The sequence below is a fragment of the Ammospiza caudacuta genome, chromosome 2 (assembly GCF_027887145.1).
Source record: "Ammospiza caudacuta isolate bAmmCau1 chromosome 2, bAmmCau1.pri, whole genome shotgun sequence".
Lineage (NCBI taxonomy): Eukaryota > Metazoa > Chordata > Aves > Passeriformes > Passerellidae > Ammospiza > Ammospiza caudacuta.
The window spans coordinates 15,301,780-15,428,708 of NC_080594.1; the positions used below are offsets into that span (position 1 = coordinate 15,301,780).

At 44.2% G+C, this 126,929-nt stretch overlaps 3 protein-coding genes across 3 annotated transcripts; 1 reads left to right on the forward strand and 2 right to left on the reverse strand.

Moving 5' to 3' along the window:
• Positions 1-265: 265 nt before the first annotated feature.
• CYYR1 (cysteine and tyrosine rich 1) lies at positions 266-30,220 on the reverse strand. Its single transcript, XM_058800109.1, has 4 exons — positions 30,136-30,220; positions 27,796-27,898; positions 5,776-5,933; positions 266-1,858 (listed from the first exon to the last, which is right to left on the reverse strand). The coding sequence occupies exons 1-4, from the start codon at positions 30,218-30,220 to the stop codon at positions 1,725-1,727; spliced, it is 480 nt and encodes a 159-aa protein (XP_058656092.1). The 3' UTR covers positions 266-1,724.
• A 50-nt stretch (positions 30,221-30,270) lies between these two features.
• On the forward strand, positions 30,271-49,363 carry LOC131572373 (somatotropin-like). Its single transcript, XM_058825546.1, is given in 7 exon segments — positions 30,271-30,438; positions 44,254-44,312; positions 45,183-45,312; positions 45,314-45,346; positions 45,963-46,079; positions 46,441-46,602; positions 49,163-49,363. Coding segments are annotated over 7 exon segments (870 nt in total).
• Positions 49,364-78,348: 28,985 nt separating this feature from the next.
• On the reverse strand, positions 78,349-115,092 carry MAP6 (microtubule associated protein 6). The gene is made up of 3 exons (XM_058800155.1): positions 114,374-115,092; positions 80,353-80,566; positions 78,349-78,556 (listed from the first exon to the last, which is right to left on the reverse strand). Exons 1-3 carry the CDS (start codon positions 115,090-115,092, stop codon positions 78,356-78,358), a joined length of 1,134 nt encoding a protein of 377 aa, XP_058656138.1. The 3' UTR covers positions 78,349-78,355.
• Between the last annotated feature and the right edge of the window lie 11,837 nt (positions 115,093-126,929).

The window sequence follows — 126,929 nt, forward strand, 5'->3', positions numbered from 1 at the left end:
GTGGCCACAACACAGATCTTCTGAACTTACACTGACGGGGACTGAGCCCATTTGCACTTTTAAGTGGAGTTTCAAGGGGGTAAGTTTAGTCAGCCTGGAAAGGACAAATGCAGCTGCAAAATCTGAGCAAGAACAGTCAGTAAGGTCTTGTTTCAAGAACGCCTCTGAATAAATTTTATGCTAAGTTAAATGTTGCTTCAGTTCTTCCCTGAATCAGGACTGAATGCCAGAACCACCAGACTTCAGGGATTATGAGAGGTTGATTTCACTGGGATACAGTATCTCCTTTTTTGCAAGTTGCTTTTTTATTTGTTACAACATCAATACACCTGAAAAGAAGAGAAAGGCCACACTGGAAAACATTTAAATGCATTCTGATCTCTGTGAACCAGCAGTAACCTGCAGCTGATGCCACAGCTGTAGCATTCTCAAACTGCTCAGACACCCAAATCAAACCAAGAGCATTCAGCACTTTTAAATTCTTGGAGACCCACTCTTTGTGGTTTGCATATAAACCTGAGAAAAATAATACTCTTAACACTGAAAGATGATGCTTTAGGTAACGGAATATGATATTCTGAAGTCAAATAGCTGCTGCAGAATTACAGTTACCTGCATAAGTACATGGAATATTTTAAATCATTAAGATCTGGACTGCATATAGTGGAGAATAAGTAAGTTTGAACAACATGCATGGCAAATGTAAAAATATTACTTGATGACCTACAGTTTTAAATTGCCCAAGACACATTCAAAAGTAATCAGATGCTCAGTTTCCACTCTCATCTCTTTGCTAAGTCTGGATATCCTCATTACTGGTAAATAAAATTTTAAAACTCTGGCTTTATGCAATTAAACTGATGTCAAATCTAGGGCATTTTAATATTTGTTTTGTATTTTTCTCCCATTTGTGAGTTCTGCTGATTCAGTATTTTTATACAAAAATCAAAACATCATTTGCTGGTATAAAAGGCATTTTAGTATATTTTCAATGTATAGAGGTTTTCAGTCCAGGTAAAAATAGACCAGCTATAAATTAGTGTATTTCACATACAAAAATTATCCTTGTGTTAACATCTCAGTTCATAAACTAGTCACAAACTGCTTAAAAAGAGGCACTTAAAAAAATCTGCACTTGGCCAAAACCAATAGCCATAAATTTTAATTACTAGAAAAGTCTACCAGGCCTTCTCCTTGTAACATGGTTATCAGACCAACAGGCACAGTGATCACTTGGTATTATCAGCTGGAAGTAGAAAACAGTTTCAATCTCTCTTGTTGCTTATTCCCCTCGTTTCAAGGAAAGGCACAGTGGTTACCTCAAGGCAACAGTTGATGCTTTCCTCCAGAATAAGCCCCAGCACCCTCTTGTGCTTTTGAAACAATTTGTTGAACTGTTTGCACCATTTGCACATACCTATGTGGGGAAAACCCCCACTCCTGCTGCAGGTGAAGCTAAGAACTGGTGTTAAGCACTCTCATCTGACACTAACTTTTAGGACCTGTTTCTTTGGTCACATGTTGTTTAATTATGAAACATGCTGGTCCACAGTGGACAGTATTTTCATTCATCCTGAGCATTGGCAACCTTTCCAGTTTATTGCAACACCTGGCCACATGTGTTGATGCAGAACCCAATCCTATCTGTCCCTGAGCCAACAGCATTGTCCCAGCAGTGCTGGCTGTTTCAAGAGGCAGTCAATACCCATGTGAAGCCATGTTAATCATTTCCCTGAATACCCAGGGTATGGAGGGGGTGGGGGATACTGTATCACAGTCTGTGGGGCTGCAGTATAACGTGGAGGTAGGTCAGCTGGGTGCTCCATCTCATGTTCATAACTGTATGGTGGTGGAGCCACTGAAATGGGAGAAAAAAGAACACAGAGTTAAAAAACTGTTTTTCAGATGCAGCCTTCAAGTATTTTCTTGCTGATATCCAGACTTGCATGCAACTGATAAAAAACCTGGCAATTCATTCATTTTTTCCCAGACTGCCATTATACAGTCAATTTATATCAATGTGAGTCATTGTTTATTGCCCTTTACTTCCCTCCTTAGCTGTGTGCCTACCAACAGGCTGTGCCTGTAACAGTGTCTGAGTGCCTGTATGGCACATGACACCAGGAGAATGTGGTAGAGCTAAACATTTTTGGGGGACAAAGGCTGAGTTTATCAGATCCATTCCCTTCCACCTCCTTCAGCAGCAACAGGGATTTATGCAATGTCAAAATCATGGCAGTCAGGGTTCTTGATCTCCACAGACACCTCAAACACCCTCTGGATCTCCAGGTGCCACACTATGGCAAGCACATCAGCATCACACTCCCAGGGCAAGACATCTTAGCATGGCTTGGGCTGAGGAAGAACAAAGCTTTCACCTTGCTCACACCAATGGGGACATCTCAGGAGAGCCCAGCATTCATAAACTGGATTAGGCATTTAGGAGGCAACAAAAATAATCAGAAGTAGCTGAAAACTTTTTCTCAATTACTTCTAATAACATTAAAGAAAAAGGATTAATTCACTGACAAAAAAGACAGCGAATGCTGCCGAATCATAGCAGGTAAGAACTAAAGGCTCTTTATCAGCATACAAATAGAGTATTCTCTACAAATTTTAAGGTCCAGAGTCTCCTCATATGTCCATTTATGTCACCACAGATGCTCTCCTGTCCCCTCCATACATGTCTCAGGCAGACTGGCAACAAAACTGTACTAGCAAAGAGTGGAAACAGAAACCAAGGATGTTTGTCATGGGGGAAGAGACTCAAATCCCACTGTGCCATGAAAAGCATGCTCTGCTCTCTTGAACACTGCACTGCTGCTGTGGCTGAGGCAGAAGCAAGAGCATCCTCACACTTGCTGTTCCTGTCCAAAGCAGGTAATGGCAGGGGCAGTGTTGGCCACAAGCCATGCAGCCAAACCAGGTCAGTCATTATTCCAGAAGCGCTCAAGACAGCAGGAACACAGAAAACATTTCCAAGCTTCCCCACCCTCCAAAATCTGCTGCTGAGAGGAAGAGCTGCTCAAACTGATGCTTGAACTAGAGGCCTTGAGGTGGAGTCAAACTGCCTAGAGATTGAGAGATAAGGGTGTGTCATTGCAGAAACAGACTTGGGGAGGAAAAGGTTACAGCCCTGGAGTTTACATTTTGTTCTGCTTTTTACAGCTTGCAGCAACTATTTATTTTTGAAGTAGCTCTTCATGGTTGAGAATATTGCCATTTCCTTTCATACTCATCACTGTACACAAAACAATGTTGAAATTATAAGGATGATCACAGATGCTTTCAATCTAACTGGAAACTAATACTGTGAGGGAGAAAACAGACATTAGAGCTGGTATAATAAAGAAATACATAAAAAGTATTGCATAGCTTGTTGATAAGTATATATAATGCACCTGAGGTTCTCTGCAAACTCTGCAACAGGAGGGAATATAAAAGTAGGGATCTCTAGGAGTGGGATGACAAGACTTCATGCATGGAACACCTCTGTGTTTTATCACAATGAACTCCCAAAGTTATCCCAAGGCAATTGCTCCTGAATTTGTAATTAACAATGTCACTGAATTGCATAAACACCATTATGCTGCATCCAGGGCCTGCTTTTCTCTTCAACAATGTGGCCATTTCCATATGGTAGATGTGGAATTGAGGCAAATGTGCCTTGCAGACCCCAGCTGGCTTGGTGCCACCCCCTTTGGTGCTCCCAGAGTGGTGCAAGTTGACGAGTGTGGTGCAGTGAGTGACTCTACACCAAGCTGGCTCATACACAGCCATATGTACCAGCTCACACTCACTCTGGACACAGCTGCACTGCCCCAGAGGCACGAGGGGTCCCTACTGTCCCCTGGGATGCTGCACACCCTGTGACACCTCTGGCTTAGACCCTGTGCCTTCCTGCTGCTGCCTGCACCTCAAAAAATGACATCACAACAATTCTAACTCACAGAGAAGCTTGCACTGAGCAGGTCCAAACCTCAGCTAACTTTGACTAAGGCACAAACAGGTACCTCAGCACCATGTCCCCACCTGGGCCTGGGGGAAGGGGGTAGAACTAGGTGATCTCTTAAGGTCCACCCTAACCCAGTGCATTCTATGATTTTATAACCATTGTCTAAATTTGTACTCCAAATTGCAGTTCAGGCATGATGCCAGATGGATGCAGAGATTGAGCACTGCATCCTAGCCAGCAGTCCCTCCTGCTGGGACATGCAGTACAGAACACCCTGCAGAGATGCCCATGGGCTTTTGTAGAACCCAGCTGAGATCCTGCAGCACCCAGCAGTGCTCGTGAGCTCTGGGCAAAAACCAGTCAGCTCAGGTGGCATCAGACTCCACATCACTACTCAAAGCCTTTGCACTATGGTCCACAGACCTTATTGTGCAGGTTTTCCCCCTTCTATGATATGCCTGGCCTCCACTATATTGGACAATGCAAAGGAGCCAGCTGCACATGAAGAACAAATACAAAAACCAGAACATTACAGAAGAAAAAGTGATCTATAGCCAGAGAGCCTCCAGCACTGGGAGATGGAGGCTTATTTGTCCTGTAAAATGCAGCACTGCCCTGAGCAAGGACTTGACACACTCCTGCAGGCTCCATGAGCCACCCAGCTGTGAAGTGTGTCCCCTGGCCAGATCTCCTTAGCCCACCCAGCAGCTGAACAAGCTCTCCCAGACAGAGCTGTGCTGCCAGACACTGCATGCTGAGCTGCCCTGCCTTTCTCTGCAGGAGCTGTGCTGTTCCCCTCCAGACTGAGAAGAGCCTCCTGCTGTAGTTACATTCCCCATTTACTTTGTGCCAGAGACTGAAATAGTTCATGCCTCAAACACTGATATAAAAGAGTTTTGCACATTATAACAAAAACTGTATAAAGAAGCTATAACCAAAGAAGCTTCCCTGAAGATCCCTGACAGGGACTTTGGACTGTAAGTTAAACCACCTAGATAAGATGCTATTGTTCAGTCATCTCAGGCCTAGGGAAAAACAACGAAGGCTGAGGGAATGTATCCACAAGAAAGCCAAACCCAGCACAGATTCTTCCCTGGCTGTGTTTGGTGTTGGGGAGACCACAGCCCACAGCAGCCAGGTTTCCTCTCCCCAAAAATGAGGAGGGGCAGGAGTTTTTGTGCGTAACCTCTGGTCTGAGGCAGTGAACACCGATCCTCCCTTACACAAACCAGCCCAGCTGTGGAAGCCCCAACCCCACAGATGACATGTATGGGACATTCATGGGAGAGGCAGCTGAGGGAGTGCCATAATCCATCAAAGACCCCCTCCCCACCAAAATGCCCCCCAGAGCCTTGCACCACAGGACTGCACGTGATGCAATGAACCCAGAGTCTGTTGTAAGGGACAATGGCAAAGTCCCCCTGCCCCAGGGAGGTGCCTGGGTTTTCCTACCTGGGCTGAGCCATATCATCTCATTGGATTCTATACTTTTTTGGGGGAACCATCACCACCAAGAAGCCCAGCTGGAGAGGATCAATGGAACTCACTGGGATCCATGGAGTGGTGATACTTTCCTTATTCTGTCTCTGTCACCTACCTTTCTGCCCCCCACATATTTTCTATTTCTTTCTCTCTCTCATGTCAGACCAAACCCATACTATTGTCACTGGCATATGGTCTCGTTTGCATCTTAATTTGGGCAGAGGCATTTCTAACAATTTTAATAACCAGATCATGAGTGTGGAGCTGTAACTCTCCAAGGATAACACTCCTGCCATGACCACAGGCACTCTGGCAGGGCTGAACCTTTGGTTCCTTACCTGGGTACGTGTTGATGGTGCTGATGTGCGTTGCTCGGATGACCCCAACCCGAGTCTCACGGGTGCTTTTCACGCACATGCAGATACAGATGGCAATCCCAGCAAGCACTCCCATCATAAATACTATGCCAAAAACAATTCCAGCTATTGCTGTGCCTCTGCAAGGGGAACACAGACATGCAGTCAGACTCAGACAAATCATGTTATAAAGCAAAATTATTTTCTCAAGAGCAGCCTCTATGTGACAAAAACTGCATTTTAATTACTGAAAAGGCCTCAAATCTTGATCCAACAAAAGGCATGATCCATCAAGGCATGTGAATATGAAAAATGAAAGACATCTGAAAAGAAAACGAGAAATTCTTTCAAAGTCACCTTTGCAATTGTGTCAGATCACTCTGCTGATTTATCATACATTAAATCCTCCTGTTTTAGGACCATCTAAATTTATCTACTTTTACTTACATTATGAGGAATAATTCCTTCCTTTTCCCCTTGTCATGTAGGATCTCTTTTTTTCTGAAAGGCTTTGGTGTGGTGTTGTAAGGTCCTCAAGACAAGGTGAGAGATGAGAATTTGACTCCATGTTCTCAGAAGGCTGACTTATTATTTTATGATATATTAAAAGAAATTATATACTAAAACTATGTAAAGAAAGAGAAAGGATACATCAGAAAGCTAGAAAAGAATGATAATGAGAGCTCGTGACTGACTCCTCAGTCTAACACAGCTGATGATGATTGGTCATTAATTAAAAACAACCCATACAGAAGGAATCAAAAATGCACCTGTTGGTAAACAATCTCCAGACCCCATTCCAAAGCAATGAGATGATCACTGTTTTCATTTCTTTTCTGAGGCATCTCAGCTTCTCAGGAGAAAAATCCTGGCAAAGGGATTTTTCAGCAAATATCATGGTGACTTATTGGTATGATTTTCTTTTGAAAAGAAAGACCAAGTTACCCCAGCAGTATATTTCAGAAGCATCCATGTGCATGATATACTTTCACAGAATATTGTCATTGTTTTATTCTAGGTCAAAAAGTCCTCCTGCTGTGCTTCTGAGCCCACAGATTAAGGATAGCATCCTCTTCTCAAGGATGAGCAGCATAAAGCAAAGCAACACCACCCTTTCACACATTTGCTGCTTCAGCCAGCACACATATCCGAGGCTTACAAAATTTCTTTTAAAATGATCCAGAGGAAAGAATTTAACTCAGCTCCTGAAATAATGAATCAGAATTTCCTTGAAATTTTAATATAGAGAAAGGAAAGAAAGCTTTATTGTACTCACACATTGGAGAAAAACCTTGGAAAACCTCAAAAAAAAGAACCTCACTAAGAGACACTGAAGAGCTTCCAATAATACTGAGAGCAAAATCAGACTTTTTGATGAACCCTGCTTCACTCAGGTTAGTTGCCAGCTACAGGCAGTTAAGCATGTTATATGAAAGATGCTATTTAAAGCCTACCCTTTAATGGAAAAAGCCCAGTGACTTGGCAGAAATATTCTTACTTTGTGCCTCTCTTCATCTTCCAGCAAAGACTCCAAATTGCAACCTTGCTGGCAACCTTTCTACTGAATATTTTAAGCAATCCAAATTGATAGTTTGTCAGCATGAACAAGCCTCACTAGGAATTACTGCAATGTAGAGAATACAACAGGCACTGCAATACCACAAATATTAAGAGGAGTCTAAACCATAGTTTAGATTCCCCACAGAAGCATGGGAAAACATAGCAGGTCTGTTTTTCAAAATGCTGATCGTCTGCTCACTTCAAAAAACTGAGCAAGAATCAGGATGGACTCAATACTTGAAAATAAGATCTTCTATTTGGGAATCTAAATATGAATTTTAGAGCTTGTTTTTAGGCCCCAGCTATTCAGGAACTTGGCCATGATTTGCAGTACAATCACTTAATTGTACACTATAAGTAAACACAGAACATATGGTGTTGTAATAAATACACTGCCAGAGAGCTAAATCGTTTTCTGCTGTTCTGCAGCAATGAATGAAGAGTGTGCAGGGAGAACAAACCTGGTAATGTTTTGCAGAATATATGAAGCCCTAATTAACACAAGCCTAACTCATGACAGCAAACACCTGGCTGTAAAACCAGTAGCTCAAAATGCCCAGGAGATCAAGCGCTTTGCATTAACCACCATGAGTAACTGAGAAACACACTTAGAATAACTGGCATCTAAGAAAAAAGAAGTATTTTCCTTTCAGAGATGCTCTTGTAAGAAAATCAAGGCAACAATATCACTGTCTTGAGGGAAAATGCCATAGGAGACAATAGTTTGATTCAGAAGATGCTTTAAAACTTGACTCTCTTCATGCTAGAAGATTCTCTAATAATATCACAATTAAAAACTATGGTACCCCTTTTACAAACAAGTGATTTGCTACTGCTTTTGCTACATTCACTTGGTGGGTGAAGCACTGCATCAGAGTTGCAGGGAACTCCTTTATGCAGAAATAATCCCTCTCCCAGCTGGATTCCCAGCAGCAGAATCAGTCAGTTCACTGACCACTGCCCTCCAGTCCTGCACTGCTCTGTTCATGGTCCACTGCTGCCCAGCTCCCACATCCCTGGTACACTCTGCCTGGCTGATCTGCTAAACCCCAGAAACCACAGAAACAGCTCCTTGTGCTTCCAACCAGCTGCACCCTGAGGAAAACTCAACCTCCAACCCAGAAGCATGTAACACACAGCACATATTACATTCCCATGCTAAATTAAATTTCTGTATTAATAAAGCCCATTGTGTAACAGTTTAAATAGTTTGCCTTCAAAGGCAAAGGCATTTTCAACTATTTTCAAAGGCAAAGGCATCCCATTTACTCCAGAAGTGTTCAGCCAGATTCCATACCCCATTTGTGCTGAGAAATGGGCTGCACTCTTCATTGGCATGACACAGCTGTAGAAAGCCCCTCTGCATCTGCCTCCACCTGAAACTCAACAAGGACTGAGGTCCACTGTTAGAAAAGGCCTCTGAGCCTAAGCACAACTATACTGGGTGAGAGGACTCAAGGAGATGTACTCTTTCAAATGTACATAACAGAATACATCTAACTCCATACCACAGCTAATGGTGAGTCAGAATGCAAACTCACTCTGACTCACAGACCTGCCCTTGAAGCCCCTCACAATGGCCCCAGTGAAACCAGGAGCTCATTGCCTCCACTTGGCTGCATCTCCTCAGCATCAAATCCTGGCAGGACAGTGGTCATGTAGCAGCTTTTCTGGGCACACAGCACAAAAAGAAACGTTTGTTCTTTTTGTGGAAAGCCTATAACTAGAATATATGAGTTGGAAAATCCCAGCTTTAAAGAGACGGGGCAATGGAGAGGCATTTAAAAAGATTTTATTCCAGTATCAGTCTCATTGAAGGGTGAGACATAAGAGATGTAAAATTAATTGCTGTTCTATCAGAACCCAACCTATTTCCTGGTTACAATACCTTATAAATAATTTTCAGCCTATTAGCCTTTGCCACACAATGCTACTAATACTTCTAACACCAATCACCTATTATTTACCCCATGTGGTCTTGCTACAATGCAACTTGCACAGTTTTAATTCTCCAAAATATCTGGTCTTTTTGCAAGGCCATCATTTGAAACTTGTTTCAAGTTCAATCTCTCTCTCAACAATGCCATCTCTATTCTATGGCCTTTCTAAGTCAGCACACCTTATCTCAGAGTTTGCATACAAATGTACAAAAAAATGTACAAAATATACAAAAGCTTTGTGAGCTTTCAGTCAGGTTTTGAGAATTCTTTACAACTCCATTTCTCATATATGTGAAGAAAAATAAGCATGTATTTTTTTCTAACATGTTAAGGTTTCTCTTTGCCCTGTTACAAAATTTTTGAAAATAAATATCCTAAAAGCAAATATGCCTTTTTATTAAAGCCTGCTTGCTTTGTCCCTCTTTCACACACTGATATTTTAGATTTCTTTACAGAGATACAGAGGAATACAGTGGGGTTTAAAGCTGTTCAAGGGAAAGTGCCCAAGAGAAAAAGTGTCGCTTCTTGTAGAAGACTAAAGCTAAAGAAGACTTGGAAACTACACAGCAGAAACACAGAGCAACTAGGAAGTTTTTTAAAAAAGGGAACATTTTGAAGTTGAACAGTTTGAAGGAAAACATTATGCGAAGTCCTGACAGGGGAGGTACAACTTACTCTGAAGAAGGCTTCAAGCATCAGCTCCTTATTGCTCTTCAGTACAACCTTTTATACCCTTCATCCTACATGCCTTATACCTGTGTGCCCCCTGTACCCTTTGGTGGTTGGTCAGTGCACCTTGGCACTCCATGGCTCATTACCTTCAATACTGTTCACCTGTCCTGCACACCTGTAGCCCATCAGGGATGAGGCTCAGCTGCAGCCCCACTCCCAATTTCCACAAACTGTGTGCCTGCAAAGTCCTTCACAGAAACAAAGCCAATAAAGAGGAGAGGACTGCCACAGAAAAATAATACATGGGAAAGTAAAGACTGAGGGGAAAAGTAATTTTAAAGCTGTAGAAATGTCAAGAGACACTGTCAAGATAAAAATCAGCTATTTAAAGAAGCAGCTTTTCCCCTGTTTTTAGCAACATCCCACTGGAAAGAATATAAATCTCATTCCCAGCTTAACATTTCTGGCCCAGACAGATTGGTTAATTTTTTATTGTATCACTTGATGGATTTCTTTTCTGCAAACCCGTCCAGTCTTGACCTAAGCTCAGGTAAATTTTAGGACCCACAGCCTCAAGTGGCAAAGAATTTCCTGACTTAATGGAAAAGAGTCATATAGTCACAGAATGATTTATGTTGGAAGGGACCTCAAACACCATCTAGTTCCAACCTCCCTGCCATTGGTAGGGATGTCTTTTACCAGACCAGATAGCTCCAAGCCCATCCAAACTGGCCTTGAACACCTCCAGGGATAGGACTTCTCTGGACAACTTATTCTATTACTTTGCCATCTTCTCAGTAAAGAATTTTTCCTTAGCATCTAATTCAAACTTCCTTCTGTCAGTTTAAAACCACTATGTGTCTGACAAACTCTCCCCTCTGTGACTATTCTTAATTAAATACCCAATAGTTTTCTCTGGGGATCCCAGCCCTCAGCTCATCACATACCAGCTACCCCTTCCTTCTGCACTGCATGTGATTTTACAGACATTTAGAATCATGCCTGCCAGCCAACTCTTCCCCTGCAGAAACCTGGTCCCTCTTGGCTGCTCTGCCTACAGATTCCTTCATGCCTTGAAGCCCTGGCCACTCGTCACTGCATTTTTTTCTCAACCTCTTTTGCTGTTTCCTGAGAGCGTGGTATTAGATTTGTTTTTCTTGACTGTCAAACAGTTGGGAAAGAAGGTTTTTTGGCACTATTTACCATAGTACCAAGTCTCATTTCTGAGAGTAATGTCAGTCTAGAGCCCACGAAGTTCTCTGGGAGCCCAGCTCACTTTATAATACTGTATCAATTTAGGAACTCTCATTGTAGAAGGGACAGTGCTCTGCACCAGAGATGCATTTATACTGGCATAAAGGTATTTTCAGCCCGAAATTGCTAATGTTAGCAATTTTACAACAATTTGACCAAGTATGGCATGTTGTTAGAAACATGTGAGGATCAGTATTCCCACTGTCTTCACAATATTCATTACCATGTTACTGCAAGAAAGATGTGCCATTCTCAGACTTCGCTCAGCTCATCTCTTTCATCTCATCATCTTTCCTAATTCCAGTTCTTTATTAATTCCCCAATTAATTTATTGCCAACTCTCTGTATTTATTTGTTGGCACTGTACCTCTAGAATAATATTAGTAACAATGCATGCAATACACTTTGAAAAACTACTGCTAATATTAATAAATGCCTTTAATTTCTCACTCTTCAAGGCATTTGAAAAGAAGCATTGTGCCAGTGTCAAACTGCAACAAAGCTAACTGTTTTTTTAAAACTCACTCTCTGAGATAAAATAAAACAAAAAAAATCAATGATCTTTCATACTCTGATCCAGATATTCTTGTTTGGAAAAAATTACTATTTGGACTCAGACTCAGTGTGATTCAGAGGGAGGCAGTGTTGGACTATTTATCCAATTTGGTTGGCAAACCCCTTGGTTACTTGGACTAATTACAACTGCAGCAGCAGCACTGCTCAACTTTCACCTCTCTAAGAATCAAAGCACAAGAGAAGTCAGGATGACAAAGTGAGCTTCCAAAAAGTTATTAAACCCCAGTTATGGATCACTTTTGGCAGCTGGGTTGCTGAGTATAGACATCTAGGAGAATCACAGGGTAATGGTATTTCTAGTAATTCTTAACATATCCTTTCTAACACTGATTTTAATTATAGTAGCTTCTACAAACTCCATGAGCTCAATGCAGGTGCCTAAGTCACTATTCTGACTTCTGGACATCTTACCAGTTAGATCCTGAAATCTCTGACTTATGGACAGTCAAACCTGCATTGCTTTACCCAGGAGTGTATCTTAGATGGTATTTGTGAAAAACGCATATTTTATGATTGGCTTTTTGAAAATATTAAAATGAATATTATATGTGTTATGTTAGAAAGTTATGCTGTATTAATTTTTTAAGTAATGTGTTGAATATAGTTTTAGGTTATAACATAAAGTTGAAATAGAAACTATGCTATATAAGATACTTTTTTTAAACAAAGGACTCGCACTGAGATGGCAGCCACAGGACACCTAAATCTTTCAGAGAAAGAGAATTTATTGCTCCATTATCAGGAGAAACAAACTTCTTCCTGCCTCGCTCAGCCCTGAAGACCCCGGTTAGGACTATAAGGAAGAAGCTGACACTGACCAGACAGAATCCTTTGTTCAAATGGAATTTATGCATCATGTATGAGGTGTATGAATATGCAACAGGTTATTGTTTTTAAGGGTTAATCCTCTGTTTACGTGTGTCCTTTTTCAGGCTTATGCTGCCCAGAAAAAGGTACCTGGACATCTCTAACTCTTTGTTTCTATTGTCTCATATTGTCCTAATCCAAACTGTCCAAATTATTATTACTCTAATTATATTGCTATTTTTATAACCATTTTATTACTATTAAACATTTAATTTTTTTTTTAAAAAGTGATTGGTGTTTTTCATAGTATTTCTGCCCAGCCTGAAACCAAACCTGTAGAGTCACAGTTGCCAGAAAGAATGATAGTTCAGCACCTTTTGGCATATCTGCTGCCTGCCTAATGCCTGTAACAAATCCCCAAAACAGCCACAGATGACATAATTTTGGTGTGCCAAGGAACATTCTGCACAAAGACACAGTGAGACAGTGGTCAGCGAGACAACTGTGCAGACACTGAGGGAAAGGGTCAGGAGATGGAGCTTTTAACACTTTTACCAAGGCAGGATGCAAATGACACAAAGATTAACTGATTTTTTAAGAAGGAAGGACTGCAATTGCTGTAATAAAAAGTAGCAATTCTTCAATATTTACAGGTCAATGCGCTATACAAGAGAAGTCAACGCTAGACATGGAAACCAACAGAGAACTCTGCCATGCTTCAAGGCATTTTCAGAGATGCCCTTCATTATCTTGCTGTTTCAACAAGCAAGCTATCTTGTCTTCATTGTTTCTCAGCTCTCTATCTGTTCTAATCAACTTCAGTTGCAGAGTTTTGCATAACAAAGGCTGGTCCTTCTTGTATTTCTCTACATAAAACCATTTCCTTGACAGCCCTTTGCCATCCAGCCACTACTGCAAGCATTGCAGCATGAGCTGTTGGTGCAGATGATGCCACATACTTTTTGTCTTTTCCTTTTATATATTCTCTGTATTCTTTACACATGTATTTCTAGCTCTGTATTCTATCGTTGTATCTGTGGCTAGTTTTCCCAGTACTTTTCCCTGCCTTTTCCCTAGGCAGAAAGACAAAACATATTTCAGAGCTCCAAGCCCCTGGGGGTACAAGGCTCCATATTCTATCTTGGTTCTTTCTGGGAACTAAGGCTGAAAACCAGCTCTTCAAGACACATTTTCATGAACAAAGTTTAGTTTCCATTGGAGGGGAGAGGATTCAGAGAAGGCTGAACTGGGGAAAATTGCATCAGCACTTATGTCTCCAATTGGTGATTTTTGTCAATTATGCTGATTTGCTAAACTTACAAAACTGTATTCACCCCATGTGGGCGAGGGCATTTTGTGGAAACTTTCCCTATCTGCCTCTGGAGGCCTCTAATAAAGACCAACCTTTGTATCAACTCCTATACTGATATTATCTTGAAAGTGGTGTTGTTTTATTTCTAGGTTTAAGTCATCACTGGCAGAGCTGAGAGTTAACCATCCTCTGCTGTCATATTTCCTTCACCTGGAATATCTTTGTTTTATTGGTTCCTTAGCCAATGAAAGGGAATTAAATGGTAATTTGCAGAAAATCCTACAGCTCCTAACATGATAAAACCATACCTATTTATTGCAGTTTCTGTAAAAAAAAAAAAAATAGCAGCAGGACTCTTCATTTCATTTAGGGGGCAGAGTGTGAAAAAATTTAGACTTTACTCATCTGTTTATTTAGAGCTGGGACCTAATCCCCAGACAGGGCATCCTCCAGGCATTTCACAGAAGGGCCTGTGTTAGCACAGCAGAGGCCAGGTGGCTCAAAGCACAGTGAAGCCTTACGTTTTTAGATTTTATATTTTTCAGATGCTGTACTACATTAGTGTCTAACTCTGAACTTCATACAGAGTGTTAGTTGTCACAGTTTTGGTGACAAGCATGCAATAAGAACACGGTGAGTCCATGAAGCAACAGCTGAGGTTTATTGTTGGGTGTTCTTTTATAGGCTTCAAATTTCCTGCTCTTAAACATTTGATTGGTTGGAGTCTTAGCACCGCCCACCTCACTGGCCAATGATGCATCTGCGTTCAGGATTCAATGGGATTGGCTGAGGTCCCCTGTTTGAGTTTATTAACATTAATTATCATACCCAGGGGCTTGTTTACTTCTATTCTTTAATGAGCTAGGCTGGTCGAGCTGGTGTCTGTTATGGCCAATTTATGTGTGCAGCCACAGACCGGCTGTAGCTGTCACAGTCAGCAAGCTCTCATCATAGTTTGGTCAGACAAAACAACCCTTCCAGGCCTGAGAACCAAGGTTATCATCACAGCTTCAGGCTTCAAAAGTATAAACAAAAGTAAACTGGGGAGAGCAAACTGGAGGAATGTGACTTAACGACCTGAAGCTGTACAATTAACCCCTGATATGAAAACAGACCAAACTTATATCTGCCTGAAAATCTCATGACTGTCATCCATATTGGGTGTAGGTTGTGGGAATCCTTAAAATTAGAGGTAAAATAGTATTTTAAGGCTTACAAGCAGGTATTGTATTCAAAATAAGCAAGCATTGTTTTAATCAAAGGTATGTGTACTTATAGTGGTTGGATAAATCTACTGTCAGTATGCTTTTGCTTTGTGTGATTAGTTAAAAGACTTTAAAAGTGAGTTGTAACATGGAGTTCTGTAGCTGCTGCTGAGGACGTGAGCTGCTGGCATCTTCCCACTGTCCCAACCATGTAATGAGACTGATGCTGGAAAATAAACCAGCTTGAGACGTGTTCCACAGCAGTCCTGTCCCATTCGTGATTTTGTATATACTGTCACAGACATATTCTATGAAAAATCCTTTTGCAGGATCTTTTCTCCTGAGAAGCTGAGAAGCTTCAGCTCCTCCATGTTTTGCAGCTTTGGAATATGATTTGGAGAACTGTTTACCCAGCACGTGAAATTGTTTTTACTTGATGACCAATGACAGCCACCTGTGTCAAGGCTGTGAGCAGTCACAAGATTTTATTATTTATTCCTTTCCATTCCTTTACTTTGCTAGCTTTCTGATGAAATCTCTTCTTCTATTCTTTTAGTGTAGTTTTAGTATATAATTTTCTTTTAATATAATAAATATCATAAAATAATAAATCAGCCTTCTGAAGTATGGAGTTAAGATTCTCATCTCTTCCCTCGCCCTGGGACCCCTGTGCACACCACCACATTATTATTCTATATACATCTATATCATAGCCTCTGAGAGGCTTCTGCACTGCCCACATCACTGGAAAAGCATTCAAGGAGCATAACCAAAATGGAGGCTTTAGCTCATCTTGCACCTTCTGGAAAGACCAGCAATGTTCCTGTTCATTTTAATGGAATTTGTGCAGAGACCAGCATGGTGAGGGAGGGAACAAAGGGACCCACCTGCTGAAGTAGTGTCAGGGCTGTTTCCAGTTCCCTGGTGGCAACACCTGCACGTGGAAAACAGCTTTGATCGCAAGGAGCCAGGCCATTTTCGATTCTACAAAGCTAAACACACATGGCATGCATTGAGCTTTGCAGGCACTGGAATTCATGGTCCTTTCCCAACTCTTAGCATTACTTCAGTTGGACTCTTTCATTGACATTTTAATGAGTGATAAATCACTCCTGAAGCAGAAGCTTATTGACTTTTCTTCCTTTTTTTTTTTTGAAGTTATTGGAGAATGAGGGAAGATAGAGGAGAGAATTTTGCCATTTAATGTAACAAAGGAGAGGAAAATTGTAACCAAAAATCCTTTTCACAACAATAAAGTGAAAATAACATTGAATAAAACATAGTAATAAAATATCTGAATACAAACAAATAACACTACCTTAAGAACCAGAAAAAATGCCTTTTGACCGTTTCATAAATCTGATTCTGAGAATATTAACTTCTTCTCAAAAATACATTAAATAAATGCATTTATTAAATTTCAGCTCAGATTAGAAGATTTTACTGCTTTTAGAATTCTATGTGTTGGACAAATGAAAATTATTTAGGGGTTTTTTGACATTGAATAATCTGGAGTGGTTCTAGGATGATCTGGCAGAAAAAGTGTGAATTAGGACATTAAAAACCTAACATCATAAATTATTTTATTCCATGTTAAAATCATAAAATATGTGCATTGCTTGAGCAACCATGCAATAGCTTTTTAAAACTGCAGTGCTAGCTAGAAACGTACATTTTGAGTCTAAATAAATCTTTCTGAGCTTTGAATTACCCAGCAAAGGGATTTTTCCCTCATATCTTCATATGAAAATAATAAGACACTGAGAGTTTAATTTTAGAAATTCTAAAGCAGATTAAATAAAAAAAATGGTTTTCATCTTTTTCTAATGTACTTTAATACTCAAATCTTACTCCTGTGAAAGCAATAAAAGAACCTCTCCTTCATTTTTTTCTTTCTGTCAGATTTACAGCACCAATTCAATTTTTCTTCCCCATTCTCTCTTCCCAGGTGCTGTGTCAGAGCTTATAAGGGGCACAAAAACCCAGTGAGACTAAGCCAGAGGACATTCTGATTCTAAATCACCATTTGCAAAAACCTACAATGAACTTGAGAGTATTAACATAAACTCTTTGCAGGATTCAAACCTTATTACGAAGCATAAGCAAATTATGGTTTTAGTGGTTTGGAATATCCTCATTAAGCTTGCATGAAATGCCATTTACAAATGGAAAAGGTGTTAAGTGCTTGGATATATGAATCATTTTATGCTTCTGGAGAAGAGGACTATGAGTCAGAAAATGAAAAAAATCCTGAAAATTAAACTATACTTAGAAAAACATGCTGTGGCTCCTGCAGGTTCCATAAAATGATGGAAGTTGCTTTATCTGGATGCAGCTATGCTGAGGCTGCAGAAGTCACCACACGGTAAAGACATGCACACACACATTAAGTAATGTTGAGCTAGGCTTGACCTCCTCCACCTCAGCAATCACTGGGGCCTGGAGAAGAGCCAGTTACTGATGAGCCAGCAATAACTTCCCTTGCAAATCCATGGAATCCTGGCTCAGCTACCTGCGTGGCCCAGGTGGAGGACAGAGAAACCCCAGCAGCGGGGTAACACAAACAGAGGATCCAGTCCCTTCATCCCCTTTCCCAGGAGATGGGACACTTCTTACTCCTGCAGAGCTGTGCAGAAGAGACACCCCCTGCACTTGGTTCCTTCCTCACAGTTTTGGTGACGTTACCTTGCTTTTTATGCTGATGAGATAAAGCAAAAAAGAAACACTTTGCTCCCTCCTCTTTGAAGCACAAGGAAGCTTGGCAGAAGGCTCTTATCATATCTGAGAGTAGTTAAACACAACCAGGAACACCAAAGTGCAACCAACCTTCAGCTGCCCTTTGCCATCCTGTGTGCTCTAGTAAGTCCATGCACTTTGCCAGAGCTGGTGTTATTCATGGGAAATAACATCAGGATTATAAACACAAGCCAGAAGACTGGTAGCAAAACCAGATGGAGTGACAATCTGAGCCATTTTGACAGAATGATCTATAAACACAACATTTTGTGAAGGTTCCCTTGAGGTAAATCCTGCTGTTATGTCACAACGTGTTACTAATCTAAACTTGACACCATTTTGCAACAGCATGAAGGAGGTGACTGAATGCCGTTACATGGCTTGCAAGATATTGAAAACATCAAAAACCTCCACAACCACTAAACAAGATATTAATACTGTTTTCATTAGGATATATGCTCAATATGTCCAATTTTTCCCCCCAAGGATCACAGTCCATTATAGTGACTTCAGAAAAATGTGCAACTGCTGAAAAGAGCAGACAGGTTGGTCAACAGCACAGTCAAATAACACAAAGAAATTTTTACCCAAGAAAGCAGGTAATTATTTTCTTTCTATATATTGCAAACCACACAGCCCACTGACTAAACAAGAGTTATACTTTTGAATCAAGAAATATACTTAAATGTACACAGTTAACTAATACAGTGAATGTGATAAGTTGGAAGGGACCCATCAGGATTATCAAGTCCAACTCCTGGCCCTGCACAGGACACCCCAAGAATCACATGTGATACACACAATGGATGTCTACTATGCCATGTAAAAGCTCCCCAAAACAAACCCGGTCCACAATCCATCACTTAGAGAAGGGATGAAAAAAGTTGTTTCACAATTTCATATCAAAATGATGGGTCAATTTAAAAAATATCACAAGAATTAGCAGACATGTAGAAAAAGCTTGTGAAAGAAAAGATTCTCGATGGCAAAAAAAAATATGGCTCTGGAAGAGCTTTCCAGTAGATGCAGCAGGGGTGAGCTACTGTGAACATTGAGCTTGGCACACTTATGGGCTGCCTGTGATAGTGGGAGCCTGGTTGCACTGACCTAGCAGTGCAAGGCAAGCAAAAGCCCTGCATTCAGAGCTAAGCTGCAGTAGGTATGAAAAAAATATACAGATATCAAAAGGACTCGCGTCTCTCTGAGTCAGTGCTAAGTCACCAAAGCTCTGGGAAAGCTCTGGGTGTAGGGAAAGGAAACAAAGAGCTTCTAATAAGAAAAGAAAGGACTATGCAGTCAAGGCAGGAGAGATGTAACACGGTGTGTAACAAGTAGCAGAAGCATAGTAGTTTTGCAGAAGAAATTTTTATACAAGTGCTTGTCTTAGAGAAACAAAGCTGATGTTGCTCTTTAGGGAATCAACCATGTGTATTATTGGTTAGTCATCAGAATATTTATACTATTGGCTATCCAGACTCATGCTATTCCAGCCTGAGAGTAAAAATATTATAAAAGCTATGCACACTTTTAATAAATGTTTCCAGACACACCACATCTGGGGACTGTGCCTCACATGTTGCATCTGGGCTCATAGATTGAGAGAGGGATTAACAGCCTCCATTCCAAACTTCTCTAAATTTAATTTTTTTTCTTTTTTTTTTTCAAAGCAACTGCATTAATCAACTAGTCCCACAGAAAACACAGGAACACTCTTAAGCAAATATTTACTCCAGTACAGGTATTTTTGTTCCATCAGGACCAAGGGAGATGAGATAGCACCCTTAGACCTGTCTCATGGCATAAGAGTGGCATCCTTGGTGGTACCAGAAGCGTGTCACAGATCAGGCAGTCTGAACTGCCAACTCAGCGAGATTAATTTGACTGCACAGCAAATTTTCTGAGGTACGAAGTAGAATTACGCTTTCCCACTTTGGGGAAGGCAAGTGGTAAATGAAAGAATAGAGTGATGTGAAGCAAAAAGGCAAATGGTACAATAAGGCAAAGAAAGTAAAAAAGGGGAATCTAAGAGTTCTAATCTAAGGTTCTTCAAGTACATTGAAGAACCAAAGAGGCTAATATAAGAAAGAATTAATTGGGCCTGTCTGTGCTGCTGAAGATTTCTCCTTGCGCTTCTCAAACTTCAAAGCCAGTCACACTCAAAAGCCAAGCTGAATGCAAACGTCCTGATTCAACAAAACACTTCATCACTAAGAGTGGAACATGTTTAAATGTGGCATGGGGTCTCCAGCACTGTCTTGGGGTGCTTTTCTATTCCCTTACCATCTGCTCCATGGTTGCTGTAGCTTTAAGGTTGGTCTGGGGGAAGAAGGGAGCTTTGGGGCTCTTATGCAGGCTTTTTCAAAGCCTCACTCCCCAGGCCTCTGTGGTAAAGTGAGGACAGTGGTTACTTTGCTGCTTAGCTAGCTTGGGTTTTTGTTAACTTAGAGAAGAAGTTGGGTTTTCCTCCCTTTCCCAGGCCTTGGAGACTATGGCAGCAATCATTCTGTGGCCTCATTTTTTCCTGGACTGTTCGGTCTGGTTTGGTCAAAGGCCAGAGGGAACTATCAACTATAACTTTGTTTTGATTTTCTTCTTATATATGCTATCACAGAGGCATCAGCAACCTCTCTAACTGGCCCAGTTTTGGCCAGCAGCATGTCCACCTTCAGAGCCATCAGGGGTTGCCTCTGCTGGACATGGCAGAAGTGTTCAACATCTCACCGAAGTCACCTCTGTGGCCGTTCCACTACCAAAAACCAGGCCGTGCAAAACCAATATAAGAGGAAACACTCATTCTAAAGTGATTTTCTCCTAAACTTGTCTCCAAACTGAGACAAGCACTTAAGGGGAACAAGAAAAGCAGGAAAGGAAAAATTGGTGATAGTATGTTGGACCTGGTAGAAGCAGCAGAACACCTTGAGTCTAGCATGTGACATAAGCTGAAATAGAAGGAGCTGGGGAGAGAGGCAAGAATTAACAGGATTTTAGGGAGATGACACTATCAGGTCTAATCCTGATGTCAAGCTAATGAGGCTCACTGACATCTCTATAGCAATCAGAATTTTATAAGCAGTGGTGCCCCACCTCTGTAGGAAAGACATTTTTGTGCTGTTCTTGTGAGCCAGCAAAGGCTTTCTGAAGATAAGGAACATCCTGTATCTCTCTCAAAGTAACAAGGCTATCACCATGACAATGTGAAGAGAGAAAGTTAAAAGACATGGACTTTGGTTGGCTCACAGAGTGATGTGGCTCCTTTTCACCTATTGACGGTTTTGTTTCTTTTTCATGACCAATGGGCAGTGTATATGTTTGTTAAGCAAATGTAAATATCCTGTAAAACTATAAAGGCAACATGTTGCTTTAATAAATAGCCCTATACAGCCTTCTTATTTGAGTCTTGGTGCATGTCCTCTGTCACACTCTGTAGCAACACACCTCTTGATTGTGTCTCAATTTCCAAGCAATAGCCTCACTGTTTCTCATCCTTTATATGAATAGTTGTCCTGGTTTAAGGCAAATTTGGGGGAAAACCTCTAAAAGGGTTTCCTCTAAAAACCAAATTCAAGTGGTCCCTCTCCCAGCTGGTTTGGGAAAAAGATTTCCTTGGAGAAAAATGGAAAAAACTGTTTATTTAACAGGCAAAGCATTCACCAGCATAAAAAATGAACATTAAACAGTAAAACCTCTTGCTGCTCCAAAAGAGATGACAAACTCAGAAAGTCCTTTTGTGGGCTGTAGCTCAGCTCACTCAGTCTCTTATCAGTCCCTCTGGTGCTGGAAATGCAGCCCAGGCCTGTGAGCTGACAGTACTCTGCTGGGTTGTAATGTCACCATCCGCTCGTACAAGCAGGAGTCATGATGGTTTATTAACTGATCTCAGAGTGCAAAAACAACACAGTGGGGATTTCAGCATTAATCAAAGTAAATGCACCTTTTATTGAGTGCCCACAGCAAATGTGATAGAAGGATTAGAAAGGAGATAAAGGATAGAGAGAGAGAGAAAGAGCAGGGGGATGTAGCTACCAATGGAGAGATGAAATCCTCATGGTCCAGCCAATAGATCCATCCTGTCACATCAGGGAGAATCTGAAAGTCTTTGGTTAACTCAGGGGTCTGTTATAGTCCTCCAGGGGAGGGGAACAGGTACAGGACAGTGGAGAATAAGTCCATTGAGAACAAGTACAGACAGTCGAGTTCTGAAACAGGACAAACCAGTCCCAGCAGTGAGCAGGATCCATTGTTTCAGCACTGGTTTCTGTGGGAAACCAGTCTTGGTCCAGCGAACACATCTGCAGGTAACACTTGGCAGACATCCCACTGCAGCCAGCCCAGAGTCCCTGTGTTACAATTTTAAGGGTCTCAGTCTCAGCCCTTGGGAGGGGGCTTCAATCTCTGTCCTTGATGACGGTCGTGAGGCAAATTAGGGAAATTTTGAACTGTCTCTTACATGGGTGTTCAGTGCAGAGCAGGTTTAAACAGTTCCAAGAAAAAAACCACAGTGCAGGGAACTTCTCTGCCTCAGCTAAAACTAACTAAAAGCAAAGGAGAGCTCTCTCTCACTGTCTGTGCTGCAGACATCACAGTCCAGGAGAAGGATGCAGGGGAGCAAGTGCAGCTTCTGATAACAAACTGCGCTTCTTCTCTCCCTCCCTTGGCTCTCGGAACCATGCAAAACTTATTTCGGGGCTAAACAGACAAAAGTGCAAAATTTATTTCTGGGCAGACAAATGGGGATGTGAGCATAAAATCACCCTAGGACAAATGTGAACATTCCAAACAGAGTGGAAATTTCGGACAGGCCCAGTTTAGGAATAGGACAGCAATGTGAGGGTGATAGGAGTCAGTTCCAGACAGCTGACACAAGAGCATGCAGAATGATGCCATGGTTTCATCACCTGGCACACACATATATTCCCACCACAGAATGAGATCACACTATGGAAAGCCACTATATTTTGGCCACATGACAAAGACACATCCAGGCACAGACTGAAAAAAGACTGATGGAGAACAGGAACACCAGCTGACTAAAGTGCCAGCTGTATTAATTAGCAAATAAGTCACTTGCATATATGAGGAATTATAATCATTGCACAAGAGCAAAGTACCACCAAAAAAACACAAAGTAACACAAAAAAATATTAAGACTTCAAAAGAATGGAGGAAAGCAAAACATTACTGTGTATAATGAAGAAACTAGAGAAAACAGGGAAAACTATGGTGGTGTTTCATCATACAGTTCGATTTTTAAATTTCTTGTATAATTGGATCGAATGGACAGCCTACACACTGAGTGGCTTTTTTTGCAGTTTTGCTATTACATACTTCAGCTACATTTGTCTGTCTGAACAAAGAAACCCCATGATTTATCAGTCATGGAAAGGCATTTTTACCTGTTTCCAATGGAACCCCCTTGTCTACAGCACTGAATAGAAGGTAAAGTCAATACAAAACCCATAGAGAAAGAGAATACAATGACTGGTGTAGATGGAGTAATGGAGTAATTCAATGGATGTATTTCCTGTCATAAAAAGGCTCTTGCACATTTCTTACGACTTGCCAGCTTGTGAGTAATGAAGTATGTGATCTTCTAGCTACTTAATTGTTGTAATGTTTCTATGATTGGGTTTTGCTTAGGAGTTATTTAATAATCCTTTCTTTCACATTCTATTTCTACCCTCCTTTATCACATAGATGATTAAAAAGAAAGAGATTTACTGCTTCTCTTTTTCTGATCAGAAAACTCATTTGGATAAAGTAACATACATGCCTTCATGTTTTCTAAGCCCTTAATTTCAAACAACAAACATCTGTTTAGAAATTGAAGGTTATGCTAGACTCATTACCAGATTATGTGGTATGAAGAAAGACCCTGTTGTAAACAACAGCTTCTGAGATGCACAGAAACAGATAAATGAAAACCTTCCATTTCAAAAGAGCAATTTAATGAAGTTCTTTTTCCTATTTTTCTCCCTTCAAAAACAAGGTTCAGGAGATTTCAGAGGAAAAGGTTTTCATTGGTAATGAGCATCTTAGCAGAAAGCTCATAGATTTAAAGCACAGAGGTCCTTTGTTCCTATTTAATTGTCAAAGGAAACAACAGTGTTTTAGTTCTGCCTTTTCCTCATTTATTAATTGCACAGAGAGCTGTTTCATTTAGCATATTTAATTTCTCACAGAATCAAACCCAACAAAATCAAAATGTAAATCCTGCCCGAGCTGTGACAGCTCAGACTACTGGCAAGCAGTTAAGTCTGAGTTTAAATGCATATCCAACACAGAAGTCATGATCACATAATCTGCTTTTCCGGGCCTTATAGCTGTGCTGGATTTCCACAGAGGAACACCAAGGCTGCATTTTGGATTGCCTTTTGACTGGCATTCTGCACTGTGCTCGTGCTCAGCCTCACTGGACACAGGCAGAGAAAGAGATGATCTCTTTCCCAGATTGCTAAAGAGCTTCACATCTTTTTAATTAATCAACACCACACATGTGTGACAACATTCACAATACAGAAAACAGCTCTTCTTTTTTCCCAGAGGACAAAAAGTTGTTTTGGATCCCCAGCTGGCTTGAGAGAATGTAAGTCTATGAAAGCTGACAATTATTAACCCAGGTATTTGCCAGCCAAGGATCTCCTTTAGAGAGTTTCAAAATAATTTCTCCTCTCCATAGCATTAAAATGACCCTTACTCTACTTTGTTCGTGTAAAACTATGGTAAATCAGAGAAGATATAATTTCTCCAACTCCTGTACCAAGCAGATAACCACACTGCAACCCAGCACAGGCTGAATCAAGGAAAAGTGTGAGGAGCAGTGCAGATGGGCTGTGATGGGCTGACCATAGCCACATTCCCCACTCCCTGTGCCACTCAGAGTGGGGAAGAAGAGCAGCTGGGGATGGAGGAGTGAAATTGAGCCTGGGATAAAGCCTGAGGGAGGAGGGGAGGGAAGGGGAAAGTTCTCAAAATGAGATTACATGTTTAAAGAAGACATGTCCTGACCTGCTTTTAGGAAAAAAAAATAAATCTGTGACTTAATCATGCAAAATTTCAGGTCAAAGGAGTATAACAACTGCTGACTGATCTTCAAGTTTAGGCATTGGAGTACTTAGCCTTAAAAAATTAGAATTATCAAATGTCTTCTTCGAGATGTGTTGTGGCAAACAGCACTTGCAAGAGCCTCCTCTAGTATTCAAATCCACCCAGATATACACAAACCCTTCCAAATGCGTCAGAGCCACTCACACTCAGCTCTAATTCAATACCTATTTATATTTGTTGAAGAAACACACCAAAGACAAGGTGCCAACTTGGTGCTGAAGGCATGGTTTCAGCATTTCAGCAGCCACTCTAAAGAACCCCCTGGTTAAGGCCTTCACACAGCACAGCTCTACATCAGGCTGGACAAATGCTAGTGAGCTATGCACTCACAGAAGTGAGAGATTGAATCCACTTGTTCTACAGGAACCCTCCTTCTTATAATGTGCTGTCCTATGCTCGTGTGTCCATCATTCCCAACCACACATGGTCTGGAACAAGCTATTCAGAATGAGAAACTCCTTTGATGCTTGCAAATGGAAAAAACAATTTTGAAATGAAAAAACAGAAAAACAAAGCAAACATTCACTCGGTAATCAGGAAAAAAATCACTTGTCATTCTACAACATCCATCTTAAATACATGCTTTGTCATTTCCAGATGAATGAAGGATTCTGGTGTTCTACCATAATTTTACTTACTTAAGCCCAGGAAGCATGTGATCTGCTTCAAAAACTGTGGATCAATTCTGTATTAAAATACCATCACTCTGCCTACTCCTTCCAAGTGCCATAAAATAAACTGATGGGAACACTGGAACATTCCCCAGGTATCATGGCTGAAATAAAACTTGCATCAGAGGAGTCATTCTAAAAAAAAAAAATAAACTACCACCTTCCCACTCAGTCTTCCCCAAGTACCAGGCAGTCCATATGCCATGTCATTTTTATCCTCTCTGGTTTTAGTCAAGGATATAAACCTGTGATAGATGAGTAATGCAATGGTTGACTCTCACAATTAACAGACAAATATCATGTATATAGGTTAAGAACAGTTTTATAGATTTATAGTTACATTTTACCCCCTAGCGTGGTTATCAAGGGACAGCCGGGTTGGGACATCTGTGAGGGCTGGCTTGTCACCATGGTGACATCTGACCTCCAGTCAGGGTCTGAGGAAGTGAACTCCACCACTGGACAGCAAAGAAGGGGCTGATGGACAGAACCTTGGGAGGGGTTAAAGGGTTAAAAGGCAAAGCATCCATTGTGTGGGTGAGCACATGGTGGGAAAATCCTCTGCTCCCAGCACCATAACATTTTCTCTATTCAGTCTTCTGTTGTACTTTTTATAAGGTTTAATAAACCTTTCTAAAATTATTAGAAGTGAGTAGCCATTTCTCACAAACCAAAATAAGTCACATACTGCATGCTAAAGGCTAAGGAAATTACTAGTGTAATTGATGGAACAGAAAATAAGATGCCCTATCACGAAGAACCACATTTTATGTTTCATTTAGGTTTGCCCTTGCACATGAATGTACAACTTGTGAGATGTGATGTGAAAAATGCCTATGTTATGATTGGCTTTTCACAAATATTAAAACACATATTATATGTCTTGTGTTAGAAAGTAATGCTGTATTAATTCTCTTAAGTAGTGGGTTAAATATAGTTTTAAGTTATAACATAATGTTAAAATAGAAACTATGCTATGTAGGATACTTTTTTCTAAAGAAAGAACTCGCAGCGAGATAGCAGCCACAGGACACCTCAATCTTTCAGAGAAAGAGAATTTATTGCCCTCTTATCAGAAGAAAAAAACTTCTTCCTGCCTCACTTGGGGTTAAGCCTATGAAGAAGAAGCTGACACTGACCAGACAGAATCCTGTATTTGAATGGAATTTATGCATCATGTATGAGGTGTATGAATATGCAATAGGCTGTTGTTTTTAAGGGTTAATCCTCTGTTAACTCATGCTGCCCAGAAAGAGGTACCCGGACGTCTGTAACTCTTTGTATTTATTGTCTCATATTGTCCTAATTAAAATTGTCCAAATTATTATTACTCTAATTGTATTACCATTTTTATAACCATTTTATTACTATTAATTTTTTTAAATTTTAAAAACAATTGATTGGCGTTTTTCACATGTGACTTTAGTTAAGGCCAGAGTTAGGTCCATTAGCAGGCAAGCTTCTCCCTCACCAATGCAAAGACAAACAGCAGCACTAGAGCCTATGTTTTTTAATCAAAAGTTTATTCCTGTATTTTTCTCTAGATAGAAAATATTTGTAACCACTTAATTTCATCTGCCGTGATTTTTAAAGCACTGTGAAACATGCTATTCATACAACATTGTTAAAGGGTCAGACTATTCTCACCTAGAATCTGTTCAATAAATTCCACCAACAGCCAAAACATTATTTAACAAAAACAAACAAGTGAATAAATGTGAAAATGAAAAAACAGTACTCAAAGCAATATGAATTTCAAATCCAAGTAATTTGAATTACTACTCAATCACTATCAACTCAGTGTGAGAAACCACTTCAACAAAACATACAAGATTTCTATTCACAGATCTCTTCGGCTCAAGCTTGAAACGAAGTTCTCACTATCTCTAAAGCTTAGCTCCAGAAATCATATTATTGTACACAAACTAAGGACAGAACCCATAATTTTAGCAAGCTTTCTGGTATGTTTCAAAAATTCATGTAACATGAGACCTCAAAGGAATACCAAAGATTGTAACCAGCAAGGAAAAAAAACCAAACCAAACTGAAAACAACAAACCCAAACACTGCCTCAGTTTATTGCCAAAACATAGTTTTGCCACAGCAAATTTACACTGACTTCATGAACACAGCACACCTTTTTTTTTAAGTGCAAATATACTCACGAAAAGACATTCCCAATGTAGGCATAATATGAACAGCAGTAGGGAGCAGTCCCATCACAGCAGTAAGCCTTGCAGCCATTATCACACTGAGCCAAACAATCTTCTGTTGAATAAAAATAACACTCATGATGTCAAACATCAAAATCTTGCACAGCACAGCTTTGAAGAAAATGCAGTCTAACAGTTTCATACAACCACAGCCCTGCCCTTGAGGTGTGATCTGACTCTGTAATCCTAATGGCAGCCCATGCCCACTCATTCTGCATTTCAGACTTAGGTGCTTTCCCTATGAGTATTCTATAGCTGGCCATATCAGCTCCACCTTACACTTAATCCTTTAAAGTGAAAAGGAACGTTTGGAAATGCCAAGAAACCGCAGACCAACTTTTCCATCTCAGCAAGGAGTCCAGAAGAAAACTGAGTCTGGGCTGCCGGTCTTGTTGATCTGGAGGGTGGCAAGAGAGAAGGAAGCTCTCTGAGAACAGGCTATTTCTCCCAGCCTAGGGCTCCCTCATCCCTTGCCATCTGGCAGCAGCTCCCCTCACTGTGCTCCAACACCAGGGCCATGGCCAGTGTGGTAGGGCAGTGCCCTCTCTGCCCCACTGAGCACACTTGAGGCCACAAGTGGTCCCAGCCACAATGCTCTGCTGGACAAAGCAATCTGTGAAACAATAAGAGAGCTCTTTACAATTAAGAAACACAGGAGAGCATCTATCTTTTTATTCCTATGAGAAGCTATTTTAACAGTATCTATCTCTTGTGCTGTCATGACATTTAGTGGCTTCAAAGCCCTAAGTCAGGTTCCCCCAAGAAGATGACACTGTATTGCCACTGCACTGTAAAAACATTCTTGGGGATCACCGTTCCCACAGTCAAGGCTTCAGCTGCAGCCTGGATAAATTCAGAGGGACTCTGTGCCCCACACACCATCACCCTTGGTGACCTATTTGGTCACATACTGAAGTGGCAGAGACTCGAAATCAGCGATGGCAAACCATGCTTCTGCATTCCCAACGCACTGTAGCTCCCCCTTCCCAGGCTGCAACTCCCCTGAGAGGTTCTAATTCTCCCACTGCCATTACTGCCTTTCATCTGTGCTGACCCTTTTGGTTGGTGTGCTGGGATCCGGGCAACTCTTCCTCCTCTCAGCTTCTGCCACGCTCCCACTCCTGCCCCAAGCAGGTGAAAGTTCCCACCTTGTCTTGAGACTCCTTGGCTCACTGACTCATCTCCTTTGCGGCTGACCCATCTCACAGCCTGACTGCTCACAGCATTTTAGCAGGTCAGCTCTCTGAACCTGCTCACACTTGGTCTCTGTTTGAAAATGATCACCAAGCATGGGCTGGAGAGTGCTGCGCAACACAGCACATTGGTCAGCCCAGGCAGACACACCCTAACCCTGAGATGACCTCTGGATTAAACAAACACATAAAAAAAACCCAGAACAATCAACCCATCATTCTGCCAACCAGGCCTGCCAACAAGTGAATTAAGGCAGCCAGCAGGACACCCATCTCCAGAGGGAGAACAGCCGGCCAGGGGTAGCACAGGCACTTCTGTAGGAAGCAGCAATGCAGGACTGCCACACAGGGCACCCCATACCAAGGCTTTGGCACACCCCTGTGCCAGCAGCTCCAGGCTTTTGCAGTGTCACCTCTTTTCTGGCATGGGTACTCACGGCTCCAGCTGTGCCATGCCAGGACACCTCCAGGCTCTGCCCTGGTGGGAGAGCACCAAGGTGCCTTCACCCTGCACATCACAGGTCTATCCTAGGGGGTGGGTTCACAGAATCACAGAACGGGTCAGGTGGGAAGGGACCACGGTGGATCATCTGGTCCAGCCTGAATCATCCTAGAGCACATATGGCACGGGATTGCATCCAGACAGTTCCTGACTATCTCTGTTCAGGGAGACTCCACAACCACTCTGGGCCATCTGTTCCAGATGTGTGGACACCCTCACAGTAAAGTTCCTCCTCGTGATCAGGCGTAACTTTCTGTGTATCAACTTCTGCACGTTGCCCTCCCCGCTCCTCTGCTCAATACCACCGAGCCTCTGCTCCATCCTCCTGGCACACCCCCTTCAGATATTTACAGATATTTACAGATATTTATATACGTGAATAAGGTCCTCTTTCAGCCCTGTCTCCTCGAGGTTTACTCTCCCTGCAGCCAGAGAGGGGCTCCCGCTCTGCTGGGACACCCCGGGGACCCCCTTCCAACTCCGTATACCAATTCAATCGGAAAAGCTGCCACATCTGACCAAAACCTGGCCGGCCCCGCTCACACCCGCCGCCCGCAGCTCCGCGCACGTCCCCTGCCCCACGCCGGTCCCGCTGACCTGCCAGAAGGAGGAGGAGGAGGAGGAAAGGGGGAAACAACACCCCGCAGGCCGGGCACCTCTCCGTCCGGCCGCGCCGCTCCATGCCGGCTGCAGCACGGAGCCGCCGCCTCATGGCGGGGGCGGGCCGGCCTCATGGCGGGGGAGGAGGGCGGGCGGAGCCGGGAGGGCTCCTCGTACCCCGCGGCCGCCCCCGAGCGGGGCTGGCGGGTCTTGGAGTGTTGGCGGCCTGTGTGTGACTCCGGTGTTCTCTTTTCTGCCTTCCCGCTGCCTTTGTCCCGCTCGGCAGCCGTGGGTGACCCGGTACCGGTGTCTCACCGGAGGGATGTGAAAGGCGGCGCCGGTGTTTGCGCCGCTTTGATCATGCGGTGTTCGAGGGGGCTCCTGCCGTGGTTTAAATGGAGATTGTCTTTAAAGTGGGATTGAAACTCTGGTTGTGTGAAAAACGCCAGTCACTTGTTTTTAAAATTTTAAAAGTTTAATAGTAATAAAATGGTTATAAAAATGCTAATACTGTTAGAGTAATAATAATTTGGACAATTTGGATTAGGACAATACGAGACAACAGAAACAAAGAGTTACGGATGTCTGGGTACCTTTCTCTGGGCAAAATAAGCCCGGAAAAGGACGCTCGTTAGCAGAGGATTGACCCTTAAAAACAATAGCCTGTTGTATATCCATACACTTCATACATGATGCATAAATTCCATTCAAACAAAGGATTCTGTCTGGTCAGTGTCAACTTCTTAATCCTAACGGCGTCCTGGATCCTGAGTGAGGCAGGAAGAAGTCAGCTTCTTCTGATAAGAGAACAATAAATTCTTTTTCTCTGAAAGATTTAGGTGTCCTGTGGCTGCTATCTGTTGCGAGTACCTCATTCCTTTCTTTAAAAAATATCCCACTTACATAGTTCCTATTTTAACTACTAAAGTTACCTTTTAACTACAGAACTACATTTATCATACTATTAAAATGTTAATACAGCACTACTAATCAATATGTGAAAAACGCCAATCACTTGTTTTTAAAATTTTAAAAGTTTAATGGTAATAAAATGGTTATAAAAAATGGTAATACAATTAGAGTAATAACAATTTGGCCAAAGTGAATTAGGACAATATGAGACAATAAATACAAAGAGTTACAGACGTCCCGGTACCTCTTTCTGGGCAAAATAAGCCCGAAAAAGGACACCTCTTAACAGAGGATTAACCCTTAAAAACAACAACCTGTTGCATATTCATACACTTCATACATGATGCATAAATTCCATTCAAACACAGGATTCTGTCTCGTCAGTGTCAACTTCTTCCTCTGAATCCTAACTGTGCCTTCAAGGCAAGAAGTACCTTCTGATAAGAGAGCAATAAATTCTTTTCTCTGAAAGATTTAGGTGTCCTGTGGCTGCTGTCTTGCTGTGAGTCCTTTCTTTAGAAAAAGTATCCTACATAGCATAGTTTCTATTTTAACATTTTTTTAATAACTTAAAACTATATTTAACACAGTACTTAAGAGAATTAATACAGCATTACTTTCTAACACAACATATATAATATTCATTTTAATATTTGCAAAAAGCCCATCATAAAATACATTCATTTTTCCCACAATACAGCAAAATACATACAGTAAATATCTGTGTAGAGCCATATAATATGCACTTTTCACAGTTTGTTTGTGGCCTGGGATCAGAGGCATGGCCTGTTTGTGCCATGGGGCCGCAGCGTGTTCCCAAACCTCAGATGGGCTCGTCTGTACTGCCCAGCAATGAATATGTTCCGTGACCAGGGCAGAACAATGCTCCTAAGTGCACTTCAGGAGTGATTTTTGATAACTATTTAAATGCTTCCAAAACTCATCCCCCTGTCAAAATTTCCACAGATCGGGCCCAGGGGCCAAAATATTTGCTTTGTGATCTCACAAATCAGATGGGTTAGCTCTGACTTTGCATGAAGAGCTGCAAGTTGAAGAATGTGCTTTGGAAGGCTGAAATATGCACACAAAAATGAAAAACATCCACAGGTTTTTTCGCTCATAAAAGGTTTCCTGCTGTTGGCTGCTCTGAGGGGAAGGCTGACACAGAAACATACAATGAATCTTCTTTTCCAGACAGACCTGCCATCAGGTTTTTTCACTCCCATGTCTTTGTTGCAAGCATCCAGCAGCTACTCTAATAGAAAAAAGCTCTAGAAGTAAAAGCCAGTGCAGGGCTGCACCACCAAAATCATCTGTCCTTCCCTTCTCCACTGCATCTACTATTGTGTTCTCTGGATCTTGGAGCCTAAAGGCAGGCACAGTTGTTTCCACAGAGGGTTTGGAAGAAGCATAGGTAGCAGCACAAGTAGCTCTCGCTGAATTTTAATCCTTATGACTGCCACGGTGAATTCTGTTGGTAGGCCTGATGCCTTGGGGTTTAGCTTTTATATTTTTCAGATTCTGTACTGCTTTAGTGTGTAGTTCTGAGCTTCATATTAGGGGATAGTAAGCTCTCTTCATATTGAAGGTAGACAAAACAATTCCTTCTCTAGCTGGGGACTAAGGACAAACAATCCAAATCTCAGGCTGAACAGCAGTTACAAAAGTAGAAATATTCAGCAGCTGGTCCCACTGAAAAAAGTGCTAGAAGAAAATGAGCCAAGCTAGAATTCCCTTTTTTTTTTTGCAGCCTACCAGATGCACAGCCAACAATAAAATTGTTTTCTTTCCCAGCGCTATACATGCCCATGTTTTTTTGGTCTCAAAGAGCCAGGATCCACAACAGAGATCTTACCTTAACTGCTCCCACACTAACACGACAGAAAAACACTTGCCTTTTTCCTGGGCGCCGTGAGCACTCCTAAAAACAACCACACGATGACGCTGTCAACTTGAAAAGAAAGGAGATGGAAAATAGGATGTGCACCTCGCCTAGCTCTAATCCATGCCAAGTGCAGATCCAAGTTGAAAACGTTGCTCCTCTCCAATCAGCTATGTCAGGACAAAAAGAGTTCGATGATCTTCCCCTTCCAAGTGCAGACTCGTATTTGCACCATGCTCCAAAGGCAACACGAACTCCTTTGCGCTAATAAATCTTTTCACTCTCACAGAGTCAGTTACAAACTTGAACATATCAGGCGAAAAAGCAGCTCACGAATATGTCAGCTGAAAAAGCTCTTGCCACCTAAAACTTCAACCAAACCCATCCAACTGCATCCATCGAAGAGAAGAACTTCTCAAAAGCTCTTCTCTAAAGAAATGGCATACCCTCCTCCTAAACAGTCAGCCTCCAGGGACTGACCCCACACAGAGGTGCCAGAACACTTGTTACCAAGTATTCTCTGCCCCTAGGACTATATCAGCTGCATACCAAGACCGAGCATGGAGAGTGCTTGCCTTGTCCAAAGTAAGGGCACTGCCAGAATTCCAGAAGATCACCTCTGAGGAGTGGAAAGCACATCCCTATTTCGTACCAGAGGGTGACCATCTATCCCCATTGGACAGTGTGAGGACCATGGTTCCTGCCGAGGTCTTTTAAATGTTCTGCTGATTAAAATAAAATAAAATAAAATAAAATAAAATAAAATAAAATAAAATAAAATAAAATAAAATAAAATAAAATAAAATAAAATAAAATAAAATAAAATAAAATAAAATAAAATAAAAATCACTACAAAACCACCATGAACATCTCTGAAGATGGAAGGGATAGGCAGTTCCAGACCAGCCACAGGCTGAAATTTCACCTGCATTCACTTTTTAAAAAAATTTATTTTGATGTTCCAGTTAAATCTGGTATCTTTTAAGGACTGTTTGCACACTTAAGGTTATTCCTGGCCTGGTGGCCAGAACACCTTAGCTGCAGTCTTGCTCCACACCATTGGGTGTCATCTTAAAACCATCAGTCCTGGACTCTGTAGCTTTATCCAGGCTGTATTTCAGTCTATTCTTGCTGTGCTTTCCAATAGGAATTTCTTGAAAAGGTGCTGTCCTCTTTTCCCTACTGCTATGAGTATCCTTAAAATTGCAAATGCAGGCAGAGGTCCAGCAGTCTGGGTTTGTGCAGCATGGAGGAATAAGGAGGCTTGTATGAAATGGGGGCAGAGATTTTATTGTACCTGCAGTAATAGAACAAGTGTGAATGGTTTTCAACTGCAAAAGGATACGTCCAGACTAGATATGAGGAAGAATTTTTTTCATTCTAAAGGTGGTGAGGCATTGGCACAATTTGCCCAGAGAATCTGTGGCTGTCCCATCCCTGGAAACATTCCAGGTCAAGTTGGCTGCGGCTCTGAGCAATCTGAACTTGTTAAAGGTGTCCCTGCTCATTTCAGGGGGGCTGGAACTGGGGGGTATTTAAAAGTGCCTTTCAACCCAAACCATTCTGTGATTTGATGAAACTCACACTAATGGCAACAAAAGTCTGGAAATGGCTGCTGAGGAAAATAGTGTGTTTGGGTTTTTTTGGTTTTGGGGGGGTTTTTTTTGTTTGTTTGGTTGGTTTTTATTGTTTTTTTGGTTTTTGGTTTTTGTTTTTTAATAATCCCAGATGAGGTTTGTTTTAAACAAACTTAGGTCAGAGGTGGCTTTCCTGAAGTAGAACCAGTAGCGGGGCCAGGACACTGGAGTCTGTTTTAATCCAGATTACTGGGTGGTTGAAAACAGTCTACACGTGAATGTAAAAACCCTTCATGGGTGCCCTGTGCTGTCTGTACAGAATTCTCTGTACAGAATTCTCTGTGTAGCATTTTAGCGCCTTGAGAAGAAAAGTTTGAAGCAGAGTTATGTCCTTGCTTTGTAGCAGATGGATGCAATGAGAGCATGGATGTAATGTGGGAAAACAGAGGGGTCAATGCTGGTGTTTGATTACAGCCCAAATATTGAACACGGGTCCAGATTCCCTCCCAAAACCAAATCAAGTTCACCTCTGGTTACATCTGTCTAAAGATACATAGAAGTGAACGTGAGGGGTACATGGAGGGGAGGAAGGGTGGCTTTTGGGCCCCTAGGAGAAGCACTGAACTCATCACCCAGCTCCACTACAAATCTCACCCTGTTCAAAACTCTCAGCCTTGTTACAGATGGGTCCTCACCTGCAAAAAAGAGACTGTCACAGCAGCATGTAGGCATCTCACAGAGAAGAGGATCTATAGCTCAACAGAGCCTCTTTCCTTGAAAAAGCCTCTAGTTTGTTTATGATAGAGGTTTCGTGATAATAAATCCCCTGACAGTTGAGGTGGGAGGGGTCACAGGACAGAGAGGGAGGCAGGGAGGTATCTCAGGACATGGCATCTGCATCTGTTTTTGTCAGCATCCCACTGAATGTGGAAGGAAGAGCCTCTAATTACATCTCACTGTTTCTTGTCATGGAAACAGCTGAACCAGGACCCTGAGCAGGCAGGTGAGGCAGTGCATGCTGGGCAGCTGGGTGTGTGTTGGGCTGCTGTGCCTGGTAAGGAGCAGATGGTTGGAAATACTCAAATACATATACAGTTTATTTTTTTCTCCCTCTCCTGGGAAAAATAAAGAAAAAAAAATACAACACTTCTCTATTTCTTTGACACTTTGGCTTTCAAGGAAAGCTTAGAAGTGCTCCATAGCAGAATGTAGATTTTCCAGTGCTATCCCTCAAATAGAGGGGATACCCTGAGCACATCTACCTAGAAACAGTGATCAGAAAAAGGAAAAATGAAACAGGAAGATGAAACAGGAAGATCAGTGGATGTATTACCTCAAAATCCCAGGTATTACTGAAAAGCACTAGGTCAGCCCAAGGATGTTTGGAAGCCTTGAAGCAAGGATCCTCCTTGACTTTCTGCTTTCCCTCCCCTTCCTTCTCTTATTCTGTCACATTCAATGGTCTCCATGACTGCCTGGATTTCATAATGATGATTAATGAGGATATTTGCACTGTGAAAAGGCTGCACACCTTGTCCTTGTGCCTGTTGTCTCTGAGTGACCAGCCTCCTCCACAACAGTTTTTTTTTTTGCCTGGTCCTCTCTTAAAGCTAATGACAGAGCAAACTCTGGGCAAAGAGTAAACGACACAGCTGGGTTTGGACAAAAGCATGTCCTTGTCCTTGAATGGAAAAATGCAACAGGGATCCTTCCCCTCTGGGGAAAAAAGCTGTACTGTGTTTTGTTTCCCTTGTGAGCTGGCTCAGACCATGTTTGAGCAGATATCTGCCTCACAAGGACACAAAGCTGCAGATCTTGGGCACTGACAGACCTTCCATCTACACAAAATCTCAGGAGCCTTGCAAGGCACATGTTCTTCAATGGTGATGCCCAAGCCTTTCCTTTCGCTAACCAAGATGCCCTGGCAGGATGTGGTGGAGCTGGCAAGGAAAGCAAGCAGATGTTGGTTTCTTGCAGCCAGGAGGTGATTTCTGGACTAAATAGAGGATCCAAATTTGCAGGAAGGTGTGTTTTACCAGGGAATGCCAAGGGGAACATGCTGTGCTGTTGCAGCCCATCCTGATCAGTGCTGTGCCAGCCTGCTTCTCCCCAGTCTCTATAGCTGCATCCCTAGAGGTGCAGACACGTGTCCTCTCATATTTACTATCAAATAAACCTATATTATTGACTTTGCCATATGGTCTCATTTGCACCTTCATTTGGGCAAAGGCATTTCTAATAACTTTAATAACTGTATCATAGGAGTTGTGTATCCTGTTTTGAAGGGATTTCTTTGGACCTGAAAAAGATACTTTCTGCAACTCTGGTGTTACCCTTTAGAAAAACCTATCCAATTTAAGATGAAGCTTAAATTGCTAAATCCAACAAGGTAATTTGTTTGATGAGGATTGGCAGGTTTTACTAGAAGGCGGATCTTTCTAGATCTTTTCCCTGCCTAGACTCCCAGCCTAGCTGGAGCCAAGAAGCTGTAATGGGAATGAATTACGACTTCCTTTTGCAGCCAGTTATGGGTCTGTCCATTCCCCATCTGACACTCATCTCCCCCGCCTCTGACAGATGCATTGAATTACAAATTCACATTGCAATCCTGTCCAGAAGAGCCATGATAAATGGGGACAATTAGACAGTTATGTCAGCAGAATTGACCAAATACTTAAGCAGCTGACACAATCTGAATAGATTTCTATTAGGAGATGGGGATGGAAAGGCCATGTGGTCCACAACCAAACCAGTGGACTTGTTACATGAATTTCCACTCCAAATGAACAGGATTATTCACGGCTGTTGCTGTAAAAAGACAAATCTTGTAAATACAGACTCTCTGGGGAAATGTTTAGACAGCACAGTCCAGTTTCACCCTGACTTTCCAGCCACTGGGCCTGTGTGGGCATTCCCATTCCATTTGCTCACTGTCTGACATTTACAAGATGTTGGATGCACAAACAAGTCACCAGCAGCTCCCAACATTAGCCCCAATGGCCAAGTTCACTTTTGGGAAAATCCTGCCCTGCTTTGTCATGTAATAAATATGTTTCTTCTGGAAAAATTTAGGTATTAGACTCTTGGTTTTTCCTCTGCTGGGTCAATGCTTCCCTTTTGCCTTCTCTTGTGGTGGTAGAAGCAACTCAGACTCTCCTTCAAAGGGAGAGGAAATCCTGACTATAAAAGCAATGACCATTTCCATCATTAAAGCTGTGAGTGATTAACTTGCAAAAGGCATCATAAAGGTGTCAGCTGTGCTTAATCGTATTTGGATGGCTTTATTACTCTGTTCTGACACATCATCAGTGAAATTACCCTAGAAATAAGCAGATGTGAGCAGAAGTGTCTCATGTGGTAAAGCACAGGCTCTGCTGCACTGATCCAGTGTTAACCTGTGGTCAATAGACCACTAGTGAGCTATAAAACCATGAGGTGTTTCACAGAACAGAAAACACGTGAGTTGTGTATTAATACATTGCTGAGGTCTGGAGACATCATCAACAGCTGGTCCTGACTATCATCAGTATCTGAAAGCTAATGTAGGATTGTACCAATTATCCTTATTTAATTATTTTTTAATAGTGATCACTGTATAATTGTGCTTTTCTAGAGCAATAAGCTTATTTCCACCAAGGGGGAATATTCTGTTTATTCTCCCCAAATCCATCCAGACTATTTCATTCATTGCCAAACAGCAGATACAAAGTGCAGTGTATCTCCAAATTGCTTGGATGCTCTTAAGATTGAAAAACATCTGGGAAATCTCTAATGCCCTTACAGAAAATATTGAATGAAGCACCTTCTTCCACCCAGCCTGAGTGTCACACTCAGGACTTAAAAGATGGATCAATTGGTAAGAGAAGCCAGTGGCACAAAGTCCCCAAGCAATTTAGCTGTCGTGTCCAGACGAAATAAGCCACGCATTTGGGATTCACAGTGGGAGCAGGACATGTCCATGGCAGATGCCCCATCTCTGGAAGTATTCAAGACCAGGTTGGTCAGGGCCTGGAGCAACCTGGTCCAATGGAAGGTGCTCCAGTCCATGGCAGGGATTGGAATGAGATGAACTGTCTTGTCCCTTCTCACCCAAACCATTCTGTGATTCCTTGGTTCCTTCAAAGATGGCATCTTGGAAGAATTTAGCAGCCAGGTTTCCCCACTGAATGTTGCAATCTTGTGGGTTTGCCCCAAGAATTTGCCATGATAGCTTTTCCCTGTGGAGACTAGTGATTGTAGTTGCAGGATTTTAGTACTGAAATTAGAGCTGCACACTGAAATATTGATGTGCAAGGAAGAGAGAGGAAAGCAGCTCAAAAAATGGTGGTTGAAGTGTAAGGCAGTAAAACAGGGTGTTTTCCTTGCCTCTTCCTGGGGAATGGGTTAAACGTTGGATTGAAACTCACAGCAAAAATAAAGACAATTAAAGGTCCTGGAAATCTCAGCTAAGGATTTAAAGGTAATAAATAAATAATGCCTTAAGAGAGGAGTAACTGAGAGTTCTTGACTGGGTGCATAACAACCCTGAGGAGTCAGGAAGGGCCAAATTTTGAGTATGCCAAGTTTTAAACAGCCCAGGGTTTCATTCAAGCTTCTCCCTAAGCAAAGAAGAAGAAAAATGTCATAGTCGCAGGGAGCCTTGCTAATGGAAATATTCAATAACCATAATTTGAGCTTGGCTTTCTCATAAATTCAAAGCAATTTCCCCATAATATCAGGAGAATATATGGCCTTTCTTGAGGCAGCAGAAACACCAAATAAATCAAATTTTTAATTCACTTGAAAACATTTTCCAGCATTTCAGATTTAATTTGTCTGATGAGATGGAGTCAGATTGAAAACAGAGATGCAGGGAAGCAGGAAGAAAATCAGAACATAAAACCAAGCAGATATTAGACCATATGCATTAGTGAACCATAACAACAAAAAGGAAAGGAGTCACAACCCTAATGCCCTGAGAAGCAGTCTACCCAGAACAGTTTGAAGGACCAAATCTTTGACTTTTGTGGGTTTTCTCAAAAAATGTACATTTTAATAAATGGGTAATATATGACTACCTCTGAGCTTGTTGTTGTAAATGGATTAAGAAATGCACAGAAATCAGATACGTGGTCACAGAATATACTTTCCATCTCAGGGCTGGTCCAATTCACCTCTTGAGCATCCTAGGAAAAGGGTTTTTCCTAACTCGGCCAGCTGGGAGCTGAAGCAGTGGGGAATGTTTCTGAAAGTGACTCCTCTTCAAAACCCCTTTTCATACATGGGGAAACTGAGGCAGGCAGTAAGATGACTTTTCCAAAATTAAATTACAAACTGAGTAAGCCCTTTTGCAGACTTATAAAATTGCAGTTCAACCATGCTGGCAGTCTCTGTATTTGCTGACCACCTCCAGTAGCACCACTGGATTAGAAAGTGCCTATTTTGGAATGGAAGCCACCAAGATCAAGCCAAAAGTGATTAATCAGCAGATTTGTGACATCTTGTGCTGAACACCCTAAGCCATAGAATCACCGAATGATTTGGGTTGGAAGGGACCTTAAAAAGCATCATCTTCCACACCCCTGCCTGGGCAGGGACACCTTTCACTATTGGAGACTACTTCAAGCCCCATCCAGTTTGGCCTGGAACACTTCCAGAGATGGGGCAGCCACAGTTCCTCTGGGAAATCTGTGCCAGGGCCTCACCACCATGACAGATAGGAATTTCTTCCCAGCATCCCATCTAACCCTGACCTCTCTCAATGGGAAGCTATTCCCCCTTGTCTTGGCCCCCCATGCCCTTGTCCAAAGTGCTTCTCCAGGTCTCTTGGAGCCCCTTAAACCCTGGAAGGGGCTCTAAATTGGCTCCAGAGCCTTCTCTTCTCCAGGCTGAACAATTCCACCTCTCTCAGTCTATCCCCAGAGTAGAGAGGGTCTGGTCCTCCTCATACTGTGCGCCTTGGGATGGCTCCTCTCCACACTCTACAGAAAACCCTCCAGCAGAAGCTATTTTGGGAATTTCCATGGGACTGTGGCACTGCTAGAGCTGGGATTTGAGCTCAGCACCTTTCCTCTCCACCCCACTGGCATCCCCAAGGACAGTGCATTCATTTGGAGAGGCGCTGACCAAGCAATTCAGCCCAGGAGGGTTAAGGCTGATGGTTCCTGAGTGGCAGCTCATGCTGAGAGACACATGATGTCAGATCCACTGGTGGAGAGAGAGAATAAAAAAATGGGAATGAATTACTCTTCCCACAGTCTGTTTTTATTCCCTGCTGCTGCCTGTTTCTGGACAACTTGCTATTGCTGCATTTCAATTTAAGACTTATTTAAAAAATCACTGGAAAGGGGCAAAATTGGCTGACTTTGCCTTGTTTCCAGCAGAAGAGATGAGATTTATTTTTAATCTACCTGTGTCTCTGCAATCATTACCTGCTTTCCAGCTGTGTTGCTAATGAGTGTCAGGACCATCATTTTACTAATGGAGAAACTGAGGCATGGGCAGTGACCGTGACATTCCCCAGGACATGGGTAGGGATTATTCCTGGGATCTGAAACCCCTTTATGTGGTTCCTGTGCTGCAGCCCCGAGCCAGTCACATGGAAATTGCACTTTATAGATAGCAATCTTACTGACTGCTTTTGCACACTTCTCTGTATATGATTTTTCTTATGGGTAATTATTATGGAAAAACAGTTGCAGAAGCAGGGGAGAGAGGCCATGGTCCATGTGGCAAATGAGCATGAGCAGCAGACCTCCAGGCTGACTGGTAAAGCAGAAAAATAGCGTGGTTTAGATTGGTTTAGTAAGGAAGCAGGCTAAAAAAACTCCAACCAACATTTATGGATGCAGAAAACAGGAGAGTTTTCAGAAAAAATAATCATAAAATACATTTCCACATGTTGGAAACTGGAATCAGAGCTGCTTGAACAAGGGTGGCTGGTTTTGCAGTCCTGTACCGCTTTAGCATAAAAAGACTACAAGAAAGATGGAGAGAGACTATCTACAAGGCAGTGTAGTGACAGGACAAGGGGAAATGGCTTCACACTGACAGAGGGCTGAGTTGGATGCCATATTGGGAAGAAATTCTTGGCTGTGAGCGTTGTGAGGCCCTGGCAGAGGTTTCCCAGAGAAGCTGCTGCTTGGAAGTGTTCCAGGCCAAAATGGATGGGGCTTGGAGCCACCTGGTCTAGTGGAAAGAGTTGTAACAAGATAATTTTTAAGGTCCCCTTCAATCCTGGTCATTCTATGAATTTATGTTTCTAAAATCTTTCCAAATGGGTTCCGGGAAATTGTGCAGTCCTACCTCCAGTAAGCAAAATCCATAAATTCCAGAAGGAATTTACCTTCTGAGCAGTGAGCTGGAAGAGGTATCAACTGCCACTTCAATCCTCTGTCAGTCATGTCATTGCTCTCCAATGCACAGAGCCAGGCTGTGGGCTGGCCGTGTCTCCATGGTCGGGACTTACCAGCTGTGCTTACCCAGGGAGGTCCAGGTTAGGAAGGTTGGGGTAGGAAGGTAAGGACAGGCTGGGAAGGTCCTCTCCACACAGCCACCCCAAGATAGGGGGTTTCTAGGAATCAGGGAGCACATTAACCTGCAAGGAGAATTGTTTCACTTCTTTAGTGAAACTAGTTAGAGTAGGTGATGCTCAGGGTAAGGTGGGTGGATGTGTGAACATGCTGAAGAGAAGTGAGGTTTTTCTCTCTTTCAAAAAAGAAAAGGAACTTGGAAATGACAAGTGATTTTAAGAGATACTGCTATAGGTTGCAAATGCCTGTGTCTGAAATCTAGAAAAATGCTAAGTTGAGATTTAAGAGCTAATGCAACTATAGTTTTGTCAGTGGTGTGCCCAGCCCAACACTTCAGTCACACTGCCTTCCCCACAATGCTTCTTTCTCATTTAATGCCCAGAAATTATTGGGGACAACCCAAGGCTCAGAGGAATTGCACAGGCTGATCATCCCAGCATCTCCATGCTTGGCTACAACATAAAAAATGTAGACTTAGCACCAAGTTTTCCCTAACAGAACTAGAGAGCCAGCCAGTGACAGCGAGAGGCAGCAGAACATGGGTGCAAGGTGCTGCAGTGGTACATTATCATCATTCACAGGCAGCAGGGCGTAGGTTGTGCTGAGGTGCTGCTGCTCTGCTCATCTCTGACAAATATTGATATATTTAAACATAATCTGGACTAGAAAAACACAACCAGATGTTGCTGGCTCTTGGGTGACGGGATACCTGATAGTCATTCCCACTTGTGCAAGGACTGACATTTACCTTGTGACACCACCACACCTCCACCCCAGGGGCCTTTCAGAACAGATCATGCTCTCCACAGCATGTTTATTAACCACCTCTCCACCCTATGCTCCAGCTGCACCAGGGATGACACTGCCTCTTGGAAACTGGACCCGCAGTGGGAGGCATGGCAAACACAGGGTCTGGGGGAGGCATGGCAAACACAGGGCCTGGAGAAAACAAATCACCACTTGACCAGAAAGAAATAGACCCCGAACTGCCAACAAAAGTTCAAATCAGTGTGGTTTGGGGTAATCAGTGCCTTATGAGGAGTAAAAGACCTTTAAGATCCCCCTGCCCTGTAGTTGCCCATCTGAGGTTCTGTTTCATTTTGCTCAAAAGAAAGTGTAGCTGTGCTGTGGAGCCAGGCTGGCTTGGAGCAACCTGGTCTAGTGAAGGGTGTGCCATGGCAGGGGCTTGGAATGAGATGAGCTTTAAGGTCTCTTCCAACCCAAACTATCCCATGATTCTATGATCGTCTTCCCCACCTTTTCTTCTCTATCTCTTCTACCTCCTTTCGACAGCAACCCTCTGCTTAGTCTGTTCAGGAGCAGGAAGATGTTCATAACCAGATCTCCTCACAGACTGAGAATAAGAGAAACCTCCCAGAACTCTGGCAGTTGGATTTGCAGTGGGTAGGCTGGAACCCAAACAAGCACCTAGGCATGATAGCTCTTTGTCACACCCACAGCAAACCAGCTCAGCAATACTATTTGCTGAATATTTGATATTTTTGTAGAAATTGAAAGAAATAGGATTAATCTGACAACATCCATCCAGCTCTATCCCCACTAACAATACAAGGGAAAACATAGGATCACAGAATTGTTTAGGTTGGAAAAGCTCTCTGAGATCACTGAGTCAAACTGTTCCCCCAGCACTGCCAAGCCCACCACTAACCTGTGTCCCCAAGATCCACATCCACAAAGCTTCTGAATCCCTCCAGGAATGGGGACTCCACCACTGCCCACGACAGCCTGTGCCAGGGCTGTACAACCCTTTTGAGGAGATAATTTTCCCTCATATCCAACGTGAACGTCCCGTGGCATAATCTGCCATTTGCTTTAAGTCAGAAATCTCCCAAAATGGTCAGTCAGGCCTGTGAACTGTGAGCCAAGGCTGCAGAGCCAGACAGGAAAAAGCAGGTCGACAAAACAAATTCCACCATGTAAAAGCATTGATGTGACTTGGGATGGGTATTCCAATGACCAGAAAACTTCTATTTGCGATAAACAGCAGGATATGGCAAAATCATTGAGCACTGACTTTATCCTGAGGCAAACAACCTTCACAACTTGTACATTTGTGTATAAATTACTGCAATGAGGCAACACCACTGTGAACAGCTGTGCATTTATGCACGGAGAAGATGCAGTTGTTGTGGTCGTAGACACACAGATCCATTTTAAACAGACTCCCTGCTATATAAAGGGTGGCTCAACAGTTCCCCTTGACAGATGAAAGGAGAAAATATTCGCTGTCAAGCAACACCTGAGCAACTCAACAGGCAGAAATGGCTCCAGGTACTTTTTATTACAGTTTTAAAGGATTTGTCAGTGCTGCCATGTGTGTAGGGTGAGAGGAGATGATGATGGGGTGGTATGTGGTGGGATACACATGCTCTGTGACAGCCCTAACTTAAACTATTGCACTTTATAAACCAATGAAAAAGAATACCTTTCCCTGCAATGTGACTTTAATTCATGAATTAATCTTTAGTCTAAATAGGCCAAATCCTACAGGCTCCAGGGCATTTCTCCTCCAAGGGGTATTGTCTGAGATTAAGTTTGTGGTCTTCACAGCAGACACTAGTGTGAGTCAGGTGTCAAAGGCTGAAAACATTTAAGGCTGACAAAGATCACCAAATTCTGCAGTCATATCCCAGAGAGCCAGTCAGAGCACAGGTAATGCCACCATCTCTGACCCAGTGAGGCAGACAGCCAGCATCACATCAGCAGTACAGCCTAAACCATGGCTACAGTGCGGTGCCTTCATCTGGCACTCATCATCCCCCGCTTGCTCATGTAACCAGAGTGCACCATGCTCTTTTCACATGGGCAAGGACTCATGAGAAAAGGAAAACCATGAGTGTATCAGGGAAAAACATTGGGACACATACTAGTTTTCATGGAGCAGCCATGACTCCACGCAGGAATAAAGTGCTGGTAACACTAGGAGAAGCACAAACTATTGGTGGGGGCAGGTCTTGGTGAAAGAGTTACAAAGAATTTTGGAGAAGGGTAAGCTTACTCTTGGTGCCAAGAGGCACCAAGGAAGACGAGCCTTCAGACAGCATGGACAGAAGAGACCTGGAAATTAATTCCCAGGTGCCACTCCCTCCTCAACCCGATTTCCTGAGGATGGCTAACACCTTTTGCTGTGCCTTGCTGCAGGGTCATGGTTCTCTCCTCTCACCATTGCTGTGATCACTCTGGGACTGCAGTGGCCACAGCAAGCGGCTGCCTTTCCCACCGTGCCTCTTTCCAGCCTGTTTGCCAACGCTGTGCTGAGGGCTCAGCACCTTCACCTCCTGGCTGCCGAGACATACAAGGAGTTTGTAAGTGCTGTGGTCTCTAGTAATCTCCTCTGCTTTGGTTTGATGGCTTCAGGACTGTGTAACAGACACCTTTCAACTATTGGTATCTGCTTTGTCCTCTTTTGATGAGGAGAGAGGGTGTAAACAGGATAGCACAGGTTATGTCCCAATCAGACTGGACCCTGTTTCCTCCTCTTAGCCCTCTGCCCCCCTACTCTGATCCTGCTCTTTCCCCCTTCCCAGGACTTTGGCTTCCCAGGATCAGCTGGGACATGGCACAGATATGTGACAAGAATTTCCTGTCTTGGTCACCTCTGGCCCTGGGAGAGTCTGAGTGCTTAAAACTACCTAGTTTCTTCTGCTGACAGGAGCTGGCATGAGCTGTCCTTTGGGGTCATTACTCCTTGGGAGAACCTAATTTAGATGTGGTTTCTGTTCACCTCAACACCTTGGCTTAGGATGACCTTTAGGCCCAGTAGCTATTGTGCCAACACAATATTCCTACCTGCCAACCCTGTCCAAAGGCACCTCATAATTTTTTTCTTGCAAAGAGTAACCATTCAGAACAGATTGGGAAGTGTCTGAGACCTCCAGAATATGGGCAATAGATCTGTGTGTGTTTGGGATGTCTCCATAGGAACGCACCTATATTCCAGAGGACCAAAGACACACAAACAAGAACTCCCAGGTAGCGTTTTGTTACTCGGAAACCATCCCTGCTCCCGTGAAGAAGGATGATGCTCAGCAGAAATCAGTAAGTTTTTTCACCCTCAGGGCAAGCACAGACCTGCCTGAAGAGCCCAGCTGTGCTTCACTGCAGGAACAGTGTTTTCATCTGTGAACACTTGAGTGCTTCATCCCTCTCCTCCCTTTTTGATTACTTGAATCCTGCATAAAGAAAGAAATACTTTTCTGGGCTACACTGTAAATCACATTCCCGTCCCAAGCATGAGAAAAACTATTGTCTGCACAGGTCTGGGTGGTGCTCTTCAGACTGAAAACTTTGTGTCTGCTGAAGCTGTAGGAGTGCTAGCATCTCCAGGTTTTCCAGAGGGAGCAGGACTTGCTATCAAATACCCCTGCACAGCTTTGACCCTTTCTTATCCTAATTTCAGGACATGGAGCTTCTTCAGTTCTCCCTGATTCTCATCCAGTCCTGGCTGACCCCGGTGCAGTACCTAAGCAAGATGTTCACAAACAATCTGGTTTTTGGCACCTCAGACAGAGTGTATGAAAAACTAAAGGACCTGGAAGAAGGAATCCAAGCTCTGATGAGGGTAAGTTGCAGCATGTAGCATGACTATAGAATTAGACAGAATTAGATTAAATAGAGATCTCCCACACAGAGGGCCTCAGCTCTCACGGATCCTTGAGATATCTCACCACGCTCTGAAGATCAGTGATAGCTTTAGGACTTTGTTTACCTTTAGATAATGAAATCCTGATACTGTACATTGGGTTTCATCACTAGGGAGGATAATAAGAAAACACAGAACAGATGTTAACACCCATTGCAAAGGGATACTGCTCAGGAATCAGAACAATTCACCCGCAAAGTCTTTCCAAACCCAGCAACAAAAAAATATTCAGTTGTGCTAACAGTAAAATAATATTTGCTACCATCTCCATGCAAAATACTTCAAAATGTGGCAAATATAACAACATCTGTGTACAGATGGAAACCTGCACTCTGGTGTTTCTCTCATACACCAATACAGCATCCAGAGAGCTGAAAGCTGTGGGGTGATCCTCTTCAAGGAGGAACTAATCACAGATTCACATAATGGTCTGGGTTGGAAGGCATCTTAAAGCTTATCTCCTTCCAACCCCACACCATGGGCAGGGACACCTTGCATTGGACCAGGTTGCTCCAAGCCCCATCCAGCCTGGCTTTGAACACTTTCAGGGATGGGGCAGCCACAGCTTCTCTGGACAACCTGTGCCAGGGCCTCACCATGCTCATAGGGAAGAATTTCTTCCTAATACTTAATCTAACTCTCTCCTATTTTTGTAAAACCATTCCCCCTTGTCCTGTCTCTATCTGTCCATGTAAAAAAGTCACTCTCTACCTTTGCTCCAAGTCCCCTTTATAATCGACTTCATTTTTGCTTTGTTGCTTTAAATGATTTTAATGTATTATCTGCCAGGACACCTTTTCAGTTATGTTTATTCTGTAATTAAGTTTATCTGGCAGACTCACCCTGTAGCTGGAGCTCTGTGACCTGCAGCTGTGAGAAATGAGTCTGGAATACTGTTTACATCTTCCAGCATTAAAATGACTCTGAAAGTCAGACTCAGAGAGTAAACAGAGACTTCTGTCCTGGCACTTCAGCAGGAGGAGGTAGGGATAGGTATCAGTACCACATCCAGATTTTTGTGTGGGTGAGAAATTCTTTACTGTGAGGGTAGTGAGGCCCTGGCACAGGTTGCCCTGAGAAGCTGTGGCTGTCCATCCCTAAAAGTGTTCAAGACCAGGTTAAAGGGGGCTTGGAGCAACCTGGTCTAGTGGAAGGTGTCTTGGCCCATGCAGGGAGGCTCAAATGAGATGGTCTTTAAGGTCCCTTCCAACCCAAACCAGGTTGTGACTTCATGATTCTATGATTTTGGTCCCTGTTTGGGATGTGCTTGGGCATTAGGAGATGGTACACAGAAACCAGCCAAACTGTCATATTTCACCCATTTATAGCTCCTTTTCCTTAACCAAAACTTTCCTGTTTGTGGCAGCTGGTGACCACAGCAGGGCAGGAGGAGTGCAGCTCTCAGCTCCAGATGTACATGGCTTGGGTCTGGGTTAGAGCTTTGTTTTCTGGCAAAGGGGGAGAACAGAGATAATTATTTGCCTTGTTCCATCTCCTTGACTGGAGGAGGTACAGAGTGACCCTGCAACTTACTCTTTATTTTAAAACCCCAAAGACACACTCCTCCCTCCCTGCAGCCCTGTGCCCACTCCCTTCTCACTGTAGCATCACCCCAGCATCACTGCTCTTCCTGCAAACACATACACTCAAAAATATGTTTGAAATATTCTTTAAGACTGGAGGGAGAAACCCCTGACCTCATTTAAAGTTCAGTGGGAACTGTGGCACGGGGCCTGTGGAAGATCATAGAATCACTGAGGTTGGAAAAGACCTCCAAGATCACCAAGTCCAAAACTGACCACTGCCTTGTCAACCAGACTAGAGGACTGAGTGCCATGTCCAGCCATTCCCTGAATTCTTCCAGCGACAGTGACTTCACCACCTCCCTGTGCAGTCCCTTCCAATGTTTAACAATCCTTTCTGCCAAGAAATTCTTTCTGATGTTCAACCTGAAACACTTCTGGCACAGCTTGAGGTTGTGTCCTGTTGTCCTGTCACTTGTTCTCTGGGAGAAGAGCCTGACCCCTACCTGACTCCACGCTCCTATCAGGGAGTTATAGAGAGTGAGAAGGTCCACCCAGAGCCTTCTTTTTTCAGTCTGAGCCTCCCCAGCTACTTCAGCTGCTCCTGGTGCTCCAGACCCTTCCCCAGCTCCATTCCCTTCTCCGGACATGCTCAAGCACCTCAATGTCTCTCTTGCCAGGAGGGGCCCATACCTGCCCCTGGGACTGGAGGTACCCCAGCAGTGCCAGGGCCAGGGGGCTGTTACTGCCCTGGCCCTGCTGAACACACCATGGCTAACACCAGCCAGGTGCCACTGGCTCCTTGCCCACCTGGGCACACCCGGGCTCATGTTCAGCCACTGGCAACCAGCACTCTCAGGGCCATTCCCAGCCTGGGGCACTGCATGAGGTTATTGTGGCCCATGTCCTTCCCAGGCCCCCAGCACCTCCCCCAGCACCTCCAAATCCTCTTGCAGGAGCTGCAGGACCGAGGGCCCCGGGGTCCCCAGATCCTCAAAGCCACATACGAGAAATTTGACATCCACCTGCGCAGCGAGGACGCGCTACTGCAGAACTATGGCTTGCTCTCCTGCTTCAAGAAGGACCTGCACAAAGTGGAGACCTACCTGAAGGTGATGAAGTGCCGGCGCTATGGAGAGGGGAACTGCACCTTTTGAGCTCCCTTCATGCTCCAGCCCCTTGCTGACCATGGCTGCCCTACTTCTCTGAAAGAAAACTGGAGAATAAACCTGCTACCCCATACTGCCAACATGTCTGCTTCTTGGGGTGGGACAGGCTTCTGTGAGGGGCTGGGAGGGAGGAGTGGCCAATGGGACAGGGTGGATTTGTAAATTACAATGTGTATTTGGGATTAAAGAAGTGTATTTGGAGCTTGGGGGGATAGGGGAAGCAGATTTAGGGATAGCTTTGTACTGGGGAGTAGGTTTGGGACTGTGGGTAGGTTTGGAGCTGGGGAGGAATTTGGGAGTAGATTTGGGGCTGAAGTGTGGATTTGAGTCTGAGGAGGGTGGATTTGGAACTAGGGGTGCAGATTTTGAGCTGGGGTATGGATTTGGTGCTGAGGATAGATTTGAGGAGGTGGGTTTTGGGTTGGAAGGGATGAAGTTGCTCCAAAACATGTGAAGCTGGTACTCATGGCTGGATTTAGGGCTTGAAGGAACAGAGTGCAATAAAGAATAAAGTTCAAGAGAAGGTGGAATAGGCTTGTATCCCCAAAGAAGACTTTCCAGACATTTGTTTGAAAAAGGTTCTGGGAAAAGGTCCTGCTGTGTTTTATCTTTACTTTTCAGTATGAAGGTGATGAAGACCTGTCAAAGGTACTCAGAGAAGCTGTGACTGCCCCATCCCTGGAAGTGTTCACAGTCAGATTGGATGGGGCTTGGAGCAACCTGGTCTGGTGGAAGGTGTTCCTTCCCAAGCAGGGGGGTGGAACTGGACAATTCTTCTTAAGCTAGACCACTGTAGGATCCTATGCTATGGTTCTATGAGTATGAAATAGTCTGTCTTGGTGATGGACATTCCATGGCCAGAGCCCCAGTCCTGCTCCAAGCTGTGACACATGAGCACTGCCACAGCCATGTCCCAGCTCTGCCTCCTCTGTTACCAGGTGACTACAGGCAGTTGTTCACACCTGCTCACACATCCCATGTGTGTTCTGCTCCTTCTGGCCTTGCTACTGGCAGTGGACCTGTGCCCAAGGAAGGTCCACCGGGCATTTCCAGGCAAACCCTGCTTCTACCTCAGCAGCAGAATTTGCAGGAAAAAGGGTTTTTCTGAGGGATGACAGTGTGACTAATTTCTTTGTAGAGATTTCACTGATGTCAGAGACTAAAATTGTTCAGGCCTCAAACATTGATATAAAGTTTTGCCCATTGTAACAAAACCTCTATAAAGAAGCTAGAACCAAAGAAGCCTCCCTGACGATATCTGATGGGCACTTTGACCTGTTAGTTAAACCACTAAGACTAGATAAAGGGAAAGCCCATTAGAACCAGGGTGATTGACATAGAACATTCTGGAATTATATATATTCAGAATATATATATATTCAGAATATAATGGGTGGATCTGGGTTGACAGACAGGAGAGAGGGTTAGCACAACTTGGATTGACAGGGCCGTACAAGGAAAGGAGGGGAGGAACAGGGAGATGGATACACTGAGTCACAGCCAAGTGGCGGGAAAACTTGGGAATAAACAACTGGGCAGAAACCATCATGAGGGGATAAAATGGGGGTACATGGACCAAATCATTGTACTTAACTAACATTGAATAACTAAATTTTACAATAAAACAACTGGAAAACTTATGAAAACACACTACCACAGGTACATCACCACCCAAAGACAAGATGCCTTAGCCCAGTCCCTCTAGTGGACCATAAGGCGGATGCTGTGAACAGCCATGTCCTGGGGACACACTTAGTTATTTCAGCCTTTTCATCATCCTTAGGGACAATGTATCCCCCTGCATCCAATTGTCCTGTTAGGATTAGGGTTTTCTTGTGCTTGGTGAGAACATCCCCCTTAGCCATCAGAGCCCTTATGGGCCTCACAGTCCCCATTGATGCAGGTTTCTTCTCCTGGGGATTCCTCCTTGCTCTTGGAGACTCTCACCCCAAGCTGTTATTTTTTTCTTGCACAATTAAATTAGCTGAAGGATCCATATGTCTGAGACTGTGCTGTGGGAAACCAGGGGTTGAGCCAGTAAGGAAACCCAGTCTGACTGTGTGAGTGTAGAAGGTGGAGCTGCCAAGGGGCCTCGGTCCCAGCTCAGGTGGTGCAAGTGTAACTGCCACAGTGGGTCCTGGATGGTCCCACATGGAACAACAATCCCCCACAATGGAACAACATGGAACAACAATCCTCAACAATCTGCTGACTCATATAAGACCCTAGGCCATTACCTTTGGAGTCTCTTCTCTAAACACCTGACTCCCAGCACCTTGGAACTCTGAAGCATGAAGGAGCCAAAGGATCCATGTTAAAATACCCTGAGCAGGTTCCATCTGAATTCCAAATGTCTGCTGCTATGTTTGTCGGGTGATTTTAGTCTCTCTGTTGGTGCAGAGGGTGAAGTAGCTGGAGTGGGTTGAGTATGAGTGTGCAGCCTGATCAGTGTAAAGCAGACAGGAGCCCTCCCAAGGCCTACAGGGCCTTGGATCCCCCAGTAAGGCAGGCAGGGCTTTGGGGTCTCTTGTAAATTGTTCAGGAGGATGGGGTCCCCCATAAGGCTTGCAAGGGAGCCTTGTTGGTTTGGAGCCTCTTGTAAGGTGTGCAGGTGTGTACCTAGACTTAAGCAGGAAGTCCATTATTCACTCATTTCTAAGGTTGGGAATGTGCCATAGCTATACTCTACAAATGCATGAAAGTAATTACATTCTTTGTGATTTGGTTTTCTATTTGTAAACAAGCAAAAAAACCACCAGGTGTCTTGCTTTTTTACAGCATCAGAGTAGATGATGTTGTGTTAACAGATGGAGCCCTGGCATTGTTTGGGATTGGTGTGTGGATGTATTAAATTTAGATGCAAAGAATTCATATTTTGCTATTGTAGCAAGGCTTTGTCCTCTGTTTTTTGTGCAATCCTTCATGCAATGCATACTTCATGTAACATGCTTCCAGACTTCTGTGTGTGCTTCTCTGGGCCACAAGATGCCAACACTAGGGAGTTCAATTCCCTGGACATCAGACATGTAAATATAAATTTAAATATTTGAGATTATCATCTCTGGCTCAGTTCCGGGATATGATTCATGTAAGCTATTTTTACTGTTTTCCTTAGGATGAGTTGTGTTGTTTCCTGGAAGTGCTTGTTTCTCTCCTTTGGCTGTGAAGAAAGCTGGAGTGAACCTAGACAAATCTGGATAAAATATGGCTCTGGTGATGCTTTCAGCTCCCGGTTGCCTTTACTCATGTATACAAATAGAGAACCATAGAAACAACTATAGAACCATAGAATAACATAATTGTTTGGGTTGGCAGAGGCCTTAAAAGATCATCCTCTTCCAACCCCTGCCATGAGCAGGGATGCTTCCACCAGACCAGTGTGCTCCAAGCCCCATCCAACCTAGTCTTGAACACTTCCAGGGATGGGGAAACCACAGCTTCTGTGGGCAGCCTGGGTCTGGGCCTCACCATCCTGAAAATTAAGAGTATTTTGCTTGTGCCTTATAATTGGTTGTGCCTATTAAAATATTGCATATGTGCATTTGACTTCTTAATCAACCGTTCCAAGGACACTGGAAGGGACACTGGAAGGGACACTGGACCAACATCCTCAATTCAGTTTGGTGCAGCAGTTCTGATCCTGAAAAAATGTCCTCTCAAACCCTAGTTCCTCTTTGTAGTGGGTGACTTTGGCTGGATGCCAGGTGCTCAGCAAGCTGCTCTATCACTCCCCTTCCCAGCGGGCAGGAGAGGGAAAATAAGACAAAAAGACAACTACTAGGTTGAGATAAGGCAGTTTACTAAAGCAAAAAGAAAGCAAATTCTTTTGCACGCGTAAGCAAAGGGGAAGAAAGTTTAACATCTACTTCCAATGGTCAGTCACTTCCCCAGAAGTAGGATTTTAGCATGCATAGCATTTGCTCTGAAAGGCAAACACTGTAGGATAATGAATGCCCACTGTTCTTCCTCCCTTCCTTAGCTTTTATATCTGACCTAACAGCATACAGTGTGGAATATCCCTTTGGGTAATTTGGATCAGCTGGCCTGGTTCTGCCTCCTTCCAGGATCTTGCCCACTCTTAGCCCTTGATGGGGAAGGGCAATGTTAGAGAGCACTGCTCAGAAGTAGCCAAAACACTTGTGTGTTATCAACACCTTTCTATCTACCAATGCAAAATGCAGCACTGTGAAGGCTGCAAAATTAACTTAAATGAACTTAATGAACTGGAAAAATGAACCTAATCTTTGTCAGATCAAATACACTTTTCCAAAAAAAGATAAAACAACTACCAACCTTGCCTCACAGGTATCCCTAGATCACCAGGACTGCAGCAGATCTCCCACCACTATGAATGAGGGTCATAAGCCTCATTTACACCTTGTGATCCATTTTGGACCAGCTTGGGAAAATGTGCAGCTCAGAAAAGGTAAGTAATGGAGCCCTGAGTGGTTTTGGAATCCTGAGATGTTGTGAATAAGATTTTATGGCAAAGATATAGTTTTGGATTTTTTTAATAAGTTTTGGGTCTTTCTCTTTAAAGTAGTTCATCTCTGTGCTGCTTAGCTCTGAGACAAAGGCCATGAGGGAGAGTATTTCAATGGTTCATGTCTGTCCTGCTTTTGGCTGGGATAGGGATAATTTTGTTCTTAGGCTTTCAGTGTTCTCTACTATAAGGCAAAGTACAGATGGATCCATTCCATTCTCTTCTAATCCAGACTCCAAACATGAGGATCTTCTCAGCTGTTCCAGTCTCCTCCTTCCCCTGAATCTTGTGGCTTATTTTGCACCAAAATACTAGCTGGGGATAATACCTTCCAGCCTATCTCTGCTCCTTTTCCTCAACACAGAAAAGCCATTTCAGGACAATGATTTCATTATACTTCTTTGATGTGGGATAAAATATTAAAGCAGATTCATACAAAATGAAAGACATTTTACACAGGAAAGAAGTCCTGACAGTAACCTAGATATGCCACAAAAATTGATGCCATCAGTAGGAAAACCTGCCCCTTGCCAGAGAAAAGTGGGGCAAATTATGAAAGATGCATAAGGACAGAAGGAGAAATGAAGTGACTGGAATGACAGAGCAGAAAATAAACACAGCAGGGTAAAGGAAACAAAAGATAAAAGTCAGTGGAGGAAAGGGGGAGTGAATGGGGGTTAAATAATTCAAGTTAGGATTTATAAGAGTCTTGAGGAAACAAGGGACCATAAGTCATCCAGGAATCACTGGAGGAGGGGAGGGAACCAACCAGACTCAATGTGATATTCATGGCATTAAAAAGGGCTGTTGGATATTTTGTGCCTTGAAATTGAATTGCCCCAAACAGGGCCAAGAGACATTTCCAAGATGAAATCCAAGAAGGGAGTATTTGCTACAATATATGGCTATAACTCATGCATATTCATTGTTTTCCTTAGAAAAGGTGTGGTTAGGCAAACTATTCCTTAGAACTCATCATTTTGTTAGCAGGCATAGGACACCCTGGTGGTCGCACTGAGGGAGGATCCACATCTTCCTCAGTGGTCCTTTGATGAAGGCTGGACGTCTTCCTTGCCATGCCCTTTTTACCCTTCTCCTGTAGGTGTGCTCCATCTCTTGTTAGCTGTTTCAGTGATTTCCTCACTGGTTTTAGCAAGCTTTGCCCTCCATTTTTTTCAAGTGTTGTTCCCTGTTTCTATCAAGTTTCATCTAGCTTCTATATTGGTTACAGCATATCTTATTCTTGCCCAAGAATGCCTAGGCACAATGCCTTAACCCTTTAAAAATAAGGAATTTGTTTTACATTAACAAGCAGAAGAAATTAGCATGAGTAAGTGTGAAAAATGCATATTTTATTATTGGCTTTTCACAAATATTAAAATTAATATTGTGTGTTATGTTAGAAAGTTATGCTGTATTAATTTTCTTAAGTAGTGGGTTAAATATAGTTTTAGATTATAACATCATGTTAAAAAATAGAAACTATGCTATGTAAGATACTTTTTGTAAAGAAAGAATTTACACCAAGATAGCAGACACAGAGCACCTAAATCTTTCAGAGAAAGATAATTTATTGCTCCATTATCAGAAGAAATGAACTTCTTTCCACCTCACTCAGCCATGAAGACACCGCCAAGATACAGAGGAAGAAGCTGACACTGACCAGACAGAATCCTTTGTTTGAATGGAATTTATGCATCATGTATGAGCTATATGAATATGCAACAGGCTGTTGTTTTTAAGGGTTAATCCTCTGTTAACGGGTGTCCTTTTTGGGCTTATGTTGCCCAGAAAGAGGTACCCAGACTGTCCATAAGTCTTTGTTTTTATTGTCTCATATTGTCCTAATCCAAATTGTTCAAATTATTATTACTCTAATTATATTGCCATTTTTATAGCCATGTTATTATAATTAAACTTTGATATTTTTAAAAACAAGTGATTGGTGTTTTTCACAGTGAGTACTTAGCACAAGTATACATAAGTGCTTAGCATAAGTTAGCATAAGAAAGCCTGGCAGACCTAGCTTGACGTGGCTGTGACTTGACAACAAGTTTTAGACTTAGTATACCAGAGTAGCTGACAGGCAAGTAGGGAATCACCCGTGTGCAAGGAAGCAATGAGGAAGACTGGCTGCTTTAGGCTATGTAGATTGTGCATGGACAGCATGTGGACACTCACTTAAAGTATAGGAATCTGATGCAATGTATTTTTAATAGCTTGCTTATCAAATACTAACCTTAGATGTGTATGGTATTTTGATAACATTTTTCGATAATCCTACTGAAGTTTTTAAGTGTTGGAGAAGTGTTTGGTGGGGTGTGGACCCCTGCTCTCTCAATAACTAAAGTAAAATGCTTTTGCAGGCTATCCATTTGTCTGTCAATTCCCCTGAATCACCATTTGGACAGACTTTGACTCAGGTAAATCAGCATGGAGTCCGTGTAGTTCTGAGTATTTACACCTTATCAGGACTGTGAGGAAACAATTTTCTGAAAAATCCTTTTTTTAGGATTTTTTCTCCTGAGAAGCTGAGAGGCCTCAGGAACAAAATATAAACAATGATTATCCGCTGCTGTAGAATGCAACAAGTAGATCTGTGATTGGTTTCATGCAGTTGGTTTTAATTAATGGCCAATCACAGTCAGCTGGCTCGGACTCTCTGTCCGAGACACAAGCCTTTGTTATTCATTCTTTCTTTTTCTATTCTTAGCTAGCTTTCTAATGAAATCTTTTCTTCTATTGTTTTAGTATAGTTTTAATATAATATATATCATAAAATAATAAATCAAGCCTTCTGAAACATGGAGTCAGATCCTCGTCCCTCCCCTCATCCTAAGACCCCTGCGAACAGGGTCACATTTAATTTTTATTTATGCCTCGACATTTTCGGGATTTTATGTTACAAACCTATTTTCTGACATCAGGTGGGAGATTACTGCATGGGCTGAGCCCCAACACGTGGCATGTGTAGAAGGTGTCCAACACGTGTGATCGGGGTGGAGACTGCCAACATTACAGTCCCTGTGCAGGCAGCCCGTTTACAATGTGGAGGGAAGTTCTGTCTCTGGGGTGCCATCAGGGGAGAGAAAGCTCCCACCACCGGCCTGCAAGCCATTTTCCCTGCAGGCAAAACCCCGCTGTCCAGCAAAAATTTCCCTGACTAGCCAATGGTCATCTTCAAAGGACCGGACTATAGGAGGACCCTTAGCACATAAAAGCTGTTAACCGCGCCATAATTAGTTCCCTCCATCTCCGTTTCTTGGTGGGGAGGTTGGCTCGTTTGACCTGTGCTCACCTTCTCCTTGCTGTCCTGCTGCTTGCCCGCCTGTCTCCCCTGTTCCGTCTGCCCTCGCTTCGCTGCTTCCCCGCAGCAGCCGCACCCGGAACCTGCCCGCCACCCTTGGGAACATCCCGCCATCCCTGGGAACATCCCGCCGCTCCCCGAGCCTCTCCCGCCATCCCTGGGAACATCCCGCCATCCTTGGAACATCCCGCCGCTCCCCGAGCCTCTCCCGCCATCCCTGGGAACATCCCGCCATCCTTGGAACATCCCGCCGCTCCCCGAGCCTCTCCCGCCATCCCTGGGAACATCCCGCCGCCCCTGGGAACATCCCGCCGCTCCCCGAGCCTCTCCCGCCATCCCTGGGAACATCCCGCCGCTCCCCGAGCCTCTCCCGCCGCAGCCTCTCCCGCCGCAGCCGCTCCCGCCGCAGCCGCTCCCGCCGCAGCCCATCGCTGCCCGCCATCCCCTTGTGACGCTGTTCGTGGTTCTGATCGCCGCCACGACCCCGCCGCAGCCTGTCGCGATGCTGTCGGGGGTTCTGACGGCTGCTGCGGTGCTGCGGCTTGTCCTGCCCGGCACCCAGTCCGAGCGGCGATTCCCCGGGTGTCCCGCCGTCCGTCGGTCCGTGCGGCAGACCCGCTGTCTGCGACCACCGGAGCCGCGGCTCCCGGGAGCGCTGCACGAACTCCCCCCGGCAGGGAGTGCAGAGACGCCGGCTGCCGATCGAATGCCGACGGTGCATCCCAGAATCCTGGTGGTTCTGTCCCTGTCCTCCATTCTCTCTCTTTGTGTCGTTCTTTTCCCGTCTCTGCTTGACTTTCTGTCCTTCTCTGGTCGGGACATGTGGGAACCCATAACATCCCTCTGGCTGTCCAGGACGGCCAACACCCCCGCCAGGGGGCTCAGAAGCCCTGGCACAGAGCCCAAAGCACCTGTGGTTTTGATTATGACCCATGGAACAAATTACCAACCTTACATCAAGACTGCAAGCCACAACAGTTTACGTAGAATAGTAGTGAAGTTATCACGGGGTGGAAAAGTAGATTTTGGGGTTTTTGGTATGGGGGTTCAGGAGGTAAGATGGCGGGAACTGGGTGTGTCCAGCCTTTCTCCTTCTTCTTCTTCTTGGCCTCCATCTTCTGCTGTGATGTTGGCACTTTTAGATTGGTTTAGAGTAGAAGCTCACTGTCTAACACAGGTGATAGGCATTGGAAAGTAATTGTAAACATTGTATACATAGTTTTTAGTATAAAGACATAACACTGCCCTGGGAGCAGGCAGAGTGCCTGGAACTGTCCTGCTGGATGGACCTCGGCAGGGCAGGAGAAAATTTTTTATAGATAAGATGCAATAAACGACCTTGAGACCGAGAAATGAAGAGCTCCGACTCCTTCTTCAAGCGCTCGGACTGGGAAAAGAGACTTGTTAACATTCTCAGGGTCGCAGTGACCCGAAAGACCCCGAGAGGGACACATACACATCTTAATCAATAGTTCTCACATGCAATATTTGGCTCGTTTGTGCTTGATTTCATCTGAGAAGTCTGGTATTTAACACCCCATGGCTTCCCTTACAGCAGAACACAACAAGGACATAATCCATAAATCAGGACAGATTGAACAATCCCAACAGTTTTGGTCACTTCACACCACAGATGCTGTTGGCCTCAAAGCCTAATTGAATCCTCCCTCACTTCTGCCCTGGTCTTTGATGGATCTGTCTGGAGCTCTCCTTAGCCCCTGAACAACTTCAGTCACTGCCTCATTAAAAAGAACTAGCCCATAAATAAGGAGCTTCGCAGCATTGATCCCTGCCCATGCAGCCAGTGCTGCTGGTGACTAAAGCATCTCCAGTGTGAACTTTACACATCTCCTTATCCCTGGGCAATGCTGTACCCTGAAAAATCAGCAAATGCCCACAAAGCTGTGAGGCTTGGAGCCTACAAAGGGCTGCACTCCAAATCACTCTCCCAAGCACTTTCTTCACCTGCTCCTCTAGGGGATATGTACTCCCTGGACCAGTATTCTTACCCAGCTCCTGGATGGAGGAATTGAAAGTTTTGCCCCCTTGCTTCTATCTGCGTCCATTGCTTTAATGTCCGAGTTTGAAATACTACTTTTCTTCCATTGCTCTAATTTCTGGTCTCTTGTGTTGCTCTTATTTCAGCCTTGGGTTTTTTTGCTTGGGGGATTTTCTCTCTTCCCTCAGCCTTACACATTTACACCACTGCTCACACTAATCACAGCCCGGGCTAAAAGAACCTGCAACACACACCACAGCTGGCATGCAAAATTCAGCAGCATTGAATTAAGCTTGCTGGTGGGAAGATAGTTCCTACTATCACACGTATTACAGTAATCCCTCAGGATAAGATCAGGATGAGCAGGTCACAAAATTAGGGAAACTCCCAGCTGCAAAGACTTTGCAATCTAAAAGGAAAACCAAGGCAGGAAATCATGTATAATACATGGGATGGGCAGTGCAGTTGGTAACTTGATTATTTTTGAGAGTAGGAGGAACCTGAGGAGAACATAATATGTAGGGAAAGAAAAGGTAATGGAACAGAAAGTGGAAGGAAGCAGGTGTCTGAGGATAGCAGCTAACACCAGAAGGGAGGGGAGAGAAATGCTAGAAATTGAGAAATTAATGATTTTTCTTAATGAACTGTAAATATTCCAGTTTGTGGCAAAATTAAAATTTTAAGGTGATAAGGAAGTGATGCTGGCCTGCATCCCTGCAGTGTGGGCAGCTGAGGAGGGGGGAGACTCTGCCCTGTTCAAGATCTCCCCACCTGCAGTGTTGCCTGCAGCTCTGCTGTCCAGCATTAGAGTGGCATGGAGCTACTGGAACCAGTCCAGAGGAGGCCATGGAAATGCTCCAAGGAATAAAGCACTTCTGTTATTGAGACAGGCTGAGAGAACTCAGTGTTCAGACTGGACAAGAGAAGGCACTGGGGAGACCTTAGAGCCCCTGCCAGTCCCTAAAGGCACTGAGAGAGCCACAGAGGGACTTTGGACAAAGGTCTGGAGTGAATGGGGAATGGCTTCCCACTGCCAGAGGGCAGGGTTAGAAGGGACATTGGGGAGAAATTCTTGGCTGTGAAGGTGGTGAAGCCCTGACACAGGTTGGCCAGAGAAGCTGTGGATACCCCATGCCTAGAAGTGTTCAAACCCAGGTTGAACAAGGCTTAGAGCAACGTGGTCTAGTGGAATATGTCCCTGTTCATGGCAGGGGGGTGGAATGAGGTGGTCTGTAAGGTCCCTTCCAACCCAAACCATTCTGTGATTCTATGATAAGTCAGAACATTGCAGTACTATATGAAATTAAATCAGAATTTTAATTTTTTTTTGGTTTGTCTGAAATATTGTAGCCAGTCTGGTGGGAAAATATGTCACTATGTACACAGACGTTACACAAATGTTTTCTTCTGCCTTGATTTAGGTCAGCATTTAAATCAACTCTACTGCTTCAAAACCTACCTCTGGTAAATTTCACATTCTTACTTCAAACACATTCCCCTACATTTCCCACTGGTGCAATGAAAGCTGGTGGCCACTTTTCTGCTCTCACCTTCAGGGAGCCGAAGAGGCAGACAAAATGTCTTCTGGTGCGTGTTTTCGTTTGATTTTCTGCCTCTCCAAGCCACTCCTGATACTGATGGAAGAACAAGCCTATTTTTCAAGTTTTCCACCATGGATATCTAGGTTATCACCCATGATTGTGTAGAGATAAGATCTTTGGCTAACTGGACACCAACAGCTCCAGGGAACTAGAGCAAAACCTCCTGCAGGCAACCACCATCTGGCACTCGACCTTTGGACTGGTCTCCTCTCTAACAATTGTGGAATCATGGTAATTTTGTACAAAAACATTCAATTACTTAATCATAAGTTACAAGCATCCTTGAGCTGCTGAGTGAGGCACACACTCAAGGCAATTATTCATAGACATTCAATCTCCATCCCTTTGTAGTGAATATTTAATTAGTTACTATGAGTTACTCTTGTCAGAGTAACTCCTCACAGGATGGCTTACCTGTTCTGCCTATCAGCTGGTGGGATATCTCAGGGCATCTTCCCCCCACATGAATTTGCTATTTGGTGAGATAACTCAAGTGGACATCTGTCTGGTAGTGAGTTATTTCTTGTGCCATTGAGGTGGCATTCCCAGCTGACAATAAACATCTTGCACTGAGAGTGAGATTGAAGGAAAAGAAGCTTGAATTTCTGACTGGCAGACACTTCACTTTACAAGCTGTAAAAGCTACACAAAACTTTCACAAAGCAGAAGTCTTCTGCACATTTCCTGGAAATGTGTGGGGCTTTTCTCTGAAGTCAGGACCACACTTTGTGGTTACTCTTCCAGAGGCTGAGTGAAAGGACTCTATGTGTGATTGACTCATCATCAATTGGTGTTAATTACATTGACTCCTAATCTATACTATTTCTTTGCTAGCTATAATATAGGCACGTTTATGTTGTGCACTGTTTTATGGAAATCTATTAGTAGTTCTTTCTTTTAACCCATGTAGTAAGAAACTCTGTTTAAGGCCTTCTGTCTGTTAATCTCCTGTCTATTCATTCAGTAACTCATTTTATAATAGACCTTACTGGCCATTCCTGAGAACTTGCAAGCCAGAGCTTTGTAGGTGCAGGCTGTCTGAGTAAAGCTTCTGCCAAAAATCTGAACCTAAGGCAGAGCTGGTCTAAAGGCTCTCACTTGATCTACAATAGGTTTAGAAACACAGTCATGACAAATATTCCTTGTTGCAGACATTTTTTCACAGAAATCCTTTCTTTCAGATTTCTGCGTCTTCTGGAAGGCAGAGGACTCAGAAGAGAATGTAAACAATTGTTATCAGCTGCTGTGGAATGCAATAGGATGCACCTGATTGGTCTCATGTTATAAACAAGCACATGTTTATGATTAAAGGCCAATCACAGAAACAAGCTGGGGACCGAGTCCCTGGACACAACTTTGATATAGATTCTTTTTTTCTATTCTTAGCCTAGCAGCAGCCTCTGCAACTTCTCTCTCTTTATTCTATTTAGTATAGTCATAATGTATTATATATCATATATCAATAAATCCAGCCTTCTGATCAAGAAACAAGATTCACCGTCTTTCTCTCACCCTCAGCGACCCCATGCAGGACGCTGTAATAATTCCTCTGTATTTTATCCCTTTAACAAGGAGGTTCTTTCCAACCTTCCTGCTACCAAAGAGAACTCCCTGCAGTGCGAACATTAGGAGGAGGAGAAGGAGGAGGAGAATGAGGAGGAGGAGAAGAAGGATGAGGACAAGGAGGAGGAGAATGAGGAGGAGGAGAAGAAGGATGAGGACAAGGAGGATGAGAAGGAGGAGGAGGTGGAGAAGGTGTATCATGGACTTGCATTTTCACTTTGAAATATGTGAATGACTTCTCCAACCCCAATGCAATCTTCATATGAACTAGACCCAGCAAACCAAACCCTCTGGATCTGGAGGGCTATGGAGCTGCCATGCTCCATGGAGTTCTCCCCACCTCCAGTGAAGTACCTGCTTTGCATAACTAATTTATGAAGGAAGAGCAGCCTTTTGCCTGAAGTTACCACTTTAGAAAAGTAAACCTAATCTCAGCTCTAAATGTTAGAACCCTTTAGCCTAAACCCAGAAATATTTATTGCAGTGTGCTGAGCCACTGCCTTACTGGAATTGCAGTCTGGGGACTCCATGCCATCTGTACAGGACAGGCTGTAGAACTGGATTGCATCTTGTTGGAAAATTTTGCTCAGAAATGGCTTATAGAGTTTTGTTCAGACATGCCATAATCATATACAGCTGATGGAAAAGTAAAAGGCAGCTGTGAGGAGCAAATTCTCACAGCCTGTTTCTGTAAACAACAAAAGTTCTCAGGCACTTTTATGTAAACAGCAGAAGTTCTCAGGTTGTTTTTTAATAACAAGTAAATATCTTGTCCTTGGATAAGTTTTGGGAAAGCAAAAGTTGACAAACATGGAGGCCTTGAGAACTTTCATAACAGGGTGAGAAAATAAATCTTGGTTTCAATAACAAACCACAGGTATTGAAAACAAAAGGAGGGGTTAATGTGTAATCTGTGACCTATGATGAGCTTGGATTTTGCAATATGCATGAGCTTAATTAACACCACTATAAAAGTGTGTAAGTGGGATCAATAAATTGGAGTTCGATGCTGATCAACAAAGATGGGTCGTCTCCCTTCGCTTTCCACAGCATCTCCCATCATGGTGCCACATGCATCCTGTGGGGATCGTAAAGGTTGGAAAAGACCTCCAAGATCACCCAAGTCCAATCTCATGAACATACAGAACCTCAGTTGACCGAATTTTTCCTTATTTCCAATTGTGAACAACCTCACAAATTTTCGCTAAAACATTTTTTAGAAAATAAGCTGAGAAGAAGTACTAATTTGCCAGCTTGATGTCTTGTCCAGCATTTGATAAGGGCTCTAGAATACCTCCCTGAAGAAGACAGGCTGAGAAAGTCGGTGCTGTTCAGCCTGGAAAGCAGAAGGTTGCCTTGATACCTTGAGAAGGCTGACCTACAGCAGAGGCTAGACAGAATTAAAGAATAAAGTAGGGATTTATTAAAAGGCCTCAATGGATTCACCTTGGGCAGTACAAGAGCCCAGCCAGGGCTTCACCCAAGATGAACCCAAAATGGTCACAGAAATGGATGGCTGGTCATGAGGTCTCTCATTTTATAATCTCTGGTCCATTTGCATATTGGGGTAATTGTCCAATTACAGCTTCAGATTATGAAGTCCCATCCTTCTTGTTTTCTCTATTCAGACTACCACTGTTTATGCTCTTGGGCCTGAAACTTGTAATGGTTGTCCTTGGTCCCAAGCTAGAAAAGGAATTGTTTTGTCTCCCTACTCTGTGAAGAGACCTTACCAACACTTAATATGAGGCACACCTAGGCAGCACAGAATCTGAAAAATATAAAACTAAAACTTTAAGCATCACCTGGATACCTCAGAACATCTTCCATTATCTGAAGGAGCCTACAAGGAAGACAGAGAGGAACTCTGAATCAGGAAATTTAGTGACAGGACAAGGGTTAAGACTGAAAGAAGGGAAATTTAGGTTAGATATCAGGAAGAAGTTCCTCCCTGGGAGAGTGGCAAGACCCTGGCACAGGTTGCCCAGAGAAGCTGTGGCTGCCTCTGTAAGAGCCGTAATGAGGGATGCAGGACTCCAGGTGGCTCTTTAAAATGCAGTTTATTGTATCCAATACATTACAGCAGTCCAGGGTCCTGGGTGACAGAGCCTGTGCCCACAGCTGTCAGCTCCAGCTGCAGGCAGGCCTGGAGACCCTTTGGTTTGCATTATATACTTTTCTTTGCTGAGCATCTTAATACAGAAGAACCAATCTATACCTTAACTTTTATCTATAGCCTATCATAACTACTAAAATTACCATATTCATGTTACTGTTCTCCAATCACTAAAAGTCAGTACATTACAGTTTAAGCTAGAAGTTGTGTTTCAGTTTTCTTGTAGTGGAAAATTCTGAGACCTTTATTCTACTTGCAACATGGACAGGCTTATTTGCCTGTGCTATCTTTCTGCTTGGCAAAAAAATCCTTTTGTTTGAGGTGGTTTTATTCTTTGCTCTAAGTCATAAAACCCCTTCTAACAAACACACCCTTTACCTCTTTGGTTATCCAGTAAGACTGGCTCAGCAATCCTTTCCTTCTATATCAAAACTTGCTTCCATCTCTATTTCATTCTCAGGTTCTACATTCAAAAATCTTTCTGCCAAGCATACATATCTGTGCGACTTTCTTTTCAAACTTTCATCCTTCCCAACATGCCTGGCAGTCTTAAAGGCCAAGTTGGATGGGGCTTGGAGCAGCCAGGTCTAGTGAAATATGTCCTTCCCCATGGCAGGGCAGTGGAACTGGATGATCTAATAAGGTCCCTTCCAACCCAAATAATTCTATCATTTGCTTAAAGTGATACCCAAATTGGCAATCAGTTGAATATTACCAGCCTCAGAAGAAGGTTTGAAATATTTGTGACTACAGCACAATGACAAGGGGATCTGCCAGATGTTGCACAAGGTGTGTCTCACCTGGCAATATCCAAACACAAGTTTTTGACAGTGGTTAAGCATTTATAATGTATTAAGTCTTTCAAGGATCTTTGAAGAGAGTTGTTATTTCTAACAACTAGGATTCTGGAATAATCTCTGAAATCCAGTGTGATCCTTCCACAGGCTATGCATATGAATCTGTCTCTCTGTTGCCCACATGAAATAGAGAGACCTTTAAAACCAGTATTGCTTCCCATCTATAAATAAAGGGAGAATTGGACCCATTTTTTTCTGTAACTTTGCTATACATAAATCAAGGCACAGACATGCTAACTGCATCACACAATAACTTCAAAGTGCTTGAGAGACAACAGAAGTTGTCATTCAGCTCTCACAATCAGCTTTATTTTATGCCAGCCAGACAACACACATTTCATGCGAACTATACATTTGCTCCAGCTGATGCTCAGACGAAGGTTCCTGACTTCATGTCAATTCATCCTTCACTAAGGTACTTGGTTCTTGCTCTGTAGCACCAGTGTTCTTTTCAGGGGTCCTGGAAGCAGAAGAAAGAGCATCATTGCAAAGCTATCAGAGCAATCAGCCGACCCATGAAAACAAAATGCCACCAATGAGGTGGAAATTGTCCCATGACCAATGGCTCTGCAGAGTGTTCACCAAACAACCACACATTTGGTTTGTCCTCAGGCTGGCTGGCAAGTGGTCCTGCTCCCTGCAAGAAACTGGTCCAAAACTCATGGATGTCCACAAAACATGTGAGGGCTCGGGCTGGACTTTTTGACCAGCCCTTGGTTTAACTGTGACCAGGATCATGTCCACCATCAGCTACAACAAATACTTGCCAATTGATCATAACACACATCGAACAAACACCTTGCTGTAAAATTGTCTCTCAAAGAAGCAGTTTGTTTCCCTCATGATGGGTGGTAAAAGCTCTCTCACAGTGGAGCTGAGCTCTTGTGCCACTCAGGAAGCACCTGTTAAAAACAACCAAAGGAAAGTAAGCCCAGCTAACATATCCTAGTCCCAATTTGAGAGCACCCCTTTTCTCTATGATACCCCCAGGAGACACCAGTATGTGGTGGTGGCACCAAGGCACTGGATGACTGGCAGGGTCACCTTTGTACCTGGATAGTCTTGAATGGCAGCACAAAATAACAAAGGCAGCCTGGAGTTAGGGTGGATGCTGCCAGTGGAAGCTCTGGACATGTGTTGGAAGGAAGGTTGGGTCCTGAAAGCACAGAGGGAGGGATGGGGAAGGAAAGACCTGTAGGGAACAAGGGAATTAGTCTTCACTAGGAAAGAGGAGGAGGAGGATCTCTGGGGATGAGGAAGACATGGATGGATGGGAATGGGCCTGTGAGGATGCAGAAAGCAGTTGATGATGCACGAGAAACCTGCTAAGATTTAAAATGGGCAGCTTTACATGGTGGTTGCATCAAGGGACTGTGGAGATCCCCATTTGTTCCCCAGTTTTGCATGATTTTTGTGCAGGGAGTGGTTCCAGGTTAGAGGAGGGAAGGAGGGGCTGACACCATGGAGTGGCTGGTTACCATTTTCTTGGTCTATGAAATCAACCCAACCCAGACATGAGAAAACCCATTTCTGTGTGGGGCAGGACCATGTGAAGAGCCCTGGCAGGACACCTCTCTCAGATACTCACCCTCACCTTGCCCTTTTTGCTTCCTACAAAGAGACATTTGCTGCCAGAAGCTGTTGGCAGAGGTTGGTAGGAAATCTGCTGAGTTCTTTCAGCACAGTAGTTCCTCTGGGAATGAGGTGAACTCAGCACCACAAATCAAAGGAAAATGCAGAGCAGCTTCTCTTTGGAAAGATGCCCCACTCTCAGGGTAGGACATGTCCAAACTGCTGATGCACATCTGCTGGGACAGGACCCATTGTCTGTCTCTGGAGAAGGCTGGAGAAGCCTGCACATCCTTGCCAGTGGAAATGGTGCCCAACAGCACAGCTCTTGCAGTTTGAAGGCCATCAGTAGCTACTGCAGGTACCAAGCACATCTTCACACCTCCTTTAGTGAGGGAGGATGCAGGAACCATGGGACATGATCTCAGGTTGTCCTGTGCCAGTGTGTACATGATGATCCTTGTTCAACCCAGTCCAGGTGGATCAACACCAGAGCCATCCTACCCCTTCCTTGGTATGCAACCCTGCTCTTGCTGCTACACCCTGCATTTCAGAGGAGAGCTTTGAAAGTAAAAAAATCATCTCTCCCTGAAGCAACATGAACTGTTTTCAATCCACCAACATTTTCCTGAGGCCTTGTTAGAATCTCCAGGGAAATTCCTCCATCTCAGCAGCACTAGGGTGGTCCCACCCTGTTGAGACAGTCAGAAAGATGCTGCCTGCATTGTGTGTTCTTCCTTTTAATCTACTGGCCCTTTTTCCATGGCTGTGTGCGTCCTTCAGCCATGGATTTCAGGACTGAGGAGGAGAAAGAGTGTCCCATCTCACCCCCTGGCTTCCCCTTTGTTTGCATGCATATAGACAACTGTGTGATTGTCCATCCAAACCTGTTTTAAACTGGAGGGAGTGTGAGTGGTAGGTAACTATGTTATTTTCCCCCAGAGTTGGTGTTCAGAGACAACAGAGCAGGCACAGCAAAGAACAACCATGGCTGTTCCCTGCAGGGCTGCACAGCGAGGTCTGGCTCTAGGTACCAGCCTTGGGAACAGTGAGCTGGCAGTGTGCAAATAGGACAGTTGAAAGGAAAGCCTGATCCTGAAACATAGCAATCCCCAACACACATGAAGTAACATTTATAAATTATTTTTGTTTAAGCCAAGCAAGGAAAGAGTTTGAAGACTTTTGCCCTCATGAGGGCTGCTGATGGCAAATTGTTGTGTGAGAAGGTGAGAAATGTAGAAGAGATGAATTGGAGGTGGCAGATTTCCCCTCTTGTTGTGTCTGAGAGAGCAGAAAGAGTATGAAATTCAGCAGGGGTTTGTTTCCCAGAGTGAGCACAAGGCGTCTGGAAATAACTAGGGGTGTTCATGGGCCACCATGAGCATACATAGCACCATCCCCTCTTTGCTGGTCCTGATATAACCACATGGAGCTGGGCTTTTGTGACTTGGGGTCTAAACTTGCCTCTGACAGCTCCAGCAATATTATCCTGTTCCTCAGAGATATGGAGGACATGCTCACATCTCATCCCTGTTCCTCTATGAATTCACATCTTGATGTTTTGGTGGCCTCATATCAAAATGAGCTGGTGACTTGTATTGTCTTCTGCAAAATTACTTTAATTTAAAGCAGTTTAGCTATTTGGGAGCTGTTATGAGTCAGTATAGGCACACAGAAAATTAAAAGTTGCCTTTAAGAGACCTAGAAGCAGCAGGAATCCTCTACCTGAATCAGTGGCACAGAAACAGCAAACAGCCTCAGGCACAGAACTTTGATGCTGAAGGAACATTTCAAAGAAAAAACCGTGAGAAATCTGTCCTTTCTTTCCCAGAGAATTCACGTAAGGAGACAGCTCTTGTCTGTGGAGGAACCACCTTTTGGTTGGTGCCCTTATCCAGGAGGGCATTGGCAAGTTCATGTTCCTCAAAAGATAGAAAATCATTGATTTTTGGGCAAGTGCAATTCCCAGTAAGATTAGGAGTAGGTTATGACAAGTCACTTCTGTCTTCTGAATGCTGTGTTGACCTTTGTGCGCTGAAGCTTGTTGTCTTTACAAACAGCAACAAAAATGCAAACTTTTTTTGTACTGAAAAATGGTCTTAACATGGTACTTTATAATTGGCCTCAGTTGCATTCTTTGGGAAAGGCACATCAAGCAGTAGATATAACACTCTGAATTGTATCAGGGAAGTGCAGAATTTTTGCCTTGTTCTATACCTCAGCAGGCAGAGGGGTTGCTGTCCTTGCAAAGGTGTGAGACCTGTAAATGTGTGTTTGGGGCCAGCAAGGTCTGAAGAAGAAAGTGCCTGGTTGTGAAATCTGGCCTGATGTAGGTGTGGGATGAGCAACAAGGAACTCAACCCTTCAGGGTTCAAACCACAGCAGCAGATAGGCAAGCTCTCACAGAGCTCTGCTAGGAGAAATGTAGATGTTAGAAGACTTCTCCATACCTTCAAATGAGATGAGGACCTGAGCAGCATGGATGAATCATGTCCTAAATACTACTCAGACCCTAAAACTGCAGCTGAGATTTTTTTCAGTGCTTTTTTACTGGTGGAATCTATAGCTTGCAGGAGGAGGCAGCAGCCCTGTGGAAGCAAGGCAGGTGGAAGTCATGGTGGCACATAGGAGAGGATGCAGGATATCACCTACATCAAGGGTTTGATCCTCTTTCCCAATGCTTCTTTCCAACACCTACACCAAAATTCCTTCAGCCTGGAGATGTCAGGCACAGCCCAGCTTCAAGTCTTGCTTGTCCTAGATGGCATTTCCAGGCTTCTCACTGAGGATTTGAGGTCCCCACACATTTAATCTCTTGCGTCTGCTCTTGCAGGCAGGACAGGACAGGAACAGGTGCTGAAAGAAGCCCAGGGGACTGAGCACTGCTTGATCCCTCTCCCATCCATATCCACCAAACTGCTTCAGTTTTGCCTCTCTTTGGGTCCTCAGACCCTTGAAACCAGACTGCTGACCATGCTCTGAGCTCACTCAGTAGGACCAGGAGGCTCCTTTGCTTTCTGGCAGGCTGCTGTCACACCACAGGCAGTGAGGGTCACTCTGGGGGTAGAGGAACCGAGCTGCTCCTGCAACTTTCCATGTTTATAAGGAGCACCTGGGAAGAAGCACCATCTCCACGTACACTAACAGCTCCAGCCAGCACCAACCAAACTAGCACTTGGAGGCAATAAATAGGGACAAGGAGGCAGCAAGGAGCCATCTGAGACTGAGTGACAATAGGGTCCTGATGTACTCACAGGTAGAAGGACAGGTCTAGTCCTCGCCTGGGATGAAGGAAGCAGATGTCCAGGGCACCTTCTCAGCCACAAGAAGCCTCCTGGGCATCCATCTCTGAAACATGCTAAGCCAGCTTTTGCTGATTCCCCTGAGAGATATATCTGCTTGGATTTCCACTGACACATCTCTGCCCACTGCGTCCTCTCACAGGGGAATGTTGTTCCTTTACCATCAGCTGCTTCTGCTCTGGGCTACAAGACTTCTCCTTCATTCTCCTCGGCTGCTGCCTTTGTTGAGCCACCTGGCAGCACAGGGCATCTCTGCAGGAAGCTGGAGAAAGGCCAACCTCTTTATCAGATGCACCAGAATGGCAAGGGCCAGAAGATCCTGCAGCTCTGAATGTGCCAGGCTCCTACACTGACAACAAAGCTTGTCCCTGTGGCTGTAAAAGAAAAGAAACAAAAGTACCAGAGGACAAAAGCATGAGCAGGGTCATCCTAAAAGCAGACAGATCTGCAGAAGCAAGACTGACTGCTTGACTGCCACCAGGACAGACACACAAGGCATTTGCAGACACATCTAGTGAAGTCACACCAAGAAAGGACAGAGAGAGAAGGGGCAGTTGGTAGGTGAGGTATCATTTATTCAAGCAGTGAGTGATATCACACAGTACAGACAAATAAAAAGGCTTACAGTCCAAGAGAGACAGGACACGAGACAGTATCTGAGGGAGGATGGGAAGAGAGTCCTTGGTGGAGCTGGGTATTTGGGGTGATGTGGAGGGGAAAGGTGGGAGAAAGCAAAGGATTGGAGAAGCAGCTGTGGGACAGACATAGAAAAGCTGGCAGAGAGGATGGAGGAAAAATTCTTCTGAAGGCAAGAAGGAATGGTGGTGTGGTGAGCAAATGGGGTCAAGATGGGGAGGTGAGGGCATTGCAGACTGCAAGGGAGGGAGCCAACGGGGAGAGATCTCTGATCAGCAATGAACCTTGGGGAGAGGGAAGAGAGCAGGGGCAAGGGGGGCAAAGACATGCACTGTCCTGCAGCTCCAAAGCACTATCTGTCTCATTAAATTCAGGGCACACTGGGGGGTTGTGTCCCTGCTGAAAAATCACAGGATCACAGAATTATTTGGGTGGGAAGGATCTTGAAGATCCTCCTTGTTGTTCCAACCCCCCTGCCATGGACAGGGGCACCTTCCACTAGACCAGGTTTCTCCAGCTCCAGTACAACACTTGCCTTGAACACTTCCAGGGATGGAGCAGCCACAGCTTCTCTGGGCAAATCTCTTGGGTCCAAGCAAGGTGGCCACAGCTGAACTTGTCTTCAGTTGTGTACTAAATACTGAACCAGGCCAAGGAGCAGGTCAGTCCAATGGCCAGGGGCTGGATTTTCCTGCCTTGAACCATCTGCTCCTGGAACCATCAAGTGCCTATAGGTGTTATTAACTGACAAGAGCAGACCCATCTGCCACCCATCGTGTGGTGAGATTGCCCCCACCATGTGCCATGCAGGGTGCTCCTCACTCCTTGCTGTGACCCCGTTCTCCAGACCTCTTTCAGAGCTAGGGAGGACACACCAGCTCTTTTTGGGGACCCTGGGGTTGTTGCATGCCACAGGCTAGGCTGGGGTGGGCAGAGGACAACAAGGAAGGTTGAGAAATGCTTTCCCCTTCCCATCTCTCACATTGAAACACATTGAAGGCAGTCAGGGCTCTCACATGTCACTAAGATCTGCCACTACTATCCATCATTTTTCTGGCGGCTGGTCCTTGTTTTTGGCTTCCATGGAGTAGAGTTCCTTCCCCTAAAGGGCAAGCTGGCATTTTAGAAAGCATAAAGATGCCTTCAATCCACTAGTAGGATTTTGTTTTATTCTTGCTTCACATGTCCTCCACCATGGCAGTCAGGATTAGGGAGTTGTTCCCAAGGCACCCTGCAACAGAAATTAAGAGTCTTTACAAGCAATTCAGAGTTCATGACAGACCACCAGTCCTGAAGTACTCAGAGCTGTGTTACCCCTTATCACACACCCCTGAGCTTGGAAGTAGACCCAGTGGAATTAGTGGAATTATTCCCAACCCAGAAAGCTCGGGTGAATAAGGACAAATGGAAGTAAGCTGCCAATTCCCCAACTGAATCAAACTTACCATGACACTGTTGGAACAAGGCAGAGCAGAAGCCCATGTCGGAACACCACAATATTTTCCAAATGTGGAAAAGATACTGTTCTTGGAGTTGAGCACATCCGTATCATCATGTTTATACTAGGGAATTTCTCCTTCCTGTGTGGCTTCTCTTCTTCATCTGATGGCACTGTTGGTTCTTATTCCTTGGATGTTGGGAGGTACAAGCTCTGTCAGAAGCATCTTCTTAAAGTCTCTTTCTCTCCTGCACTGCCACATTTCTAAATAAGCCCTAAATCAAAAGAATATCATGACACACGAGGCTGCATTTGTATAACAGCTGATATGTCAGCTGGTGAGACATCCTTTTACCAGTCAAGGATTTAAAAATTATAATGGAGCTTTTCAAAGGGAGCTCAGTTCTGTGCCCAAGCTGGAGTGGAAGGACGGAGAGTGTCAAGGAAAAACTTCTTCATCCACCCATGCACCAGGATCCCAGATGAGTGGACACCATGTAGTTAAAAGCAGCTCAGTAAAATTGGAAGGGAAGCAACTCCTCATGGGACTGCTCATGGCAGTCAAAGCGACACCTCTGCCAAGCCTCTGATCACTCTCAGATCACAGAATTATTTAGGTGGGAAAAGACCTCTAAAATACTCTGTTATTAAGTATTTGAGAGGGAGACTCGACTTTCAAAATTCAGTTTATTTTTTACTTCACCCAGGCACTAACAGTGACAAATAAATGTCCAGCCAGTGCCTCAACATCTCCACACTAAATGCTCTTGTAAGGCAAAGCACTTCATTTTCAGTGAAGCCCTCCAGCAGAGCCCTTGGGAAGAGGTGGGCAGTGCCAGTCACTAGTGATTTGGTGAAGATTAAGGGGTCAGTCAGTACCAGTGGGTTCAGACAGTGAAGGCTAAAGCCCAGGGATGGCTCCTACTGTTCCCCTGAAATGCATCCTGCGCCCCATTCTGCATTTGGACTTTGCAAGGCTGAGTGAGTTCAGAGATCAACAGGGCAGCAAAGGTGTTTTCCAGCACTCACTTTGGGCAGCTGCAGGGAGGAGATGGATTGCCTGGGAAGACTGCAGCATGGGAAAGACCCTGTGCCTGTGTGTCGTGGGAGAAGCACTTTGTTGCCCATCGTGGATTGTCACAGATAAGCCCCAGTAATAACCAATCCTTTAGAAATGAGCATTTTCTCCACTACCAGCTGTACAGAGTGAGATGGTAAATCCTGCAACATAATCCCAGCTGAAACACTCCAAAAATCCTATAGATAGGTGTGGTTCATGAATGGATGGAACTGGTGGGGGAGGGAGAAGGGAAGGCAGGGTAATACAGAGAACATCAGAAAGCAGCACTCTTACTAGCGTGTGGTCACAAATGGAATAAGTTCAGAAAGTGATTTATAAACAAGGCAGGGATGTGAAATGGCACCCTTAGCAACAGGAAGGTAGAAAAGGTTTGGTGGCCCATGGATGTCAACAGAGAGGAGGAGGAGGTGGAGGAGAGGTTCCAAAATCATAGAATCATGGAACAGTTTGGATTGGAAGGGACCTTGAAGACCATCTAGTTCCAAACCCCCTACCATGGGAAGAGACACCTTCCAGTAGACCAAGTTTTCCAGGTTTCGTTTAGGGAGAAAATAAAAGATGTAGGCAGTTGAAAAAAGTGTAATTAACATTGGTAAATACACATCATCCACCCTCCCTCCAGCTCTCAATGGGATTTGGTCTCTGGTCCCTGAGCCAGGACAAGGTGGACATAAGCAAGGCACTGCACAGACTCTCCACTCAAAGATATTTTGTATAGAAAACAAGAGAACTTGGGCCATCCACATGACTTCACTGTCCATCTTTGCATTTGCAAACACTTCCAGCTCATGCCAGACTGGTCTGAGATTAGCAGCCACCTAAAGGGAGTCAGACTGTGCCAGCCCAGCTGTCCCCACAGCAGGCATCAAAGTGGCAACTCTAAGCAACACAACCTCGTTTGGACAGACATTTCTTCCACTTAACTGCGCTTCTGATTGAGAAAACAAGATCAAGGAGGAGGTATTTGTCTTCAGCATTTATTTATCATTGGAAAAAAACCCTTTGAGCAAGCAAAGATCACAAGCACATCACAATCAATTTGCGGTACATTAACGTGTGTGTGTGTGTGTGTGTGTGTGTGTGTTTGTGTGTGTGTGTGTGTGTGTGTGTGTGTGTGTGTGTGTGTGTGTGTGAGACTCTCATCAGAATACCAACAATGAAAAAGCACCACAAGGAGGTGTGCTTAACATGTTTACAAGAGACAATTTGTGATACGCAACCAAACCCAGGCCACAAAATATTAATTAGACACTTCCTATCTGCCTGCGAGAGGCAAGAGGTTGTGGAATGCATGGGCACCAGGTTTTGGCACCGGCTGTGCTGCAGATGAAGAAGCAAGTGATCAGTGTGCAAAGCAGTCAGAAAACAGGAGCTCAGTCAGCAATTAGCACCATTTTGCAGAAAGGAGTAACAGTACAATACAGTGAAAATGCGAAAGCAAGCAATAGCACAGGAATTCTCACAGGGTAAAAAGCAAAACATTTCTTTTTTCCTTTTTACAAGAAAAGTAAAACATATTACAAATCAGCAGTGGAACAGAATCAGCATTGTGGTAGCTGGAAACACAGAAGAGCAGAGCACTGTTTCCCAGTGGGATTGACAAGTTCAGAGCCCAAAGAGAATTTGAAATGGCAGAGATTTGGTCTCCTTTCTGATAAACCTGAGTGGGTTGGATGGGCATAGAGTCTGTGGAAGGTACAGCAATGCAGGATTTCACCCTGAGGCTTGCCTCTGCTGCAGTTCCTGGTATTCAGTGCAGTGCCAGCCCATGTGCTTGGATGTGTGTGCGCTTGGATGCATGCTGCAGATGTGGTGCATATGGAACACAAGCCAGGATTTCTGTTCCTGTTTTGCTGATGTGAGAGGAAGGTGTCCAGGCCTCACCAGTCTCCCTGGATCTTTCTGCAAAGAAAACCTTTCAAGGACCATTCATCCCACCCAAAGACAGGTGTCAAAAGCAGGCAGCTCAATGGTCCTTGGAAAGTTCCTTCACTATAGAAGGAATTAAAACCACTGGCTAAAACTTCATGCCTAGCTTTGTAGTGAGCTCATGGAATAGCTTGGGTTGGAAGGGACCTTCTAGTTCCAAGCCCTCTGCCACCAAAAGACTTCATGTGTTATGGAAACAGAAAGCTACATTTTGACCACTCATTGTGTATGTTTCAAATATTGTGATAAATGCTCTTCATTAAGAAGAAACCATCCCAAGCTGGATAATCAGCAGTTCATCCAGAGCCATGGAGATGCTTGGATGAAGTGGTCTGAGCATCTTACTGATGTTCCTTGGTCAAAATCATCTTACTGATGTTCCTTGGTCAAAATTTTATTTCACCTTGAAGTCAAGGGCCAAATTCTCATTGAATTCCAGGTGAAATGGTAGCAAGTGTAGTGTACCTTTAAATGTGAAACTTAGGACTGAAAAATAATAGGAAGAATTGTTTTGCATGGTCTGTCCTTATGTAAGATTGGTGTGTTGAGCCATTTGAACTGTCTAGTGCCTTCCTGATGTGTTCTGCCTGCTGTGACATATCAGCCTCACAGCTTATGCTACATCCCGTAGGAAAGGACATTACTGAGGAGTGTGACAATACATAAAGCATCTTAAAAGCCAAGGAATCACACCAAGTCTTGGGAGCTGCTCTTCTCTGGCCAATTGTCCCTTATGTGACAGGTTGGAGGAGCTGTGAGCAGCGTGGCAGCATGCCTCCCCGTGAGCTCAACACAAGCCTTGTGCCAAGCTGCTCTGGACACGGAGCTGAGCAGTGCTGCAGGGGCTTCTGAGCACTCAGAAAAGCAATGATCAGTATGGACAGGTCAGCATCTCCATGAGACATGCACATTAAAAAAAAAAAATTAAAAAAAAAAAAGGCAAAGAAAAAAAGCACTACATTCACAAAGATTTCCACAGTTTTACTTCCTGGAGGATTTTCCCTGGTTTCCTCCTAAACAGCAGAGGTTTAAATATATATATATTTCTATATATGAATATATATTTTCCACATACACAACCTGACTAGCTCATAGCACACAGTTCTAACACAGCTAAGCTGGGGATTACACCACTGAATTCAGAACACTACATTTACTGATACTCAAAGGTTTAGGCTGTTAGCGCAAGGCAAACAGGACACATCACATGATACACTGAACTTGGCATTTATTCATTACTAAGGCCAGCAAATGTCACTATCTGTATATCACAGAGCTTTCCTCCTCATTAGAACATTTCACTCAACCTTGTAGCCCACCACTCATTTATGTTTCCAAAAGACTAATTCTAATGGGATGAAAACCCAAAAAAGAGACTCCTCGCCCTCCCAAACCATCCCTTTTTCTGCTAGATAGCTTCACATCTCTAAAATACCCCTAGCAATAAGACTTTCCTTATTCCACCACCTCTACAGCAACACACCACCTCCCCACTCTACTTCCCATCTCCATCTTCATGCTTCCCAATTGTCCACTGGAAGTTTCAAGCTGGACTTCACATTAGGAGAGAAAATTTGGAGCTGCAAAAATAAGGAACGAGAACCCTGCATCTTAATTTGAAGCCACTCTGCTATGGGAGAGTCTAACAGCTCAGTTTAGTGGGACAAAAATTAATCCTTATGTATTTAGGACCCAATCCAGAAGTTAGGCACATAAATTTGGATTGGGACCACAACTCTCCCACTGATCCAGTGACCCAGATTCTCTGGCATGCAATGCCCTTCTGTCGGGCCAGTTCATACTCGCTGACAAATGGTCCTGCTGTGTTTCGGGCTTCCAAACTGGTCCTGGGGATTTCTTAGTGTAAGAGCACATTAAATAGGACTGAAACCCTGAGATCTTGTCTGGAGGGAGTCTAGGCATCCCAGAAACTTTTTTTATGGCCCTCTTGAGTTGCCCATGAGCCAACATGAACATAAACAGCTGGAAGAATAGACACAACGGGGGCTGACAGCTCTAGCCAACCTTGGTGACACATTTCTTTCTACCCTTTGGAACGTCATGTCTGCAAACTAAACCTCTTTTTGAAACCTAGCTCTGCCTGTTGGCATCCCAGAAGTGAAGAAAGCAGATCAAGATTCAAAGCAAAACAGGAATAATTAATAAGATCCATAACTTAGGGGAAACAATAGGGAAGAACAACCTGCTGACAACCTAGTCTAACCTGCCATATGACTGGAAAGTCTTCACTGCTCACTGCACCTTCCCTCACCAATTTTTTTCTTTTTTTTTTAGATCAAGGACTTCAAGTGGTATTGATGAATGAAGTTGCCTTGACGCAGCTAGAAGTACTCCCAACTACCCTTGGGGAGGATTTGTCCTTTTACTTCCATGGGATCTCCTTTCCTGTTGCTTCTTGGAGCAGAATTCCCATCAGTGCCAAAAGGGGAAATCATTCTTGGCGACACCACTAATTTTGGTGCATTTACAGCATATCCATGGCACCAGGAATGAACCTGATCCTCTCTGCATCCAAACCCCTTTGCCAGGTGACACCAGTGGGAGATGACACAACCATGGCCAACCCAAAAGGGCCTCATGGGATGAGAGCACAGCCCCTCCTTGGCTCAATGGGCACTTCCATGCTGTCAAAGCACTAAGAACCAAGCCCAAGGAAAGGGACAAGCTGTTGGATGTAATCACTGTTGATCCATCACCTTCATCTCTCAGGACCCTGCTCATACATTCTCACATCCCTCACTCTGTGCAGAGCCGTGCAGGCAAAGCAGAACAACCTGACCTCAGAAACAAGGATTTCCTAATCCTCCTTGGAAATAAAACAGAAAAGCTTCTAATACAATCAGAACAAAAAGCAGATTAGAAGCCTCTAATTAATTTTGTGGCCTTTATTTAATCAAAGGGAAAAAAAATAAAAAAAGGAAGGAAGGAAGAAAGAAAGAAAGAAAGAAAGAAAGAAAGAAAGAAAGAAAGAAAGAAAGAAAGAAAGAAAGAAAGAAAGAAAGAAAGAAAGAAAGAAAGAAAGAAAGAAAGAAAGAAAGAAAGAAAAGGAAAAAAATGAGAAAGAAAGTGCAGTGACATTTACTCTTTTGCCTCAGCCAGTTTATTGTTCATCTCTTTACTTTTCTCCTTATCTTCTGGCTTTGCAGTGTTGGAGGTCTCGGCGCTCTTTTTCTTGGCAGCCCGGCCAGATGCAATCTGCTTGTCTTTGGCCTTTTTCAAGGGTTTATGGCTTGTTGTGGTCTTTTTTGGTTTGGAAGGCTTTGTGCTAGGCTTTTCCACCTGCATGGAGAGCGACAGGCAAAACAACGACATAGGGATGGAGAAAAAGAGAGAGAGAGAGAAAGAGAGAAAGAGAGACACAAGGACAAGCAGAAAACAGGATTCAGATCTGAAGCAGCACAAATTTTACTTATCTGCTCATCTCTGCACTGCCACAAAGGCAGGGGACCAGCTGAGCTTATGCTGAGTGGCAAATGGCCAGCTCCTTTCAGGATGCCCTGAAATCAGTGCCCCTGGAGCCGGCAGAGCCCATTGTATCCAGATGAGGATAGAGCAGAGTGAGAACAGGAGAGGGAATATTATCAGTAATTTTATCAATTTCTGCATCTTTCTCTGACTTCAGAAGGGATTTTGCAAACCCCCAGAGGATTGTCTCTCTGAAGCAGAGAAATGATGCTCAGGGCAAAGAGGCTGCTATAAGTCTCCATCTTTCTTGCAGCAGAGGACTCCTCTGTTTGTCCTAAACAGGTTCTCAAAATGGAGGAATATTACCTTGGGATACCTGAGGTGCAGAACACTAATTGGCACATGGGAAAATTCCACAGCATCTTTTTTCTACGCCCCCAAAATAGGAAGGACAGTTACAAAAACTAAGGGAGAACAGAAGCCTTCATCTTCTACATGCTTGCCCTGTAATCCCTCTCAGTCCTCACAGATCTAAGCACTCATCAACTTAGGGAACAACTTATGGTCCTCTCTTTAAAATTTCACAGAGTGACTCCTTTAATAAACAGATCCTCTGCTGGTCCTAGAAAACAAGGCTGGAAAACATTCCAGCTCAGGCCCTTCTCAACATATATTCTCAATCTGGTCAAAGCCAGAAGTGCATACTGTCAAAATCTGTATAATGCTCTGAATTAACACCAGATCTCTGGCTTCCAGCATAAAATGTAATGTGGGGCTCCTAAAGTTTTGGAGGCAGGAAGAAAAAGATGCCTGGATAATTACATAGGAAATGACAACAGAAAAACCCTTTCCATCTCAGCCCTACCCTCACTTGACGTAGGGCACTGTTGTCTCCAAAGTGCCTCAAGCTGCCCCAGGCCCCATAGAATTATAGAACAGCTGGAGTTGGAAGAGTCCTTAAAGAATATCTCCTTCCCTACCCCCTGAATAGGCTGGGACATCTTCTACTACACCTGGTTGCTCCAAGCCCCTTCAAACCTGGCACTGGACACTTCCAGGCATGGGGGAGCCACAGGGCCTCACCACCCTCACAGCCAAGAATTTCTTTCCAATACCCCTTCTAGCCCTTCCCTCTGGCAGTGGGAAGCCATTCTCCATTGTCCTGTCCCTCCAGGCCCTTGTCCAAAGTCCCTATCCAGCTCTCCTGGAATGCTGTTTGGCACTGATAGGGGCTCTGAAGTCTCACCAGAGCCTTCTCTTCTGCAGGCCAAATAAACATCCTCAGCTTTCCCAAGCCTGTGTCCATAACAGAAGTGCTCCCTCTCTTGAAGCATCTCCATGGCCTCTTCTGGACTCAGTCCAACAGATCCATGTCCTTCCCATGCTGAGGACCTCAGAGCTGGGGCAGAATCCCCTCCCTGACCCCCCTGTCCATGCTGTGGGATCAACCCAGGACCCTGTTGGCTTTCTGGGCTGGCAGCACACATGGCTGGGACATGTTTAGCTTTTTATTCACCACCATCTCCAAGGTGGATCCCAAGATGCTGGCTGGAATGAGGATACCACACAAGGGGAGTGACAGCCAGCAGTGTTCAGCCCAGCCTGACTGCCCTGGACATGTCCCACCAGGAGCAGTGATGGCCCTGGGTCCCTTCTGCCATGTTTCTCACCTTTGGAGGTTCTTTGTAGGGTTCACAGTAGAGAGTGCGTATCCTTCTGCGCTCCAGGTATTTGTTATCAGCTGGAGAAGGCTTACTGGTTTCCCCCTTGAACTGAGCACTGTAACTGGTTTCATGGATCATTTTCTCCTCTGGTGGCTTGTACTGGGGCTTTGCTTTTATCGCTTTCACGGGCTTGACATCTATCCAGGGTCTGAACTCATTTCTACAGATCAAAAAGGAAAAGGGTTCAGGAATTAAACCAACAGGAGAGCAATGATAACATGGGGATGGAGTACTGCATTGATCAACCAAGTCTATGTGGAAAGGATTTTGCCTCCATCCAATCAGATTAACATAGAAATCTGTCTCCCAACAATTCATTTTTTACCTCATCCAAAACCTATTTACATATTATGAGAAATTCAAATGAAACATAGTCTGTTAAAGTCAGTAGTCCTGGACACCCCTTAGCCATGGCTGTAAGTAGAAATTGTTATGATCCCACCTACATTGCACCTGTTAGACAGAAAATTAGCAGTGTCTGCTAAGACCCTGAATTCGAGGACCTTGAATGTCAAACTGAAGAACCAGGAATCTCCTGGTGCTCTCGTGAGCCCCAGCTCTGCCCGCAGACCAGCGGACACAGCTGCACTCTTCCTCCTCCTCCTCCTCCTCCGTGCCACCCCGGGAGCAGCGGCGGCGTGTGTGTGACCTGTCGAGTCTCCCCACCCAAGCTGATTTTTAATAAAGGCATTGAAAAGGAGAAAGATCTCCTGCCCTATTTATTTCAGGTGGTGAGGAGCTTTCTCCCAGCAATGACAGGTACTGAAAAGTCCCAGTCCAGCAGTCACTCCTGAGGGCAGTGGCCCACCAAAGGCAAGGAGCAATGGCAAGGAAGGCTCAGTGGTAGCAGAGAGTCCCTTGGGCAGGATGAGAGGAATGATGGATTTGTCTTTACAAACAAGCTGTGGGTCTGCTGGTAGGTAAAACTAGCACTGGGAGATAAAAGAAACAATGGGAAGGGTTCCACTGATTGTTGAATGGAAAAAGATATTTGCTTTTACAAATAAACTTTAGGTTTGCTCATAAATGAAATTAGACATTGAAAGATGAAAGAAACAATGGGGAAGAAAAACTCCTAAATTCCGCAAGAATTTAAAATTAAAAGGGAGGGTTATATATTAGAGGGGAATCTTTGCTATCAGGCGTTCCGGGAAGTCTGTACCTCTCCAGTACCTCAGCCAATGGGGAAAGAGAGAAGGGAAATGTGCCCAGGAAATTAGGATAAAAAGGAGGCTGCATCCTCCAAAAATTGGAGAGATCACAGAGGAATGCTCCACGGCCTCTCCCTTTATTCGAATAAAGCCAGGAAGGACTACTCTGCCTCCTTTTTGGACACAAACTTCTGGTGTTTTGTGGATTGATTTTCCTAACAAGGAGAAGACCAGCACCAAAACCCACAACCGGCAAACACCGAACCATCTCCAGATAAAGAAACTCCCGACCACCACAATGCGTCTCCCCCTCCCCCAGAGCCATTCCAATGATATGCCAAGGCCCTGGCAGCATCTTTTGTCTTTCAAATCAAGGTCCATTCACCATCTCTATGACAACAAATGGAGGAAAATTCCCTGAAGAAAGAAAAGGAAAACCTAACCCCCAACACTAGGGAAATGACCGCTGTAAGGGGGCTGCCAGTCGATCCCTTCCCGTAATACTTTTGAACACCTTAATCAGTTTCAACCAAACTTGCCAAACGGGAATGAAGATATTTGGGTTTACTTCTATGAAAATAAGCACTGTATTGAGTCCAGAGGATCAGGAAAGCTTAAGTATGGACATGTGCATGTCATCAGAGGATGCTCAGGCAGGGATGCTAGGGCTGCGAAAGATCATCTGTTGTCCTGGCTGAGGACAGAAAACCCAGCCCGGCCACCCTTGCCTTGCCTGCCCTGTCGTCTCCTGCTGCAAGGAAAGCAAAGTGCATCCATGAGTTCCAAGTAGGAGCTCTCGTTGTCAGGGAGCAGAGCAGGGGGGTGGGAGAAAGAGTAACACCACCTTTCCCTTTGTCCTTCGAATCACACGCTTGACTGCAGAGCACCGCCTTTGTGTGTGTGTGTGTGTGTGTGTGTGTGTGTCCGGTCTTTTCTTTCTGGGGGCAGTCCATGAGATTTAGAAATTTTTAATCTGTGAAAAATGCGTATTTTCTGATTGGCTTTTCTCAAATACTAAAGTGAATATTATATGTGTTATGTTAGAAAGTTGTGCTGTATTAATTTTTTTAAGTAGTGTGTTAAATATAGTTTGGGGTTATAACATAATGTTAAAATAAAAACTATGTATGTAACATACTTTTTTTTTAAAAAGAGGGCTCCCACCGAGATGGCAGCCACAGGACACCTAAATCTTTCAGAGAAAGAGAATTTATTGCTCCATTAGCAGGAGAAACGAACTTCTTCCTGCCTTGGCTCAGGTGTCCTCTGAATATGCCATTAGGATTAATAGGAAGAAGTTGACACTGACCACACAGAATCCTTTGTTTGAATGGAATTTATGCATCATGTATGAGGTGTATGAATATGCAACAGGCTGTTGTTTTTAAGGCTTAATCCTGTGTTAACGGGTGTCCTTTTTGGGCTTATGCTGCCCAGGAAAAGGTACCCGGAATGTCTGTAACTCTTTGTTTTTATTGTCTCATATTGTCCTAATTTAAATTGTCCAAATTTTTATTACTCTAATTATATTGTTATTTTTATAACAATTTTATTACTATTAAACTTTTACAATTTTAAAAACGAGTGACTGGCATTTTTCACAAATCTATTTGTTATTTTTGCCTGTTGCTGCTTGTTAGTAAACTATTTTTTCAGTTATCTACTAGTCTCTGTTTCTTACTGGTGGAAAGGGATTGTTAGAACCTATAAAGGGAGACAGCTCATTCCAGAGCATTATCCTTTAAATTGCCTTGAATAAAGCCAGAATGACAAACTCAAAGTTCATCCTTAACTCCTCAGAAGTGGTTTCTTCCTAGGATCCACTTTTGTTCCAAAGTAGACTATATATTTTCAATATGCAGAAATAAATAAAATGGTGGACTAATTATCTCTGCCAATATCTACATGTCTCTCAGATTTCTTTCCTAGTGTTATAGGTGAATATATGCAATGCAACGGTTGGCTGACACAATTAAGAGATTAATATTATGTGTATGTTAAGAAGTTTTATTGATGCATAGTTATGTTATTGTGATGTGTTCTCCCATACTCCTCTTTCCCCTCCCATTTTATTGTTGTCACAGGGTGGCCTTGGTAGTCGGGGCATTTGGGGAGAGGGCAGGCTTGTTCCTGGGGGGGCACAGCATGGCAACACCTGACCTTCAATCAAATTGCAGGAAAGGAGTCTCCACTAATGGACAGTGAAGATTTGACCTACTGATTTGGGAGGGACTAGGGTTACCTGATGCAACACCAGGGTATAAAAGGTGGAGCAGCCGTTTTGTGGATGGTGGTTTAGTTCCATGCTCCCAGCGCTGTAATTTTTCCTTTTTCAGTGTTTTGCTGTATTTTGTTAAGGTTTAATATAAACCTTTGAAATTTTAAAAGTGAGTGTTGTTTCTCACACTGGCAACTTCAAAACGCATTCGTTGTTTTTGGTTGTATTTGTGGCAGAAGTAGAAATCTCAAAGGTGAAAATCACAATAGCTTTCCTCAAGATCAGTGAATGGGCACATGGGGAGTATCCAAATGGTGTTCTGCAGCTAAGGGAAAGAGGTAAAGTTCATGTTTCTCATTCATTCTCAGGACAGCTGAACAACCAGCCCCCATGGATTGCCGGGTAAACCAGCAAGACCACAGATTGCATCTACAGAACCAGAGACAAAGGATGGAGGCTGTTGTACTGTGGATGTAGGGAGTGGATTTTAAAGGTGGAACACAAACCAGCATTTATTCATTCTTCTGCTCGTAGAATGCTGGTTTATATAGAAGCGAGCTCCGAAACAGCATGACTGTATTTGTTACCACATTGCCTAGCAACTTCATTAACAGATCTATTATGCAAACATAAACATGTAGGAAGTGACAGGCTTTTCCCCCAAACCCCTGTGATCTCTGCAGAAAAGGCACAGAAAAGCCTTTTATTCCCTGTGGGCTGTCAGAGAATGCATTTCTGCAACAGAGCTGGGCTCTTAATGCAACAATCAGTTTCATCGGACTGTGAAAAATGAGACTGCTTGTCTCCATCCTTGCTTTGCTGGTCTGAATGCAGATGTAACAATTCTGTGAGTACTCAGCTTCACTGTTCTTGGTGACTGGACTTCACCCTTGACTACTTTATGTCTCCCAAGATGAGCCTTTGCAGGCAGATAATGAAACAGCCATTTTTAGGTGTGGGCACATTGGTGCACTGTGTCTACCAGCTCTGGAATAGTTCAGCCACAACCTCTGCAAAGAAGGCTGATGATCTAGAAATACCACACTTTGTTGACAAAGGAATTCTAAATACCAGTGTGTCACATATGTTCAGTGCACATCTAGAAATAATGGGTTGCCCAGAGAAGCTGTTACTGCCCCATCCCTGGAAGAATTCGAGACCAGGTTGGATGGGGCTTGGAATAAGATGACCTTTAAAGGTCCTTTACAACCCTGACTATTCTGTCATTCTGTGTTTATACTTTAAATCTAAATCCACATCTAAATCCTTTTGAGGCAAAGTTTTTAACATCACCAGCTATTACACTACAACTGGTCCCTTCAAGTATGTGAGAGAGCAGGGGCCACGTTCATATGGAACTCTACCACATCTGGGATGGACCAGCAACTGTACCACATCCACAGAATCAGACTGGTTTGATTTGAAAGGCACTTTTAAGTTCATGCCATTCCAACTGCCCTGCCATGGGTAGGGACAGTTCTGACTAGACCACTGAAACACTCAGTGTGTCCAGCTCTCCATATCTGACATCCAGAGCATGCAGAGACAGTGAAGGAGGAGAGAATCCCTGACCATTTACTACAGCTACAGCTGCTGCAACAGGCTGGTCTCAAAGCCTATTAGGATATTTAGGCAACACATAAGCTTTAAATAAGTGTTACTAGATGTCCTGGATTGTAAGGTAAGTGTGTATTCTATTTGCCATCTGTTAGAGGTGGGGCAGTTATCTTCTGTTAATTGGGCAGTTTTTCTTTATCTCTCCCTCTGGGGAGATATCTTCTGTTAATGGGACATTGAGTGTCACTGCATGACTGAAAAAAATTACATCATCCCATTGTGAGATGCTCCACCCAGGGGGAGGAGCCAAGCATTCCTTCCTGGATATAATCTGAGATTTTGGGACACCAGAGCAGACTTTTCCCACTGGATTCCCAGAGGAGCAGCTGTTTTCTCCACTGGATTCCTTGAGGAAGACCAGGCCCATCTACACCACCACTGGACCTTCAGAGGAAAACTACACCCTTTTACAGGATCCCTGCTTCAACAGAACCACACCTGACACTCCAGGAAGACTGCAGCTTTGAACTGGACTGCTACCAATACCCTGACCCACAGGGTGTCAGGTTGGATTCTGTCAGTAGGTTTTTTTGTTTGTATTATTATATTTGTATTTTTAGTTTTCCTAGTAAAGAACTATTATTCCTATTCCCATATCTTTGCCTGAGAGCCTTTTAATTTCAAAACTGTAATAACTCAGAGGGAGGGGGTTTACATTTTCCATTTTAGGGGAGGCTCCTACCTTCCTTAAGCAGACACCTTTCTTTTCAAACCAAGCCACTAGAATAGATACACTCTGCTGATTTCATCAGTGCCCAGAAACTCAGCATGGTTAATGAGAATTCCTAAGTCCCCCCATCTCTACCACAGATGAATGAGGGAAAACAATCTGCTGGGAAGTGCCCTTGGAATATGCCAGTTCCTGAATCCAACCAGACAATTGCTTGGAAAAGCATTAGTTACAATGGACCAGAATTGCAGCCAAGAGTGTGCTAGCAACTTTGCAACCTGGATCTCCATGTTTGAGTGTCAGGCACAGGGAATGTCCTAATGCAAGGTATGAAAGAGAAGGCAGGTGCCCTGCTTGGGGTCTGCATCTCTATTGCTTGTAAGGGTGAAGGGGATGTCTCAGGAAGGTAACCTAAATTCCCTTCCAAGTGTGATGACTCTCAATCAGAGGTCTGTCTGATACTGTTCAACGTCACCATGACCTCATGTTGTCCAAACAATGCATGGCACAGCTGCACTCTCTTAAGGCAGTTGTATTGTACTTCCTGTGCAATGCCCTAGTGCTGGAAGTCTTCAAGGTCAGGTAGGACAGGACTTGGAGCAACCTGGTCTAGTGGAAGGTGTCCCTGCCCATGGCAGGGAGTTGGAACTGGATGGTCTTTAAGGTCCTTTCAAACCCAAACCATTCTGTGATTCTGTCATCTGGAACTGGCCTGATTCTCCAGGATCTTTATGTCACTCAGAAAAGTTGTTATACATTTAAACACTTCTTATATTCAGTGAAGAAGTGAGAGGAAAATTAGTAGCTTTAAGAGTTAATAAAAAAAAATATGCTGGGTATAGTAAAAAATATCTGTGTTCTAAGTTACCATATTGGTTGCTCCTGTAGCAATAAAACTTATGCTGGTTTGGAGAAAGATCCTGTCATTCTGAGACTTCCCTCATTATTATTCAACATTCCAAGGCACATTTGTGGGCAAGGTACCCAAAAAATTACAAATTCCTTCTGCAATCTGAAATAAGCCCTGAAAATGTTACTTTCCCCTTATTTTCAGAACAGCTGGTCATAGTGGTGTCTAGACCTTTGAAGAATTCTGTGCACCAAATTAGCTCTCAGAGTATTCAAGGAATGTGCTAGAACCCATTCTAAAAGAGGCTGGTCTCACAGCTCATTTAAACCTTTGCTCAAGTAGCAAGTATGAACCGTGGACCAGCTCCAGTTTGGATGTAACCAACAGGTACTTAGTTCAGCTCTCAAATTTTTATCAAAGGGATTTTCAATGCTCTTAATTTTGCTGAGGAAGATTTTAATAACTGCTCTTTTAGTGTGAAATGGGGGGTTGAACTGAAATAGCAGCCAAATTTGTCTCCTAATTTTCTGCCTTGCTCTGGTCCCACCCTTACAAAGAATAATTAGAATTTACAGGGAACCCAGCACTGGCCTGAAATAAACCTCAGTGAAAAAGAGTATATCAGGTATCAGGTGACCTTTTGCAAGCCACGTTCAACAGAAAAATTTCCCAGTGAGGTTAAAGAGAGTTTATGTACCTACAGAGCTGATGAGAACATAAGGCTGTCCAGGGCAGGGCAGATGCCTCACCAATGCATAGGCAGTGGATCTTATCAGATGACAGTAGCCTGGGGAGGTGATGGCCTGATCCATATCCATTAAAGCCTAGCCTGGTCTCCACATGCACCACAGAACACCACACTGCTCTTGTGTGAGGCTTTGTCCACCCTGGTTGTTTTAATTGCATTTTCCCTTTCACTGAGGATTGCTGAAGCTGGTGGCAAGATGAAGGTGACCTGAACACCCTCTTTGAGCCCAGCCAGGGCACACTGGGGTTAAAATGAGCTCCCAGTTGTCTCTGAAGATGTTTGTGAAGTCCTGTGTAGGCATAGATTGCCTTTATCTACGGAGGTCAAAGGAAAGACAAAAGGAGGGGAGGGAGGGAGGGAGGGAGGGAGGGAGGGAGGGAGGGAGGGAGGGAGGAAGGAAGGAAGGAAGGAAGGAAGGAAGGAAGGAAGGAAGGAAGGAAGGAAGGAAGGAAGGAAGGAAGGAAGGAAGGAAGGAAGGAAGGAAGGAAGGAAGGAAGGAAGGAAGGAAGGAAGGAAGGAAGGAAGGAAGGAAGGAAGGAAGGAAGGAAGGAAGGAAGGAAGGAAGGAAGGAAGGAAGGAAGGAAGGAAGGAAGGAAGGAAGGAAGGAAGGAAGGAAGGAAGGAAGGAAGGAAGGAAGGAAGGAAGGAAGGAAGGAAGGAAGGAAGGAAGGAAGGAAGGAAGGAAGGAAGGAAGGAAGGAAGGAAGGAAGGAAGGAAGGAAGGAAGGAAGGAAGGAAGGAAGGAAGGAAGGAAGGAAGGAAGGAAGGAAGGAAGGAAGGAAGGAAGGAAGGAAGGAAGGAAGGAAGGAAGGAAGGAAGGAAGGAAGGAAGGAAGGAAGGAAGGAAGGAAGGAAGGAAGGAAGGAAGGGGACAAGGTTTAATCACTTCAAGCTTTCACCTTCTTTGAAGGACTTTAAAGAAAGGCTACATTTGCTCAGCAATAGCACAGGGTGTTCAGTGTATTCTGCTGACAGCAGCTCTGCTGGCACTGAGCCAGGCCAATTCCCTCTTCTTGATGTACACGTACAAAATAATGAATGATGCAGAAAAAGGAGATGGGGGACTTCATGCTGGAGTCCTGCACAGGAGGGATATTTCAAGCTTAGTCTGGAGAAGTACATCTTGGTGAAAAAAGAAGAATATTCTGTTTTTTCACTGAGAAAAAGGAAAACTTTACAAAATGTTAGGCCTGAAATATTTAATTAATTCTAAAACGAAACTTTAATTTTCTTTTTCAGTTTCTTTAATTCTTTCCCATCCTATTTTTTCCCCTTATTCTACTCAGGACAATGCCAAAAACTATGAATCCTCCTATGAAGCAAAGTGCTTCACAAGGAGTATTTCAGAACATCATATTTCTCTTTAATGTTTCTCTAAGCAAAACAGCAACAAAAAAAAAAAAAAAAAAAAAAAAAGACACATTTGAGCCAAACTAAGCAGAAAATATGTCCAGGATTTTCAAATTATTTTTCCTTTCTGGATTGCAGTGTCACTTACTTTTAAGTATTCTCCTGCTCTTAAAACCAGAAAAGAGGAATTTGGTGAAATGAAGTAGTGGAAAAGCCAGAATCCATAATAATGGGTGGTTGAACTCAATGCGAAAGGAGGACACTGAACTTCAGTATATAATGAGATTTATTTAAGTCATGGTTGTTTAGATGCATATCAAGAGTATTCAGAGTTGTTTTCAGCATCTAACTGCTCCTGAAAAACCATGAGCCAAAGCAGGAGTTATTCCATGACACAGGAATCTCCTCCAGCCCCCCTCTGTATGTCTGGTTCTGGCTGTGATTGGCCAAAGATGCTGGCCTAAATGGGTTCCAGGCAAATTCTGCTCAGAAAGGATTGCTCAGATGAGGAGCAGGCTTGTGTTCTGATCCTAAAGCTGTTCTCTTTTCTACGGTGAACAAAAAGAAATACATTTGCACTCAGCATAAACAGGTGCATTCTCCTGCACACACAGCTCATTTTAAAGATAAGCCTGCTCAATGATTACTGCTTTGCAAGAGCCAAAACCTGCCTCCTAACCCATTTCCAGCCCCAGAGGAATTCTGCCCCATGCTGAGGTCCCCCATGCAATAGTAAACAGTGCAATGTGCTCTTGCCTCGCGGAGAAATAAACCTAAAATTCTGGGTCAGAGTGATTTCTTGCTTCACCTGACATTTTACTGCAACACAACATGTCCTCTGCACCCCAAAATACTGGAGCTGTTGGAAAGAGTTTGGAGGAGGCAGCAGAGATGCTGCGAGGGCTAGAATCCCTCTGTTTTGGAGACAGGCTGGGGAGCTGAGGGTTTTCACCTGGAGAAGGCTCTGAGACCTTAGAGACCCTGCCAGTACCTAAAGAGGCTCCAAGTGAGCTGGAGAGAGACTTAAGACAAGGGACTGGAGTGACAGGACAAGGGGAATGGCTTCTCATGGACAGAGGGCAGGGTTAGATGGGATATTGGGCAGGAATTCTTCCCTGTGAGGGTGGCAAGGCCCTGGCACAGGCTGCCCAGAGAAGCTGTGACTGCCCCATGCCAGGAAACATCCAAGGTCAGGCTGGATGGGGCTCAGAGCAACCTGGTCTAGTTGAAGGTGTCCCTGCCCATGGCAGGGGGGTGTAACAAGATGATCTTTAATATCACTTCTAAACCAAACCAGTCTGTGATTCTGTGATTCAGCCATTTAATTCCATTTTCCATCCCAGACTTCTTTAGTTAAAAAGTCAATTTCAACCAATTTCTGATTTCAATGGTCTTGTTAACATACAAATTTGCCACTGCAGTGCAAGAACACCCTTGTCACTGCCTGCTGCATCCAGTGGCCCATCTCCAGCTCCTATATGGAGGCTTAATGTCATATTCATCCTCTAATCCCTGTGCTATTCTCTTGAACACAATAATTTACTGTTAAGCTTCAGTGAGATTTTGAAGGGTACAAAGAAGCTTCTGGTGGCCAAGAGCATTTTTTCCCCAAACATTAGTAATCAGCCTCTAAGACATGCACATACACACAAAACACATGTACAGGGAGCTAGTCTGTTTGGATAAGCCAACTGTGTACAAAAACTAAAACAATGCAAAATATATTAATGAATTAATTTGAAACTTGGGTAATGGACAATGGAGTGAATGTGAGCAGGATGGGGAGGGATCAGTATCTCTAAACATCCCTGGTTAGGGCCCATCAAGCACAGCACTGGCACAAAAGAGGAGAAAATACTAAGTCTCCAAGAAGGTGACTTCAGCACTGGCTGAAGGATGTTATGATCAAGAATATGTACTGGAAAGCATGAAACCAAGTCATTTGGCAGAGCAGAACCATGTTGCCATCCATTTAGAAAAGCTGTTTGAGTCAGCAGCCCCCAAATCATGGATATTGCATTGCCTGAGGACCATGCAATGTGGACTTTCAAGGAGGATGAATTATTGTGCAGGCCATCATGATTAAAATGTCACAAAACCAGGACTGAAGGTGACAGTGAACACTGCAGAGGGCCAAAGAGCTGAGTAAGACACAGAATTGTGGGTGAGTAACTCTAAGAGTAACACCCCAGACAGTGTGAAGAGGTGCATGTTTGATGCAAAAGGGTGAGATAAATCCTTGTGCCCGACTGAGTGGCACATCTAGGCAGCTTTGTCACACCAAATCGACTTTGCAGACCTCAGAGTAAACATCAGCACCCCCATGATTGTTTCCTTCTTTCCACTACTGCCTCCAGCTTAGATCTGCTCTCCAGCCTCCAGCCTGCACCCAGTGCCCTGTGCTCCCAGCCACAGGGAGAGCACAGTCTGAGGCTGATAGAGGATTTCCATCAGCATCTGCAACAGCCCAGGAGCCCAAAGCTATCCCTATCCCTGGCAGCTAAACACCTGCCAAAGGGAACAGCATGGATTCTGGGAGCCTAACACTTGGAGATCCCACAGCAGAAATCACAGACACCAGGAAAAGGTGTATCTGGGGAGAGAGGTTAAACCAAACAACACTGACACCTCCTGGTATGAATCACAGCCCTGTGGAAATTTGCCAGTTTGCGCCACTCTGAATTTCCCTGTGTATTATAAACTTGTGGGTTCTGCTAAGGAAGGGACACATGCTGGCCATTCCACATAGCAGTTCTCATGTTGTCTCCATACAGGCTCAAGCCTGTACAGATGATGAACTCAATGTTACTGTCACCAAGGAAGCCAGACCATGCAGCATGCTGGAAAAGCTCCCAGGGTGATCACAGCCTGAGACTGCTTGCAGAAATAATCCATCTGTAAATGTCATGTTCACCCCTGGAAAATGGGTCAGGATCAGGTCAAAGTTCTGCTAACACACCATTTAATTGCCTGTACATCTATTCTCCAGTGGGCTGGTCTAGGAGCAGCAACTCAGCCCCCTTGTCCTCCATAAGGACAGATGACTGTAAAATTTGCCACACAGTAAACCAACAAAGCAGTTTGTTTAGTATCCATAGTATGGATGCTTTGACACAACATCATCTGTATTGACAGAGTGCTGTAGGATTGGGAAAAGTGTTGCTACAGGCAGTTCTGGATAGACTGCAGGAACCAGGACATGAGAAGAGCCTGTAGCAGGACTTCTGCCCCTGCCACTGAAAAGCTTATCTGTAACTCAGGAAATCTTGCTCTGAGTTAAAAACCACATAAGCTTTGGTGAAAGACAGTTTTGCCTTTCATTGAGTTATTTTGGTGCCACAGGATTGATGCTTTCAGCTGACAGTAAAAATCTTGCTGTGGAAGCAGATGTGGGAAGATAAGCTGGAATTTCTGACTGACAAACAGTTCACTTTACAAACTATAACAGCTACACCATATTTTCACAAAGCAGAAATCTTCTGCACATTCCTCAGAATGTGTGGAGTCTTCTCCCCGAAGTCAGGATGCCTTTCATGGTTACTCCCCTGGTGGCTGAGTGATCGGACTGTCCGATCATCAATTCGTGGTCAGTTACATTGACTCCTAATCTATAGTGTTCCTTTGCTAGCTATAGCATAGATACATTTTTATTGTGCACTGTTTTATGTCATCTAGTAGTAGCCTTTTGTTTTATCCTGTGTAGGAAGTAACTCTGTTTAAGGCCTTTCATCCCTTAAACTTCTGTCTTTTCAATAAATAACTATTTTATAATAGACCTCATTGGCCATTCTTAAGAACTTGCAAGCCAGAGAGATTTAGCTGTGGGTCACCTGAGTAAAGCTGATGCCAAATATCTGAACCTAAGGCAGGGCTTGTCTAACACTCTCACTCGATCCATAATAGAGCCAAAGTGCTCTTTTGGGAGTTTGCTGGGTCAAAGGGCACCCCATATCTGACTCTCTGTTCAAGACAACACACACAAATGCACAGAAATATGGAAATGTGAATTAACTAGGCTCATCTATTAGGGTCCCAGGAATAAAAACCCTTAAGAAGAAACCTTCATGTTAGGAAAAGTGGAAGAAATTACAAAGACAACATAGCATTGGAAATTCTTCTCTCCTCTAAGTGCAAAGATTTTTTTTAGTGTAATTCATGGTGAATGCAATGATGTAATCAAAAATCTGATGGGATGCAGAGAAACTGGCAGCTGCCTGCCTCTGCTCATCCCCATGCAAAAAGGGCACAATGAATCACTGAATCTTTAAGAATGGAAAAGTCCTCTAAGATTATCAAGTCCAACCAGTCCCCCAGCACTGCCAAGCCCACCACTAACCCATGTTTCCAAGTGCTATAACCATCTGTCCCTGTTAAATCTGTGTTAAATTGCACTGCCCTGGGCAGCCTGTGCCAAGGCTGAACAACCCTGACCTGATGGCCTTGTGAGCCTTTGGTTCTAGTGGGATTCTTGGCAGAGAGATGTTTTCAGCACCTCATTTAAAGTGTCTGAAGACACAATTTGCAGATGAACTAAAAATACATTACTTCAGTTCATCAGAAAACTTCAGCATATGCATAGTGGCACTTAGCTGCTCCATAGAGGTAAATATGGACAATAAAAACCTTTCTGAATGAGAGTTTCATGCTGCAAAAGCTATGAATGAATCCATGTGAATCCATTCTGCGACTTGTAAGAGGAGAATCTGGTGCAGCAAAATGTGCTAGGAAAATAAGCTTTTTAAGGTCAAATGAAGCCATTGCATTTCACAAACTCAGTGTCATCAGTCCTTGAGGGAGATCCATCAGCAGGATGAGGAGAGAAGCCATAGGCATCAGCTTTCAGCAAAGACAGGACAGATGGTTTGTTAAAGAACTGAAGAACTACTGCCCAAGGAGATAAAGGACAAGTGCATCTCACTACCTAGCACTACTGACAACACCTCTGGTCCAAATTCATGGAATTCCAGAATGGTTGAAGGGACCTTAAAACTCATGTCACTCCAATTGCACTGCCATAGGCAGGGACACCTTCCACTAAATGAGGTTGACCCAAGCCCCACACAGCCTGGCCTTGAACACTTTCAGGAATGGGATAGCCACAGCTTCCCTGGGAAACCTGCACCAGTGTCCATTCACACTGCTAGGGGAGAGTTCATTAAGTCTGGTTATTCTCATAGGAATATGCTGGGTAGGGATTGCTGGGGAAACCCTTCTTCCCAGACTTTATGGGAAGCTCTGCTGTGAATCTGCTTGAGCCCATCACCAGCTCCTTTTCCCTAAACCCTGCCCCTTCTCCAATAGGTGATACTGCAGTCCATTGCATGGGAACTGTGAGGTTTGCCCTTGAGGCAAAAGATAGAGATGGGTGGTGGTTGGGACCAGAAAGATTTTGTCTGAATTTCTTCAATTATTATCCAATTCATGGGTACAGAAGCATGGGTCTTTCTGGAGAAAGGTCAGGACATCACTGTTGGCAAGAAGCAGCCTTTCTGTCACAGCAATATAATTCAACTTGCTGTATTTTGCTTCTCCATGCAGGGAATCATTATTTCCCTTCTTCCTTTGTGTTTCTCTTAGATTTAATTGCTAGTCTGCATGACAGTGCAATTGCTCACATGATGGGCTGGGGGGGGAAGCTTTGGGCTCTTTGGCCGGTTTTTTCAAAGCCTTACTAGTGAGGCATTCTATAACCCTGTGTGGTTCGGTTTTACTTGCCTAGCTTGGTTCTGTTGGCCCAGGAGAGAATCCTTTTCCTTCCCTGGCCTTGGAGAAGCAGCAGCAGCAGCAATCTTTTAGCTGCCTTTGAGGTGAACTGAACAGCTGCTGGTCTGAGACCAGAGAAGCATGACCAGCAGCAGCGGGAGATGGGTTGCTCTGTTCCAGCCCCCAAACTTTGGGAAACTGAGATGGGGACAGAAAGTACACCAAGAGGCTCCAGCCCAGATGCTCAAACTGCAGTGAGAAGCTCCTGTTTGTTTGGGTTTTTTATCCTGAGAGAGAAGCCAGCACCATTTTGTACTGCACGTTGTAGCAGGTATTTTCCCTGCCATTTTGGGTTTTTGTTCCAGTGTGTGTGTGTGTGTGTGTGTGTGTGTGTGTAAGGTCTGACAATTTAATATTTAGCAGTTATTTACGTTTTCCCACCTTGCCTTGTGGAATTCTGTATGTTAACAAAGTGTTGCGTTTGGGTTTTTTTCACTTTAATTTCCTATGGGTGGAAAGGGATTGTTGGAACCCTTTTAGAGGAGATGACTCATTATAGAGTGTTCTCTCCTAAATTTGTCTTGAAACTGAGATATCAAAATCTGAGTTTCATTTAATATATGAAAGCAGTTCCAGTGGGCTTTCATAGAAGAACTAGTCACCTGGTTTCAAATGGTTTACATGTCCAAGATGGGAACAGGCAGATGCTGAGAAAACGAAGGTTATGAATAGAGATCCCCATGCACATTCATGGAGGGGAGTGAGGAACAAGGGGACTGAGGAACAAGGACCTTCACCACTATGTAAAGAAGCAATAAACCAAGTCCAATGGCACAGTTAATACCCAGAATATCACAATGTTGCATCCCAAGACATAGAAGGGGATGCTGAGGCAGGGATGCCTTGAGACATCCCTTAAATCAGGGGACACAAAGAGATGCTCTCCCACAGTTCTTGTGCCTTTATGGTAATGGTGCAATTTGTGTCATTCCTTTTCCCTCCCCAGTTCTAGAATGTTCCCCATTCCCATTTCCCCTATTAGTCCCCATTCCTTGCAGCTCCTCCCCTGAATCCCAGTTAGTTGTTACCCTCTAACCCTGCCTCTGTACCACCCCTTTCCCTCAACCCATTGACCCTCAGATCCGACACTCCGCCTCCCTTTTCCCGTATATAACCCTGGACCCTCCTTTGTTCTTTGTCCCTGGTTCCCTTCAGTGTGCTCTTAATAAACACCCTTGGAATGCCATACAAAGAACCCCTCCTGCTTTTCTCCCTGTCAGCCTTCCAATAACATCCCATGGTGAGTGTGCTCGGTGCACTGAGCCATCCCCTTGTCTCGGGAGGGCAGTGGCTTCAGCAGCTCCTGCCGTGCTGCCACATCACAGAACTGAAGAATGGTTTGGGTTGGAAGGGACATTAAAGATTGTCTTGTTCCAGCCCCTGCTATGGGCAGAGACACCTTCAACTAGACCAGGCTGCTCCAAGCACCATTTAACCTGGCCTTGAACACTTCCAGGCACGGGGCAGCCACAGCTTCTGAGGGCAACCTGTGCCAGGGCCTCACCACCCTCACAGCCAAGAATTTCATTCCCAACATCCCAGCTAACCCTGCCCTCTGTCAGAGTAAAGCAATTCTCCCTCATCCTGTCACTCTTTGTCCAATGTCTCTCTTTGAGCCCTTTTAAGTACTAGAAGAGTTCCCAAGGTCTCCCCAGAGCCTTGATCCTGTGGTAATTAAGTTTTTCCTTGCACTGGGCTGGAGCAGTGACACATGGCTGAAAGTCCAATGCAAACAGAGTCTTGAATAGCACAGAATACTTAATGTCCATAGTGCTCATGGAAGGTAAATTTATCGTCTAACTCTGCAGCTGCCTGGCATTATCCCTGTGTCCACCTTCAGTGCAGAGGTGAGGGAGATACTGATCTGAGGTCACAGCTCTAGCTGCTCTCACCACAATGGATGCCTGCAGAGCAGAAAAGCCTGAAGCTCAGCTCAGAGACCAAGCAGCCAGGATAACCTCTTGTTTTCTGTTCCATCACTGAACTTGGGGTTGTTGTAACAACCAGGTACCATGTAAGTGATCTTGTGTTTTAACATCTTAGAGCCTCCAAGCCAAAAGTACTTCCTGTGAAAGCAAATCTCACACACATGCTTAGGGTCCAAAGACACCCATTTTTATCCCATTTTAGTGTATAAGGTCAAATATAGACATATAAATCAAACTTGTATTTATGTATGCTTTGTGTGCATAATATCTTATTATTGGAAATGGAAGGAGAATTCAAATCCATGATGCTTTATCCATCCTCAAGGCTTATCTTCTAGTGGTAGTCCCCCTGTACAGAGGTTTAAAATCACAGATTCGTGGAATAGTTTGTGTTAGAAAGGAAAGATCATATAGTCCACTTTCCCTGAAATGAGCAGGGATATTTTCAACTAGATAGCTTGCCCAGATCAGGTAATTGTTTATGTTTATTGTACAAATAAAATAACTATTAAAATACATAATATGAATAAAATACATACATTTTAATATATACTATATAAATATTTACATACGCTATATAAAATGCATAGTAATAAAAATATTGTTGCAGATATTTTTTGCAAGAACTACTCCCCAGGAAACCCTTCAATCTGTCCACTTTATCTAAGAGGTCTAATGAGATGACTGTTCCACAGCAAACATTTCTGCAGCTTGATGAGCTGCATTTCCCCATTTCCAACCATGTCCCAAGTGTGTGACACATGTCAGGCTGCACACAGCATAGGTAGTGTGACAACAACACAGCCTTGAATAATGCAATACAGATGTGGATGAATGCAGATTAACCTACATTTGGTCCAATCATCTGCCTCTGCTCTGCCATGTGTGTATTTGAGGTTGTCCTATTTCTTTACAAAATTTTATACATATGATGCATGTAAAGTATTTTTTAACATTCAAAAGTGACAAGTCACTGGCTCTGACTGAATTCTGCTTGTCAATTGATGCCTTCCTGTGCAATGCCACCACTGAATGTTTCTGTAGTGGAAATTAAGAGGTTGTAATTCTTTTTAACTGGAAAAACCATAACAGATCTGGGTGTGAGCTAAGTAGATGAAAGAAGAGAGCTGGGACTTGAGCAAAGATTTTAAGATAAAGGATTACTGAGCTAAGAGAAAGGCTGAGTTGGATTTCCCCTCCCATCTTTACTCTTACATACTGTATTATTGCAAAGGCTGCAAAATCCAGTTATAAAATTGGTTTGTGCTGAGACATTAAGGTGCAGAGTTCGCATAACATATGTGGAATTACTGGAGAGGAAATGTAGATTATTCCATTGAAATTGCCCTGGGTGCTGTGAGGAAGGTTATTCTAAAAAGCACTGTGAAAATCTAGGACAAGGCAGAGGGGGTTTAAACTGAAAGCAGGGTGATTTAGATTAGATATAGGGAAGAAATTCCTCCCTGTGAGAGTGTTAAGGCCCTGCCCAGAGCAGCTGTTGCTGCCCTATCCCTGAAGTGTCCAAGCCAAGCTGGATGGAGCTTGGAGTAACCTGGTCTAGTGGAAAGTGTCCCTGTCCATGGCAGGGGGTGGAACTGGGTGAGCTTTTAAGGTCCCTTCCAACCCAAACCATTCTGAGACTTTGTGACTGAAGTGGGATGAACACAGAGTTTCAGGGCACAGCGTGGGAGAACTAGGAGTTGGGAAAACTTCTTTGGAAGAGACAAAGCTTAGGATGCCCATGCATTTTTTTAGGAAACCATACAACACACCAGCACAAGTCACTGGGACAGTGTTGGTGCAATGGAGAGCAGAATAAAGGCCAATACAGTTTATCACTTTCAACAGTGTAATACTCAGTTCATTCCACTTCAGTTAACATATCTTTCTTTAGAAGCTATCCCTACCACAGGGAGACACAAAAGTCAGATGAATTGCAGGAAATGAAAAAATGCTCTGCATTTTTCTACCCCAAGCTTGGGAAATTGCCAGGATCACTTAGAAATCAATAATGTAATGGGGAGGACTCACTGACTCCAGCTCTGTAACAACCTGATTAGCCCCATGGTACCAAATCTGTAAATACTGGGACCACCAAAGCTGCCTTGGGGGAATATGGGGAAGAGACAGCAGAAGGCACTGGAATAGATGCTCTATTGTGAAATCTCCTCCTAACTGCTTAAAAACAAGGACTGAGTTTATCAAAGTGATATGAGTGAACAAAGTTGATATGAGTGAACAAAGCAGCTAGTGGTCTCTGCAGGTACCATCCTGTCCACACCAAAGCCATCACAGTGAAATAAAAAAGGGGTAAGGATGACAGTAGGAAAGCTTTATATGGAAAACTTTATATGTGAGAAAGCATGTTGTGGAAGAAAAGCTGTTTGATAATTAATTGGTTATTTTCAAGGGCTCCTCCAGTGTTTGCATAGAGTATAAAGCTCTGAAAGCAAAGCTCAAACCAAATGAGTTGCGTCTTTATATCAAAGGTGCTCATGTCTAGAGGGCCCCACTGTGCTCCATCAAAAGCATCATGGTGAACACACCTAAAATATCAGGGAGACACACCATTGACACACACATGAGAAAAAAGATCCTAGGCTGTGTGCACAGCTGCCTGTGCCAGCAAAGGAGCTCTGTAAATATTGTGTGCAGCAATCAAAGCCTGGAGAGCTGCACAGCTGGGAGAAAACCACAGAAACACTCAAGAGACTCAGGGCCTGTTCCCATTTTGGGGAGCATCTTGCATTGTCATGATTTGCAAAGCTGATGGGATGTTACCACTCAGGGATCTGATGTCCTGGGGTCTCTTGGCACCTCCAGGTGCCTGAAACATCTGGAGGAGGTTGCAAATGGGCTGCTTGCTCAGAGACAGGGCTGCACTGATGCTCCTGTGGCCAGATACACCTGGACTAGATGATGGTGCCATTTAATGTGGATGTAAATAGCCTTAAAAACATATCTGGATGATAGAAGCCCACTGCCCAAGAAAGGTACCATTAACATAAATCTGAATAAAAATATTCCTCCACTGTGCAGTCTCTGCATGCATCACCCATGCCAGACCTACCTGCCAAACCCAGCTGCCAGCACACAAAAGTGTGCACAGCAATCCCTTTCTTAAAGAAAAAAAAGCTCCCAGGCAGTAAATTTAAGAACTAAAAAACAGAAGCACTACTTTTATAAGTCTTCTGTGAAGAACTAGAAGGAGGATTTGTTGGTACAATGCACTTTTGTGCACACAGCAGATGTTTACAGCCTCTCCAAGCCATTTGTATCCTGCTGGGTAAATTATTTGTCTCATCTGAAAATGAGGCGATCTACAGATACTTCTTCCTTTGGAGTTGTTCCAAACTTAATCAAAAACTAAAACATGCTAGGGACAAATGTATTAAGCAGATATTTAATTGAGAGAAGAGATGATGGAAAAAGGCAGAGTTCTTGTCTCCCAAGCAGAGCATGCAAGCTTTAAACACACTCTCAGATTGATTGCAACTGACAGAGCAGAAAGGCTCAGAAAAAGCACTCCTTCCCTTCCCATAAATAATTCACCTCCTGTAGCAGTTCATAAAATGTTTATATTAAGTAATAATTCAATTTTGCATTGCAAAAAGAAACCCCAACCATGCTAGCCAAGAAAAAAATCAACCCAAAGGAGGATGGAAAATGATTGCTTGGAAGCTGTCATTGCTAAAGCAATTCAATGGGGTCATTCTTGGCTGTACTCTGTCCTGTTTGGTCAAATCCTGATCCTGACCTGAATAGGGTTTTCCATTGATCTCTGCAACAGCCACATGAAGCCTGCTCTTGAGTCATAGAATCATAGAATCATTTCTATTGGAAAATACTTCTGTGATCATCAAGTTCAGCCATTAGCCCAGCCCTGCCAGGCCCACTATTAACCCATGAACACAAGTGCCACATCCACACACTTTCTGAGCACCATGAAGTGTTTTCCAGCCAGGCAGGGCAGGTTCAGTGGTCCCACATTAAGCTCTGCTGTCAAGCAATGACGCTTTTGATTTCAAGTCAACATGAACGGGAGGAGGCTGTGTGTTGCAGACATTTCTCCACAGAAATCCTTTCTTTCAGATTTCTGTGTCTTCGGGAGGCCAGAGGCCCCCGAAGAGAAGGTAAACAATTATTATCAGCTGCTGGGGAATGCAACAGGAACACCTTGATTGGCTCATTTTCTATGTTTAAAATTAAGGGCCAATCACCAGTGCAAGCTAGGGGACTGAGTCCTTGAGCACAACTTTTTTGTAGATTCTTTTCTATCTATTCTTAGCTTAGCTAGCAGCTCTGCAAAACCTCTCTCTATATTCTGTTAGTATAGTCATAATGTATTATATATAATATCTTAATAAATATGCCTTCTGATCAAGATACAAGATTCACTGTCTCTCTATCACCAGCTGCGACCCACTCAGGCGCAGTAATAGCTGTGAGCCCACTAACAGGTTATTTGTCTTGGTTGCAAAAATACACAAGGTCCAACATGGAATAAAACTCCAACAGCTGGACCCCAACATGGGATGGAAGACTGAGAGCATGACAGGGAGGAGAGAGGGTACTGGGACAATGATTGATGATCAGCAGAAGCCATCAAAATAACAGAAATCAAATGTCACCACACAAAACCCCAGGCAGCTTTTATTAAAATTGTAATTGCTTGGTCCAACCTATGCCCTGGGGAGCATAAAGAAAAGCTAGCAGCACCAAGGTCACTGCAGGCAAAAGATCAATGCAGAGAATGAGTGATGATTTTCCTTTCTCCTACATTCAGAGAGGGAGACTGTGGAGATATCCTCCTGGCATCTCCAGAGATGCACAATATCCCTTGAACTTTGTCCAGCAATGCACTTAATACATTTTTAACTTTTGACATCCAAGTTTTGCTCCTCTGGGCTGTGACACCAGCAGGTTTGAGCATCCTAACCCACTGTTACATTTCATAGATACAAAGATAATTATCCATTTCTCTCTTCCAAAACCATTCCATACTTTCCAGCTTCCTGCAATGACCATGTCTGCTACACTCCTGGCCTCTCTAATGAGTATCCTCAGAACCTTCTCTGGTCCATGACTGCTGAAGTACAAAACCAAAACCTGAACAAAAAACAATTTACCCAAGTCTTGACTAATGTGGTAAGATGTCACCTCCTTTCCATGTATCTCAGTACTCACCACAAAGTATTTCATTTGGAGTGCTTTTGTTCTTAGTTTATTATTTTTGAAAATGAAGTAACAATTACTGGCATGTGATTTGTGATTCCCTGCAGAATTGTTCCTCCACCAGCTGTCCCCATCTGCACCAGCACCACTGCTGATCCCTGCCCTCCCTCTCCTAAACTGCTGCTTCTTTGTTTCAAGAAATTTCTTCAATATGTCAAGAGCTCTTTGAATTCCAATTCAACCAAAATTATTTAGCCAAACATAAGTGAAGGACTCAGCTCAAGATTACATGGATGAAATATGACTCTGGACAGGCTCTGACCTGGTAGGGTCCTAATGCCACATTTTGCCTTTATAATCTATAATCTCTTACCTGTAATAAAGTGTCATGGTTTGGAATGGGAGGAAATTCAGGGAAGTGATGCAAAGTGTGAAAAATGCATACTATATGATTGACTCTTCACAAATATTAAAATGAATATTATATGTGTTGTGTTGGAAAGTTACACTGTATTGATTTTTTTAGTTGTGCTGTATTAATATTTTTAAGTAGTGTGGTGAGTATAGTTTTTAGGCTATAGCACAATTCTAAAATAGAAACTATGTGATGTAAGATACTTTTTGTAACTAGCTCAAGGAATAGATAAGATAACCAAGAAATTCTTCACATAAAGGTAACACCAACAAGACCCCAAAATCTCAAGAGAAGAATTGTTGTCTCCTTATCTGAACAATCCAGACTTCTTCTAGACTTCTAGGAGCCAAGAAGTGATGGGGAGGGGGGGGAACAGCAATTAAGCAGGAGACACCCTTTGTTCGAAAAGAATGTTTGAATCATGTATGAGATATATGAATATGCAACAGGCTATCAGGCTATTGCTTTTAATGGTTAATCCTTCGTTAGCGAAGAGTGCTTTTGTGGCAGAGTGCAAAAAGCACCCAGACATCCATAATTTTTTTCTTTTTATTGTCTTTTTTTGTCCTAACCATGATTGTCCAAAATCTTATTGTCCTAATTTTTTTTTTTATTATTTTATTACTATTAAACTTCTAAAATTTTAACACAAGTGATTGGTGTTTTTCATGCAAAGATAACCCTTTCAATGCTTCAATCCTCCCTCGAGTGAGAGAAAGGAGCAAGATGCAAGCATGTAAAGGAACAACATGAAGATATTGAGGTCAGTGAGGAAGAATTCAAGTCCCAGATGGGAGGGGTGAGAAGATGCCTTATTTATGGAGCTGAAATCCTCTTGTAAGCTATGGAGAAAGGACTCTTTTTTCCTTATGATGCATGAAACCATGGGGAGATGGAAGTGTTCAAATAGATATTGAGTGAAGGCCTTCATGTTAAAGTAAGCAGATGTTGAAATGGCTGTGATCCCATGGGAAGTTTGAACAGAGAAAGAGAGTAGTCCTGTGCTTCCAGGAGAAGAAGATCTCTGTTCCCAGGGTTTAACATGATTTTAGAGCTAGATAATGAGAACTTTTGCCTTTGAACAGCTCATCTTTAAAACAATGCCCCATAAGTTGACATGGCCCATTGACAAGCTGTGGGAAGGCTTGTGGCAATAGTAAGGATTTCATGATGGCAGATTTCCCTGGGTGGCTGCTAGGGGTGAGAAAATTGAGAGCTGTGAGAGAACTGTTTTTTCCCTCTTGTGGAGAAGTCTCCAATACCTTAACAAGAGGGACTTGTCTCCCTAAAGGAACTGAAGAAAGACTATTTTAGAGGTGGTAAACTGACTGGAAATTTAAAGTTTTGTTTCTTTACATTGTCAGTGGGAGAGAAAAGATTGTGGGGGGAGGAAAAGTGTTCTGAAGGGCTTGTTTTGATTCTTACTATTTTTTTCTTTTAGTTGCTTTTAATAAAATTTTCTTTATACCCTTTTAAAGTTTGGAGCCTGCTTTGTCTTTCTCCTAATCCTGTCTCACAGCAGGAAATGAGTGCACTGGTGATTGGCCAGTGCTGAACCCCCCACACTCATCAGTGCATTAACTGGGGAAATCTCAAAATTGGGGAAATCTGAAATTGGCAAACCAAAACCACTACACAAAGTACCAGTTAGAATTACAGGAGGAACATAGTGCTGCAAATGCAAATTGCCTGTTGGATATTTAAGGCATCCTACACCTAAAGAGGCTCCAAGAGAGCTGGAGAGTGACTTTGGACAAGCGCCTGGAGAAACAGGACAAGGGAGAGTGGCTTCCCACTGCCAGAGGGCAGGGTTAGATGGAATATTGGGAAGAAATTCTTCCTTGTATGGTCCTGGCCACAGGTTGCCCAGAGCAGCTGTGGCTGCCCCATCCTTGGATGTGGTCAGCATCAGAGAGTCCTATTGATGGGCTATTCAAGGATGAATCTGAGATAAATGACCCCTAAGTGACATGAAAGACCTGCACAAAACTGAATTTGTAGTCATCAGCTGAGAAAAACCCAAGGAATGACATAAGAACTCGAAAGCTGGTGTCCCTCAGGCTGTCCACCAGTGATCTTGTCAGATCACCTGAACATGGACATCTGTCTACCTGCAGGGTGAGTGTAAATTAATGAAATCAAAGGAAAAAGAGGAAAAATCTAGTTTTCAATATATTTTATAAATAAATATCTTCTCCTTCCACAACATCTTACACTGAACTTCATACAGTAATTTCCTATAATATTTCAAAAGTATAATATCCTTGATCATTTGTTCCTGTGGAAGCTTGAACACATTTCCAGCTCCTGTGCAGCTTCCCACGGGATGTTTACACACAGCAAAGAAGGATGCAGTGTGCACAGCAATTGAGGTCATGGTGATTCCCCTCATTTCCCCTTCTGCACAGCACATAAATGCAGTTTCTATGTCAAGGGCATAACCCTGAACCTGGACATTGCCAGACTTCAGGACCCAGTAATACTTCTGTGGGCTGGAATGTGGTGTTTGCTGAAATCCAGACTGGGGACCCAGGTTAAATCAGAACTGTTTGCAAGTGTTTGGAGACTTTAAAACAAAATACAGCCTCTATTTCAGTGTTTACAGCTCCCTTCATTAGAGCAACATGGGTATGAAAGTGGGGTACAGCAGTGCACCACCTTCACATCTTCACTTTTCCCAGGCCATAATTACAAGTCAAGTCTCTGTTTCCTCCTATTTTGCATCATGTCCCAAGTCTGACATGAAAAGACCAATTTTACACAACCATCCAGTTTGATTTCCCACCCAATTTCCATATTAAATATCAGTGTGACATAGCCCAAAGCCTGGTTACTAGATCCTAGCACTAACTCCTAGGAGCACCCCTACTGCCCAAGAGGGTGTGAGAAAGATGATGATGTGTACATCACCACTGATGATGATGTGTACATCACCACTGATGGACCACTAGACATCAAGACCCAAGACTGAGATAGGATGGGCTGGACAGACACACCTGGCTGCAACGCAAAACCACAGTGTGTTAAATTTAAAGATTATTAAATTTAATAATCCTCCTGGAGTGTCAGGTGTGGTTCTGTTGGAGCAGGGATCCTGTGGAAGGGTGTCGTTTTCCTCTGAAGATCCAGTGGTGGTGTGGATGGGCCAGGTCTTCCTCTGGAAATCCAGTGAAAAAGGCTGCTCTGGTGTCCCAAAATCTCAATTATATCCAGTTAGGAATGCTTGGCTCCTCCTCCTGGGCAGAGCATCCCACAATGGGATGCTGTAATTTTATCAGCCATGCAGTGACACTCAATGGCCCATTAACAGAAGATATTTCCCAGAGGGAGGATTGGTTTGTGGAAGAGATAAAGCAAACTGCCCAATTAACAGAAGATAACTGCCCTACCTCTAAGGGGGCAATAGACACTTATCTTGAAATCCAGAACACCATATAATGAGCTATTAATCAAAATAAAGCAGTTATTAATAAAAAGCAAAATTTGTTTGCAATAGAACACCTGCAATGCTGGATTTAGGGAGAAAAAATGAGTTGGAGTCTAAAGGAGTAACTTGGTGAACAGCCCAGTTTGTGTGTATAGTATTTCAGTAATATATAAAAATAGATATACATAGATATAAACATAATATATAAAACATTAGTATATAAAATATATTAGTCTATAGAAATAAATAATATATAATTACAAATTATTATATATACTTCCAATGTCCTTTATATATGTATATACACATATACCATATATATACGCCTATATACACCTATATATATGTATATATAAAGGACATTGGCAGGATACCCAGATTATTGAGTTATACAACAAGAGAAATAAAAATTCCATTCTATAAAACTTTCCTAAAATGTCCCTTTCCCTCCTGGTTGGTGCTGACCATGATAGCAGAAGAGCATCCCTGCTCTTGCCCCAGTGGAGCAAGGCTTAGCCAAAGACACCATATGAATATATATATATATATATATATATATATATATGTACATACATATATATATAAATACATTCAGATCAGAGCAAAGAACAGTGAGATTGATGCAAGATTGAGTGCAGAAGTTGTTTAGCTGGCAGGAGACAGGAAAAGGAAAGGTCATGCTCTAAATGCAAGACGAGATGTATTTATAACATTATATGTCTTAGTGATTTATTTGAAAAAAGAAAGGATGGGTAATCTAAACTAGTTGATCTCTCTCCTCTTTATTTACTTTGTGTTACAGTGGTGGCTTGAAGCCACCAAGTAAAAGTGTGATCTGGCCTCCAGCATCATCAGCTCGTGCATCCCAAAGAAGGTGGTGGTCTCACCAGACACAGAAGTGTGTGGAAGGGGAGATGTTTGACACGATAACTGACTTAACAGACAAAAGAAATGTGAAAATCTATTTGGTTTCAACAAAACATTTTATCCAGGGCCACGTGAGAAATTATTAATTAAGCCAGTGAACATGAACATCAGCAGAATGGGAACCCAGGCAAGGAAAATGACAGTGATGAATGTTGGAAGGCTGAGCTGCAGCCTGGAAGAAGGTTAGCAGTGTTTAACATTATGGAGGTTGACTTTGGCACTAAAAAAGTAGGGCAACGTTGATGACACATAATGACACAATGCAACTGGGAGCACCAATGTGTAGGATTGGGAAATCACAGGGGAAGGAGGGGATTGACCTTGACTGCCATGTTCAAAATGGAATGAGAACTAGTAGTGAATTCTAGGCTTGGTACGAATCACCAGAATTTATTGCTACGGGATGTAACTGCCTAAGGAGGAGAAGAAGGAGAACAGTATGGACATCCTTGTTATCAAAGAGTAAATGAGGGATTCATAATGAATCCATGATGCCCACAAACACGACTCGTGAGTCTTTAGTAGGAATGAGGACCTCATCTCCAAAGGGCAGTAGTGTCCATCTCTGTTTAAGAAAACGAGATTTCATCTAGGAAGAGCTAGAGAGACAAGGCTGATACCAGGAAGTAAAAATGTTTACTTCTTAGCTACAGAGCCAAACGATGTGGATACTGTACCTGGAGACACTGAGCAGTGACATTTGGGCAGGGGAAAGTCACTAAGTACACCAATAAAACAGAAAAAATATAAGAGAGAAATAAACCAAATAAAACAGCAAACTACAGCCTGTCCATTGGCCCAGACTGTAAATGAGTTGCAAATCATCAGAGAGTGAGGTCTCGGCACAGCCTTCCTGCTGGCATAATGCAACTAAAAATTCTGCATTTCTGAGACACCGCCTTGGGTGTTACTCATAAAGACTAAATAACAAACCAGACAATTGGACTTCGGGGTTCAGAGGGTCCCATCCAGCTCCATGTGCCCAAAGGTCTCTCTGAGGTGACCCAGCTGAGCAGGAGCAGAGGAATAGTTGCTCAAGCATGTTGACTCCATCACCTGAATGCCACCTCCATCTCTTCCTCCTGCCCTACCATGTCCTAAGGCATGCACTGACCAGCTCCAGTCCGCACAGTCAAAGCAGCAAAATTCAGTTTTACCTACATTGCTGAGCAGCTCCCCTTTGGCTTTTGGAGCTGGATGTTGTCCACCTTGAACTGACTGCAGGGAATACATTGCCACGTACTCCAACTTGGATCTTGCAAATGTCCCCAGGTTGGAGACACCACTGGTCTTTCCCAGCTGATGGACTGCATCCAGAGGAGATCAAAAGTGTGGCAGAACAGCTCTCTGCCTGCATGTTGTGGTCTGACACTGGCCAGATGGAAGGCAACCACCACAGATGCTGCTCACTCACCCTCCCCTGCTACAGCTGGGCAGAGCAAAAAAATTAAATGAAGGGTTCATGAGTTGAGATAAGGACTCGGAGAAAACACTCCAAGGGTAGAACAGGCTCAACTTAAAAGTACAAAATGAATTTATTGCTAACAAAGTCAGAGGAGGATAATGATAAGTAAAATAAGCCCTTTAAACACCTTTTATCCCCATTCCTTCCTCCTTCCCACCAACAGCTCAGGGAGACAGCGGGTGGGGTTTGGTCAGTTCATGACCTGAGATCTTCTTCCACTGCTCAGGGAGAGAAGTCCTTCTCCTGCTATGTCATGGGGTCCCTTCCCACGGGAGACAGTTTTCTGTGAACTTCTCCAGCATGGTTCCAATCTCACAAGCACCACACCTCCCAAAACTGCTGCAATGTGAGCATCTTCCATGGGCCAACATTCCTCCCAAAACTGCTGCACCATGGGTCACTCTTCCACGGGGTGCAGCCCTCCAAGGACAGGCTGCTCCAGCCTGGGAGCAGGGCCCCCTCTCTCCACCAGGTCTCCCACTGGATCACAGCCTCCTCCAGGCATCCACTCGCTCCAGCGTGGGCATCTCCCCCACGGGCTGTGGGTGGATCTCTGCATTCCCCATGGATCCATGGGCTGCAGGGGCACAGCTGCTTCACCGTGGACATCACCATGGCCTGCAGAGGAATCTTGGCTCTGACACCTGGAGCACCTCCTGCCCCACTGCCTTTGGTGCCTCCATGTCATTTTCCTCTCGTGTTCTCACCTCCTCCTTTTCTCTGGCTACAAAAACACTGTGTCCCACTTTGTTTTGATTTTCTCCTTAAATGTGTTATCACAAAGGCGTTTCCACCATCTCTAATTTTCCCAGCCTTGGCCAGCAGCATGTCCATCTTCAGAGCCATCAGGGCATGGCTCTGCCAGAAATGGTGGAAGCTTCCAGCACCTTCTCACAGAAGCCACCCCTGTGGCCACCCTGCACTTCCAAAAACCAGGCAGTGCCAAACCAGCAAAGCTTGTATCATCCATCTCCATGCTCTGTGTCTTAATAAACACTAGGGCCATTAGCCATTAGTTACTCATACAACCCATCCCTGTGGAATCAGCAGACACTGTGTCTCCTCCTGCCACTGAAGGTTTGTATCAAGTGACCCCTGAGACAGAGCTCAGCCTTTGCCAGAGCTGCCAACACCTCTCTGAATGGCCTTTTCTGGATGGAAGAAAACATCCTGCCCCTTCCCTTCCACCTCAGAAAACTGGATCCCTCTGCCTACACAGTTACTTTAATACACACTCTCATAGCTGAAAGAACAAGGATTTGGAGAATGGTATCTGCTCAGGAACGTTCTCCAGCAGTGGAGTCTGGGATAGCCCTCACTCATGCTATTAAACCTCTTTAACCTCTCAAACGAAGGTGGTTGCATCCAGACTGATTGTAGGGATAAGTTCTTGGCTTGGGAGTGTGTGCTACCAAACTCAGTGTGAGAAGAGGGCTAGGGACAGTTCTAGGAACTGGAGTGTACATGATGCTTCCACATCCAGGAACATGTCCTGGGACTCTTTTACTTTACTAGTACAGACATTGCTATGGATCTGATCAGAAATTTCAGAAGGCAATGGAAAATCTCCCATCTTACAGCATAAGCAGTGTTATTAGCATTTTCACCAAGATAGGAAATGTCCTCCACTGGAGATTTTCAAGAATAGGTTAGATAAAATCACAGAAACACAGAATGGCTTGGGTTGGAAGGGACCTCAAAGCTTATCTTGTTCCACTGCCCTGCTATGGGCAGGGACACCTTCCAGCAGACCAGGTTGCTCCAAGCCCTGTCCAACCTGGCCTTGGACCCTTCCATGGATGAGGCACCACAGCTTCTCTGGGTACCTGTGCACCCTCACATCTGTGACCCTGTTCACAGGGGTCTTAGGATGAGGGAAGAGAGGAGGATCTGACTCCATGTTTCAGATGGCTTGATTTATTGTTTTATGATATATATTATATTAAAATATATTAAAAGGAATAGAAGAAAGGATTTCATCAGAAGGCTAGCTAAGAATAGAAAAACAAAGAATGGTAACAAAGCCTTGTGTCTCAGACAGAGAGCCCGAGCTAGCTGACTGTGATTGGCCATTAATTAAAACAACCAACCTGGGCCAATCACAGATCCACCTGTTGCATCTACAGCAGCAGATAATCATTGTTTACATTTTGTTCCTGAGGCCTCTCAGCTTCTCAGGAAGAAAAATCCTAAGGAAAGGATTTTTTATAAAAGATGTCTGTGATACACAGCCAAGAATTTCTCCCTGGTATCCCTTCTAACCCTGCCCTCTGACAGTGGCATGCCATTCCCCCTTGTTCTGCCCCTCCAGACCCTTGCCCAAAGTCCCTCTCTGGCTCCTGGAGCCCCTTTAGGCACTGACAGGGGCTCTGAGGTCTCCCCAGATCCTTCTCCCGTCCAGGCTGAGCACCCCCAGCTCTCCCATCCTGTCTTCAGAACAAGGAGGAGCATGGATTTCCTGCCCTTCTGTACCTTGGTCCAGCCTTCCTGTGTGGACATCCCTCCCCAGATAATCTCTGCTGTGTCTCTGAAAAGCAGGCAGCAAGTGTCCAGTGCTGACTCATTCATCTCTGTAGCTACTACAGATTCTCATTTGCTCCACATCCTCAGTACCTCCAGGGTTTGGGATGAATGACAGAACATTAGCAACAGGCAATTCATTAGTACTAGAAGCAGCCCAAAATTTTCCATTGAAGCCTTTATTGTCTTGTTTCCTCTGCTAGGAAAGGAAGTTGGTGGGAGGGAAAAAATAATTGGTTTGGTAAAAAAAAAAAATTAAATCTGGTTTCACAGTATTACTTCTTGGGGGAAATTAATTTTCTTAGTACTCATTTTGATACCTTACAAAGGGGGTAAATGTTTCCTTTAAGTTTTGTATCTTTTTATTTTCAGGGAATAAAGATAACAAAAGAAGCAGAATGCAAGACAAAGAAGAAGGGGGAAACAACACCCAAGAAACACCTAATTCTATCATTTTCCCATAATTTCCAGATAAAAATGGAAAGCATTCATTCATTCCTTCTTTTATTTTTGCCAAATGTGCTTTTAATTGTTTCACATCCACCAGCAAATGCCACTGTGAGGACATTTTGTTGCTTGTTCCCTGTGATCCCAAACCCCCAGAGCCAAGTCCAGTCCACTCCATCCTTTGGGAGAAATGCTCTGCCCATCCCATCCAGAAGTTCAGGAGGAGAAATCCCCTCACCCAACACAGATAAAGCCCTCACAAAATTGAACAAGAAACAGCTTCATCCACCACCAGAGGCTTTCAGTGGGGCTTGTCACTGACCTGGCTGAAGGATTTCCTGCTCCTTGGTGTCCTTCAGGGTCCACAGGCCACCCTGGGAAGCAGGACCAAAGGGAAAGGAGAAGCAGGACCAAAGGGAAGGGAAGGGGGAGTGAAGGAGATGTAACCTGCCTTGGCTACCTATAAACTTGGGCAGCTCATGTGCTGGGGAGGGAAACTGAGGCAAGAAGCCCCTTGCTCGACCATTGCACACCCAGTGAGAGCAGTGGGAAAAAGTCCATAAATAAATCCCATATATAACTGAATAGCTAATAAATTATAGTTAATGGATATATGCATATAAAAAAAAATAATGTAAATACTATGAATAAGAGAAATAAATGCTAGAAATACTGGAAATAAATCCTATTTATTCTGTAGGATCCCTGGGCACAGGCAGTCTCTGGCAGACATCCACACTCCTGCCCCTCTGGCCTCACTGAAGGCTTCTGGCTCAAATGCTGATACAAACAAATCCCCCATCCCTCTCGCTGGGAGGAACCTCCATCTTCCATGGACATCACCACCAGGCACCACCTCTGTGTGGAGCTGGGAGGAGGTCACAAGCACATGGTCTCCGTGATATTCATCTGTCCAGGAACACAGAGGTTAAAAAAGAGAATTCTTCCCTTTAGCATGGACTTCCCCCATGACCTTGGGCTAGTTGCTGACTCTATCCCTTGCTCTCAGGTATTCCTCACATGGAAATAATACCCAGTGGGACAGAGCAAGCTTAAAAACTCCTGCTGGTCTGCTCTTTGGTTTCACCAAGGAATTGTTTCCCAGCCTTGGAAACATGGGTTTGCAGCAGTAACAGAGGACTGTAAGGGAATCTCCCCCTGACTCTCTGCTGATGGAGAACCTTCATCCATGCACAAGGAACAAAGCCCCATGTGAGCCACCCTTGCTGCTCTCTAGCAAGAGGTCATGAGGGGGTAATTTTTGGCTGCTGGGTGGCCCATAAGGTTGCCCCAATAGGCTGTGAGTCTCCATCCCTGGAGATGTACAACATCCACCCAGCATGTCAGCAGCCAGGCTCTTGGCCGTAATTAGAATTGGGAGAATTTGGGTTTTTTATAAGAATCCAAACAATAAACAACACTTAGAAGATGCCTAATTTGAACAGAAAATGAGAACAATTAGCCAAAACATCACTTAGGCATTAATGAAGAGGCGCTTATGTTCTATGGCTGAGCGTCAGAGCAAACATTTCTGCAAGGAAGAAAAACATGGAAGTGGGAGAGCACTTTCCCAGGCGGAAAGAGAAGCCCTGAGAGTATTGTGAAAGCCAACAAGCAGCACAAAGAATCCTTCTAGTTCCTCTTAGGTTTAACATCCCTGCTGATCCAACCCCTTTCCTTGGGGAGGAATCCTAGCCCAGTGCCTTAGGTGCAGAGTGGAGGGATAGGAAGGTGAGCAATCTGCATTTAAATATGCAAATAAATCCCATTATCCTTTGTAGCAGTGGACCAGAAACAACACATCAGCTCTCCAGTTCCAGGAGAGAGCTTTCTGCTTTAGCCCTGCTGTCTCCAGCCCAGACCTTACAAGGTGAGCAGACAAAAAGCTGAGTCTCAGTTCACAGCAGATTTCAGGGCTGTGTCACTCCCAGAGACTCCTTTCCCAACATTCTTCAACCCTGCAAAACAGAGGCCCCAAAAATCCCTGGGCACTTTCTCGTGTCTCAGCCAAGCACCACCATCACACCTGCATGCACCTGAGCCTCCAGCATTACCCAGTGAGAGTTAAGAACTGATGCCAAATGACAGCAAAAATCAGGATCTCACTGCTTGAACTGTTTCCCACTTAGGGAGGGGGGAAAGCAGATGACTGTCAGCTTTGCTCAGTGGGACAGAGGAGGCAAGTCCCAGCTTCATCTGAAATCTGCATGAATGTGTTGCCTGCTTGATGGCCCGGTGTCACCTCTAATCTCCCCAAGAAGGAAAATAAATCATTCAGAGGCATAAACACCTCAGCATTCACACAGCTATAAGGAAAAGCAAAACGGCTGCAATCACACTTTTTGTCACCGCAGCTTTGCTCTATGCCACTTCCACCCTGGCAGGGGTGGGCTCCGCCAAAGAAAGTGCTGGAAAACACAACTGCAGCAAGCCCTCCTTGCAAGCGTACACGCAGGGCAGCCACCCCATCACTTGTTTCTGCATTCCCAACACATCGAACGCCCTGACCCGGAGAGAAACAACAACAGCGGCTCGCTGCGAGGAGTTTCACACTCGGAATCCCAAACAAGGTCTCTGCTGCCGAAGTGAAATAAGGGCATGCATTCCTAGCTAGCTGGGGAGATGCTGGGGGGACAGAGGGATGTGTCATCCCCTGCTGCGCTGCATTAAAACATGGCAGCGTCTGAAGGCTGCCCCACCCAAACGGCCTAGGATGCGTGTCCCTCATCCTGGAGCATCCAGGGATGCTTTGTCTTGAGCGGGGCCAGCCTGAGACGCTTCCTGGGATGCTCCTGCCCCTGGGTGGGGCACCCATCTGTCCATGATGCGGTCAGGCTGCCGGTCCTCTGGGCTGGCTGCAGCCTGACACCCAGGGATGTGCTTGGCAAGGACCAGAGGTGACTTGCACATTCCACAGAGGTGACCCCAAACATTACCCCTGCGGAAATCCAAGGTGGTAGGTGTCTTTGAATTTTGGAATGAACAGGGGGGGGGGAACACAAAGACACTCAAAGCTGCTGCCAAACCCAACAAACCGCCAACAAAAAGTGTCCATGTATTCACTACCTGCACAATACCTCCTGCTCCATCATCGATTCCCAGAGAGATGGGAAATTTAAGGACACTCCCTGCGCAGGAAATCGGCAAGCCAAGCCCCCCCGGAATGTCTCACAGCCTCACTCCCAGAGTGGGATGCTCCTCCAGGGAAGCGCACAGGGGCTGGATAAGAGCTGAGGAGGGGCCGGCGGGGTGGGGATCAGGATGGATACCGAGGGTGGGGGGAGGATATGTCTTCTCACCTGTAGGACGAGCTGACCCCCGCCGCCACCTCCTCTTTGATCTGCCTGTTGACAGCATCGGCAGCCGCCCGGCCTCGGCTCGGCTCCGCCGGCTGCCCGCCCGCCTCCTCCGCCTTCCTCCGACCCTTGTCTCTCCCATCCCCGGCCCGCGCTGCTTTGGGATGCTCATCCTCCGCCTCGGGGTGCTCCTCCTTCTTCTCGGGAGCGATGTGCACCTTCCGCCGCTTCTCCTGAGCCGGCTTCTCCGGGGGAGCGCGGTCCAGGGCCAGGACGGGGGAAGGTCCCGGTTTGGGGATCCAGGGATGGTCGCCCCGCTTGGGGATAGGCCAGGCACGGAAATCCTTCTGGTACTGCGTCTCCTTCTCGAAGGGAGTGTCCGAGGGCTGGTACTCGCTCTTGGGCTTGCAGCTCGGCTCCGGCCGCTGCACCTTCCAAGGCTTGTAGTCGTGCCGCATCACCGAGTCGGCCGGGGGGGAGGCGTGCGGAGCCGGGCCGGGCCGGGCGGCGCCGGGAGCCGGCTCAGCTCCCGCGGCCGCCGCAGCCGCCTCGCCGCCCGGCTGGGTCTCGATGGGCGCCGCGGGGCGCGGCGGGGGCGCGGCGGGGTGCTCGGTGGCCTCCGAGTATTTGGTGAAAACGAGCGGGACGGCGATGTCCGCCTTGTCCAGCTGGTTCCAGAAGCGGGCGATGCAGCAGGCACGGGTGATGCAGGGCCACGCCATGGCGGCCCCGCGCCGGGAGCGACCGCTCCGCGCTCCGAGCCCCGCACCGCTCCCCGCCCCGAGCTCCGCGCTCCGCCCGCAACGCGGAGGCGGGGACAGCGGGAGGGGCTTGCACGCACACGGACACGGCACGCACACGCGGGACACACCTGCACGTCCCCGCACGACACACGGTGTCATACATGGCCATGGGTGTGCCCACATCTGCACGGCTACACAGCTCACACACATGTGAGGATGGCTATGTGTGTGTGCCCACACCTGCACGGCCGCACACACTTGTAAACACATGTGAAACACACCCATGCACGTGTGCACACGCATGCTTGGTCACAGGCCTGCACACACATGTACACGGCACTCAGGTGTGCACTCACTTGCATGCAGGGTGACAGAAACCTGCACATGCTCATTTTATAAAGCTCGTGTGTGTGTGCACGCAGCCGCACTGCCACAGACCTGCACAGCTGCACACACAGGAGGAGACACATCCATGTGCGCACAGACCTGCATACTTCAGACACACCTGCACAATCACACGCCTGCACACATGCATACCAAACAGGCAAACCTAACAAACACTCCTCTGTGTGCGCACACGTGCATCGTCACACACCTGTACACACATGGGCGAGTCACATACACGCATGTGTGGACACACCTGCACAACTGATCACACACATCCACACATATTTGCAAGGTGCCCATGTGTGCAAACACGTGTGGTCACACACACACCTGCATACATACGTAAGAGATGTGTGTGTTTGTGTGCACACATCTGCACAGTCACACACAGCTGCACGCACATGTGCAGACATGCCCATGTATGCCTGCATGTAACTGCAAGGACAGATACCAGAGCACAAACATGCAGGAAATGCCCATGCATGTGTGCAGACACACTAATGCGTGGTCACATACCTGCACACATGTGTGCAGGGTGCCCATGTGTTTGTGCACATGCGTGCATGGTCACTCACACCTGCACACACTCACTCATGTACAGGAATGCAAACACACATGCAAGGCACCCTTGTGTGCACAGGCATATTGCACGTGCACACACATGTCAACTGCACACAGACATGTGGACATGCAGAACCACACAAATCACATTCACATGTGCAGGTTCTCATGTAAGTGTGTATGCAGTGCACACTGACATTTGTACACACAGATGTGCACACGTGTGCACACATGACTGTACACACATGCAAGCACATCCAAACACATGCACGTATACTCAAACCTGTACACATACACAGATTCACAAAATTCACAGAATCACGAGGTTGGAAGAGATCTTCAGGATCATCAAGTCCAACCCATGCCCTAACTCCTCAACTAAACCATGGCACCGAGCACCATATCCAGTCTTTTTTAAACACATACAGGGATGGTGACTCCATCTCCCCGGACAGACCATTCCAGAACTTTATCACTCTTTCCCTGAAAAACTTTTTCCTGATATCCAACCTGTATTTCACTTCCCAACACTCATCCCTGCACACACATCACAAACATGCACATGAACAACTGAAAATGCACTCCGTGCTCACACATGCACAGTGGTATCCACACCTGCACTCACATGTGCAAGCACATACATGCACACAGACATAAGCATGAACATGCACACACATATGGACACACACAGAGCTAGACATGTCTGTCCACTCACACGTGCACATGCTGCATATGCACATTTGTGTGCACAAGCACATTCCTATATGAACATGCATGCACACACATGCACATGTGCACATACATGCAGATGCATACACGTGTCCAGTCTCACAAATGTGCACGTGCCTTACACATGCATGTGAACACGTGAACAGATGCACCCATGAGCAGACAGACATAGACACAACATGTGTGTGCTCCCATGTGCATGCACTCATGCACAGATACTTGCTTATGTGTACACATATGAGAGCTGCCCAGGTGTGTGCACACGTATGTGCAGACACACACACACACACACACACACACTTCATTATTTCCTTTTCGCCTCTTTTGCAGTTGCAAACCCACACCAAAACAGCCCCACCCATCTCCTGCTGACGGCTTCTTCTGAAATCTGATTCCCAGGGTGGATTCCCAGCCCCAAATCCCACCCTCCTTTCTAGCTTTGCCTCCGCCTTCACCCCATCCATCATGCCAGCCCTCCAACCCTTCTGCCATCCCTCTGTTTCTGCATTCTGCCATCAGTCCCTCCACCCCTACCTCACTCTATTCCTCTCTCTCTTTCTCCATCACTTCATTCCTCCATCACTTTATTACTCCATACCTCCATCTTTCCATTCATCCCTCCATTCCTCTCTATCTCCATCCCATTCTCCCACTGTCCCTCCATCACTCCCTCAACCCCTCCATTCTTCTCTGCATCTTTGTCTTTATTCCCTGGTGCCAATAAAGTCCATTTACACCCAAATCACATCCACACTTGGAGCCCTCCAGCCTTTGTCAGCCTTGCAGCACTGCCAGCATTTCCACTGGGAGCAGAACTCAAATAAAACCAGGGAAATCCACACACCCAAATGCTGAATTACAAAGAGAAAAAGCAATTCCCACTCACAGTGACTGCAGCTGCTGGGAGTGCAGTGAAAAGCAGGATTATGCCTGTGGGGATTGTTTCTCTACTCTAATGCTTTGTATTCCCTTATTGAGTCTTAGGCCCTGAGGACTTTGAGCTTGGGTTTGGTATTTTTCTTCGCTTGTCTTTGCCTGAAATGGCTTAATTTCATTCTTACCTGCAGGCAAATTGTGGAAACTCATTTTAAGGATGGTATTGGAGCACTCAGTGCTGGGGATGGATGGCTCAAAGAGCCGCCTTTGGAAAGAGAAAAAATAAATTTCAACTAGAGGTGTCCTTACACAGACATTACTTTGTCTTCCAGAACTGTATCACTCCTGCTATTACATCCAATGCAATTAAACGTGAGGATTGCAATTAAAGATTTAGGAAGCTCCTCAGTATTTCCCAAGCTGGGACCCAAGCCATAGTGCTCTGGAGCATCAATGCAGTGTGTATCACCTTTGTAAGTGTGCAGTGTGCTCCTGCACATCCACAATAGATGTGCTTATCCCTGCTTAGGCTGGGCTTTGAAACAGAATCACAGAATCATTGAGGCTGGAAAAGTCCCCTAAGATCACTGAGTCCAACCATTCCATCAGCACTGCCAAGGCCACCACTAAACATGTCTGTGAAAAACACGTTCACTCTCCTGAGAAAATTTAAAAAGTTGAATAAAGGACAATAGGAGACAAGGACCACAGAGCAAAGGTTATTATGGCCAGGTGCATCTTGGCACTCAGCCAAAACCACACTGTTATCTTTGGAGATACACCTTAAATACCTTTTCCCTTACATCAGCTATTGCATATTCATAGACCCTTATGCATAATAAACTTTTCCCAAACTAGTTTACATATTTTTACATGGCCCTTCCTTGAGTCCACCTTTTTAGAGCGTACATATCCCTTGGTTGTGATTTTAGTCCGTTTTTATCATCATCTTCAGTTTTGGGCCTGGGTCCACACTGTTTTCAGACAGTGAGTGCTGATAGTTGGCATATCTGTAGCATGTGTCCTCATCCTGTGTTCACTGGATGTTATCCCATCCAAGCAGGCATTTTAACACAAGCATACTTATATCACTATTTCACTACTATGTCTGAGCTTAATTAACACCAGAAATAAAAACTATATCTTTATGACAAAGTTACTTCAACATTACACATATAAAATCCATTTTAATATCTGTGAAAAGCCAATATTATAATATGTGTCTATAACATGTCCCAAATGCCTCATCTGCATGGCTTTAAAATCCCTCTGGGGATAGGGATTTCACCACTGCCCTGTGCAGTCTTTGCCACAGCTTGACAATCCTGCCCATGAAGAATATCCAGTCTAAACCTCTCCTTGTGCAACTTGAGACCATTTCCTCTTGTCCTGTTGCTTGTTACCTGGGAGCAGAGCCCAACCTCCACCTGGCTCCAGCCTCCCTCCAAGGAGTTATTATGAATGGAGGTGAGCTTAGACAAGTCCTGCCTTTGGCTCAGATCTCTGGCACTGCTCTGTCTGGGGCAGCCTGCACCCAGATCGCTCTTGTTCACAAGTTCTTAATAATGGCTGATCGGGTCTATTACAAAATGAATTATTTATTGAATAGGCACAAAATTAACAGATATAACACTTTGAACAGATTACTTACTACACAGGAAAAAACAAAACCAACTCCTAGTAGATAAAATACAGTGCACAATAAAAAGGTACCTATATTAGAGCTAGCTAAGAGATAGTATAGATTAGGATTCAGTGTAACTTACCACCACATTGATGATGGAGTACACACAGAATTCTTTCACTCAGTTTTCAGGGAAGTATCCACAGAATTTGCATCTAAACTCTGGGGAGAAGTCATTCACATTTCCAAGGTGTGTGTAGGAGGCTTCTGCCTCTGTGAGAGTTTGTGTAGCTTTTATAGTTTGCAAACTGAAGTGTCTCTCAGTCAGGAATTCCAGCTTATCTCCCCACATCTTGTTCCCAAGGCCAGTTGTTTATTGGGAATCCCACCTGACAGAGAGAAATAACTCACCAGGTAGGCAAGCTGCCCTGTGTTAGCTCATCAATTCATGTAGGGCAGGGAGAATGTCTGGAGCTGTGCACCATCTGATGGATAGAGCAGATAAGCTCTACTGTGGTGGGGGGGAAGTCCTGCCCCAGGAGTTGAAGACAGTGAGCAGGTTCCCCATTTTCTCCAGGTTGAAAGGTGAAAAGGAGCCTTTTTTCCTCCAGGTTGAACCCCCCCTTATCCCTCAGCCACTCCTCATGTTCCAGACCCTTCCCCAGCTCCATTCCCTTCTCTACATGGTCCAACTCCTCAATGTCCTTGTCAGAGTGAGGGGCCCAGAACTGTCCCCAGGACTGGATGTGCCTCAGCAGGGCTCAGCACAGTGGGATGGTCACTGCCCTGGTCCTTTTTGGACACACCATTGCTGACAGATGGAGTGCCCTTGTCCTTTTGCCTATCTGGGCACACCTAGGATCATGTTTAGCCACTCTCAGCCTGCACCCCTTGGTAGTTTTCAAGCAGCTGCAGGGGAGCTGTGGGGGCTCCAATGAATCATCATGAAAGTGCTGTTGTCAGACCCCAGCTCTGTGTTTCCATGCACACTACAGGTAAATGGCAAACAGCTTTTGCATTTGTTATAGATGAGTAATGGGATGATTGCCTCTCACAATTAAGGGATGAGTATTGTGGGTACGTTAAGAGAAGCTTTATTGATGTACAGTTAAGTTATTGTGGTTTGTTGTTCAGATGTCCTCTGTTCTGCCCACAGTCCCCTTCCCCTCCTGGTATTGTTGCCACCAGACAGCCTCAGTTGTCAGGGCTGTCCAAGACATGTGGAGGGAAGGCATGTACCTGTGAGAAACAACTGCTTACTTGATAAATTTAAAAAGATTTATTAAACCTTAACAAAAATACAACAAAGGACTACATATGGAAAAAGCTGCAGCACTGGGAACTGCTCTCATGCACGTCATGTGTCCAGTTCATCTTCCAGATGGATGCTCAGTCTTTTATACCCTGGGGGTTGCACCAGCCGGCCCAGCCCTCCCAAAGTCTGTCACTCAGCTCTTCTTTGCCATTTATCAGTGGAGATTGCTCTCTTGTGACTCCATTGGAGGTCAGGTGTTGCCGTGCTGCACCCCCTGAGCAACCCCTGAGCTTTTCCATTCCCCACTGCCCCATGCCAGGGACACCTGTGCAGCTTCTTTGTACCTGTCCTGGACAGCCCCGGCTGTGTGACGGCAGCAATACAGGGGGAAGGGAACTGTGGGGAGAGCAGAGGGCATCTAAACTACAGTAACATAACTGTACATCACTAAAGCTGTTCTTAATATTCACACAATAGTTATCTTTTAATTGTGAGATTCAATCATCTCATTATCCATCTACAGCATATCCAGCCCCTTGCACGGGGCAGTTGGGAATGGGGAAAGCTTGTTGCTGGGGGGCACACCATGACAACACCTGACCTCTAATCAAGTTGCAAGAAAGTCTCCACCAAAGGAGGATGAAGAAGAAGTTAACTGGTAGATTTTGGCGGGGGGACCAGGGTTGCCTAGTGCAACCCCTGGGGCATAAAAGGCAGAGCAGCCATTTTGTAGACAAGCACATGGCGGCTGGTAATGCGCTCCCAGCTCGCTGCTATTTTTCCTTATTCCGTCCTTTGTTGTGTTGTGTAAATGTTTAAGAAACCTTTGAAATTTTTAAAAGTGAGTGGTTGTTTCTCACACATTGAATGGACTATGGTATTACAAAAAAAATGTATATATGTATAGAAACAGGAACAAGGAAAATTGGAAAAGAATGACCTTATGATGGTGACCCAAGGTCTGGAAGGAAGATGTGCAATCAAAGTACTGCAATGGGATCAAGCTTTCTGACTGGTGAAGTTCAAGACTGTGTTTATTTTTAAATGGTCTCAATAATTTCATTTATCTTAAAGCTGCCATGGTGATTTTTGAGAGTGTGAACCCAGTCTTGCTCTGAGAACTGCTGCCCACAGAGGCCTTGTGCATGTTTGTGGACTTTCCTGCAGAAAACCTTTCGAAGTGTGTTAAGAAGGATGAAGAAAGTCTCACAGATATGTATGCTTGGCAGAAAGATTTTTAAATGTAGAGTCTGAAGAAAGAATAGAAATGAAAGCAAGTTTTGATATAGAAGGAAAGAATTGCTGAACCAGTTTTACTGGATAACCAAGAAAGCAAAGGGTATGTTAGTTAGAAGGGGTTTTTATGACTTAGAGCAAAGGATAAACCCACCTCAAACAAGAAGATGTTTTTACCAAGCAGAAAGATAGCACAGGCAAACAAGCCTGCCAATGCTGCAAGTAGAAAAAAGGTCTCAGAATTTTCCACTGCAAAAAAACTGAAAAACAACTTCTAGTTTAAACTGTAACATACTAACTTTTAGTGACTGGAGAATAGTAACATGAATATGGTAATTATAGTAGTTATGATAGGCTACAGATAAAAGTTAAAGTATAGATTGGTTCTTCTGTATTAAGATGCTCAGCAAAGAAAAGTATATAATGCAATGTAACCAAAACCAAAGGGTCTCCAGGCCTGCCTGCAGCTGGAGCTGGCAGCTGTGGGCACAGGCTCTGTCACCCAGGACCCTGGACTGCTGTAATGTATTGGATACAATAAACTGCATTTTGGAGAGTGACCTGGAGTCCTGCATCCCTCATTCAAGCTCATATTAATGGCGCCCACGTTTTAGTTGGCAAAGTCTGACTTATGGGCAGTAAGAGACCTCCTGGTGAACTCAGAAGGAAGCAGCTGCAGGGATCAGGCACCTGAAGGAGGGTGACCAGAGCCCGGACAGGAATTGCTGCTGGACAGTACCTGGATCGGAGCCCCAGTGTGCAGCACCTGCTGCATAGCTGAACAGAAGGTGAGCACTGGGAATAACAGGGCAAAATAGGTCTGTCACTCAGAGGGATGTGTATCAGCATTTAAAATCTTTGATTAAATCCAGTCCAAGTAAATTACCAAAAAAGTAAATTAAAAATCTTCTAGCATGCACTGTGGAAAATGCGTATTTTATGCTTGGCTTTTTGCAAATATTAAAATGAATATTATATGTGTTATGTTAGAAAGTAATGCTGTATTAATTTTCTTAAGTAGTGGGTTAAATATAGTTTTAGCTTATAACATAATGTTAAAATAGAAACTATGCTATGTAGGATACTTTTTCTAAAGAAAGGACTCACAGCGAGATAGCAGCCACAGGATACCTAAATCTTTCAGAGAAAGGGAATTTATTGCTCCATTATCAGAAGAAACGAACTTTTCCTGCCTCGCTCAAGCAGAACGACGCCGTCAGGATTAAGAGGAAGAAGCTGACACTGACCAGACAGAATCCTGTGTTTGAATGGAATTTATGCATCATGTATGAGGTGTATGAATATGCAACAGGCTGTTGTTTTTAAGGGTTAATCCTCTGTTAACGGGTGTCCTTTTTGGGCTTATGCTGCCCAGAAAAAGGTACCCGGACTGTCTGTAACTCTTTTTTTTAATTGTCTCATATTGTCCTAATCCTACTTGTCCAAGTTTTAATTACTCTAATTATTTTACTATTTTTATAACCATTTTGTTACCATTAAACTTTTAAAATTTTAAAAACGAGTGACTGGCGTTTTTCCCATGCACTGAGATCAAATACACAAATGCCGATCCCAGTCTCTACACCAGAGACTACGGGGACTCCGTAGGGGTCAAAATATTCAATGCTATTTCTCGCCGCGACAAAGCAGCGGATTTAGCCCCCGCTTGCCGCACGCTGGTAGAAATCTTTTGCAGCCTTTCCCCCCTGCCATTCCACCTGGATCCTCCTCCCCGTTTCCAGGTTCTGGGGAGGAAACGCTCCCTCACTTTCCAGCCTCGCCCAGGTTCTGCAGCCGCGGGGAGCGGGGGCAGGGACGGAAGGAAACCGCAACTGCGGCTGCGGTGGCGGAGGTAAAATAACCTGGAAACTGTTCTGCCTCAGGAGATGAGGCTGAGCCTTGAAATACAAGACTAAGAAACCCCGAGAAACAACCAGATTTGTTTAAAAACGACCCCAGGCACTCCCCAGTGCCTACAGGAGAGGTTTCAACCCCAAAAGAAATGGCGAGCCCCTCCGGAAATTGAGGAAATTACAGAGAGGGTTTTACACCAGGGCAGCCCCCACGGCCCGGGCACCGCGACCCTGCGGGCGCTGCGGGCGCTCGGTGCACCCAAGGCGGGAAGGACCGGGATGGGGCGGGGAGTTGAATCCGTAGGGACAGCAGGACCCGCCACTGTGAAAAATGCGTGTTTGATGCTTGGCTTTCCGCAAATATTAAAATGAATATTTTATGTGTTATGTGAGAAAGTTATGCTGTATTATTAAATATAGTTTTAGGTTATAACATAATGTTAAAATAGAAACTATGCTATGTAAGATACTTTTTTTAAAGAAAGGACTCGCACTGAGATAGCAGCCACAGGACACCTAAATCTTTCAGAGAAAGAGAATTTATTGCCCCATTATCAGAAGAAACAAACTTCTTCCCACCTCACTCAGCCCTGAAGACGCCGTCAGGATTCAGAGGAAGAAGCTGACTCTGACCAGACAGAATCCTGTATTTGAATGGAATTTGTGCATCATGTATGAGGTGTATGAATATGCAACAGGCTGTTGTTTTTAAGGGTTAATCCTCTGTTAACGGGTGTCCTTTTTTGGGCTTATGCTGCCCAGAAAGAGGTACCCGGACTGTCTGTAACTCTTTTTTGTTTATTGTCTCATATTGCCCTCATTCAAATTGTCCAAATTATTATTACTCTAATTATTTTACTATTTTTATAACCATTTTATTACTATTAAACTTTTAAAATTTTAAAAACATGTGATTGCCATTTTTCACAGCCACCACCACCAAGAATCACTGAGGGAGCCAAAAAATCACCCCCCAGATATCCTACTCTTGAAGCTAGCAAGGCTTTACAGAAAATTACCAATGGTCTGCAAAATAGACAAACACATCGCTATGTTCCAGATAAACCTTCTTTCCTTGCAGTCCTAGGAGAAACACTGAGACTGTATGGCCTCATATTTCAATGGGACTCCTCTCAAAATGATCCTTTGTTGATAACTGAATGGGTTTTTCTTGCTTACAGGTCACCAAAGATAATCTTCCCATCTTTAGAGATGATTTCTCAAATTAACATCAAAGTGCAAGGCTTCTTTCTATAGCAGGTGACAAATCTGCAATCATCCGTTTACCTATGATTGAATCCTATTTTGATTGGGCAATGCAAAAATCAGAAGATTTGCTGTATGCTTTGTTAGATTTTCCACGTGCTTGCTCCATTCATTATCCAGCACACAATTTGATCAAAGCTATATATTATGCTACAAAGAGAAACCCCTGATCAGTGAAGAGCCTTTAGATGCAGGTACTCTCTTCACTGATGGGTCAGGACAAGCACACAAAGCAGTAATTACATGGCAAAATAAAAACACTCAATCCTGGGAACCAGATGTTCAAAAAGTCCAAGGTTCTTCTCAGATTATTGAATTGGCAGCAGTTGCAAGAGCATTTCAGCTCTTCCCAGAACCTTTTAACCTAGTCACTGATTCAGCATATGTTGCTAACATTGTAAAGAGGATCGAAGGGTCTGTTTTAAAAGATGTTTAGCAACAACAAATTGTGTTTTGGCTCACCTGTCTTTCTCAAATTTTGTTACACAGGACTAATCCTTATTTTGTTGCTCACATCAGAGCTCACTGTGGTCTCCCAGGATTTATGGCAGAAGGGAATGCACGATCTGATGCATTGGCATCCGCAGCGTGTGATGAGGGAACTGCAGGAGACATTGAAGATTGCATTTCTGTGCTTCCTGCAGCTACCTTGCCTAACATTGTTGAACAAGCTAAATTGAGTCATGCCTTTTTTCACCAAAATGCACAGGCCCTCAGATGAGATTTTCACATCTCCCTACAGCAAGCACAAGCCATTGTAAAGGCTTGCCCTGACTGCCAACTTGTCCAACCTGTCCCTTCTACAGGAATCACCAACCCAAGAGGGTTGGAAAGTTTGCAGAAATTGCAAACAAATGTCATAAAGTACCCTTCTTTTGGGAAGCTTAAAAACATCCATGTCTCTATTGACACATTTACAAATGCAGTTTTTGCTTCTGTACATACAGGAGAAACAGCTATGCATGTTTGCCAGCATTTTTCACAAGCATTTTCCTCATTAGGTGTCCCTCAAGAAATTAAAACTGGTAATGGCCCTTCATATGCTTCACAAGAATTGGCCTCATTTTTAAATGACTGAGGTGTTCACCATACAGAAGTGGATCTGTGTTGCTGTTTCAGGACTTGCTGCACTGAGAGCTGTTAGAGAAATGAGCTGTTCTTAATATAACAGGGAAGTTTTGTGGGAAGAAGGATGTGGACCTATTGGAATGAGTCCAGAGGAGGCCACTAAAATGATCACAGGGCTGAAGCCCATCTATTGTGGAGACAGGCTGGGAGAGATGGAGGTGTTCAGACTGGACAAGAGAATCACAGAACCACGAGGTTGGAAGAGACCTTCAAGATTATTGAGTCCAACCCATGCCCCAACACCTCAACTAAACCACGGCACTGAGTGCCACATCCAGTCTTTCTTTACACACACCCAGGGATGGTGACTCCACCACCTACCTGGGCAGATCATTCCAGTATTTTTTCACCCTTTCCGTAAAAACTTTTTCGTAATATCTAATCTGTATTTCCCTTGATGCAGCTTAAGCCTGTGTCCTCTCATTCTGTCCATTGCTGCATGGAGAAAGAGACCAACCCCACCTGACTGCACCCACCTTTCAGGGAGTTGTAGAGAGCAATAAGGTCACCCCTGAGTCTCCTTTTCTCCAGGCTAAACACCCCCAGCTCCCTCAGTGGTTCCTCACAGGGTTTGTGTTCCCAGCCCCTCTCCAGCCTCGTTGCCTCCTCTGGACGCGCTCAAGCATCTCAAGGTCCTTCCCAAACTGAGGGGCCAGAACTGGACACAGCACTCAAGGTGTGGCCTCACCAGTGCCCAGTGCAGGGGCAGAATGACCTCCCTGCTCCTGCTGGCTCCTCTTGCTCCTGGTAAAACACCTCACAACAACCATTAGTTCCTTTGTTCTCTTATTTTTCCAGTAAATTGCTTAGGCAGGACTTTTTGGCTTCTGTCCAGTTGGCTATCCTTAAGTTTGAGGTGAAGTCACTTCGGAGCTTTTTTCCTTTTCAAGGAGACAAAGGA

Bases quoted from the DNA above. Each gene is read 5' to 3' on its own strand.
- CYYR1 (XM_058800109.1), bottom strand. From the start codon at position 30,220: ATGGAGCGGCGCGGCCGGACGGAGAGGTGCCCGGCCTGCGGGGTGTTG. The intron at 27,899-30,135 runs GTCAGCGGGACC...TTTATTCAACAG, and splicing joins CCTCCTCCTCCTTCTGGCAG to AAGATTGTTTGGCTCAGTGT. The intron at 5,934-27,795 runs GTGAGTATATTT...TTCCCCTTGCAG, and splicing joins TACATTGGGAATGTCTTTTC to AGGCACAGCAATAGCTGGAA.
- MAP6 (XM_058800155.1), bottom strand. From the start codon at position 115,092: ATGGCGTGGCCCTGCATCACCCGTGCCTGCTGCATCGCCCGCTTCTGG. The intron at 80,567-114,373 runs GTGAGAAGACAT...TTTGATCTGTAG, and splicing joins GGGGTCAGCTCGTCCTACAG to AAATGAGTTCAGACCCTGGA. The intron at 78,557-80,352 runs GTGAGAAACATG...CTCTCCATGCAG, and splicing joins CCTACAAAGAACCTCCAAAG to GTGGAAAAGCCTAGCACAAA.